The sequence below is a fragment of the Lygodium microphyllum genome, chromosome 9 (assembly GCF_053477565.2).
Source record: "Lygodium microphyllum isolate KBCC chromosome 9, Lygodium_microphyllum_v1.1.10, whole genome shotgun sequence".
Classification (NCBI taxonomy): Eukaryota; Viridiplantae; Streptophyta; class Polypodiopsida; order Schizaeales; family Lygodiaceae; genus Lygodium; species Lygodium microphyllum.
In genome coordinates this window covers 97034452-97178630 of record NC_141143.1, presented here as the reverse complement: position 1 = coordinate 97178630, position 144179 = coordinate 97034452, and the positions used below count along the sequence as shown (strand labels likewise).

General features: G+C 40.4%; 2 protein-coding genes across 2 annotated transcripts; one reads left to right on the top strand and one right to left on the bottom strand.

Annotated features, from left to right (window-relative positions):
* Positions 1-6883: 6883 nt before the first annotated feature.
* Positions 6884-9386, bottom strand: LOC148031329 (uncharacterized). The gene has a single exon (XM_087684851.1). It carries the CDS (start codon positions 9154-9156, stop codon positions 7315-7317), a length of 1842 nt encoding a protein of 613 aa, XP_087540977.1. The 5' UTR covers positions 9157-9386; the 3' UTR covers positions 6884-7314.
* Positions 9387-64315: 54929 nt separating this feature from the next.
* LOC148031328 (BSD domain-containing protein) lies at positions 64316-95682 on the top strand. The gene is made up of 3 exons (XM_087684849.1): positions 64316-65453; positions 94494-94681; positions 94771-95682. Exons 1-3 carry the CDS (start codon positions 64439-64441, stop codon positions 95395-95397), a joined length of 1830 nt encoding a protein of 609 aa, XP_087540975.1. The 5' UTR covers positions 64316-64438; the 3' UTR covers positions 95398-95682.
* The last annotated feature ends 48497 nt before the right edge of the window (positions 95683-144179 follow it).

Here is a 144179-nt window from a genome sequence, read left to right as displayed (position 1 = left end):
TCAGCAATGTTCCTAGGATCAATCTATCGCTTCCTTGTAGTAGCCTTAGTTCTAGCTATACCTCAATGAAACAAACTGCAACAACATAATAAGAAAACTAGTTATCTACAAGAAACTAAACATAAAACATATGAAGGAAGAAAAAAAACATGTAAAACAATAAACCCTATCACTAAATTTGTGTTTCACACAACAAAGCCCAAACTACATACCAATGACTAGGACTACATTTTTTTTTAATCAAAAATAGTGATCCAAAAGAAAATTTATGAAATTCAAAAAGAGACATGTGAAATAATGAACCCCACCACTAAATTCGTGTTTCACACGATAGAGCCTAAACTATGCACCAATGTCTCATATTGTAATTTATTTTCCATCAAAGACAGTGATCCAAGAGAAAATGTATGAAACACAAAAAGTGATAGGTGAAATAATGAACCCCGCCACTAAATTTGTGTTTCACACGATAGAGCCCAAACTAGGCACCAATGTCTTGGACTATGATTTTTTTTCCATCAAAGACAGTGACTTGAAAGAAAATGTATGAAACACGAGATTGGTATAAAGAAATTAGAAAGCAAGCAATAGTTTTCATGTTTTGTACAATAATGAATTGTGAAGTAATCAGTGATAGGACACATGAGAACAAATGAATAAAACGTGTTTTGAGGTGAATGAGATCACAAGAGATACAACTGATCTTGTGTTTCATAAATACTAGAATATCAAGCACAATCGATATAAGGACCAATAAGAAAATGAATGGAACATGAATCTAGGTTAATGGAATCCAAAGAAGAGCAACTAATTTTGCATTCTATACAGCATTAAGCATCACATATCAACATCACAATGAAGATAGGTAGTCCAGAATCATTTAATCCAAAAATGTAAAAAAGAGTCTAGCATTTAATCAAAAAATCTAACATTTGTTATAAAGAAATCCAAAACTATAGATTAATGTATGCAAGTCTACCTAATTACATAAGATTTTTCTTTGGAGTATGAACTTCTTTCAAAAGATGTGGTTAATCTTGGTAGATTACTCTTAATGTATTTCAATAGCATGCCATATTCCAAATGAGATTGTCTTGCAATGGGAAGATGAAAATGATTCTTTATTGGAGGGGTCAAAATTAAATCTTGAGTTAGTATTGTAATTATTAATTAACATAGTACTTGATAGAATGTCCTCCTTTTTTTGTGAAAGATGTCCTTTTCGAATCAAATTTCAAGAAAAACTACTCTATCATTAGATGCCTTTTTGGGAGTCTTTTGAAAGCAACATTTTGCAATCATCAACCATTTTCACCGATAATCTTTTCTATCTCCATCAAATTGAAGCTAAGCTCTCCTGTGCTCCATCCAAGGCAAAGGTAACCATATACAACCAAATCAAATAGTGTAAATGGATAAAACTCTCATAACAAATAGGATATCATTTTTTAAACATTTACATACCATTGCGTCAATTATTATTGTATTTTATTCCATCAATAGGTTTATCAAAGTTCTTGTGGATGTGTCATATGAAACGTGAGCTTAACACTATTGCTAATAACTCTTGCAACTTATAAAATCATGTTTCTTATGTCGGACTTCTGGAGAATCGTGACAAAATGTTTGATTTCGGTCCTTGTGATTGCATAACTTTGGAATTTTCATTTGTTAAGCTACTGTCATATGAAACGTGATTTCAGTTGTATTGCTATTCGGTGTCTATGCTACTTAATTCGTGTTTCACATGTCAAGGATTAGGTTTTTGGCATATAATCTAGTTATTCAAATTTTTTTTACTAGTAATGAATATGATTTCATAACTTTTATTTTTGCAGTGTTTAGGGATGTTAAAGAGAAAGCTATCCCTTAAGGAAATGGAGCAAGAGGAGCTTGAGGATAATTTTGATGACAGACTTTTTGATTTCTTTTGCAGAAGATAAGAAACTCGTCCAAATTTATGTATATTAGAGAGATGCTCAATGTCCCTTTTGATTTGCAAGAGCTGCTGAGAGATCTTGATGAGAAGCTTAGGGAGTACAAAGAGTTCTATTCTAGACATGTAGAGTTTCTCTTAATAGATAATTATATCCATTTTAATGATATGATCCAAGCAACCAATGCTCCCAATATAACTTTATTTACTAGGTATTATCTTATTAAGACGAAGAATTTACAAGGCATGAAACAAACTACCTTTTTCAAAGGGATCAGCAAAACACTACCATTTGATTCACAAAGACATACGTTTTCTTGTGTTTCTTCAATATATAGAGGATTCCCCTTCAGAGAAAGGGAAAGAGTGCAAGGGTGAATATACTACATACATGGAAAAGGAGGTTGAAGAGAAGGCAAAGATATTTCAAGAGGACATTGAGAACTAGCTAGTGCAATGTTTTAATCTTGTTGTATTCAAGAGTTAAAACATTACAAAGATAGAAGAAGAGGAGATAGAATTGAGGACAAATATTGAAAAATGTCCCTTGGATTGTATCCCCACATTTTCTACCTACCTTATCAACAAAAAAAGATATGTATTGCTCAATGACATTCAATATCCTTTTTATCTCAAAGATCAATACTGCTTAGCCATCCTAGTAGCATGGGGCTAGACTGATAAGGATTTCATGAGTTATGAACCATGTCCATCACTAGCAACTCTGGATATTGAAGGGGACATTTTTCAAGATAGCTCCATGGCCCTACACACATGTATCAATGAGATTGTGGAATATGAGAAAAATGGGCTACCTACACAGAAGAAGAGTTCTTAGAGGTGCAAAAGAGGCTTGGCATTGAGGGCATGGGATATGAAAGCACATTGAAGCAACCATCAAAGGAGAAGCCAAAGAACTCAATAAATCTCTATGGTGATAGCCTTCTTGAAGATGATGAAACCCCAAAGGTATTAAAGATATATCTAAGATCTTCCTAGGCTTTAATAGTATGTATTAAAGATAACCAACTTTAAGATTTTCATCAATCGACAAGGAAAACGTTTTTGTCTCTTATGTAGATTAAAAGTAAAAATCTTGATAACTTGCTTGGAAGAACTAAGGGCTCTTGGCCACTAAAGCTTGAAAAAAGTCAAGGACTTGACCACTATATTGGAAGCTTAAATTAAAAAGTTGTTGTAATTTATCACTACAGATTCTCAAGCTCTCCAAGTTTGACAATGATAGCTTTAAAAGCTATTTGCAAAGTCATTGGATCTAAAGTTTTCAATAGAGGAGTTGAGAAGATAATTTTGGTAGAGAATAAAAAAACCATAAGGATTTTTTGCTGTATGCCTGCTTGCAATGGATCTAGAGCTAGATACCTTGGAGTCCTTAGCTCTTATTTACTCTCCAATATGGGAGATGCAAAATATTTGAAGCTTCTCCTAGGCTACAAAAAGTAAGAGCTTTTGAAATATAAAGGTCCTATTGAGTGGGATGAATCCAAGGATTCCTCTGCAACAAAGACAAGACTGAAAGATCCTAAAGGATTAAGGGTTTCTTGAAACCCATCTTTTGCATTCTCTTTGTTTAGTTTGTAACCATTCTAAAAACCTCTACTTTACACAAGAGTTTTGATATCCCTCTTTCCTTTTTTGTGTAACCATTTGTATGGTTTTTGCCAAAGATAATGTATTGTAAGATGTGGTTGTATCTTTAAGCTTAAATGTATGCCAAATTTTTTTGTAAAGCCATTGAAAGACCTCTAATAAACGGCTTGCTTTGACTCTTCCTCCTCCATGTCTTGTGTGCCTACAGTGTTTTGTTCTTGCTTGATAATGTGATTTTTTCATATCTTAGGTTGACCAAATAGATAAACTTTCATAGTATTTGATAAAATATGGAGCATGATTGTGTAAAATATACTACACAATAAAAAACAAAGAGAGCTAATTAAAAATATTAAACATATCAACTTCTAATTGTACAAACATAATAACTTCTTACCATATAATGAGTGAAGTGTTGATTACTCCAAGCTTGTCATTGCCTTTTTGAAAGTGTTCAATTGGTCTTTGAAGTCTTTGAGATCATGATCTTTCCAATCAATTTTATCACAATAAAAAAATGTTTCTCAAATTTTAGGTTTTTTGTTCCAAGTCTGTCCACTATCAACATAGTCCTTAATTACATTATGTAAGGATTTTCATTAATTATATTTAATAGTTAAACCCCCATTTCTAGAGTTAATATGTCCAAGCTTTCAATGAAAGCGTAGGAACCTCTAGCCTTCACCCCACCAATAGATGCCTTTTTGGGGATACAATTTTCATCCTTGGACTTTTAAAGATCTAGTTCAATAACAATATTCCCTCCATGTAAACCAATTGTAAATAAAACTTGCTTGATCTTTGTTATAGTATCTTGTCTAGCTACTAATAAGGATTTTAGCTTCCAAGCAAACCCTATGTGCAAAGATGAATGAGCTTTTCAATTATTCTACAAAGTGCATGAAGTGTACATATATGAGCACGGCCTAAGAAATATCTAAAATTGGCTTGAATTATGGGTTTTTGATATACTTGGAGGGGGCTCTATTACAGTTGCTTGATCTCGACTATGCAACTAGGGGCATCTAGAATTTGCTCCTTTAGACACAGCGTACATGCATTTGAGTATCTTTAAGTTACCAATTATGTGCCATTCAACCTTGTAGTTTCCAAATCCCTCAACAAATAGCTCTTCTTCTTGTTGTTGGCTTTCAATTACATCAAGTATTAAAGTTTGATGGAAAACCCAATACAATATATCAAAATCCTTTTTGTCTACTTCAAAAGCTCCTAACCACCAGATATTGTGTTCAATTAAACACTAGATGACATTAAACCTTTATAATGACTTGATAAAAGTTTTTTATTCATCAAAGTAATGGAGACCCTTTCTAATTTTGTACACTTTTAAATCATCAAGTTTAATCACAAACATGGCTACTCCTTGTACCTCTTCTAAAGACAAATCATAGAATTTGATCATCAAATATTGCAGGGTAGGTAGATCAAGAAAAATGTTGTTAAATTCAATGTAAACAACCTTTTTTTTCTCTCTTGAAGTTGGCCTTGATATAGAAAGGGTCACCTAAAACTTCCATCACCTTGCCATTGACTCTTTATCTAATAGTCTTCACTATAGATAGCCTCGAAAATATCATTTGGAATTGTTAAGGGCAAGAGATAATAATAAAATTGTGATGCCTTTGAAGCATCTCTCTCTCTTACATTTGATTCAAGAAGAAACCTAAAAAAGACCAACATCATAACTCATATACTATTAGAAGCAAAGTTATATTCAACATTTCTTAAGTAAAAAGATATATCTTGTTACTTGGATTCTTTTACTACAACCACCTCCTCGTTTGAGATGCTCAATATTCTTAAGAGATCTTTATCAATTTTGAAAGCCTTAACTAGTTTATTTTCTTTTATATGCTTTGATGTGTTTCTCCAATGAATGATTCTTTTATTAGCAATCCTATAGTTTTTACAACTCTATCTCTATGTTTTGTTAACAAGTGATTCTCTAATTTAAAAGCATCTTTCTTTATAATAAAATTAAATATATAACCCAATAATCCATTATAACCATCACCAATAAACCACATTAATAAAGACTTGTTATAAAAAGGAACACTATTTTAATAGGATCTTTAAGATATAACCTTCCATCCAACTAAAGATTAAGATTTTTTTCTCCTTTGAATCGAGACACATATTTGATATATTCTAAAATAGTGTTTTTTTTTTAACTTGATTCATACACGCATTCTAGCTCAACATGAAGGTGATAGAGAGCTCTTTTATCATTGTTACAGGGATCATTGGATGATTTATCTATAGTTAAATATATAATTTACAACCTAAATAAGAATATTGTGTGAATTCAAAAAAGTCAATAAATGATAAGTAACCAACAAGGAAAAGAAAGAAAAGAGATAATGAGGATAAAAGAAGATAACAAGATATCAAAAAATTTCAAAGTAAATATTCACTTTCACTTCTATCAAGACAAGGTAGGATCTTTATTAAATCATACATCATTATCTTTACGACAACCTACATTTCTAAGTTTGATGCAAGGCATGAAAATATTATGATAATGACTTTTAATAATTTCAAATATGTTTATTTATCAAAATATAATCTTTTTTAAAACTCTCAAATATTGTTTATTTTCTAAAATACTTTTTCTCTAAGATCTCTTACAATGCATTTTCGAGACCTCAAATCTCCCCTTATGGATAGGGGTGATGATGGTTCATAGCGAGAAAAGATCATTCACATAGACAAAAATACCTGAAGCAATAAGAACAAGGCAAGCTATCTAAGCAAGAAAAGATTAACCACATGGACAAGAATACTTGAAGCAATATGAATTTGGCCATGATCTCAATATTGAGATATAAACCCCAACATTTTGTTGTCAGACACAAGGTGATTCTTTAAGTGGGTAACTTTGAGAATTCAAAAACTTGAATTACCATCATTTTGGAGAGACCCTTGAGATATTTGTATCATGAATATCTTGAGAGCTGACTTGTTTGCATGTATATATCTTTTGGAGTCAACCCTTGTATGGTCATCTTGTGTTTATGGCATACATTTGGGACTAAGCATTGTTTGCATTATGTTGTGTGCTTGAATTATGATAGGGTCTTTTGGAGCCTAAAGAGTCAAAGAACACTAATCCAACTTGAGCGTTTAGGCTGCAAAAGACCCTACCATTGTATCCACCAATACTCTCACTATTGCAATAACATCCACATGCCCCAACCATAAGCACAAAAGAGACATTACCCAACATGCACCTCTAGATTTTAGCTTACCACAGTATAGCTTGACATGAGGAAGAGAATGGCACTACTAAACAATTCGCCATCTCGCAACAATAGCTTGAAACAGAAGAAAAAGAGGGCACAGCCTTGGTCAATTTTTTGTTTGGATTTTTTTCCCAATAGGATGGATACAAACTGCTGCAAAGAGGTCAAGCCCAACCTCTCCACAAAACATCCTTTAAAACCATTGTGACTTTTTTGACTCATGGATAGAACTTTGTCCACCTACCCATCTTGTAAGTAAACATGGCATCATGAGACCAGACTAAAAAGGCCAACTTCATCCCTACCTCTGAGAAAGTGTGTATGTGTGTCCTCTAAGCCTTGCCCAAAGGGCAATACTAACATAGAGACCAATTGGCCCAAGAGCAGAAGAATGCACAATAGGCTTTTCAAGACATCAACAAACTATAATGACAACCTTAATAAACAACCGAATAAAACCCTTAAGCTTTTGAAGGTTTTTGTAAGGCTATGAATGGCAATGATTCATCTTACAACTGCCTCACTCGAGGCATTCACAGGAACATCTGCAGGGGTCTCTTCTGATGCTTTCTCATCTACTACAGTCTCATTCGAAGCATTCACAAGCCCTTCTGCAGCAATCTCCTTTGCTTCTTCTGATACTTTCTCTTCTACCACTGCCTCACTTGAGGCATTCACAAGCTCCCCTGCAGAACTCTTCTCTGTTTCTGCAGGAATCTCCTCTGTTTCTTCTGATGCTTTCTCTTGTAACACTGCCTCACTGGAAGCATTCCCAGGCTCTTCTGCAGGAATCTCCTCTGATTCCTCTGATGCTTTCTCTTCTACCACTGCCTCACTTGAGGCATTCACAGGCTCTTCTGTAGGAATCTCCACAGTTTCTTCAGATGCTTTCTCTTCTACCACTGCCTCACTTGAAGAATTCACAGGTGCTTTCTCTTCTACCACAGCCTCACTTGAGGCTTTCACAGGCTCTTCTGTAGGAATCTCCACTGTTTCTTCTGATGCTTTCTCTTCTACCACTGCCTCACTTGAGGCATTCACAGGCTCTTCTGCAGGGACCTCCTCTTTTTGTTCCAATGTTTTCTCTTCTACCACAGCCTCACTGGACACATTCACAGCCCCTTCTGCAGAAATCTCCTCTTTTTCTTCCACTGCTTCTTCCTCTACCGCTGCCTCCTTGTCTTCTTCTGTGTCCTGAGCACTCAGCTTCTCCCTTGCTGCCAAGAAACTCCCAATGACATTATTCTGCCTGAAGGCAATCTCAAAAGGGTTGGTAGCTGTTCCATCCACGCCGCTGTTCAAGGCTTCGTTCAGCTTTGTCAAATCAATTTCCTGCTTGGTGGTCAGTGTTATGCGCCCCTTCTCGATGCGCAGAACCCTAACAGTGACTTCCTGACCAACCTGAAACTGTGACTCGAGATTTCCAACCGGTCCTTTATACACAACCTCCATGGCTGGAAGGTATCCATCATTGCCATCAGGCAAAGACAAGAACACCCCTGATCGAATGATGTTCTTCACAGTGCCTGTGATGATCTCTCCTTTCTTCAGCTTTGTGGATGGTTGAGATGTTTGATTGCGCCGCTTACTATTGCGGTTGGATGCCGCAGACCTAGCTTGCTGTTGTGAGGCATTGTCCTTCCTGTCATTGCTCTGCTCCACTTCTGATTCCTCCTCCTTGAGCATGAGAGAGATGCGCCCCGCCTTGAAATCAACATCAAGAATCTGCACATTCACCTCCTGCCCTGGCTGAACCACATCCTCCACCTTCTTCACATAGGCTTTGCTGAGCCTGGAGATGTGGACAAGCCCATTGGTGAATGCCCCAAAGTCCACAAAAGCTCCAAAGGTCTGGATAGCTGAGACCTTACCACTGAAGACAGCTCCGGGGACGAGTTCTTCATTGGGTACGGTGACATTCTTTGCAGGACTATCTCTTCTAGCACGCCGGCCCTGCGTTCTTGCAGGCGAGGAAGGAGAGGAAGAGCTGGAGGGGGTAGAGGAGGCCTCCACAGTGCTAGAGGGCTCCTCCTGACCTGGGGCCGCATCGTCTTCTTCCTGTTCAACGGTTGCGGCGGGTGCGGGTGCGGGTGCGGTTGCTTCCTCTACAGAGACCTCCCCACCTGCCGCCGCAGCCGAGATGACTCTCCATGCATAAGGTACTATGGCTCTACTGCTGCATTTAGCCGCATGAGCGGAGAGGATGAAGAGAGAGGACCCCCTGAGGGCCCAATGAGAGCAGGCCAAGTGTCCGGGCGAGGAGGAGGGGATCAACCTCTGGCCTGAGGGCTTGCAGGGGGAGGCCTGCACGGTAACAGAGGGGAATAGCAAGATGGCTGGCGCCATGGGAATGGTCGTGCCTCTCTCCTCAGACGATGGGGGCAAGGACGAAACACACAAGAAGAAGAAAACGAAGAAGGAGAAGGAGAAGGAGAAGGATACCTGTTGGGTTGCTCTCTGCCCCCGGCCTGCCTGCCTGCCTCCCTCCCAAGCCCAAAATTCTTTGGAGGGGGCTTGTCACGGGATGGTGAGGCAGTGCTTTCACGAAGTGTTAAAAGGATAAGATGCACTGGGCGCTCCCCCCTTCATCCCTATAAGAGCTTTGTGTGAATGTGATAGGCGTCTGTGCCCATATTACATGGCCAATGGCCTCAAGGGGAGGGTAAGTGTGCTAGTTAAAGAGCACCCAACTTTCTTGCAAATTTGGCCATTGGCATTAGCAACAAAACTATTTTTTTCCATGCCATGGTAAAGGGGTCGCGGCCAATTGTGAAATGCCCACGTAACGAAAATACCTTGGGGGCTAGTGATAAAACAACAAAAGGGAATATCCTAGGAGTCTTGTGTAGGTGTCACTCATCGATTAGCTAACAAAGTGTCACATTGCTAGCTCTCATGTGTACCATTACGTTATAAGCCCCTTGAAACTGTATTTCTCAAATTACCTAACATATTTTGATAATAAAAAGCTCAGTATTAGACTCGTTCAATTCCTCTTGATGTCCCTTATACACTTATATGTTCAAATTTCAACCAACAAAAAAAGTAAAATGTGAATTCTCCCCCAAAAAATACATTCTTTTTCATTTGGGTGTGCTAACCTATAGACCAAAATTTCTTTGCCTTATTGTCATGATAATCTTCCAACAAATTGTGAACGATTTCATAGTCTCCATATGCCCAATGTTGCATGTGTGAGAAGAAGAGCACCAATGGGGGGGGAAAGAGATCAATGATTCCACCAATCATATTGAGGCACTCTTCATTTTGATTAGTGAAGCCTCTTCATTTTCAATCTCTTTTTGGCTCTACTTCATTTAAAATCAAATGTCGGCCAATTTTGTACCAAGGATTAGCCTACTACATGCATACTTGTCATATAAATCACATTTTTTTCAAAAGGAAAGTGTATGGGCACCTTGTCCACAACTCACGATTATAAAGGTGGTTCCATGGCCTATACTTGTGCACTTTACCAAACTTTCAAGAGTCTAGTAAAGTGTAAGAAGAACTAGGTGTGACACCACCCTAAATACCTTCTTGGTCATTCATACATAATTCATTGCTCATCCTTTGTGATGTCATGAACAGTAAGGAACTAAAGCTTAAGTCGATCAAGTCATCTTATTGATGTTACAACTTGGCTTGCAACAAAGAAACAAACTATACTACTCTAGAATGCAAAGAAACACCAAAACAATCAAAGTGGCTTCCCACTTTGCCTTATTCAGATCCTTCATCACATGATTTTGTGGAGGTACGATATGGAAGATATGTCCAGTTGTCCCTTGAACAAATTGTCTATTACAAAAATGCATTCTTCACAGCATCACGAGCTCTTTGATTTGTCATGCTTGGTTAGGGTGCATCAGTTGCACCTGATTCTAATGAAGTCATTGTGCAGCACAGAGATTTGCATTCCTTCTTCATATGTTGGTTAGTAGTATTGTTGTTCTTTAGGCAAAATATTTCTATTTGTGGTATCTTATGCTCTACTAAGAATAGTTTTACATGTCCTTGTAGGTACAATTTCTTTTAAAAAGAACAAGGGTAACTGTTTTGAGCATTCCATACATTCTAATGAGGGCACTGCTACTTCACTAGTGCATTAATCTTGTTCAGGAACCATTGGTTTCGAAAAAAATATTCTTGAGAAAAAGAAAGGTGTTTTGAGAGAATGTGGTTCTCATGCAAAACATGTGTTGCTCATTTTCGTCTTCTTCTTAGCTTGGCTTGCTTGGCACCGCTCGTTTCTTTTACTATCCCTCAAATTTTAATGGTTTTTTTCATTGATTTGACTCATATGCATCTATATTATGAATCATGTAGTGCTTTTTGTACCATTTTCCAATTGAATGAGGTCTCACGATCCCCAACATTAATTGCTCTTGTAATTACAAACATTCATGATATGCATGTCAATAATGTTAAGGAAGTGAGATTATGAAATACAAGCCTCTTTGTGGTATTGCTTTTACACAATATGTTTGCTCCACATTGAGAGACCCTCCCTATGATAATGCTTTGTTCATTGTTTATAAGTCTTTCGTTTCAATACAATGCAAAATATTTATTTGTGTTTATTTCAAATACAATGAACAAACACGCGCACGCGTGCGCGCACACACACACTCTCTCTCTCTCTCAAAATTTGTAGATTGGGCACAAAGCATTATGTGCAAAGTGTGCTTTTCTTAATATTGATCCATTTGTGAGCAAAGGGAAGCAGTCGTGCACTTTCCTTTGCTCAAAAAAATGCAAAGCTCACGAGGCTTCACCTCATGAGCTTTGCTAGAATGCAAACTACACAATACACAGTAGCAGGTGTGGTTGGCGTGCTGGGACAAATGAAGGTGAAACAATATTTTAACAATTATAGCAACCATTTGTGTAGAGCTACAATATGTTTTCTTGTACTAAGATTGAGGAAAAGGTACACCAAACGCAAGGAAATGTTTCAAGAAAAACTGGAGATTGAAGCAAACAGTTAAGATTCATATTAGGCAACTCCTTATTTGCTTTGTGAGAAGAAGTTATTATGCTTGCATGTTGGACTTTGATTCACATGTTAATTTTCATGAACAAGTATCTAGATTATTTCCATGTATTTGGGTCCAAGAAGAAGCATAAAAGTATTTGCAACAACTACTTTTTGTATGTTTGGTGTCCCTTGAGTAGTATTGTTTAGACATTATTTCTACTCAACACATTGTTGCACCAAAGATGGAGAAATATTTCCTTGCCAACACCCAGCCAGTATGAAATAACTTTGAGTTCTCATGGTTATGTAGGATAGTACCTCCATAGGAGATGCATTGACAAGAGGTTGAACATTTTACATTAAATTCAATTTTTATTTTGCCATGAAGTTCTATACTTTCCTAAACTCTCAAAAGTTTGGTTTTGATGCCATGACCAAGCAAGGGTTTTTGTGCTTCAATCAATTTATAAGGATGGCTAAAAATCTATAAGGATATAAAGTGGAAACTCTTCATTATGATCAAGGGAGGAGTGTATGCCTACGAAGTTTAAGGCATATCGGACTATATATGGGATAAAACACTAATGTACAATGCCGTATACACCAAAATAGATACATGTAGCTCATAAAAAGGCTAGATCTCTCATGGAGATGTGAGAACTTTGAAGCACATGACTACCTCCAATCAATCCAAGGAGTGGAATCAGAATAGCAAAATAGCCCCTATCTATTGCTCAAAATGCCTAGCCCAAACCCAAAACTCAATCTTCTAAAGTAGCCAAGCATGTAACCCTAGATCCACAATAATAAGAATCCATGTTTGTTGTTAATACTACTCCAAAGCCACTAACACCTAAGAACAATGCTACTCAAAAACATGTGGAACCACAACAAACTCAACATTCAAATGGTGCCAATCCCAAGGCCAAGGATGTGTTGCAATCTGTCTTGTATATTTTGATGCATGGATCATTCTCTTGATGTTTGGATGGTGCTCGGTACTTCTTTTATTGTAAATGACTTCTCTTAAGATTGTCATGTTTATCTCATCAACATAAATGTCTGATACCTTTAGGTTTTCAAAACAATATCATACAATAGGTTTTAATTAGATCCGTCAATCTTTACTTATTATTTGAAGTGAAAATATAGGTAAATAAAGTTTGAATGAATTTTATATAGCTTATGACTACTTGTTACATTATTCTCCTTTACAAAATTATGTATTATAGTCTAAAGACTGAACCATTATCTATTCCCTCTCATGTGTTTTTCTTCATGCTTCATTATGATTTTGTGTTTATGATCCTTTAGTCAAACATCTATAGTTGTTGGAAGATAGCTTTGCAGACTTAGGAAACTATTTCAAAAACCATTATTAATGCATGATGCCTTTTGAAGCATGGACATAAACCAAATGATCTATCACTCATTTTTATATCTCTAGATGTTTTGCTTATATTAATATTGTTAGATTTAGGGTAAGGGCTACAAGCATGCACATATATACATGCAACAAGGAAGCTCAATAACATATTCAAAGTAGTGGAAAGAGGGCAAAGTAGGAGATAAGAAACAATGGAGGAACAATAGAGGAGCAAGACAGAATCGATAACTCTACTACTTAAGTTGATGAGGATAAAGAAGATGCAAAATACATGTAGAAAACCCTAAAATCAACTAGGGCGGGGTGTATACAAGCCCAAGGAGAAAACTTCTTAAGGAGAGGGACAAATCTCGGATAGTACTAAATGTCTCCATATGTCACTACCATATTGCATGTCACTAATCCCTCCCTAACAATGATTATTGAACAAACACAAAGATATGCACATCAATTGTAAGAGAGGAGGATTTAATAATGGGGAAATACTAGCTACACTGGCTAGTATATAAGGTGTTAGGGACTTGATTTTTCATTATCAGATTTTAATACAAGTCTCCTTTCATCTTCCTCTCCTTCTCCAAGCTCTCATGTCTTCTCTATCTCTCTCTTTCTATCTTTCTCTCTCTTTTTCTAGTCTTTCTCTCTCCTCGTCACTCTCTTTCTCTCTCTTCCTGTAGTCATTCTCTCTCTTTTGCACCCTCTCTCTCTCCTCTCCTTCCCTCTCTCCTACCTCCTTCATTACAAGTGGTATCAAAGCTCTAGTTCTGATCCATTTAGTTACTTTACATGCTCAGTTACCATCATTTTCAAATTCAAAATCCAAGAAGCTTCAGGTACACAGTGACAGGCACAAAAATGGAGGAGCAGTGAAGAGCCACATGTCAAGGACCAAGAGGACAGTAGTTAGGAGCATTAATGGAGTCCTTGGACCAAGATTGGAGGCTGGAACACCACATTTAGTAGGTCGTGGTCATTCTGGGCCAAATTTGAAGGTAAAATTTTAGAAACAGTAGTCACAAGAAGTAGGAAAGAGTTAGTCTTGGTTACTTTTCATATGCAATCTTCTCTTTCCTCATTCTCAAGCTCCTGCCAAGCTTCCATGGAGGAGAAACACCATGAATCTTCTCAATCTCAACCCCAGTGATCTCCATCACTCTTCTTGAGCCTCACAGGGATCAAACTCAGCAACTCAAGCTGTCTAGGGACTTGCTGGACCCTCCCTTCCCCTCCAGGAAGCAACCCGCGATTTTCGGCACAAATTTCGGGTTGCATCCTGGGCAAAACCAGCAGCAGACTAGGCCCCTTCTTCATCCTGGTCTTCTTCCCCATCATCTAACAGATCATTCCAACAAGATTGAAGCCTCCTTTTCATCCTCTTCAACATCCCTCAGCCTCTGAAACCCTAACAGGTGCAGGCCATGGACAGCCATGGATTCTCCTTCAGCATTCACTGATTTGTGAGGGCTTTTGCCTTCCTTGGCCCCAGGGACTTGTACCTACAGGAATTCTTGAAGAAGCAAGCATTAAGAGGCCCGTACTTGAAGATGGAAGCAAGATTGCAAGCTGGACATTTGGGGCAGCCATAGCCATAGACCACGACCTTCATTTTCTTCAAGTTCCCTTCAAGTTTGGGTCCCATGGCTTCAAGATTGGAATCTTTACCGTCAATGGAGCTTGCTTACTCAATGGGAAGAGCTATGGAGCACGGCCCAAGGCATTATGGGGTGAAATTTTGGGGCATTCTTCTTCTATGATCTTCAAGGCATGCTGAGAACTACTGGAGTTCAACCTTTCATTTCCCCATTCAAGAATCAAGCTTGAAGACTCAATTCTTGGCTGAAATTGTCATCATGGAGCTGAAATTGTCATCATGGAGCTAATGGGAGCATTGGAGACCAATCATGGGGACATTGGCCACCCACTGATTCTTAGCCAACTTCACCAATTTAAGAGGTAATTGACTCTTAAGCTCTCTTCTAAATTCATCCTCTTGTTGAGCCTAAGAAGCCTATTGTTGGAAGAGATTCAAGTAGTCAATCATGCATTTCCTTCCAGATTTCAATGCTTACATGCTGCCAATTTAATTTCAGTCTTCTCCTAGGCTTCCTTGCATTTAAGATGATCCATTCCATGTTGGAAATTTTCATTACTATTTATTGATTGCCTCACCCTAACCTCTTGACTTGTGATGATTGCTTGAGCAAATATTAATCCCTGAAATCCATTGTAAATGAGGTGAGTTAGCAGTGAATCACTGCTTGGTAAGCCCTCTCCTTATTCCCAATTCCGTTCCATGCACCTCATGAAAAGAATTACTTCCAAGCCACCCTGCATAGCATGCTGATTGCTTAAATAATAAATGTCTGCCATGTATACTCCGGGTGAGGAAAAAGCCCGATGCCAGGCAAGGTGGCAAGACAAAAGAGGGGTGACCCCCCCTTGCCATCAAAGACCCTGAAGGGGTGCACAACTTGGCCCGGGGGGGACTTTTCCACCTCCCAGTGATCCAGAGCCCAAAGTTGCATGCAAGTGTAGGTACTCACTTGAAGAACTGAGATATTGACTTGGCACTGATATATGGATGTATTACTGGCTGCAAATGTATGGAAATTCTATTGAGGATGTATTTGCAGACATGGGAATACATATGCAGTCAATGGCAGTGAATGCAATGCTTTGGATGTATGAGAGATGCCTATGCATGGGAAAATTGTGCTAAGAGATGCTTATGACATGCTCAGTTCTAGAATAAGGCTACAAACAGTAAAATTGGATGACTGGGCAATGCATTATGCCACGTGGGATGACCCTTCAGTCATGCATTGACAAGATAATCCATTGTAACCCCTTTCTTAACCCTCACAGGGTGCTGTAAGCAGTTTGTTGCATTTACATGATTATCAAAAGAGTGGGAGACTTGGCATATCAGTTAGCACTACCACCATCCACGAAAATTCATAATGTCTTCCATGTGAGCCAATTGAAGCCCTTCATTGGATCATCAGTGGATTATGTTGAGGAGTTACCACCAATAAATGAAGAAGGCATCATTCAATACATACCCGAGCAAATCATTGGACAAAGGGAAAAGAAGCTTCGCTCTCACTCCATCATGGAATACTTGATTAAGTGGCAAGGTTTACCACTTGAGGAAGCTTCTTGGAGGCCAACTTCAATTTTGGAAGAGTTCCCATATCTATTAGAACCAGATTTGGCTGAAATCTAGCTAACTATGGCCCTGTTTTCTCCCAGAATGATTGCAGATAGCTCTCTGTTTCAAAGCAAATTTTACCCTGCACTATGGATAGCAATGGATACCATACATAGGCTGAAAGTACTCCTCGAGAGCTCCGTTTTGATATATGGCTCACCCCGATCGGAGTCTCCTACAGAAAGTTATGACAGATTTACTACAGCAGGGTCATGTAGTAAACAGCTTGCTGTCCACTGTCTGCAACTCACATTCACTCAAGATACTTGGGTCAAAATTCATTTTTATAATTTCCCAATAAGACCCATGTAACATACATACCCCAATGACCCGACATATGCAATAATACCTCTTCATTCATTTGTATACCCCTGTAATAATGCAGTAGAGTAGTACTCTGATCTACTCCTGCCCAGTTAGCATAAGTGCCCAAATTGTTTTTGAGAGCAAAAACCTTTGGGTGGGGATGGAATGTAAGAGAGGGGGATTTAATAATGGAAAAATACTAGCTACACTGGCTAGTATATAAGGTGTTAGGGACTTGATTTTTTATTATCAGATTTTAATACAAGTCTCCTTTCATCTTCTTCTCCTTCTCCAAGCTCTCATGTCTTCTCTCTCTCTCTTTCTGTCTTCCTCTCTCTTTTTCTAGTCTTTCTCTCTCCTCGTCGCTCTCTTTCTCTCTCTTCCTGCAGTCTTTCTCTCTCTTTTGCACCCTCTCTCTCTCCTCTCCTTCTCTCTCTCCTGCCTCCTTCATTACATCAATCTAGAGAATAAATATGTAAAGCTTTGTGAAAGGCTAGAAACTTCTCATCAATTAGGTTACATTTATATACTCATATTATTTAAAACTATGTTTTATACCTTCAATATCCTTATACAATCCGTATAATACCTTAATTATTGTATAATCTCTAATCTCTCATATGAAAGAATATTTTTGTATGAAATATTCTTTCATACAAAAGATGCACTCCTCTATAAGATTGACATATAAAAAGTCATTAATGTGTTAATTAAAATAACATTATATTATATATTATACATATTAACTAATATAAATAATGATATTAAAAATTAGTAACATCTTGGTGCTTTGCATGTGTTTAGCACCAACATATTTAAGATTAGGAAACAAATATTCGCTAAGGATGAAAATATATTAGAAATTAGTAACACCTTGGTACTCATTTGCATGCATATTTCAGTAACGTATTTATAATTAGGAATGAATATATACTTTAGAAACTAGTAACACCTTGGTGCCAAGTTGCATGCACCCTACATAAACGTGTTTAGGGTTAAAAAAATAAATATGCGTAGCTAGTAACACCTTAGTATCAAGTTGCATGAATCTTGCATCAATGTGTTTTGGATTAGAGAAAGTATATCCTAAGGCTAGAAGTATCTCAAGAGTTAGTTCTTAGAAAAAATATACCTTAGGTGATTGTGAAAACATTATATTAGTGTAGTGTACTTGTATCTTGCATCATCTAAACAACAAAATGAAGGTTCATCTAAAAAGCACATTTAGAACGTAGTGATACGTCATTTCTAGTGCATCTGCATATCTTGTTGAAAGATATGACAAATGATGTATACTCTAGGAAGAGATGCTCTGTATTCCATAAGCACAGTGAGGAGAGTGGAACAACACAAAGCTATTGTACTTTGTACTTCCAATTTGTGTCCTTGTCATGTCCTATTCAAGATTGTGTTTATGAGTCCAAGAACTTAATCTTGGAACCTATTTCACTTGAGTACAATCATTGTCTCTTGTCTATGTCATCATGGTTCATGTCTATGTATTCTATCCTCCATAATTAAACCATGCTCAAGATCCGTTTTTCTCAACATGGTATCTGAGCCATGGTGAGCATGGCTCAACTTTGAAAACTCTTCTCTTAGCTCCTCTTCATCTCTGTCCAACTCAGTCCAAGTGGTTGATTTCATTTCCAACTTCATCTACACTCCCTACCTTCATGGCAGCCATAGCTTGCAAGACCCTACCTACTTGGAGTTCTCACCTTCTGGAGAAGTGTTTCCCTACTACTAAAGCTTCTCTGTATCACTTTGAACATCAGCATTGCCTTGCCTTGAGCCGACCAGCACTGCAAAACTTGGAGATCATTATCTAGATTTGCACCTACCCTGGTTGTGTGCTACGAGCTCCTGACACAAAGCGTGATTCAACCTGCGACCATAGGGCTTTGTTAGGACATTATATGAGATTCTTCCTCACCAAATATCTCGGGCAATGATCACTTCTATGTGCTATTGTAAAGGAAAAACCAATCAAGTTAAAAAACCCTAATTGTGGACTCCATAGCCTTTAAGCTTCAAACTCATCTTTTACTTCCTTCAACTCATGCTTGTCAATGCCACTCTAATCTAATATAGCACTCAATATCCAACAAGGAAATCACACCAAATTAGCAAGCAAATGCAACCCTCATTAAGAAGATTTGGAAGACTCAAGCTTAGCAAGACGATCAAGCATAAACATCAGGCTCATCAAGATAGTATCTCTTGATACTTATCTAGCGCTTCTTGGCACTTGTGTTTCTTGACACATCTAAGAACAATTCATTTGTTAGTTTTACTTCAATTCTTGCAATGACAAACATGAAGGTTTTTAATGTAGAATGCCCAATTGATTAAATCCCTTGTAAGCCTCAATCTCGTTGTAAAAGGGTGAAGACTTTCACGCCTGGAAAGAAAAGACAATGTGCCATCTCATGAGGAAAGACATCTGGGATCTATTTGAGGATAATACAAGAGATACAGATGGCAACAAGAAAGATGATGAATATGGGTTCGTTGAAGAAGTCCAACTCTCAAGACAAAAGAGTGGAAAAAAATGAACAAGAAGGCTCTAAGCATCATTAACTCCTGGGGACTATCTGATGATGATGTACTGCACCATATCTCCGACATCAAAGATGCAAAAAAGGCATGGAATGAGCTTAACAGGATCTTTGAAACTCAAGATGAAAACTCAAATGTAAAATTACTCGTGTACTATAAGCTAGATATAAAGGATGGTTCTTCTATGACCATGCACATTAACAAGTTTAAGAGCTTAAAAACTCAACTTGCAACTTTAAAGAAAAGCATAGATGAGGATGAAGCCATAGTAATGCTACTAGCAAGTGTAAATCAAGAACCATATGAGAACCTTGTGTCTACCCTAAGTAATGTTTCTAATCTCTCACTCAAAGACATTGAGCATTCTCTACTTGATGGAGAAAGTAAAATTAAAAACAAGGATGCAAAATAAATCATCTCAAAGGGCAACCTCTTGTACACAAAGGGAACTTATGGAGCAAAAGGATGTGCACGATAATTCAACACCAACACCAAGGATCAGGTCACATGTCATTATTGTGGTGAGACTGGGCACATGGCTAGTGAATGTTTCCATAAGAAAAGAGAACAACAGGTGCAAAATGGTAACCATCAAAATCAGTTCATGAATGAAGAAGATGCTTCCGCTATTGACAACAACTCTAACATATCATTTTGAAGAAATTTCATTGTATCTTTCCCATAGTGGATTTTATGTTTTCCCATTATGGATTTTGTTTCCCTTAGTGGATGTTGTTTTGTAAAAACCCTTGCCAAAAATGTATACTTTCAAGCTTTAACTTGACTAGGCTGCCTATGGGCTAGTCTTCTAGGCCATGCCTTTATGTAGAGGAGGCAAAAGCCGACAACAATTTGAGGGGGGGTGTTGAAAGATATGACAAATGATGTATGCTCTAGGAAGAGATGCTATGTATCCCATAAGCACATTGAGGAGAGTGGAACAACCCAAATGCTATGCAAGCACGTACTTGGTTCTTATTTCAATGCAATGCTATTGTACTTTGTATTTTCAATCTGCATCCTTGTCATGTCCTACTCAAGATTGTGTTTATGAGTCCCATCACTTAACCTTGGAACCTAATTCACTTGAGCAATAGTCATTGTATCTTGTCTATGTCATCACATGGTTCATGTCTATGTATTCTATCATCCATAGTCAAACCATACTCAAGATGCGTGTTTCTTAGCAAATCTATGTTAAATAGCATGCTTAGATTAGAAATATCCTAGAAATTAGTGCCTAAAAGTTAACATATATCTTAAATTTTTTACAAAGTATCAACTTGTGAGATAATTAGTCTATATGCTATGTTAGTTTATTAACATATAATTATCAAATAAAAACTAATAAAATCAATAAAATAATTAATCACTAATAGTTATTTTCACACACACACACACACACACCCCAATTTTATGTGTATATTTTTTAGTCACCATGGCACATCTTGGTGAAAAACATAAAGACATAGAGATACTCACAAGAGCGCAAAGTTTTCACTAGAGGAGTGACAAGGAGAATGAAAACCATGGTGAAAGAAGACTTTGTTGGCCACTTCTGAAGCGTTGATGCATATATGAGGCATTCTACAACACTTGGCCAAACAAGGTGTTGAGATATCGAGCTCCACTCGTGATATACCAGGGTGACCGTTGTGCATTTATGTCACCGACGTGTTAGTTGCAGACGCGGTTGGTACACCGCCCATGAATAATAGCTACATGGTAGCTATCCTTATCTACTCTAGTTCGTGGCTCAGTTAGTATGCCACCTTAGTTAGTTGAGTTTGGTTTGAGACCCATATATAGGGTTCTTCTATTTCTTTGTACTTGAGTTCTTTTGGCTTACACAACTAAGAAGAGGAAAACTGTTTTCAGCCTCCACCCTTGTGTGTCTTCCCCCATTGTGCAAGCAAGAAAGCTTCAAGCGAGACTCCTTCCTTCTCTCCCACAATCTTGACATGGTATCAAAGCCTTGTTCGTGGTAAGGAGCTCAAGAAAGCAAGCCAAGCTCGCGGTGTTCTGGTAAGAGGAGCAGTGTTGCTTTCATTTTCTGTTTTGGGAGCAGATCTCTGCAGGTAGCACAGCCGGAAAGTGCAGGAGTGCATTGTCTCAGGTTGAGACGCCCTTCGCGGTGAAGCAAGAGGGCAGTATATGCTGCGGGAAAGAGCTTTAGCTCTTGGCGACCCTGTTTTTTTGATTTGAGGCCATTTCGGGGCCTGTTTTGGAGGCGAAAGTTTTCTGCACGCACTCAGAAAAAGGCTCAGTTTTATGCTGTGCAGCCACTGTTCTACAGGTCGGTGAAAAGTTACTGTAGAAATTGCATCGTATACTTGTGCGCAAAGACATTGGGAGTTTCAGAATCATCCTTGGTTCCTGTTTATGCAAAATCGTCACTAGGAAGTGACTGTGTGGTCAAATACCACTTTCGCCAGTTTTGCAGATTTTCCCTTGTGAGGGTGAAGCTGTGGTTTTTGCAGTGACAGAATTTTTTGCAGTCTTCTGTAATGGCATCTGATTCTCTTTCACAGATTGTCACTGAAAAGCTTGACAAGAACAACTTCCAGGCATGGAAGTTTAGAATGACGAATTTCCTTATGGGAAAAGGATATTGGGAATTTGTTGCAGGAAATGAAGAAGAACCAGTTCTTCCTGATGTTCCCAATCAACAGCAAATGCAGGCATTCAAAGCATGGCATGAGAGAGCCAGGAAAGTTATGTACTGGCTGTCTATCAGTATTTCAGACTCTATGATTGTGCATATTCAAGATGCAAGTACGCCAAAGGAGGCATGGGATACTTTGTCAAAAATGTATAGCACAAATACACAAGCCAGGAAAATGCAGCTCAAGCAAGAGTTGCACAATGTGCAAAGAGAAAATATGAGCATCAACGACTACCACATGAAGGTGAAGAAGATTGCAGATGCACTTGCTTCCATTGGGTCACCAGTGGAAGATGATGATTTAGTTTCTGTGACCTTGAATGGTCTAGGAAAGGATTATGCACAGTTTCGGACATCCATTTCAGTTCGTGAAAGATTTCCTGATTTTGAGGAGCTGATTGCTCTTCTAATTTCTGAGGAGCAAAGAAATGGTGGTGCATCTTCTTCAGGAGGAACTTCAAAAGAAGCTGTCTTCTACTCAAATGCTGGAAGAGGTAGAGGCAGAGGTAGAGGAGGCCGATATGGAGGCCGTGGTAGAAATCAGAATATGCAGCAAACTCAAGAAAACCAGTCCTATGGAGGAGGACGTGGTAACTCTAGAGGCAGGGGGAGCCAAAGAGGTCGTGGTGGATGGCAAAGAGGCCAAAATGCAAACAGTAATATTGAATGCTACTACTGTGGTAAAATGGGTCATATGGCTAAAGACTGCTATAAAAAGCAGAATGACATCATGAATGGAAAACTGCAACAAGGAAATTATGCATCCTCTAGTAGACAGGGTGATGACAGAAATGAGCATCTGTTTATGGTGCAGCACATGAATAATTCTGTGACAAGTGCAGAAGAAAGCAATGATGTATGGTATATTGACTCAGGTGCATCAAACCACATGACAGGTCATGCAGAATGGATGGAGGATGCAAGAAAAATGGAAAAACCAGGATTTGTGGAGACTGGTGATGATACTGCACATCCTATTGTGCAGATTGGAAAAATTCCTTTGTCTATGCAGGATGGGAAAAAGAAATACCTGTCCGATGTATTTCATGTCCCGAATATCACCAAGAATCTGGTTTCTGTTGGTCAAATGGTTGAGCAGGCCTTGCAGGTCAGATTTAATCCTCATGGATGTTTTGTTGAGGATATGAAAAATAAAGGTCGCTTGATAGCAAAAGGAAAGAAGAAGGGCAGAATGTTTACATTGGATGCAGACATGTCTGAATTGAGTGCAGCAATGTTTGCACATGGGACCGGTGTAGTTGCAGATATTGATATCTGGCATAAACGCATTGGTCATGTTAATGTACAGCGACTTAAATCAATGCAGGCCCAAAATATTGTTGCAGGTTTGCCGAAATTCAAGGTTGCAGAAATGCATAAGGTATGTGAAGCCTGTCAGTTTGGAAAACAGGCAAGGAAACCATTTCCTAGACATGTTCAAGAGAGTAAGAACCCATTGGAATTAATCCACTCTGATGTGTGGACAACTAAAGCTGCATCTCTTGGAGGCTGTCATTATTTTGTCAGTTTTATTGATGACTATAGCAGAAAAGTTTGGGTGTATTTTATGAAAAAGAAAAGTGAAGTTTTTGGGCATTTCAAAACTCTTAAAGCTATGGTTGAAAAAGAAACAGGCTTGCAGATAAAATGCCTAAGGTCAGATGGAGGGGGAGAGTACCTCTCAAATGAGTTTGCAAGGTTCCTGCAGGAGCATGGCATAAAGCAGCAATATTCATGCAGTCATACCCCACAGCAAAATGGAATTGCAGAAAGAAAAAACAGACATATTGGAGAGGTGTCTCGTGCCATGCTCAATGAAAAAGACCTTCCAGATTTTTATTGGGCTGAAGCAGTTGCTACAGCAGTCTATATAATGAACAGGACTCCCACTGCAGCAATACATGGAATGACTCCAGAGGAGAGGTATACTGGTAGGAAACCAGATATTTCTCATCTGAAAATTTTTTGTTGCATTGCCTATGTACATGTGCCAGATGAGTTGAGATCCAAGCTGGATCCAAAAGCTGAGAAGTGCATCTTTATTGGTTACTCTCTGCAGCAAAAAGGGTATAGATGCTATAACCCTTCTACTCGTAAGTTTACAGTGAGCAGAGATGTTGTTTTTGATGAGATGAGTAGCTGGTATAAACCAGTAAATGTGATTGATGATGTAGATGCACAAAATGGTAATGCTGCACAAAATTCACAGCAGCAGTCACAAAATATTAGTGGACCTGGAGCGTCTTCTAGTAGTGGTTCACATTCTTCGCCATGAACAGGCAGATTGAGATCAGGAGAATCTTCTCAAAGTAATGCAGATAGTGGTATGCAGGTATCACGAAAAGGAAAAGAGAAGGTTGAACAGCCCATGTTTGATGTGAATGCAGGTCACTCTTATGTGGATGGTGAATCCAGTGGCTCAGAACAGAGCATTGATGATGAGTTGGGTATTCCTTCTATTGTTACACCTGGAGTAAGGAAAACCAGGGATGTTTTGAGAGCACCTGGGAGTGAACCTACCTTGCGCAGGTCTACGAGAGCTAGGTATCCTGTGGATAGGCTGAAATATGATGGATTTACAGCCATTCACTATGCATATATGGTCAAGGTGATACAGGAACCAGAACCCACTTCTTTTGAGCAAGCCATGGGAAAAGAAAAATGGGAGAAAGCCATGGATGAAGAAATGGATGCCTTGGAAGCAAATGCTACATGGGAATTGGTACCTTTGCCTAAAGGTAAAAATGCAATTGGCTGTAAGTGGGTTTATAAGGTCAAGCACAATGCAGATGGTTCTGTGAACAGATACAAGGCAAGATTAGTAGTCAAGGGGTATGCACAAACATATGGCATTGACTATGAAGAAACATTCAGTCCGGTTGCAAGGATGGCAACCGATTGCTATGGCTGCATCAAAGGAATGGTCTTTACATCAAATGGATGTAAAGAATGCCTTCTTGCATGGTGACTTGCAAGAAGAGGTCTATATGGAGCAGCCACCAGGTTATGTGCATGCTGTTCATCCTGAGTTTGTTTGCAGGTTGAAGAAAGCCTTGTATGGCTTGAAGCAAGCACCTAGAGCATGGTCTGACAAGATAGGACAGTATCTTGTCACTATTGGCTTTCAGATTTCCAAGGCAGATTTCTCACTTTATGTGAGAAAGACAGAGAAAGGTGTTATGCTACTTGTCATTTATGTTGATGATTTGATTATGACAGGTGACAGTGATGAAGATATCATTCATGTGAAAATGCTATTGAAGCAGAAGTTTGAGATGAAGGATTTGGGAGAGCTGCGTTATTTCTTGGGCATTGAGGTGATTAGATCACCAAGTGGGATACAGCTTTTGCAGAGGCAGTATGGATTGGACATGCTGTCCAAATATGGGATGACAGGCTGTAAGCCTATTTCAGTTCCTTTGGAGCAGAATGTGAAGCTGAGCGCAGATGCAGGTGAGCTTCTGGAAGACCCTACTATGTACAGACGCATAGTAGGAAGCTTGATTTATATTACTATTACCAGGCCAGATTTGAGCTATGCTGTTGGATTGGTAAGTCAGTTTATGCAGGCTCCAAGGAAATCACATTTGGATGCGGCTAGACGCATACTCAGGTATGTGAAGTCCACATTGCAGTATGGACTATTTTATGAGACTGGGGTTCAGATACAGCTGTATGGATACACTGATGCTGATTGGGCTGGTAGTATTTCTGATAGAAGATCTACCAGTGGATATGTGTTCTCTTTTGGGAGTGCTGCAGTCACTTGGAGTAGCAAGAAACAGCCTACAGTTGCCTTGTCCAGCACAGAGGCTGAGTACAGGGGTGCAACAATGGCTGCATGTGAGGTAGCTTGGTTGCATAAGCTACTTTATGATATGCATCAGTCTACAGATGGGCCAGTTGTCATTTATTGTGACAACATGAGTAGTATACACTTGGCAAATAACCCAGTCTATCATGCTAGAACAAAGCACATTGAGGTGCATTATCACTATGTGCGGGAGAGGGTTTTACTAGGTCTTATTGATCTAGTTTATGTCAGCACAGAGGATCAGGTAGCTGACATATTTACGAAGGCATTGGGTGCAGAGAAGCTGCGCAAGTTCAGAGACCTGCTTGGTGTGCAGGAATTGGGATTGAGCTCGAGGGGGAGTGTTGAGATATCGAGCTCCACTCGTGATATACCAGGGTGACTGTTGTGCATTTATGTCACCGACGTGTTAGTTGCAGACGCGGTTGGTACACCGCCCATGAATAATAGCTACATGGTAGCTATCCTTATCTACTCTAGTTCGTGGCTCAGTTAGTATGCCACCTTAGTTAGTTGAGTTTGGTTTGAGACCCATATATAGGGTTCTTCTATTTCTTTGTACTTGAGTTCTTTTGGCTTACACAACTAAGAAGAGGAAAACTGTTTTCAGCCTCCACCCTTGTGTGTCTTCCCCCATTGTGCAAGCAAGAAAGCTTCAAGCGAGACTCCTTCCTTCTCTCCCACAATCTTGACACAAGGATATAAAGAGATATTTAATTGCATTGGTTATGGAGGCATGATGCATGATCTGGCCTTGAAGATATTCAAGGCTGCAAGTTTAGGCACTATCATAAGAGAGAAAATTCCTAAAGATATTGAATGTTTGACTCCATCCATTAAGGAGAATCTTCAACTAGTGGTGGAGCTATTGAGTACATACAATACGATAGATGCCATCTCTATCCTTACAACTACTATTGAGCATCATTCGAATCCCATAAGTTAGAGAAGTCCTACTACCTTGCATGAACTATTCATTCATAAAGAATACTCACAAGGAGAGCATACAATGCCACACAAACAAAGCATTCAAATAGAGAGAATGAAATCAACAATGTCTCACATATAGGATTAAGAAGTTGAAGACATGTGGTTGCATAAGCAATCTAATCTACCTTGCTTGACCATGAAAATTTTGTCCATAGATCAAATAAATTGCATATATGATTCTCCAGGGTGATGGGAATTTAGGCATGGGTTCAAGCTATAAGGGTGGTGGATTGTGACATTCTCGCTCTCAGACATCCTCAGTGGCACGATTTAGTGGTCCATCAAGATTATTTTCTAGGCAATGCCACTCAGTACTCTTTCTAATAACATGAGGTTTGTTGCCTATACTCTCTCAAGTCCACTTTGCAATGGAAGGTCTTGACCATTCCCATGAGAATTGACTTGAATCTTGGGTTCTAAGTAAACTAAGGTCACTTATTTAGATTAACTAGCATTGGGCTTCGAGTATCTACTTGTGTTAGATTGCCTAACAAATTAAAGCTACCTCATATCACACTTGGTTCAAGGAGAGTGAGAAACGAGGGGGGAGTATGGATACGTCGACCCCTCTACCCATACAGCAAAGTCTCACTCCATTTCCCTAAAATGATATGGAGTCATGGCTCTAATTGATTCTATGCAGTCAATGTTCATTATACTATAATGCATCAACTTGTAAAGAAGCTCTCAACTTACCGAGACCACTCTACCATAGGGAAAATTCATTAGGAATCTTACGTTCTTGCTTCCCTCGATTGGATAGTTTTAGTTATCTACTTACCTAGCGCATTTAAGATATATAAATAAAGTTAGCTTTCTTAATTAATCCCTTTTAGTCACAGTGTTCATTCATGTAACTTAGGTCACAACACACATAAACAATGAAAACAATCATTTGGAATACAGCTTCTTTATTTATTAGAGAATCTTATACAAGTGTTCACCATCCACCCATATAGAAGAATGGCCCAAAGACCTTTGTTTTACTGAGATTTTTCACCCTTAACTAGTACCGAGGTCCTTAAGAAGTCCACCTTGAGTAATGCATGGGTTTGGACAGTTCCTAGGAGCCTAAGAGTTTTTTGGCGAGAGTCCTTATGGCACCCTCAACTCCTCCTACCCAAGGATCCCCTATGGAGTGACCTCTCACCATTAAGCTCAATTTGAACTCTCTGAGGCAGCAAAAACCAATCCCCATTCATGAAGGGATTCACAACTAGTCTTTGGGGAGGTCTAGTGCATTTTCCTTTTATCTTGTTGCAAATTTGGCACATTAGGGTTTTGTCCAATTCAATCAAAATCCCTAAGTGCATCAACTAACCTTGTATGCACCTTTTGCAAGCACAAGCATTTCTTTTTCAAGTAATATTTCTACACAAATTAGGGAGGAAATCAAAGTAAGGTTTTAACTTACTAACAGTTCTTTTCAACTTGGTCTCGTTCCCTTCTTGGATTTCTCCTAGTTTCCCTTTGGATTTTACTAAGTTTCCTTTGAAATCACAATCCCAATTTTTCTTCTTCATTGGATCCTTCCTTGGTTTTTAATTAAATTTTCCAACATATTTTGGCCTTTACTCGCAATTTTCCTCGACCTAACCTTTGTTGAAGGTTAGGCGATTGACCTTATTACGAGTCTTGACTATTTTTCTAGACTTCTATATGTTGGGATATGTTAAAAATTTGTATTAATTTGTGAAAACTAAGTTGGAAGCTTGGAATCTTGATTTTTACTAAATTTGAAGCTATGTAAGTAACACAACAAGTATTTTTGCCAGGAATTTTAGGCTTCTATTTTCTCAAAGGAGAATTATATCAGCTTTTTGGTTGCTTCATGAACTAGGATTTGTACTTCACTTTGTCATGTTGGCAAATTGAGTCGATTCAAATATCCTAGGCTTCTAATAGCTATGTATGTAATTCAATAAGTTTGATTTAATTAGTAATAGTGAGATTTTCTCTATTAAAGAAAGTACTTCTACTCAATGAATTTAATGACCTACTTTTAACTATCTTAGATCACTTGTTTCTACATTTCTATGACTCGTAAATGCCACGAAAAATATTTCTCTATGTTTACATAATTTGTAAATGCCAAGAGAAAAAAATATTCTAGATGTAATTACTTGATTCCTAAATTGTTGTTCTAATGGATCTTTCTAAATTAAAAATTGATTTATTTTGATGCACTTTGAATATATGCAGCTAAAGAAGAGTTTAATTCAATGCATTGCAATGTCATGCAATTTATCCTACATTTCAAGAATTAAAATCTAAATTAATATTTCCACTTTATTCTATCATTCTTTTCTTGTTCAATTCTCAAATTTTCATACTTTTGTTAAGCTATAGATTATTCATCGATTTTTGAAATCTTTTTCATTTATGTTCCTAGTCCTTGTATTAAATGGACATTATTCTATGAAAGAACCTTGTTTTGTGTTGTATGTGATAGTGTGTTGTCCACGTGCAACAGTGGTTTTGTCTATGCTAGTCTCCTGAGCTTTGTCAGACTTGATTGGAAGCCTTGAGTAGCTAAGAGGATTTCTTGCGAGACGGAGACCTTGTAGAGAGAAGGAGCCATTCCACGAATGCTAGAGGCAAGAGGATGGACAAAGTTTCTACAGCAAGCCGAAGTGGTGCTCTCTTGCACAGGGGTTGTCAATGATGATGACCTATTCTTGCTCTTTTTTTCTCATATCCTTCTTCCTTATTCTTTTTCTTCCTCCCTCCTACCTTCTTCTTTTTCTTTTCTTCCTCTCACTCCTCCTTTCTTCTCCTTCTCCTTCTCTTCTTCTCACTCCTCTTCCCCCACCACCACCACCACCACCACCACCACCTCCTCCTCCTCCTCCTCCTCCTCCTCCCTCTCTCTCTCTCTCTCTCTCTCTCTCTCTCTCTCTCTCTCTCTCTCTCTCTCTCTCTCTCTCTCTCTCTCTCTCTCTCTCTCTCTCTCTCTCTCTCTCTCTCTCTCTCTCTCTCTCTCTCTCTCTGTGTGTAATATTTCCACACAATAAAAGTTAGTTGGTTAGTTTTAAAGTTAGTTAGTCAATTAATAAGTTAGTAAGGTTACTAACTAAAGACTAAGTAAAGTAAAAAACTAACGTTGATAATTAAATATTTTTATTTAATTAAAAATATGTGTTTAAAAAATCGAGTCGTAAATTCGATATTTTTCTCGGATTGACAAGGACCGTAGCCACCCTTCATGTAAGTTACAACGTGAATGAGACTTATGAGCTATATTAATCACTAGTATTAATGCGTATAGTTTGGATGGTCCAAAAAATATTAGATTTTTGGGCAAAACTAGTATATTTTAGATATTATTCTAAAAAAGATATGGAGATTTCTAGAACTGGATGTCATTTAAAAGTAAAGACAAGTGATGTTTTAGTTAGTTTTGGAGATTTTATAAAAAGAAAAATGAAACATCCCCCTTTCGAAGCCAATGAAACCATCAGATTTCTAAACAAGTGTCTTGAAGTTTTACCCCCCTTTCGAAGCCAATGGAACCATCATATTTATGATCTGAGCATCAGGTCACTTATTTTTCCAAGATCCCCCTCCACAAAGAGCTCCACTTCTCAGCCACAAGCCCTCTTCTCTAATTCACTATAAATATGAGGCATGGGAAGGCACAAGAGGATAAGGAGATCCCGAGAGGCTGCAAGAGAGAGGTAGAGAGAAGGACACCCCTCTACGAGATTGGGAGAGAGAGAGAGAGAGAGAGAAAGAGAGAGAGAAGAGTTACCTCGAGAGGCTGCACAATTCTCTCTATTTCGATCCTCGACTTATCCATATTCTCTTACGCTCTCCCATCTCGAATCTATTCCGCCTTCTTATCTCTTGAATCTACTTGCGAACGATGGCCTCCAAGCGAAGAATGTCACGTGTGGATGGCAATCCCACAACCAGCAACGAAGCTTCGGGCAAAAGCATCGTTGTCAATCTAACTACGATTCTGGTCGTAAGTAATGTATTTCCAAATTGATAGATGCTTGTTTTGATTCTCATATGAGATACATTAGGCCCCATACTCTGATGCACGAGTATAGATCATCGAAAGGGATAAATTTTAGCTCACGTATTCAAAATATCGAGCTTGCAAAGTGCATGTATTAAGGAAAGTTAATTGCACCTAGTTGCATATGGCTTGTTCGTTGATAGAGCAATTACAAGGAGGAATTGGTCAAGGGTTATGAATGGCATAATCATGACATTAAAAATTATGCATGCAAGTGTTAAGCAAATTTTACATAGAATCACTCTTTGATCCCAAGGGGAAGAACATATATGCGATGGTAATATTATCGCGACTATTCTTGCATTGTTTGGCAAGAATACGATTGGTTTTTTTGTTGGTTGATCTAACAACATCCTAAATGCTTTTACATTCAATTGGTTGTTAGTTTGTTTGGATGATTGTTCCAAGTGCTTGTGATTTATGCTAAATGCATGGCAAGGGTCTATGATGACAAGTTGCCATGGGGATAAAGGAATGTTTTCCTAGAAAATGATATTAGGGCTGAATGCCTTGTTGTGATGGATTCTTAAAGGATTTAATTAAGGAAGAATATATTGCATGGGTGGATCACCTCCATGATCGCACCGCGGATTAACCTGAGAGGGCACTGCTCAATTCATGGGCCGAAGGTTGAGTGGTGAAAAGGCCAACTACGAGAATGTTTCGCTCCTAGACAGCTTGCGGGTCAGGTGGAGCTCTGGACACCCCTTCCTAGGTCTAGAATGGAGTTGAAGACCTCCATGGCCCCCAACATCTAGGCATGTTGGGAGATCATATTCTAGATAAAGGATTGAATTTGTGGTGCCATGTGATTTGGACCGATTACTTCTGCAGGGTAGAAGAGATATTTCTGTTGGGAAAAAGGGATACATAATTTCTCATGTATGGGCAAGAGACAAAGATTAACTTGAAGATAAGTTAAGGAACTTGTTTGTCAATAGATTGCTTGCTCTATTTTCGTGTCTGTGAAGTTATGCGAATGAACCCTGTTCCCTAAAAGGCTTAATTAATGAAGCTAACTTTAAGTGTCACACATAAATGTGGTAGGACCTAATTAGAAAACTAAAGCTATTAAGGGAAGTGAGTAGGCGGAATCCCCGACGGGTCCGTCCTATAGCAGGGTAGTCCCAGAGAAGTGGGAGGCTTCTCACAAGATTTTACTATCATTCGACCTTTAAGTATTGTTAGGTTAGAACCTGGTTCATGCTGTTTTAGGGGACCGGAATGGGACTATGCCCAACGGGCAGAGAGATTGAGCAGCGCATCCCTCTCATTTCCCATTCTCTTTGAACCAAGTGCGGCGTGGGTCTGCTTTGGCTTGGGTATCTCTGCATAAAGTAGGATGTTCAAGATCCGATGCTAGAATGTTGTTAGAGACCTTGGCCACTAGGAGCCCAAATTTCAAGTTGATCCTAGTGGGTTCGGTCATGAACGTTCTATTGCAAGGCGGATTCGAGAAACTCTAGGTGACAAAACTTGAAACATTCCATGGGAATGCCGGGCAGCGACACTTAGATTCATTTCTCGATAGACTGCTAAAAGCATGCCTGGATAGCCGATGGGCAGGCACCTTACACACACACTCTCTCTCTCATGCATAGCTCTCACATCATGGCTCTCGGATAATTACATCCTTTTGCCCTTAGAAGAATAGAGATGTCCTCATCTCAAAGTTAGGGAATAAGTTGGATTGTAGGACTTGTGCGTTAGAACTCATCACACTTTCATTGTGCTACTCTGACTACACACAAACATTGAAAGTTCAAGGCAATGTAATGATTACAAGGGCAAAGTAAAATAGCCATTGCAAGGTAGCTCTTATTACAAGTGTAGGGCTTATTACATATCATGAAGATCTTTTTAAGACTTCTAATTACCTTCAAAGATTTTAGTGGGTAATCTCTCATCATGAAAGAATTTGGGGATGTTGCTTACATAGGATATGTTCATTCATCCAAGTGGCATCCTCTTAGGATAGTCTTTTCACTGGATGAGATATTCCCTAAGGGTTCTGCTTCGAAGGGTGTATTCTTTTACATCAATTATTCTGTCAAGTTGAAGCTCAATGATTTTTTAGCTTGGCATTACAACCCGTTAATCATCAAGAACATGATCAGGATTGGGTATGTAACCTTTTAGTAAGCTAATATGAAATACATTGTGAAATTTCAAGTGTTCAAGAAGTTGTAACTTATAAGCATTGAGTCCCAAACACTTAAGAATCATGTATAGCCCACAATATCTTGGGCTTAGCTTCTTGATTTTCCCCAAGGACAAAGAACTCTTTTTAGGATGGACACGAACAAAAACCATGTCTCCTTCCTTGAAGATCCATCTTATCTTCCTAGAACAACATATGTTTAAGGGGGTGAGACATGTAAATTTTCAGACCTTTTTTGGACATTAATACATTTACAGTCTCTTACCTCACCTCCTTGTTCACAACTTCTATGACTTCTCTCTTCTTTCCTAACTTTCTAGTCTTTCTCTCTCCTCGTCACTCTTTCATCTCTCCTTTGCTCTTGTTTCTCTCACCTCTTAGTTCTCTCCTTGATAGCAATACTTATTATGCAATCAATATATATTGCTTATGTTCAGCATGGATAACACTACTAATCATAATATATAACCTATAAACTCACTATAAATTGAGAGGTTCTACCTTAAAGCAGAAAACTTCTTATATAGTTACCCTTCATCCATTCTAGCCCATTCATTAATCAATGAGTATACTTTTCATCACAAATAGGGTACTTCAAATCAAAGAAAACTCATGCTATTCTATCCTTATGTGTGCTTTTCTCTGTGTGTGTGTGTGTGTGTGTGTGTGTGTGTGTGTGTGTGTGTGTGTGTGTGTGTGTGTGTGTGTGTGTGTGTGTGTGTGTGTGTGTGTGTCATGGGATTTCCAAAGTATCTTCTTCTTGAGATATTGACTCCTTGGGATGCACAATCTTGTCTTAAAGTAGACAAGTCCTCCCTCTGTAGATAAGTTCAAATATTTGAACTTAAACTTAGGGTTTATCTCCTTGGATAGGACCTCTTTTATTATCAGTTGATACCTTGAATCCTTACCTACTTCTTCTTTGGCAATTTCTATGATTGGGTTATTGGGTATTTATACCATTGTTGCTAGAGATCTTGCCTTAGAGGGTCCCTCTGAGATAAGGGCATTGAGAAAGACTTTGTGGCTTAGGTCATCCACAATGGCATCCTCCTTACTTGGCATGTACTTGATCTCAAAGTCATATTCTTGCAAGACTTCAATCCATAATTGTTGCCTCGTGTTTTATTTAGGTCTCGTTGAGTGAAGATCTATTTGAGACTCTTATGATCGGTGACTAAAGTAAACTTGTTGCCAAATAGATACTGTCTTGATAATTTGAGAGTATGAATTACAACAAGTAGCTCCAGATCATGGGTAGCGTAATTCTTCTCATGAGTCTTCAGCTTCCTAGAAGAATAGGCCATCAGATGGCATTCTTGCATGAGTACACAACCTAATGCAAGGGATCTTGCATTAGTAACAACTTTAAATTATTGGCTCAAGTCAGCATGTAATTTCAAGATAGGAGTTGTGATCAAGCTTTGTTTAAGCTTCTCAAAGCTAGACTATTCATCAATGGGAGTCCACACAATAGCAACTTGCCTCTTGAGTAAATCAATCACAAGGGTGTAGCAATCAAGGCATAGTCCTTGATAAAAATCTTGTACCATCTTATTAAGTCTAAAAAGACTTCCTTAACTATTGTTGGGGGTGCCCATTCTTGCACATCTTTAACCTTGGCAGGATCTATTATAATCCCTTCGTAAAAATTTATAAATCCCAGATAATCAATTTACCTCTTGAAGAAAGCACATTTCTTCTTCTTGGCATAAAACTTGTGCATCCTCATTATTTCAAGGACAACTTGTAGTTGTGGCTCATGCTCTTCATCTTTCTTTGAGTAGGTTAGGATGTCATCCAAGAAGACAAGGAAAAAGTCACCAAGATAGGCCTGAAAGATATCTTGCATTAGCTTGTTAAAGGTTGTAGTTACATTGGTTAATCCAAAATACATCATGATGAATCTGTATAATGATCATACCTTGTATTAAATGCAATTTTTGGAATGTCTTCTTCTTCTATCCTTATCTGATAATAACCTAATCTTAGATCAATTTTTGAGAAGATCTTTGGACCTTAGAGATTTTCAAGCAGTTCATTTATCCTTGGAATTGGATACTTGTTTTTATCATCACCTCATTTATTCCATGATAGTTAATGCATAGATGGAGGGTTCTGTCCTCCTTCTTTTGGAACATCATCAGGGCTCCCCATGGTGAATGACTTGGCTTGATGTATCATTGGTCCAAAAGTTACTTGGGTTGTTATTTCAACTCAATGGCTTCAAAAATAGACATATGATAGGGTCTTTTGCTACTAGAGCAGGTCCTATTGTTAGCTTAATCTCATGATCAACTTCTCTTGGTGTAGGAAGTTCTTTCAACTCTTCAAGGAGCACATCAGTATATTCCTTTAACTAGGATGATTCTTCTTTAGCTTCCTTTTCTTGCTCAATCTTATTAAGTTTGATTAAGATTGAGTTTGAATAGATAGACATACAGTTCCTTTCTTAGCCCCTTTACAATCCAAGAAGCTTTTGACAGTTGGATTCTAGGGTTTCCAACTTCTCCCTGAGTGGTTACTAACTCACCTTTTTGATCTAGGAACTAGATTTGACCCTTCTCACAATGAATATGAGCATCATTGGGGATTAACCATCCATCCCTAGCAAACACTCATAGGCTCCTATATTCATAACTCTGAACCCCATGTTGGAAAGATTACTCTCTAAATTAAATTCCAGTCTTCTAGTCTATTAAGTAGAAATTACATCTTTTCCATCTGCTAATTTTACTAACAACTTAGATGCAAGTACAATGTCTATTCCTAGCCTTTCTACACACTTCAGTGAGATAAATGAGTGGGCGCTTCCATAGTCAATCAAAATCTGAAAGCTTTGCCTTGATAGGTTGTGAGGGTTCAGATAATTGAGAACTAGTGATTGGGGCCCTTCTTGTTGAGAGTAGCATGTATTGTTGCTCTTTCCATGTCTACTCCTAAAGTGGGATCTTCACCTTCATCTATTCCTTTGTCCCTTCCCTTGAAGGTTACTCTAGTAACTTTTCTTTTGTTGTTGAAATTGCTCGATTTTGGCCATGAAATTGTCCTTGGTGGATTGATTGGCCCAAATTTGGGCATTGTCTTTTGAAGTGGCTGAGTTTGTTGCAGTACAAAGCTTCCAATTGCACTTGTCTTGGCATTTTTCCTTTGATCAGTGTGGTATTGTTATTGGATCCTTTTAACATATCCATGTGATCCTTTGTATGGAGAAACCTATCCCAAAATTTGCTACTCTTAGATGTTGTTTGTAGCTCTTAGATAATGGACCTTACTCTAATTAATGTGTCTTGTAATTGGATGGGCCCATTGCTTCGAGATAGGTATCCAATTGAGGGTTTCATGGGTAGGGCATACTTCAAAAGGAATACAAATCTAGAATAATAGGGTTTCAAGCTCAATCCAGATTGCGTCAAACTAAAGAATTCATTCATCTTTAAGGTGTGGTATGCCGGTGGGAGATATCACTTGTGGACAACTTTCTTCAAAATTTTCCAAGTGACAGTTGCTTCCAAAACCCCTTGGTCCTTGCATCATTTCTTCCACCAAAGTCCCGTCAACTTTAGCTTAGATATCATTGCTTGATTAGGAGGAGCAATGCTTGTAGTAGAGAAGTAATCCTTTATAGATTCGATCCAAATTTCTACTTTAGACTCAGCATCGCTTCCTTTGTCACATTAAACTCAAGTGGTTTGATTTGCTTGAGAAGGAATTTCATCTCTTGTGCTTCAGTTGGGGTAAGAATAGGCATGGAAGATGTAATACCCTTAGATTATTAACATTTGCAAGATAATATGCACATTTTGTATGCTTACAACTTTTGTCTCTCTCTAAGGTTTTCAATAATTGAATCCATGATTTTTAAATTTATAACATGAGTCTAGTACAAAATACATAATCTTGCAACAATTCAAAACTCTTTTTTATTCATGGCTACAATAGTGCTAGTTGGATCACATCAAGTAGGGATAATTGAGATGAAGCTAGGAAGATTTTTGGGTTACAACCGTTCTAGTTGTGAAATTCAAATACATTCATAAATTTGTAGCTCATCAAATATATTTAGGACTTTGTATTTTTAGAAAAGATTTGAAAAAACACCTTTACAATAATTATTACGGATGCAAGCATTCTAAAATGACAGCATGCTCGGCTAGGAGAATACAGAGTACTTGGTCATAAAGATAACGGTTTTGATGAATCGATTCTCTACCTATGTTGAGGTTGGGATTTATGCACAATTCCTCAAAGATGAATAGCTTAATAAGCTTAAGGTCTTCCATCCAGTTGATTCTTTTAAGATTGTGTTGAAGATAGACAAGTCAATCGGCATTGATGAAGTAGTAGACTCTGCTTTGCATCCATCGATGCTCTTGATAGAGTGGTGAAGGGTTATACATATACTCCAAGATCCTCATGAAGTGATCCCGCCAGTCAAAATCAAGGTAATGTATTATAGAGATAAACATTGCTCGAAATACTAATAATTTTTGCCAATCTTCATCATTCTGAAAGAGATTCCACCAATTGTTAAAGGGGGAATCATATTTGCATCAAAAGTTTCCTTAAACAAGGTTGCAAACAAATCTTTCTATACATTAATTCAATCTTTGCTCTGATACCATGTGTGACGTGCCTGCTTTGAGACATCCTCAGTGGCACAATTTAATGGTTCATCGAGATAATTTTCTAGGCAACGTTGCTCAGTAATTTTCGAATAACACAAGATTTGCTACCTAGGCTCTCTCGAGTCCATTTCACAATGGAAGGTCTTGGCCATTCCCACGAGAATCAACCTAAATTTTGGGTTCTAAGTAAACTAAGGTCACCTACTTAGATTAGTGTCAGACTTCGAATATTTGCTTGTGCTAGATTGCCCGATGACCTGTACCACACTTGGTTCAAGGAGAGTGAGAAATGCGGGGGAATACACCTAGATTCACTTGATAAAATTTGATAGCAAATGCAATTGAGTTCAACAAGGATTATTTTATTTAAAAAAAGGTTGTTTATATCACTTACTAGTTCATGTTGTCAACAATTCCTCCCTACATTAAAAATATTGTAATGCTTCCGAGCATTGCAAGTATACTAATAGTGTGGTGTGCATGGATTTTTTGATTTTTTTTTTTGTTTTTTTTGTTTTGATTTTTTATGTATAAAATGGTAATGCATAAGTTTTTATAGTACAAAATTACTTTGCCAAGGTGTGAACCATTGATAAAAATGAAGATTGTATTGGAGTGTTGCGTATTTGTTAAGAAATTGCATTAATTTTGCCATTAGTATTAGATATGTTGCAACATCAAAGTACCACACCTCCTTGATTTCATCAACTCGCAACATGGAGCTTTTCTTCTGTGAGGATTTTGTCGAGTAAGGGAACATCTAAGATAAGTCCAATTTAGTGTGATGCATCATGCCTCATACAATGATAAGTACTTTGGGGGAAGTTAGAGGTACATATATTGGATCAATTTGGGATTTCCAAATGGCTAGTCTTTGCTCTGAAACGATCATGAGCTGACTTTCGAGTTCAACCGTTGAGGTTCTCATGATGTACCATATGTGCTGGAATGAGCTACCATTATTTGCTTTTTCTTATAGTGCTAATAATTCCTTGATGTTTGTGGGACGCAATGGATTATGAAATGTGGCAACCAAATGACGTTTGTCAACTTCCTCCTTAGGGATGAGTCTTAGAAGGTTATCTAGGTGATCACCATATTGGTCATTAAGATATTCTTGCTCTTTTTAAGATAGTGGCTATGTTAAGTAATCCTCAAATTCCTCAGGGAGGATTCCAACATCAAACTAGGCATAAACATGGGAAGTAGTAATTATTGACTCAATGGGTTTGGAATGGGTATTAGTTGAGGGCAACTACTATCATAGATCTTGGGTTCATTTGGAAGAATACATTGGGTTAAGGGGTTCATATGTAGATTTAGTCCCTTGTGGATGTGTTGCTAAGGACAGTGATTCATCCCCTTTAGAGCACGTATTAAGGGTTGCTTTAGGAGATACAGATTCTTAGCTTAGATCTTTGGGATGATTTTCTTTTCTAGGCGTGTGAGGGAAGGTCATGGATGAGTCACTTTTCCTTTCATTCTTTGATGAAGGATTGGATGGCACTAGGGATAAACTAGGAGATAGATTAGTTTTTGTGTCACATAGCTATGGATTAAACCACTTAAAGAAGTCAAGATTGTATTGAATTGAAGCACAATCTAAGAATCATCGAGATCTTGGGTAAGGCAAAAAACATATCCACTACCATCAAGGACCATGGTTCCTACTCCTAGCTTGCTTGAAACATGGAGGTCTTATTTGACAAGAAGTTTATCATACAAGGGATGATTTTGGACAGTGGCTGAAAGTTTGACATCATGGACAATTAATAACACTTATAGGGATGTAGGAGAAACATATGTGGGGTCATGCATGGATGTCAAAGAGTTTTTCTTTGCTTAACTATGGTCATTAGTTGATGGCAAATTTTAGTTGCCAATGTTTAATGAGAATGCCATTTGTGCACAAAGGCACCTTGTCCTTTTCCTTTTTGCTCTAATGTTCTAACTTTTTCCTTGTTCATCTCATGGAGGGCAATGAAGAAATAAGGAATTAGATGCATCTCTCTAGCTATGGTTTTTGGTATACCTTTCTTGATTTGTTTGATGATGGTCGTGTAGTGAGAGCAAATGTGTTGCTAATCATCCCATGCTAATGGCTTTTCTAAGAGCTTTTTATGCTCTTGTTGGTTTTCCAACATCACTATAGATACATGCACATGTGAGCAATGTTAGATTTGCTAGCTTATTAGTTTGTTGTGCTATCTCGTCAACCATTTACTCAATAATTTTCTTTATGGTCCTAGGCTTGATGTACCTAAGGGATTGTAGAGGTGATGAAGATATTTCGTGAAACATGACTTCGGTGGTGTGAGTGGACTGATAAGGGCTTGTTTCTTCGTAGATGTGGCCTTTGTCACTGCCAAAGGTTGTGATTGTTGGGATTTCCATCGGGAAGAAGTAATAGCACTTGAGTCAACAAATTGTCTACTTCTACTAGTTGAGGTTGACTGCTTGGTTTGACCCTTATCTTGGCTAGGTGTAGCAATATCATTGGCTGGTTTTTGTGGGTTTATCTGTGTAAGTTGAACAATTGCACGAGGCAGCTACTGCTAGGCTTCTTGTTTCTTCATAGGCAAAGTGGAACCACTCCCAATGAGGGATAACATGAAATGAAGCTCATGAATCAATTAGCAAACACATTGGGCATAAGTGAAAAAGGTATCAATGGACTGCAAAACATCAAGAGAAGAAGATACAAGTATGTAATCATTATTAAAATCAATTTGCACGATATTAATCTCTTCAATTTTAATGTTAGGACTTGCTAGGGACAATGCTACAATATCATTATTTTCTTACACTTTGCCCTTTCCCTTTTCCTTGATCTTATCGTCATGCATTTTATAGCACTATGGTTGAATATGACCCTGCTTCCCACAATAATAAAAGTTCAATGTAAACTTATAGCCATGGGACATATTATATGAGACTATCCATATGATTGAGAATGAGACTTCTGAGAGCCTATTACATGGAGGTCATTATTGCTCTTATTGCTACTACCTCTGACTATCAAAGTATGAGAAATGTAGGAAGAATCAACATTCTTTCTATTAACCTCTTCATTCAAGATTGCACCCTTTATATCCAGCAATTTAAGTCCATTAATAGGCATACTTGCACACATAGCAATACAGAATGTATCCCATAACTCAAGCAAAGCAACTAGCAAGAACAAGGGAGGAAGATTATCCTTAAAGTCAATCCCTACAAAGACAAATGGCTAAAAATAGAATGAAACTCATTTAAGTAGGTGGACATGGAAGTCTCCCCCTTCATACAAAAGTCCATGAGTTGCTTCAACTAATATATTTGAGAGGCTAGTATTTACTTATCATAGGCATTATGAATCTTATCCCCCATAACTCTCAAGTGATCTGCCCTTCAAAGACAAAATTATAGAAAACCTACTGATGCCAGGAGGCATATTCCACGGTGGATTTTGTGAGACCATGGTGGATTTCGTGAGTTTTTTATTCCACAGTGGATTCGGTGAGGTTTTGCGGTGGATTCTGTAAAACTATATTTATTTGCGGGGACTTGTACACAAGGTGGATTCCTTGTGCGAGAAGTTGCCGGGGACGCCTATCCTTTTCGGGTGTCATGTTAATTTAATGTGCACATGGGTGATTCCATGGCGTGTGATTCAGCAAAATACGTATTTAAAGTAATGGACATTTATGCATTTAGAGTGCACTCGTATTAAATTAAGGTTAGGATAGAGTTCCAACCTATTTATTTATTTTGTAGTTGAAGATTGCTAGGTATTCACTTTTGTCGGTTTAATTTTATTATTTTCCAACAATTGTGAATGCTTCAGTTGATGTGTAGAGCAGGCAATGGTGGCGTTGGGAAGCACTAGGCAGTGGCATGTATTCAGATTACCTAGAAGGAATTATTATTTTTGATGCGTCTGCACCTTATCATTAAAGGCATGGTGCTAATATTTATTCAGGTGTGCTTATTTATTGAAGCGTTTGACAAACATTTATTATTTTGTATGCGCATAGGCACTTGGTTTAAATATTTAATTATTGGACATTATATTTGGGCACAGCTCGATTTTTGGGATGCCCAACCGCTTTATTCTTTATTTGGACAAAAGTAAACACAAAAGCCAAAGTATGCTAATTGTAAATTGGGCTATTTTTTAGCTTGGAGATTAATAAATTTATAAATACATACCTTGTGGAGCGCTCATACAAGGCATGGGGGGAGATTGTACCCAATTTGTCTTTTTATCTTATATCGTGCAAAACTTTATTCTTGCTTTATGAGCTTTTGTAGAGTTCTTTATTCTTGGGGCCCATCCGGAGTTCACTACGCACATATACAACATCTAATTTATGCACCAGTGGTACCAAAGCAAAGCTGAGATGATCAAAGGCTTCCAATCACTTACCATATTACGCGAAGGCGAAGCTCTTGGAACGAACAGGCTCTACAGGCAGTCTCGCTACGAACCGTCAATACCAGCATGTTCCTGGCAGTGAAGAACCCCCTAATGTGCTGTTAGATCACGAAGGACCGCTCCTAAGAAGGAGGGGACCACCTCTAAAGATCCTTTGTAAGTCTCTTTGGTTAACAGAGAATAGAGAAGGAAGATCATTTAGTTGGAGTTTAATAAGCTTAATAAGCTTAGGAAAAAGCTTAAGCTTCCAATTTCAACGTCGACAGTGGAAGGATGTACTAAACGAAGCCAAATCTGACAATGATGTCCTTTTGTCCTCTGCGCGCTACTAACGATTCATTAAAGTTATTATTTCCTTAAGCTTAAAGCTTTTAAGGTTTACACAAAGTCTTCAATTCAATCTTTAATCTCCTTCTTAGTGGATGTTCACACTGAGCTCTTGCCGAACCACTCCTGAAAACTTCAACAAGCCTCTGTTCACACCTGCACTTTGGCAGAGTTCATTTCCAACAAGCAAACTGACATATGCAGACTATTTCTCGACCGTCATCAATTATCGTACCCACAAAAGAAGCAAGATCGCAAAAAGCCATTTTTTTTTTTTTAAAAGCAAACCTTGTAAACCCAAACTTGAGCTACGCTCCTCCCTCTAATGACATTTTGAGTATGTGAGGTTGTTTGAGATTTTGTAGGATGTCCGGTCAAAACATGGAAGATTTTATGGCCGAATGTGATTTATCGGAACCAACCATGGAGCAAAAATTGGGCCTAATCATGATGCAACTTCAAGAAGAGCGAAGAGCACTTCAAAATTTGCAAGCACAACTGGCTACACTTCAACGATACATTGTCGATCAAGGAGCACAACCCAAAGATGTTATTCGACGTATGATTGACGCGACACTCGAAGCACAGTCTCTCGAAAAGAAGCCAAGATAAGTGAAAGAAATTTCAAATTTCATACTTTTAATGGGCAACGCAACGGAAAAACTGTTCTTGCTTTTATCAGTCAGTTTGATGATTATTTTCATGAAGAGCAATATACTGAAAAAGAGACTTTTAGTGAGAAAATCTACAGGATTATTGTACTCTTAACAATATCAGAAACTTATTCTCTACCGCCTCCTTGATGGAGTGATAGCACACCTCCATGTGTTTTATCTTTGCATCTAAGATTGGATTCTATGCCAACTAAATAGGACTCATGAAATCTGAATCTAGTTAAAGTAATATCAAGGTCTTGGCCTAACCATAGAACCTCCTTGCAAGCCTCATTAGTTGCAACATAGTATATCTCAATAGTTAAAAGGACATGCGTTTCTATATCCAAGACATCTAAGAAACAACACCTCTCTAGCAAAAGTGAAGACATATCCAAAGGTGGACTTCCTACTATCTACATATTCTTCATAGTTGAAGTCAATCTAATCTATCACCGTAGTATCTTAGCCACCATAACAAATACACATATCTACAATGTCTTTCAAGTATCTCATGATACCCTTCATGAGCCAACTAGGTATAGCCATGTAGCATGCCACAACTCCCATTTCAAATACTATGTTAGGACAAGTGGCTATTATGGCATGCATCAAACTATCCATTATGGATGCATAAGGGATCTTGGCCATCTCGACCTTCTGCTCATTTGACTAGGGACAATTGACCTAACCCACATTCACATGGAAAGATAAAAGACAACCATTAGGTTTAACATCTTACACATAAAATCGTTTAAGTACCTTAAAGTGATCATACATGATGCACATACCAAGAATAGGTGAGGCCTACTCCATATCCTTAATCTCAAAGCTTTTCTCAAGCTAAGTCTTCAAAGCATCTAGCTCATCATGAGCTCTCCCAGCAATCAATATACCATCAACATAAACTATCAAGATCATAAGACTATCATCACAAGCCCTTTTCTTTGTAAAGACATGGATCTATATCACTATGAGTACAGCCCTATGGATTCGTGAGAGTATCAAACTTATGATACCATTCCCTAGGTGTCTACTTAAGGCCATAAAGGCTCTTTCTCAAGTTGCATACTAGCATGTTCGCTACCCTTTTCTATAAAGCCCTTAGGCTACTGCATATAGATATCCTCGTGCAAGTTGAAGGGAGAAACCCCGAGTGAAAGCATGCAAGTAAAAGCAAGAGTTGTGGTGGGAGATCTAAGAGAGTAAGAGAAAGAGATAAAGAATGTGGGGATTCCAATAGTCACAATGTGTGACTAGCCTTCCCTTATTCAAATGTCACTGAAAGAATAAATATTGAAGTGATAGTGATGGGCACTCGCCACCTACAGTGTACAAGTGCATATATATTATCAGTGTAATGAATACATGGGTAGTTAGGTACATGGACATTTATCCCCAACGACCTTCCACTTAAAGATGAAAGTGTCCTGGTGAGAAGAGAGCAATGAAAAAGTGACAAATTTTAAATGTACTTACAATAATATGAGAAAATATGTCATGTCATCCAACGCCAATCAGCTTCCTAAGGATGGTAATTCGTTAGAAGGGTGTTTGATATCTTGAGAGAGCATCGGCTCTTTGCTAAGGAAAGTAAGTGTATCTTCATGGAGACATAAGTGGAGTACTTGGGACACATTGTTAACAAAAATAACATACATGTTGACCCTAAGAAGGTGCAATGTGTAAAGGACTGGCCCACACCATCCACCACTACTTTATTAAGTGGTTTCCTTGGTCTCTCTTCATTTTATAGATGCTTCATTAACAATTATGCCACCATTTTAGCACCTTTGTCTGATTGGCTAAAGAAGGAATCATTCTTTTGGGATACTACTATTGATCACACCTTTACACAGTTGAAGGAAATACTTACTTTAGCCTTATCCTTGTATGCCATGATTTCTCCAAGGAGTTTATCATTCAGTGCGATATTAGTGTAGTAGAGGTATTGGTGATGTATTGTTGCAAGAGCATGATGTGATTGCTTTTAAGAGCCATAAGCTTAATAATAAGGAGATGCAAATGAATACCTATGACCACTTGCAAAACTATGATTTTGATATTTCTCACACTTAGGGCAAAGATAACATCATGGCTAATTTACTCTCACAAATGTGAGTATGCAGAGTATCCTCCATTTCTGTGTTGATAGTGATTGGATTAAGGAACTTTAGGAAGCTCGTTTGTTGGATGAGGACTTAAACCACATATTCCAAAAATTATAGCATGGGGTAATGGCTTAAAACTCCCAATATAAACTCAAACATGGCCTTGTTTGGTCATATGGCAATATTATCATCCCCCACACTTATTCCTTGACATAGAAGATCATGGAAGAGATGCATTCTTGCAGGTCACTTGGGTGTTTTCAAAACGTACAATAGGATTGGCAAGAGCTTTCACTAGAAAGGCTTATGGAGGGATGCCAAGGATTTTGTGATCACATGCGTTCCATGCCAGTAGAACAAGGACAACATGCTTAGACCCACTGGCCTTTTGTAGCCCTTGCCTATTCTTGAAGGGAAATAGACACATACTACCATGGACTTCATCTGGACTCCCCCTTACCAAGAAAGGATGGACATTATATATGTGGTAGTTGATCACCTCACCAATGCTACCCACTTTATCCCCACTAAGACCCAATACACTGACTCTCAGGTGGCCACTCAATTTATGGAGTGTGTATTCAAGTTAATTCATAGTGCATGATAGGGATGCCAAGTTTATGAGCAACTTTTGACAAGTAGTTTTCACGTCTATGGGCACCAAGCTTGCTCCATCCACTGCATACCACCCATAGGTAGATAGCAAAAAAAAAATCATAAATAAATGGCTTGAGACGTACACTTTTGCCAAGAAACATAACACATTTGGGGTATGTGGCTCCACTTGGTTTTTGAGGCATTATACAGGTATAAGGTTTTCCTCCCTACAGTCTTGTTCAATGATAAGATCAACCCTCAGAGTAAAGCCGAGTTGGATCATATGCATGCCCTACTTTAGGAATGCAAAGTGAATCTTCAAAAGGCACAAACCCACATGAAGCTTTATGCCGATGAGAAAATAAGGCATTTGGAATTCCAAGAGGAAGAGTTGGTCCTCTTGAAAGTGCCTAGGTCCCATTATCCCACTCTCAAAGAAGGCAGCAGTAACAAGCTGGCCCATTGTTTCTATGGCCCCTACCAAATCCTCAAGAGAATTGGTGACTCGGCTTATTGATTAGAGCTTCCCCCTATCACCAAGATTCACAATGTGTTTCATGTCAACCAGCTGAAGCCCTTCATTGGCACCTTAGGGGACTACGTGGAAGAGTTTCACCCTTTTTATTGTAATGTGGATCAAAGTAGTACTCCGCATCCCACTCCTTGACCCCTCTATTAAGTTCCTCTAGGTGTCTTTCATTTTTTAGGGAAAAAACTTTCAAGATGGGGATGGAATATAATGAGTGAGATACATGAGAGCTAGGGGTTAGACACCTAGTCACACTAATTGGGGTATATAAGGTGTAAGAGACCTAGTTTAGGGCATCCATATATTATCAAGAACTTACTCTTCAACTTCATCTCTAGCTTCCATGGCTTCCTCCTTCTTTCTTTCCTCTTTCCTCTCGTTTTCTCTCCTCTTCTAGTCTTTCTTCTTCTTCTTCTCCCTCTCTTCTCTCTCTTTAGCTCATTCTCCTCTCTTCTCTTAGCTTCATTCATTACAATGAAAATGTGAAGCCTTAAGGTTAACACTTGTCCTTGATAATCTAAGGTGTGGACCTACCATTGTACATATCTTGGCATAATTCCTAATTTTAAAAAAAGAGGAAGATGCTAAGAGCATTTACTAGTGTATGAGTGTTTGTTTGCATGCATATATGTCAGTATATATGTATGTATTGTGTGTGTGTGTGTGTGTGTAGACAAAGAGAGAGAATTTTAGGAGATAGGTAGGGTTTTATGTAATACACATGGGTGCCACCAACATACACATGCTCATACATTAGGTGGAAAATGGGTTTGGTAATGATGGATACTTAGATTGATGAAGCACGAGAGAGATTCATGTATGAGAAGTGAGATAGCTCTAGCGTGACTTGAAGGTGGTGTGCAATAGATAATTATAGGATGATTCTATAGCATTGAGCAGGCCATTTTCTTCCTTGTGTGAAAATTGGTCAACATTTTTCCTAAAAAGCCCAACCTTCAAAATAATGATGATGTCACCCTAAGTTAGCATGACTTTATTTAATGAGTTAATTTTTTTTTAAAGGATACATATTGGATGTGGTTGCACTTTTTCCCCAAGAATGAAAGCAATGAGGGGTAGATTGCAAAGGCATTGTGGTGATAAACCTAGTGGGGGTCAATGAACGCATCTTCTTCTCCATCTATTTATGTTGAGTTGAGAGGAGCGTTAAAGAGTGAGCCTTGCCCATGTGTTGGAGAAAACACAAGATTGAGGCGAGCTGAAGTATTCCAGCTTGATGGAGGTGAAGACTCTTCCGAGAAGATTGAGATGAAGTGAGGAACTGTCCCAAATAGGACAATTAAGTGATCTCGTGGATTTGAAAGCTAGGCTCCTGGTGCAAACACTTTTATGAATCTCCATTAAAAGATTTGCAGATCTCTTCTACCTTGGGTTTGGCCACCTTGTTGGCAGTAAAGGTGCTTGTGCCTTACCCGCACTATATTTACTTTGTACACTATATATGCACACTTGTACACTATAGGTGGTGCATTGTCACTTTATTCTTTACTCTTTACATGACAATAGAATAAGGGGAAGTCAGTCACACATTGTGATGGTTGGAGTTCCCACATATTGTCTCTCTCTTTTGCTATGTTGCTTGAACCTCCATAGCTTTTGCTTCTCTCTTGCTTCCGCTCATGCTTCCACTTTTGCTCCCACCTCTTAACTAGTGTTAGAGTGGGCATTGGAGGAGATTCATTGGCATTTTGTTTCAGCCTATGAAGAAGCTTCATTCGCTATTTTCATGGCAGCCATTGTCTCATCCCTTCAAGGTATGTAGTAGATCTATTGAGCTTTCCTCTTCTCCAAGCTTGTTCCAAGTCTACTCTAGGTCTTCTCAGGGATTGGTTGATCCTTTCCAAGTGCTCCTCAAGCTAGATATTAGACACTACAAGCTCCTAAATTGGTCATGTAGGCTATGCTTGATTTCAATCCCTTGTGTCTCTGATTAGTCTCACCTTGCCGTGGGCTCCTACTTCAGCTCTTGGGAACTTGCCACTCATTGGACATTGTCCTAGAATCATTGCTTAGATTTGGTAACCCTTTGGAGTGGTACAACCTCTGCCATTGCTATATATTTATAACAACAAACATGTTGTATATAGTTTTGGGGTAGCATACTCTTCAATGTCTAGGATTCGTAGATGCTCATACACTTCATGTATTGATACTAGAATGTCATGTGGATTTCTTGAGATGCTATTGGGATTGTTTTGAGCTCGTTGTGCTACGTTCTTAAAGCTTTTTTTGCTATAGCGGAGTTTATATGGCAAGCATATTATAATAAAGCTTTATGTATTCTATGTCTACACGCTATTCGGGTCTTCTACATGTATGTGTTGATGCTTAGCATTGATGTGTATGAGTGAGGAGTGAAAGAAAAAAGAGAAAAGTACAACATATACATAAAGTATAATAGGAAGAGGAAAGACATAATCTCATTCTATATCCATCATCTTCTTGAGAAAGTCATATTGTTTCATTAGGAGAATTTTCATAAGTAAATCTACAAGGTTCTCATCAATCAAGATCTTGATAAGCTCTATCTGCTTGTCATCAACCACCTTTCTAATAAAGTGGTAACAAACCTCAATATGCTTGGTCTTTGCATGAAAGACCAGATTATGTGCCAACTAGATGGCACTCATAGAGTCCGAATGCAACATAGAAGTCATATCAGTGATGCCAATATTTGCCACCAAACGACCAAACCATAGGGTCTCCTTGCGAGCCTTTGTGGCTACAATGCACTTAGCCTCAATCATAGTAGACAAGGTAGATTATGTGCCAACTAGATGGCACTCATAGAGTCTGAATACAATGTAGAAGTCATATCAGTGATGCCAAGATTTGCCACCAAATGACCTAACCATAAGGTCTCCTTGCAAGCCTTCGTGGCTACAATGTACTTAGCCTCAGGTAGACAAGGCTGCGCATTTCTACACCCTAGACATCCAAGAAATAGCACCTACAATGAAAGTGAAGACATAACTAGAGGTAGACTTTCTATTGCCTGCATGTCCTACATAATTTGAGTTAGTGTAAACCACGACTCTAGTATTCTGGCCACCATGGCAAATGCATATATCTATAGTGTCCTTAAGATATCTCATGATATCCTTCACACCATCCCAATGTTGTTGGTTAGGTGTCATAATATAATGAGCCACAACTCCCCTTGCAAATGTTATATCAAGTTGAGTGGCTATTATGGCATACATTAAACTACCCAATATGAATGCATACGAGATCTTGGCCATCTCAGCCTTCTCATCATCTAACAAGGGATAATCTACTAAATAGACCTTCACATGAGAAGGTAAAGAACAACCAATAGACTTACCATCCTGAATATGGAATCGCTCAAGTACCTTCTATATGTGCTCCTTCTAGGACAAGTATATGAGTCCCTTAGAGTGATCAATCATGATGTGCATACCAAGCATGTGTAAGGCTTTCCCCATGTCCTTCATCTTGAAGCTCTTCTTGAGCTGATTTTTCAAAGCATCTTGCTCACCATGATCTCTCGTAGAAAATCAACATATCATCGATATAAAGCACCAAAATAATAAGACTGCCATCATGAGCCTTCTTGGTGTAAAGACATAGATCCATATCATTGTGAGAGTAAGAATGCAATTGCATAAATGCATCAAACTTATGATAACATTCCCTAGGTGCCTTCTTAAGTCCATACATACTTTTTTTCAACTTGCACACTAGGTGTTCCCTATCCTTTTCCACAAAACCCTTAGGTTATTGCATATAGATGTCCTCATGAAAGTTACCATGCAAAATAGTCATTTTCACATTCATTTGGTACAAGTCTAGATCCCTTTATGCAAACAAGGCTAATACCAAGTGTAGGGTAGTCATCTTGACCATCATAGAGAATGTATAATCAAAATCAACTCCCTTCTCTTGCTTAAAGATCACCATGAATATCTCAACCACCATTTCTTACTATAGTAGGAGGCTCCTCCTAAAAGATCATCATACATGTCTCAACCACTTGCTTAGGTTGCCTATGAATCTTATCCTCATGAAACACAACATCATAGCTAGACATAATCTTCCAAGCTTGCAAAATTACAGGAAGAAAGCCCGTGATGGTTCTTTATTGATTTTGGTACTCTATGTGGATGATATGCAGGGAAAGCTCATGATGAGCTAGATGCTCTTAAGGCTCAGCTCAAAAAGAGCTTTGAGATGAAAGATCTGGGACATGCCTCTCACATACTTGGTATGCGCATTAGACGTGACAAGCGTCAGGGACTCCTCTACTTGTCACAGAGGGAGAACATTCATAAAGTCCTTGAGCGCTTCCGCATGCAGGACGTAAAGCCTATTGGCTGTCCATTGTATTCTTATGTGAAGGTATCACACGCTAATTGTCCACAGAAGACAGATGAGCAGAGGGCTGAGATGGCCAAGATTTCCTATGCATCCGTAGTGGGCAGTCTTATGTATGCCATGATCGCCACTCGTCCAGATATTGCCTTTGTAGTTGGTGTTGTGGCACGCTATATGGCTACACCTGGCAAGAAGCATTGGGATGCCATGAAGGGTATCATGAGGTACCTGAAGGGCACTACAAATATGTGCATATGCTATGGCAACTAGGATACAAGAGTCGTGGGGTACACTAACTCTGATTATGCAAGACATGCACCTAGTAGGAAGTCCACTTCCAGCTATGTATTCACCTATGCTGGAGGTGCTGTTTCTTGGATGTCCAGGGTGCAGAAATGTACGGCCCTTTCTACTACAGAGGCCGAGTATGTTACAGCCACTGAGGCTTGCAAGGAGGCCATTTGGTTAGGTCATTTGGTTGCTGACCTTGGTATTGATGCTATCCATACACTGCATTTGAATTCTATGAGTGCTATTCAGTCTAGTCTTCCATGGAAGATGAAATACATTGAGGTGAGGTATGACTTCATACGTGGGGTCGTTGAGGACAAGTCTGTTGACCTTGTCAAGATCTCGATTGAGCAGAATCCTGCAAATCTGCTCACAAAAAGCCTCTCTACAGAGCGCTTTGCCTTCCTCAGGAGGTTGATGGGCGTGGGATGAGATGATGTCTTTCCTCATCCTGTTGTACATGTGTACATGTTGTACTGTCTTTTTCTTTTTTCTTTTCACTCCTCACTAGGGTAGATTCGCCTTTAAGTGGGAGGTTGTTGGGGGTAAAGGCGCCTCTACCTAGCCGCCCGCGTATTACTACACTGACAGTCACCGCCACTGCACACTGCAGGTGGCGGGCGCCCGTCACCATCACTTTATTCTTTATTCTTTTAGTGACAGTTTGAATAAAGGAAGGCCCGATCACACATTGTGACTGTTGGAGTTCCCATTTCTTGTCTCTCTCTTTCTTGCTCTTGCTCTCCCGCCAATACAAGCTTCGATCCTTCTCACCTTTCATCAAACTTATGCCACTGCCACTAGGCAAATCTTCCACAATAGCCTCTCTCCACAAAATCTACTTTAGTCCCTCATCTTACTAAAGATTGTTTCCTTATCTTCAGTGATGAATAGGACTTGGATGTCTGCTTTCTTACTGAAGGGAACTAATCTTGCTCCAACTAGTATTGGCTAAGTGGTTGGACATCCCATGTGTGTCATATTTAACATTGGGATAGTTTGATGAAAGTCTTGACCAGCACATAACTTACAATGTAATCTTGATGGACCCATATCATCAAGCTTCCTAGTGTCCATCAAATTTTGTGGATGCTTTAGGAAATTGGCATCCACACCAATTTGCTGATATTGTTCAGTAATCGTGTTGGTGTGATGTTTCATCATGTTCTTAACCTTCTCAACAATATTTGATGAAGAGAATTTGTAACCAATGGCATCAAGAGTCACCCCCGCATTAGATTTACAATCTGTAAAGGGGTTGGTGGTTGCAGATCCTTGGTTTATGGTGGGACCTTGCGTGCTGATCATAGACATTGTGGATCTTGGTTGGGTAACATTCGACTCATAAACATCATGGATCTTAGTTGGGTAACATTCGGCCCTACATGCGAGGGTAATTGAAGAAACCCATGATTCAAAGTCCCTTGACTTTGACACACGATATTATTGGGTGGTGTGGTATTGAGTTATATCCTATTAGCACCACATTTGGCACCATCCTAGTAATTCAGAGGACTTGCCCTCTTGTCACATAGGTAGCCTAAATTCTTGACTCGACTCTCTCTGTTGATGCTATAGCCACATCTAGATAGTTTAGTACAATGTTGCCCAAGTGCAGTTGGATCGTGAAATCCAACCCTCTTTAAAAAAGTTGCAACTAAGCAACAAGGGGTAATTGAATAGTATTACCCAAACATTGGAAAACCTTGCATAGATTTTGAACATACTCTTTTACACTCTCATTTAATTCTTGTTGAGTCTCATTTAGGACATGCGGCCAATCTTGGCTCCCCTTTTCAGGGGAAAACTCTCTATGAAACGTAGTGTAGAATGCTTTTCTAGTGGCAATCAAATGTATCACAAGTTGTTAGTACCACTAGGCTACATTTCCGTTCAAATTCATGTTGGAAAACATCAAATGATGTGCTTTCTCATTGACTTGATAGTTAAACATAAGTTTTTGGAAGTATTTGACATGTAATTTTGCATCTTTGTTTCGACTTCAACTAAAGATGAGGGACTATAAGCCCCCTAACTTTAAGAGATACTAGACTATTACAGTCTAAGGAGTATTTGTGAAATAATTCTTTGTGTTTCCTTAGCCATTCTTCATATTACTCTCGTTGAATTCAAGAGGTCTCTAGCATGCACTCATGTTCTTGCCTTAATAGCTCTTTCTCTGCTTCTTGCGAGCGAAGAGTCATACACTCAAGAACCAAGTCTTAAAACCTTACATGAATCCTAAGGACTCTCAACAAATGCACCATCTATCATGACCTAAAATGGGCTCGACATTGGCTCTAATGACTTTAGCCAGGCTCCTAAACATAGTAAATGACCCCACGCAATCTTGCAACTAGGAACATCTAGGTACTATAAATGATTCTTCTAATTGTTGATTTGTAAATGCAATTTTTGATTTTAGTCCAACTAATTATCCCTCTCAACTCTAAGCAAAGGAGTTTCCCACATGTAGGTGACGGTCTCACCTCAAATCACATACATAAAGGGCACCCCCAACCAATTGTTGTGGCCCCTATGGCTCTCCTACACCCTAGGGTTAGCCCCAAGATACACTATTTGAAACATATAAAATATCATAACAAACTTCTCTCTTGATATTTATCGTTCCAGGAGACTTTTCATACCCTTACATAAACTTTCCCCCCAAGAATAAACATGCTAACCTATAGCTAAGGATCCTCTTCCACTCCACGTGGTTTGACAGGTTTTTTCAAACAATTGCTATGCATCCAAGAGGTTTATTTTGATACCATTCTTTTATGCTCTTACCATGCAAGGTGGAATGCTCTAAAGTTTACAAACAAAAGAAAAACAAAATCGTGTTTCATGTGCACAATCATATATTTTCATGCTTTTCACCATATGTATTGTGGCAATGTAGAAAATAGCACCAAGAAAACCCATGCTACTAGCTTTCTTACATAAAAACTAGCCTATATGCATATGAAAATGATAAAAAAACTAGGACGTTTAATCTCATTTTCCCCTTCTCACCACCCCCTACTATCAATAGATTTGGCAAGCATTGTCATATTCTTAGGCATATAGTAAAATGAGGGAAACCGCATAGGAATGCACCTTAACACACAATATGAGGCCACACTGAAGCAATCTCCATATTGTGGAACCCATACAAAAATTTCACAAACATATATTTATTATTTCACAACATTGGGATTAATCATTCAATTCTCCTCAAAACTCCATTTTCGCAATTTTTTGCATATGAACACTTTTAAAAAACCAAATTTTATTATTAATCAATATTTTGAAAAATATTTTTGTGGTTTTTACTCAACATCAATGTTTTATGTGCACATATGCCATTTAATTTTTCTATTTTTAAATAAAACAAGACTTACTATAAAATATTCCATAAAACTGCTTTGCTTTTTACGATTTCGAAGTTACTTAGGCAGCCCGTTGATGCTCCACACAATCGTTAACAGCCTTCACATTCCTTTGCTCCACATTCTAGCACCCCTTTCCCCTCTCCCTCTCAGCCCACATGAACAACCATTATGGCAAGATAGAAAGAGGAGAGAGAAACAATAAAATTTGATATTTTGATAGAGTGCATCATTTTCAGTAATAATCAATCATTGTTTGATGTTCATTCTAGGTGATTTAGGCTACAATGTCCTTTAATTTTCTTAACCACCACAAGTTAGGTTTCAACTGAGCTGAAGGCTTTGGTTGGGTTGAGGTTGACTTGAGAGCTACTAACTCACTTGGGCTCATTGGTTTTGTGCTAGTATCACTCTTTCCCAAGGTATTATGAGTATTTTTCTTGACTAAGTTGGGTTTAGTCACAGCTAGGAAGTGGGAATGTTGTCGTTCCATACCTTGATGGAAGAAGTACTTACCAGGTCAGTGGGTTTGGTATTGGTAGCAGTCGATGGCAATTGTGGTCCTAGATCCTAGGTTTGTTTGGAAGGATTCTTGGGGTTAAGGGACTCATGTGTATCTCTGGTACCTTGTGGACATGTCTTTAAGAACAAATATTTGTCTCCTTTAAAGCCTTTGTTAAGGGTTCCTTTAGGAGGTATGGATTCTTAGCCTAGATCGTTAGGATTATTGCTATTTTCTGCTAGAGTAGTGTGAGGGAAGGTCATGGGAAGGTCACTCTACTTTGCATCCTTAGATGAAGGAGTAGGTGATGCTAGGGAAAAATCAAGAGATAGATTAGGTTTTGTGTCACATGACCGTGGATTAAACCACTTGAAGAAGTTTAGATTGTATTGAAGTGAAGCATAGCCCTCAGAAGTGTCAGGTCTTGGGTAAGGTAAGCGAAGAAATTTAGCATCTCATGGCCAAGAGTTCTTCTTGTGATTTGTACAATTGCAAAAATCCATTTCATGAGGATTGAGGGGGTGCACTAAAAAAATACAAACCCCCTCCCCCCCCCCCCCCCCCAAACCCAAATCATTGAGTTTTTGCTTGTTTTAAGCTTCTTAAGCTTAATTATCGATTATCTAGTTCACCCCCTTTATGTTCACGCTGTTGGTTTTGTTAAAATCAAAGGGGTAAATGAGCTTGGATTGAATATCTAAAAGCAGATCCACATTCCTAGCATTGTTTTCTATTGAGTTGGCCTCTTGGATGTTGTTTTCAACTTCTGGATCAAGTAGCTACTTTGTAACGCTAAAGTTTCACCTCTTTAAATGGGTCATCTAATGAACTCCGATTGACAAATGAACGCTTCCAATGCATTTTGGGCCACCCTCTTTTGCTTAAAAACTTTGGCAGCTCTTCATTCTTATCGCAAATTCTTTATTTTTTGCTTTAGTTTGGGTACCTAATTGCACCTCTCACTATCTCATATAGGGAATATCTACTCTATTATATCTCCTTGGGTACAACACACTATCATGTAGCCTCCTCATAAGTCTAGCACATGACATCACATACACACACAAATCTAATACTTATTCATTTGGAATTAAAAAATTAGTATTCTATGCACATGAACATCTCAAACAATGATGGGTAAGAAAAGATGCATACTCAAGGATACTTAGAATTGTTAATTAAAAGTTTTGTTTTTTCTTGACTTTAGAAGGGTAGATCACCCATAATGGCACATTGGATAACTAGGGAACATTGAGGATTGTATTATAAAAAGATAACTTTTCTTTTCTATTTTATAAAAAAGAAAGGGGTCATTGAACTATGCTCTCCTATAGCCATAAAATATGGTTCCAAATCTTCCCCCTTGTCCTCTATATGAGCACTATGTGTGCCATGAGGATAACTGGAAAATAGGATGGTCCCCCATTCCCTCTCCTCTACTCTTATGATAGCTCCTATGAGGAGCAACAAGCAAGTCTCTACCCCTTTCATGCATCATGTTGATGGAGGGGGGACCACCTTCAAGCAATGAAGGAGCCGTTGTACCCTCATAATAGCCTATTGAGTGGCAAAGGTAGTCTATATATTAGTGCCACCCTCAGACCTCCTAGCTATGGCCATGTCTTATTCTAGATAGTTAAATTTAAGTAATTGCCCAAATGAAATAATAATATATATATTGCTACTAAACTATCAATGCATAATTGAGTTTATCCTGTGTACATTGCAACACAATGTCCACATCATGATTGGCCCTACCATAATGTATATTGCGTATGCAGTCTTGGAATGAATTTTGCAATAATAACGGTAGTAAAGTCGATGAGCATGCCACATTAGATTAAGCTCACGTTTGTAGTAATTACTACAAACTACCACTTTGGCTTATCCAGTTTAAGATATCCTTTTATGTTACTAGTTCATGCACGGTTCTGCCTAGTCCATGCCCAATTCATTCTAGCACTCATCTCCCCTAATCGCATTTGATTCATCATTCCATGCTTTTCCATATTCTTATTAGTAGCGATTGCACAAATAGGACTAGTTAAGAATCAGTATCATTCAGCCTAGTTACATGTACTTTTCATGCTTGATCCCACTATAAAGCATCCAACTCATCCCTCTAATCTACAAACCATATCTTATCTGAGATATCAGGTAGGACCCACATCTAATGCTTCACAAAATGGCCGGCATACTCGACCAATGTTATGACCAATAAAGACGATGTTTATATTCAACACTAATAGCTACAATCACATACCAATACATAATAACTCATATTATTACCTAATATTAAACTAATCTTTGCTATTAGGATGATGGTGATACTCGTAAGGTATCGACCCACCTACATTGGCAAGGCTTTACTGCATGTTGGAAGAGATTATTTCACATTTACTATCATAAACAGTATGCACTCACAACATAATATACATATTTGATTACTCTTTTGATAGCAATTTGTAACTATATTATTTGTTGTTGAAAATAAGATGGGCTTTATGTCTCAACAACATGCATGCAATCTAATCCTCATAAAAGCTCTTTACTACTATGCAAGTGTTCTGATAAAGGACTTTTTCATGCTCATAACAAGTGTGTTTTCATAGTTGGGGTATTCACACACTAATGTACTAGGGGAACATTCTAGTTCCATTCTCTTTTCAAGTATCATGGGCTAACTATTTATATACAACTGCAGTGCAAAGTCTTGGCATGTATTTATCCTCCCTTTGTGGCTTAATAACTATGAGTGCAACTTTGGGAGCACACATTCTTGATAGCCATGTCTTCAAATAAGGTGGTCTAGTCTTGTGTTAAGTGACTGCAATAGCAATAGGCATGACAGATGACACGTGTGATGTAAGACACATATTTTTGTTCTTACTAACTATCTTCTTACTCAGTTTGCAGGTACAAAGTTGTGTCACTCTTTTCGCATTTCAAGCATTTGTTTAGAGTCATTTGTTTATTTGAGTTGAATTAAGTCCCCATGTCCAAAATATAATTTCTTCATTGTTGACTCTTGTTTATCAGCAAAGGCAAGTTTGGTTTTTTTAATGATTGTTTTTAAATCCTCTTATATGTTTTTTATTAGACATGAAGCTTTCAGTTTCTTGATTGCTTATGAGGCAACTGCCTCTTTGCCATCCGATTTCTAGCCTAAGGAAAAATTCTTGTTCTATGCCACTAGCTCTTCGAACATCATCTCTGCCCATATGGTTGATTGCTACAAAAATGTATGTGGTGACTTCAATCTACTTCCAACAACTTTTGCCTTAACATCCATTAGTTTTAAAACACCTATGTCTTGAGGTTTCGCTAGCTCTATTGTTGAGATTGGAGCAAGATTTCTTTCTTTCCCTTACTTTTTCCATAAAAAGAAGACTTTAATGAGTTTCAAGCTTTTAAGAGCTTTTGTTCCAGAGGATTAGAGACTTATAGAATCTTATTTCCACGAAGATAAAAAGATAGAGTATTTTTAATCTCATGTGTAAAGGCCATGTTATCCTACCCCAACTACTTACCTTCTTCCCAATCTTGATCTACATGATCCATTTGGTTCTGATAGCTTTACCTTATGCCAACCTAAATCCTAACAAAAAGCCTACATATTGAGATATGTTTCCTCCTGTTATCACTTTGCTTCTCTTGCCAAGTGCCTCAAGATCATCCTCTATGATGCTTATATAAGGCTGGAGTTACTAAGATTGAACTTGAATCCAAAAACTTATTCATGTATATCAAGCACTTGCATTACCTCTGTTAGGGGGTACAAATCCCCAGGACTTGAATCCCAATAGTTGCCTTAGTTTATTACTTTAATATACGAATATAGTCGTTGGAGATTAGCCTATGTAAGTGTGTCCATAAATGTCATGAGACATGTTACCTGTATATTAGGCACCGATTCTGCTATGTAGGCGGTTGTATTCTGGATGATGAGCCATATGAATTGGGAATACAGAGAATGGACAGCACCATGTCTTGATTGTCACTATGGATTGATCTCAATATCTGTGTCATATTCTTTAAGTGTTTAAGTCTTTGTGTATGAGTTATGAAATCATAAATGCTTTTGGTTATGGCTATTGGAGTTTGTGCATGAATTATGCCTATGTTTATGTATTCTAGCACAATCATGTGTGTATATTTTCTTTGCTTTGGTTTTGGACACCTAGAACACTTTGGCGATCCTGCAAGTGTCTTGGAAATCATTCCTTGATTAAGGCGCATGCCAAGAATCAATAAGTACTGGATTAGGCAGCCAAAATGCTCATGGCATTGAGATTGGATCTGGTGCCTTATATGGGCAGGATTTATGTTAGACAAGTATCCTTATTTATACAACCCTATCCTTACCAAGAGTCGATCTTGAGAATTCAGGGAAGCCCTTGCAAGACAGCAACAACCAGTTGCAGGGATGAATGATAGGAGTGGAGTAGAAGGCCTGGACAGGTTGGATGAAGAGCAGTTTATTGCTACATGGTAGCCTTCTTTGAAAGGGGGTATCTCTGCAGGTACCTTGACAACATTTCATTCACCTGCCACTTCAGCAGATTCTCTAAATTTGCCAAATGATGAAGGGATATTGCTTCCTGACTAGTTGGATACCCCTCCTAGGTAGGTATTTGAGAGGTTACAACATTTAGTGTTGGGGAGCACAGTTTTGTTATGAAGTGCTAGAATCCCATCTTGGAGGTTTTTGAACTTTAATCCTTTACCACCTCAAAGGAAGCCAACGAGGCAATGCCTAATGAATCCAAATCAACTTGTTAATTCGAAGGTTTGAGCATCTAAATTTGCAAGTAAGAAGAAGGAAGACCCTGATTGCCATGTGGCACAATTCGAGATGAGATGGACAGCTAGTGGATTCAACCAGATGTATGGGGATTAGGTTAAGAAGCAGCAGTTTGCTGCCACCTTGCAAGGAAAGGTAATGGATTGGTTTGCTAGTTATGGTATGGCAGCTTTCAATACGTATGATGCTTTAAAAATAGCATTTTTAGGCATGTTCTTAAGGACAAAACTCCAAGAGATATTTTAAGGAAGATAAAAAAGATTCAGCAAAAGACTATGTTGGTGGAAGACTATGCCCTGAAGTTTAAGAAATTGTTAAACAGGCTGGATACTGATGATGCACCTTCAATGGAAATGCATATCACTTATTTTATGAAGGGCTTGAGGTTTAAGATTAGGAACCCCGTTGCCAATGTGGAGATGGGTCAAAATGATACATTGGATACACTGATTAGGGCTGCTATGAGAGTGGAGAGGAGACTTGGTACCTCTAGATCAAAGACCAGTAAGGACGAGGATTCTTTAGATTCAGATTCAAACGTAGATTTAGGTTCAGATTCAACTACTATAGATAGTGATGATGAGGACATTGATTATGGTTCATATTCAAATGATGATTCTAGTGACTTTGATGATGATGAGTCCAATAGAAGTAAGCATACAAGGAAAAATAAGAAATCAGGATCAACCAGGACTAAAAAGAGGAAAGTAAGGGATAAAGATAAGAAAAAGGTAGAGGACAGCAAGCTGGATAAGCGAATTTAACAAAAGTTGAAGGATTTGGATCTTTCTGATACTAAGAATAAGGAAAAGTATTGTGAGATATGTCAGAGAAAGGGCCATGATACTAGGACTTGTTGGTACAATCCTAATGTTAGGATGGCACAACAGATGTCGGTGATGTAGCCTAGGTTAAGATGGTATGAAGCTTGATTGGCATGAGCAAGAGAAGACAAGGAAAAAGGCAACAAAGCAGGTTACGAAGTTGCAAAAACTTGTTGAAAATTTTGAATCTGAACAAATTGATGACGTAGGGAAGTCAAGTATATAGAGCCCTGAATTGCAAGAGCAACTTGTAGAGCAGAATCGGTTTCCTGATCATTAGGAACAATTCCCTGATAGTACAGTTGCTGGTAAATTACAACAAGGAGGTTCATAAGAGCTATTTCAAGCTTTAGCAAAGTGTTATTTGCATTTTACCTTGGAACAAATTTTGGATTTGATACTAGGGTTTAAGGAGAAGTTACTTTTAAATATTAGGTAAAAGTAACAGGAAGTTCTTCAAAGTACATTAGTTCAAGATCAAGCAGTTCCTAAATGTCAGGTAGTTATACCAACCCAACAAGAAGTTGTGGATTTGATACTAGGGTTTAAGGAGAAGTTACTTTTAAATATTAGGCAAAAGTAACAGGAAGTTCTTCAAAGTACATTAGTTCAAGATCAAGCAGTTCCTGAATGTCAGGTAGTTATACCAACCCAACAAGAAGTTGTGCCTACCATTTAAGTCAAGTATGCAAGAAGAAACCATGATGATGTTTTAATTGGATGGGGGTTCAGGAGTTAATATACTCTCAGAACATACATATTTGGCAACCAAGTAAGAGGAGTTATTATTAACCCCATTTTAGGTTAGGATGGCAGATCAGAGGAGGTTACAACCCTTGGGTATTTTAAGGAATCAACAAATCTGAGTGGCTGTTCTGAAGTTTAGAGTGAGTTTTGTTGTGTTGAGAATGTCACAGATTGGGGATTCTTATATAATTCTTTTGGGACGACCATGGTTTAAATTGGCTAAACTGAAGCAGGATTGGGGGAATGATTACATGTGTATCCCGAGAGGACTCAAGGAAATCAGGTTATCTACAGTTAATAAGGTTATCTTAAAGAGTTCCTCTAGACCTATTGTAGCTCAAACTATTAATCTTGCAGCTGCAGTAGAAGATGATGAGGAGGAATTATTTCTTCAAGAAAATTCTTCTATCGTTCCAATCTTTGAAATAGATGTGGAAAGTATTATTCAAGAGTATCAATATGCTCTTAAAAATGTAGAAAGTGAAGCTTTGGAACACCAAGCATTTCAAACTGCAGTCCAAAACCAATCAGGACAGATTTCTGAAAGCCTTCTTGAAGGTTAGAAGCATCCTAAATTTTAGGACAGGTTAGGGGATGAGCATAATAAATTAATTTAGGACCAAAGAATTAGTCATTCTGAAGTTTTTCAACAAGAAGTGCTTGAAAAGTAGCAGACTGCTGTGTATAGTTCTATGGACAGTTCTGGTGTACTAGATGAAGAGAGGCAGAAAGCCATTGTTCAGGCTGAACTGAGATATGAGCATACAATGAGAATATCTGCAAGGGTAGTTGAGGATGAGCTCAGGAGGTTAACATGAATATTGATGGGGAGCCTAAACCTATTAAGGTCAGTATTTTTGTTGAATAAAACTTCAAGCAGGATCTTATTAAGCTGTGTAGAGAGTTTCATGATATTTTTGCTTGGGACGGATATGAAAGGTCAAACGGATATGAAAGGATTTGACCTAGCTGTGTGTTAACATAGGATAAACTTAAAGAAAGATTATAAGTCTATCATTAAGAAGAGGTATAGAGAATGAACCCTAACTATGCTAAACAGGTCAAGGAAGAAATTAACAAGCTTTTGCGAGTTGGGTTCATTAAACCAGTTAATGAGGCTACTTGGTTATCTCCTATTGTTGTGGTTCTAAAGAAGAATGGGAAGATCAGAGTGTATATGGACCACAGGAAATTAAATGCAGCCACTATTACTGATCCTTTTCCAATTCCTTTTATTGATTCTCTTCTAGATGATGTGCCAGGCCATGAGATGTACAAAAATTTGGATGGGTTTTCAGGGTACAATCAAATCAGAATGCATCCGGCGGATATGGATAAGACAGCCTTTATCACATAGTGGGGAGCATAGTTAGCACAGTTATGAATCTTGGTTTGAAAAATGGACCTCTTGAGTTTCAAGGAGTTGCTCATAAGACATTTAAGCCATATCTATCAACCTTTATGTGGGTATTTATTGATGATTTTTGTGTGTTTGGTAACAAGAGAGAGCATTTGGGACGCCTCAGATTATGTTTTCAGAGATGTAGAATATTTGGCATGTATTTAAATCCCTTCAAGTCAGTGTTTGTAGCAAAAAGGGGTGTGTTGTTAGGTCATATCTTGTCTGAAGAAGGTACGAGTATATATGTAAGAAAGATTGCGATTGTTCCTCAGATAGGTAAGCTTTCCCTCTATGGACAACTTCTTTGAGTGCTTCAATCGCCTCCTTTGCCATATATTTGAACTATATTTGCCAAAAGCATCTCAATTTGATGACTAGGGACTTGTGTTGACCCATGATTCAAGTTAGCTCAAATGAATTAAGCTACATTATGATAGGTAAGTGATTAGAGAGTGAGCATTTGAAATCAATGTCAATACTTACAAGCTATGACATAGCAAGTGACCATTCCCCATGCATATCCATCTTCCATAATCATGTTAAAATCTCCCCCCAAGAGGCAGTTATTCATTTCTAGCCTCATTGTACTAGCAACATCATCCCAATTTATTGCCATTTGTGATATTCTTCCATCATCTAGGTTGAATTTCAACATTAGGATTCTTAAAAAGTTTTTACTATAGTGATACACCCAAATTCTCTTCTAGGCTTGCCACCCACAAAGCATGTGTAATCTTTGTAAATAAACGAGGACCCAGTCCATTGATGCATCGTATGCTCTTGAGTCAGTACAATGTCAACTTGATTCTTATATATCCAATTCCAAAACATGAATATTTTCACTTCACCATTCATTCCTTTAATTAAGTGTTGCCAGCTTGATTTGATCCCTTGATGTCATTTCAACATTTTCCAAGGCCCCCATGTTTGCTAAACCATGCATTGTTTTGCATGTCTTTTTGCTTGGCTAATTTATTAAAGTTAAATTGTGTTGCGAACTAGTTATAATACTTATAGCTTGGCATCAATGCTAGGATGCTCCCATTCCAAATGCTCAAGAGGGAGATGACTAATATTTGTGAATGCATTTTCCTTACCTTTGTTGGACTTAAGTATCGCCACTTGATTCCAACAATTTATGATATAGGGGGCATTCTTCCCATGTGCTTTTGGGGATGAACTTCTTGCTTATCCTTGCCTTTCTTATTTTGGACCACTTGCCACTACTACTCTTTTTATTGGCACTACTTGAAACTTGCTTGTTATGCTTAACAACCTTTGCCCATGACTGTTTCCCCTGGATGGTTATCACTACATTCATCTTCGTTTCCGTGTGGACATTCCCTAGAATAGTGGCCCCACATGCCACATTTGTAGTGTGTACTAGTGAATTTACTCCAAGAAAGCTTAAAATGTAGTTCACCCACATAAGGAACATCAACTTCAAAACACTGCAGCTTCTTCTGTGTAGTGTCCTAGAGCAGAAAAAAATGGTTTTTGCAAGGGCTAACTAGAGGTAGTATATAAAGGGGTTTCGTAGGCCCTTTACAATGCTGAGAAAGAGGTTCCAAAAGGTACACTGACAACTCTGGTGTTTCCATCCAAATGGGGCAGTGTTTTTTAAGAGAGTCTTTATCAATTTCCACCGGTTGCTAGGCCATTGTATATACCAAATCCAATCCCCCAGATAATACTCCTTGCTTCAAATCTCCTTGCTTCAAATTTAACATTTTGAAGTGTCGGATGTGTCCAAGGACGCAGGAGGTTTGGGAAAGCACCTGGTGGCTCGGAACCACACCTTAGCCCCGACGCAAACTATATGTGGCATAGAAGAAGATGCCATGGCATGCTATATGCGCATGGGACAATAGTCACTTTTCTTCCCCGGTTTGGGTCCTCTCTCTCTCTCTGTCTCTCTGTTGCTCTCACTGACAGACGAGTCACGACGGACAGACGACGGTATCCATGTCGTGGCTCTCGCGCGGGATCGCAGCGTCCTTCCGATCTCAGGAAGGCCACCATGGCGACGATGCGAGGGACGACGAAGACGATCAGCGTGCAAGCGCAGCTCACGGCCACGGCAAAGGCGTCAAAGACGATCTCTCCGAGCTCACCAAGACCTTCACTCGCCAGCTTTGGGGCGTCGCCTCTTTCCTCGCGCCTCCCCCGCAGACAAACCCTAAACAGTCCGACCAGTCGGAGTCCGCTCGTCCCCTCCCGGATGATCCCCCCCTCCACCTGCAGATAGATCCTCTCAAGACCGGGGAAGGTCCCTTGAGCAACGATTTGGTCGATGTCGATCTGCGGACCTCCAAGGAAGAAACGCAGCAGGAATTATCGGATGATCCCCCAGAAATTCCAACTAGATTACATCATCCCCGGGAAGGTTCCGCCGAGGATGCCCCTAAACAGCCTCAGAGTGCTGAACATGCTCTCACCGGCATCGGCAAGGACCTTGCCGAACTCAAAGGTAGTGTTGCCACTGGCTTCTCGAGGTTTATGAAGGTAATGAGAGAGGAAGTGGATCACGATGAGCTGAGCAGTTCTCTCCAGGACGACGACTATGTTTCCGACTCTGAAGAATTAGACAACTCTGCAACTTCCCGGCAACTGCCAGACCTCAATTCATTTCTCAGACCATTGCTTGGCAGTATCCTTCATGATGAGAAAAGCACAAGCAAGGACGGGCTTGAGGAGATGGACGGTGATTCTGAAAAGAGTGTTGGACAGATAGCTGGGGCTCAAAGAGCCATCAGTTTACCACGGACACTCGGGGATGGGCTGGATGGCATCTCCAAATTGGCCTCTAGTCTATTTCCTGTTAGTTTAGATTCTGATGATGAGGATTCTAGTCAAGGAAAGCATGCTCATGAAGCAGTGGGGGTTACAGATGAAGTTCTTGCATTTGCCAGAAACATCTCAATGCATCCTGAAACATGGTTGGATTTTCCTTTGTTCACAGAAGAAGAAGATGATGATGGTAACTTTCTTAATCAATTGGGATATATCCTCCATGATTTTTTTGTGATATGCTATCAATCAGTAGACATTTGTTTAAAGTCTTTGACATAGTGACAAAGGTTTTCCAGAGGGAAGTATGTTATAAGCACAATAAGATTTAGTTTGATGAAATATATATTGTAAAGGCTTGTAATACACATGGCTTTTCTCAGTTAATGATTGCAGTTCATTGTCCAAAACATGAGCACATATGATATAATTTGTATATTTTTGGCAATAGAAAAGTATCACTTTGTCTTTTTGGGGAATGTATGGGCACCAAATGTGCAATAAAAGTTATCAACTGGTAGTGTGTGTATTCTTTTTGATTATTAGTTGGGGGTCGAGACATATGATTGCATGGTGCATCCATAGGTGCTCTAGGGTGTCGGTACTTGATCTTAACTGGTCCTTTGTGGAAAAAGGTTACATTTGTGGACTGTTGTGTTATATTTTGTGAGGGTTTGAACATTAAGTTATATGCTTGACTTTCAATATTAGGTTGAAAGTCGTGCAGTGGTAGTTTTGTCTGATCAGACCTTTCATCAGTCTTTGTTCTAGGTTTCAACATTGTGGCATATTAAGGAGATATAGTTTCGTTAGATCTATAGCAAAAGTTAGTATGGAATTTTTACTAGAGGGGTCTTTAACCTTAGTTAGGAAGGAGAATAGAAAATTATATGTTGGAAGATATGTGGGGGTATCTTAGTGCTCATCTGCTTATTGTTTGACCCAACCACAACTTTAACCATCTTGTCAAGGGTTGCTCCTGTCACCAACCATTGGTTGGGTATGACCTCATGGCCTTAGCAACATGCTTTAAGCATGATATATCTGTAACAATTGTTGGATTTGAGAATCCATCTTCTCATCTTGTTTTATGATTGTTTGTCTTTGTCAAAGTCATTTGTAACGAAAAAGTACATGGAGTCATACAAAACACGAAACTATGAAGGTTGTACTAACTCTTAACTATTGCTAGCAACTCGTAGCTACTAAGTAGTAAGTGTAATGTGTATGTTTGGTAGTGTAATCTAATTATGTAAAGACTAAAACAGTATCTTATACAATGTCCTATGAGTACACATACACTCATACATCTATCCTTATAATCTATTTGTGTGTGTGTGGATTCATAATCTATTTGTATGTGTGTGGACTTCTGTTTCCTCGTCATAGTTTCGGAATGAGGTTGAAACTTCGTTTCCATGAGAATGCGCAAGGGAAGAGGGAAAACGAATAGGGAGAGAGAAGGGGAGAGAAAGATTGCAAAGAAAGAAAAGAATGAATTGATAAATTGCACTGAATGTGAATGGAAATTGAATACTAGGAGTGGAATAAGTAGTTCGTGCATGTAGCCCAAGGCGTTAGTGAGGGCACCGGATTAGGTTAATGACAAAAGATAGCACGGGAAGATAGAGGAGAATCTTAAATTTCTAAATGTGCTAGAAGTTGTAGAAGATGAACGATAATCATCCAATTGGGAGCAACTATGAATAACCAATATGCTAAGAATTGGCTAACTATTGCCTATAGGAATCTTTAATGCTTGCCAACTATTCATCAACAATAAAATAATCAAGAAAAGTATGATCAAAATTAGAAAATGTTGGTTGCCCTTATTGGTGTGAATGTTACCCCTTGCCATTGAAAAAAAAAAGTAGTGGTGTTGGAAAATAATCTCATCTAGTGTGAACACATCTAAAACCAATTGAAAAAGAAAGGCATACTCTAAGTAGAGCTAACTCCTCCATCAAAACATATGACAAATTGAGTGTTAGAGCTTCTAATGTCCTTGTTTGACTCCGATTGAGGCTTATAGGTAGGAGATGATCGTGCATGATACACGATTGTTGACACGCCTTCTTAGATTCTAGATGTGGCGAAAGGCCAAAGAAGATGGAATGAATCCAAGGGTGGTAGAAGAAGTGCCAATGCTGATGAAGTTTGTCGATGAAGGAGCTTCTCACGATCTTGGGAATTTCCCTTTGAAACATAAGGGGCCAAGAAATCCTCAAGCCATATCATTGATATCGCCCCCCTTTGAAAGGATGGGAGGTACGAGATCACTAGAGGAGATGGTGGGGGATGGGATGGAACTTGTGGGGGAGGTGGTATAGGGAAATGGGTGTGGCAAGAGTGAACTGCCTTGGAGGACCCTACATAATAGAAGGGAAATGGAGCTTGTATAGTTCTCCCTCCTACCAACTTGTTGCTAACATGGCCCTTCAAGAAGAATCCTCAATAAAGATGTCTTGCTTAGTGAAGACAATCTGGGTAATAGTCTTAGCATGAAGTGAGAGGAGTGGAGATCCCAAACTTGGAACATGTAGGGCTTTTGAAATGGAGCTCAATGGATGGTTAGGCAATAGCAGCAAAGTACCAATACCACTAGAACATATGTTCAAAGCATGGTTGTCAATGAACCAAGGCTTCGCTCCTGGACGAAGTTGAGGGTATTTTTGTTAGCAAATTAGTCAGCTCATGGTTGAGTTTGGACTTGTGGTTCAGCAGGCTGGGCATATAGATATTTTAGGCATTTTATTTGCCATTGTTTATTGTGGATTGTCATTATTTGCAGCCAGTCGACCAGCATTTAATGCTAGCCGACCTGTCATATTTTAGGCATTTATTTTGGCCTATTTATTGTCAGCCTCTCTCCTCCACACTCATTCATCACTTGATAGTTTCTGGGGAGAGGGAGTTGTCACGAGGACGTGAAAATTTGATGCTTTGCTTATGTTTAATTGACATTTAACTAAATGGTTAATCAAATGTGCAATTAATAGATGCACGTGTTGCACATGTGGGGTGCAAGCTACTTTTTCACAATTGAAGGCCGAAGGACCCTGTGAAAAAGATGGGTGTCAAAGGCAAAAGTTGTAACAAGTTACACTTGTTAGATTCTAGGTGAATTTTGGTGTCAGTTTGCCCCTAGGACCATTAATTGGCCATTAATTAAATGGATTAATGCTTGTCAAGGGTGAATTAATGCATGGGACCACTTTGCATTGCAAATGGCTTAGCCAATTGATTTTTGGATGGGCAAGGTCAATTTTCTGGGCATGAATTAAGGGCTGAATTAATTTTCAGAATTAATCAATTCTGAAAATTAATTAAATGACTGGAAATTGCTGAAAATGGATTAAGAAAGTTGCCACTTGGCAAAACTTTCCCATGCAAGTGGGGGAAAGGCTAAATAGGGATGAAGGGAGAGGGAAATCTCGTTTTTTCATTTTGGAGCTATTGGGAAGAGGTGTTGGACTGTTGCTGCCAGCTTTTGGGGCCATTTCCCAGCCATTGGAGACCATTTTGGTGATGGAGATTGCATATCCTTGACCTTGGGAAGCTGGCAATTGCTGCTGATGCACTTTCTCCTAAAGATCACAGTCTCTGATGCTCCTATTGTTGTTGGTGCATCTGTTTGGGGTTGGTACAGCAGGGCAGCTGCTGGTTTTGATCAGTTCTTCGCGACAAATCTCAGAATTTTCTCTCTCTACAGCATTCTCTCATCTCCTTCAGCCTATGCTCAGCCATTCTCAACAAATCTCAGCCATTTTTGGTGGGTTGATCTGTAATTTCTGCAGTAAACCCTAATTTACAGCAGAAATTAGGGTTTAGCAGCCACCTTGGGATTTGTGCCAGAGATTGAAGGCTCAAGGGATTGAAATCAACAGCTGATAATTGAAGATTATCAAGGGAATTCAGGAGCCAGCCCATCCCAAATTGATTTGGGGCAGTATTTGGACAGCCAAGGGTCAAATTGGAGAAGAAGTCTTGGGTGAATCAAGGGGCAAATGACCCAAAAGGCTTGCTGGTCATTTATGACAGCAAGAGCAATTGGCTAGCAGGAGGAGATTGAAGAATCTCGAGTTGTACTTCTTCCAATTGAATGAAGTTAAAGAAATACCGCAAGGGGCGCCAATTTTGGGGCCAACAAGGTGTCTACTGCCCAAGAATATTATGGTAAAGTGTGTATTCCATTTTATGTGCATTTATTTATTGTTGTAATTAACTCTTAAATTAGGTTATCACCACCCATTCCAAGAAGAAAGGCTGGTCTCAGGGAGCAGGTCCTAGTGCCTCCATAGCCAGTGACTCACATTGTATCTGTACTGTCTCATGTCTTGGTATATGGATTCCATTTCTCGAGCATACATTTGAGTTCTCATTTGTATTGTGTTCTCTCTTTCTTTTCTTTTTTGTCTTGTGTTCAGCAGTTTATTTCAGCACATGTTTATGCTTCCATTGCTGCACCACTTCTGACATGGTATCAGATTTCAGGATTTGTATTTTTGCTGTGTTTTCGTGCTGATTTCAGGCATGTTTTTACCCTTGCTGATCAGGTGGCTGCTGCTCCTACCAAGCGCCCTGTTTTGCTTGCGTTTTTTGCTGATGTTAGCATCCATACAGCCTGCGCATCTGTTTCAGCTTGTGTTTTGATGTTTCTGCATCTCCTCTTGGCTGGGACGCTTACATTATCAGGCCGTATTTGCTGTTTTTGGCAGTTTTTGACTGTTTTCTTGATTTTTTTCCAGCAGCTTTTGTCTTATTTTGATCAAAATTTGGGTTATACTATACGTGAACTCTTTTTTTTTTTTGCAGTTTGTGCTCGTGGTTTGGTTGTGTTCCCTCTCCAAATCCCTTCCCTTCTCTAGTTCTCTTCTAAATCCTCTACAGATGGCTGCTCCATGCATATCTACTGATGATACATTACATGGCGATTCCCCGTGATGCTCTTGCTGCTTCAAAGAGGGGTTTGAAGACAAAGAAGTCGAAGGCCTAGTGTTACCACTGTGGCAAGAAAGGTCATTTAAGGAAGGACTGCACCAGGTTAGTGGCTTCTAGGAAGAAAAAGGAGCAGAAGACGAAGCGGGATGCGGACTCCTCCGACGAGTCATCATGTGCCTCAGATTCTGATTTCGATCCTCCGGCCAAGGCAAAGTCCAAGGTGCGGAAGGGATCCTCTTCTTTGGATCGTGGGAAGGGCTTAGTGGCCCCTTCCTCAATTGCTTTCTAGTGATGGTGATGCAGTCATCTCTCACGACTCTCAAGTGCCAGAGAGGGAGTTTGAGATGGAGCAGCTACGCTTCATCTATATTGCTACATCTAGAGAGGGACATCCCTGACGCATTGATCGAAGTCTGGGAGGTATAAATCCTGGAGCTAGGATTGACATCCAGGTTCATGATGGGTTGGTTCTTTGACAGAGAGTGGGTGGCTTTCGTTTGAAGCTCACATGAGGGGACACTTTGGCGGTCTGGCCAAAGAAGGGGAATTCATGGTCATTTATGCACTGCGGCATTGGTGGCAAGATGGTCACATATGCTATATCAGAGGCTTTGTTGACAGACATTGAGAGCTGCTATGATCTTCTCTATCTTTAGGAGCTGGTACGATCGACATCAACATTAGGTTCTCTCTGAGGCACCTTGGTGGTGGCTTGCGCACCCACTACTTGGGTATCCATGGTTTTACTATGATGGACATTGTTGAATGTACTATGATGCGACATTATCATCGTATATTGTATTGTATCAGTTAACCCATGATGGAGAGAGGGTGTTAGCAAAATTATTCAGCTCATGGTTGAGTCTGGACTTGTGGTTCAACAGGCGGGGCACAGAGACATTTTAGGCATTTTATTTGCCTTTGTTTATTGTGGATTGGCATTATTTGCAGCGAGTCGGCCAGCATTAAACCTGTCATATTTTAGGCATTTATTTTGGTCTATTTATTGTCAGCCTCCCTCCTCCACACTCATTCATCACTTGACATTTTTTGGGAAGAGGGAGCAAGTGCCAATGCCTCCACAGCCGGTGACTCACATTGTATCTGTACTATCTCATGTCTTGGTATATGGATTCCATTTCCCGAGCATACATCTGAGACTTGAGTTTTCATCTGTATTGTGTTATCTCTTTCTTTTCCTTTTTGTCTTGTGTGTTCAGCAATTTATTTCAGCACATGTTTATGCTTCCATTGCTGCACCACTTTTGACAATTTCTTCCAATACTTCTCCTTGGGATGGGCACCCTTCTCACAGTGTTTGTCCTTCTTGTTGCTCTCTTGTAAGTCTATAATAAAAGCTTTAGAAATGCTAGATCCAATGAAACCAGCCTTCTTTCCGTGGATGGGTGGTAAATCCCTGATTACAACTTAATTACAGCAGCAAATAATTAATGCAAATCTGAAAAAATACAAATTTACCTATTGATCTTGGACAATGCACATCCGATTGGCCCAAAATTGGCGCCCCTTTCGGTATTTCTTTAGCTTTATTGAAGAATAAGTTGATTTACGATGGGATTTTCCCAATCCCTTTCGGTATTCCAACTCCCCTTGCTGTGATGAATCACTAGCAAGTCTTTAATCGGATTTGCCCCTTGATTCGGGCAATCAATTGGTCTTCACCCGCTTTGATGGGGATGGAAAATGCCCCAAATTCAATTATTTGCTGGTTCCTCCACTTGAATAGGCTAAAAACAGCTTCCGCCCTGTTCAATCCAAGTCTTGGAGCTTCCAATTTTTGACAGGATTCTCGAGGCTATTGCTAAACCCCAATTTCTGCTGCATATTAGGGTTTACAGTAGAGAAATGTGAAATTTCTCAGCCTCCAAGGATCCAAATGCTGAGATCTTCGGAGCAAGGCTGTGAAATGGCTGGGAGATGAGAGGGAAAGCTGTAGAGAGAGAAAATTCAGAGTTTTGTCGCGAAGAATGATTGAAAATCAGTCAAGTGTAGCTGCTGCCCTGCCACAACAGCATGTAGATGCAAAGAACTGAAGAAAATCAGCCCATTACTGCTGCTGCCCTGCCTCAACATCCTGTAGATGCTGTCTCCTGCTGTTGATTGGTCTCCTTTTGCCCCTGGCTGCCTCAGAAGGTCCTCCAATGCTTGTAAATCAGACCAGTAGCCTCCCCTCTCTCTCTCGTGCAAGCTGAATTTATAGAAATGCCTCTCTCTAGCCTCTAAAGACGTTTTTCAGTCTTGCATGGGCATTTTTCACAAGTGGCAGCCTTCCCAAATGGTTTTTCTAGCATTTTTCATAATTAAATATTATTTTTTCATTCTTAAAATACTGAAAATTAATCTAATAATTATTTCGATACCTTGAAAAATAATTTAACTGGCCAATAATTAAATTAGCTAGGTAACTTCCATTCCCGAGTGTCTTCGCGCCATCTTTGACCATCAGATTGGTGTTAGGTACCATTAAATGCCATTTCTCTAGTGTTACCAAGTGACACTTATGGCCAAATGGATGACCTAGGCCAACAACTGGCACCAGATACCACCAAATACTTGTGCGGCATAACTTATAGCAACTTTTGCCTTTGACATCCTGTGATTTCTTCGGGTCTCGGGCTCGTAAGTTTACTTTAACCCCAGTTGCACCTCACATGTGCATCATGTACTTAATCATGTGATTAAAAATTAATCCAGATGTTAAGTGAGGTTTCAAAAATACATGTCCTCATGACAGCCCTTTCCCTTGAAATCCTTGCAATCGTCCTCGATTGCACTACCAAATGCATCAAAAGCAAAGTACTACATTGGAATTTCTATAGGGCATCATAGTCAACACAACATTGTGTACTGTTGTTCAACCATTCCATATGCCCAACATATGCTGAAAATTACTAGCCAACATAACATAACATAAGACACACAAAGAATCTCAAAAACATTGCCAGATTATCATGTGACATGTCTATTTCTCATGAGCTCAACTCATTTGGCAAAACCAAACCATAGTATAGCGAAAACCAAGCATAAACCATAGGTAAAACATCAATGACATCATAACATATGCTGTTGTCCATGGAACTAGATGTAAACCATTGAAAATTGAGCATGATCTAATCATAAACTGATCACTTGCTGATTTGAGAACTGATCACAAATTGTTGCAAATGTGACCCCAAACTGATCACAAACTCATTGCAAAAACTGACCAGCAATTAGTGCAAAAACTGATGCACAACTGATCCAAAAAGTGACCATAAACGGCTCTCAAGCTGATTAAAAACTGAGCTGAATACTATTGAATATTAATGATCATACGCTGAAAGCCAACATTCGATAATCAGCCCCTGATGATCATTAATTGATGCTACACCAAGCATAACCAATGCCATATCAAGCGTAACTGATTACACCCCTAGCATAACGGATGCAAATGTACAGTTTCAGAGCTGCAGTGAAAACCATACCGATCTGCATACCAAACATAGTGACTAGTACACTGAATAGTGATCTCCTGGCAAACATACTGTTCTGCTACAGTACCTTGAATGTATGTTGAATACATCCGAGATCTACTACATACGAGAGCTGTCCATAACTGTAGGAGGTGAAGTGCTACCTCCCCCTTGAGCATCAGACAATACTCTGGACCCTTGCTCTACTGAACCTGACAGAGCTTGAACTAAAGTCGGCGCAAGCTGAAAGGCATCTAGGTAAAGCTACAACAACTGAGGATGGTTTGCCAAGTCATCCTCTTCCATCCATGGCATCCATTGGTGAATAATTTTGAAATTTCACTAAGTATCCCCTAGAAACTTTATCTTTGACCTTTCTTTCCTTATGTGCCAAAATCAACTCAGGTACCAAAATCTCATCTAGCTCCTCAATCTTAGGCTGAATTTCAGCAGACATATCCTTTGGCACATCACCATGAAAAGGCCTCAACAAACTGACGTGAAAGGCATTATATATCCGCCAATGTGGAGGTAATTTCAGCCGATATGCCACATTGTTGATCTTCTCCAACACCTGGAAGGGCCCATAGTATCTCATACTCAACTTCGGATACAATCCTTCTCTTTCTTTCATCTTTTTCAGCCTTGCCTTTCAAAACGCAGCAATACATAATCATCCTCTGCAAATTGCAAAGCACGTCTATGTCGATTAGCTGCCCTCTTTTGCTTTTCTTGTGATATCTGAAGTGCATATTTTATCTTTGCATAGGCTACATCCAAGTTTTCCACATAACGATCAGCCTCAAAGATCTTATCCTTAGTTTGCAGAATAGGTGGTATATTCTTGCCACCCTCAACCACCTCAAATGGAGCTTTGCCCGTAGAACTATGCACTGTGTTGTTGTAAGCAAACTCAACCAAGGGCAAATACTACTCCCACTATGTCTTGTGGTCTGAAACATAGCACCTTAAAAGATCTAACACTGTGGAATTTGCTTCCTCAGACTAACCATCTGTTTGCGGATGGAAGGATGATGAGAATTTCAGCTTGGTACCCATATTCTCAAACAAGTCCTTCCAAAATAAATTGGTCGTCCGGGGTTCTCGATCACTAACGATCGACTCTGGCATACCATGATATTTAAAGATGTGCTGCAAAAACAATCGTGCTATATGATCAGCCTTTATTTTCTTTCTCACTGGAATGAAATTGGCTTGTTTGCTAAACCTGCAAATGATAGTCCATATCCCATCATTCCCTGTAGGTGTTTTAGGAAGCTTAAAAATAAAGTCCATTGCAATACTCTGCCAAGGCCAATCTGGAATAGGCAAGGGTTACAATAAACCCAACAACTTTTGCCTGTTGTGCTTTACCTTTTGGCATACGATGCATGTCTTAATAAATTGTTCTACATTATGCCTCAAAGCTGGCCAATAAAAGAAATGCTGCAGTGCCTTGACCGTGGCATCAATACCTCTGTGTCCTGCATACTGAGGAACATGACTTTTAATGATAACTCTAGGCCTTAACTGCTTTGTGACATAGTCAACCATGCATCATCAGAAATCCATCTCTTACACAAAGTGTCCACGCCTTTGGCCATTTCAAAGCTGATTATAAACATTAGCAAAGTTCGAATCAGCAATATATTACTCTTTTATGGCATCCAACTCAGTGTGATAAACCATATTGACAGCCGACAATTGAGATTGATGTGACAATGCATCACTTTTCCCACTCTTTCTCAGTGATCTATTTCTCTTCCAACCCTATTTTTCAGATCTGCCTTGATTTTTAGCTTTATTTTCAGATTTACCCTTTTTCTCAGCCTTTGCCTCTTTGACATGTGACTTGGCATCATCATCATGGAATCCTGCATTCTCTCCACGCAGCAATGTGTCAGCTGTAGTAGTAGTTGTGAGAGTGCGCAACGGAAGAAGAACACGAACACAGAGGAGGAGAGAGAGACAGCAGAAAATTAAGGAAGAAAATCTGCACTGACTGTAATGAATACTAAATACAAAACTGTGGACTGATCAGCCCCTGCACGCAGCCCGAGGCGTCAGTGAGGGCACCAGATCAGGCTGATGATGATGGCAGCACCGAAGACGGAGAAAGATGACGGAGTCGGAGTGTGCACCTGCCAAAGAAGGAGGGAAGTTGATAATACAACTGACTGCCAAGTGGGAAATGGCTATAAATAGCCAAAAAACCCAAAAACTGGCCGACCTGAAATTTAAGGCCATAAATATGTCCGACCAGCATTTAATACTGATCTGACCAGCATTCAATGCTGGTAAAAATGCCAGGAATGCTCAGAAAAATCCCGGAAAGGGTGGACAATGTCCGGCAGGTGAGGCAGGCTGAAGAATGCAGAAACTGCCCCGGGAAATGCACATAAAATCCCGACTAGAGGAGAAAATGCACTGAAATGCAATAAACTGAGTGCTCTAGAATGAGCTACCTCCTTCGTCAAAACAAGTGATAGACAAGTCAGAGCTCCTAAAGTCCTCATCTGACTCAGACTGAGGCTCACAGGCAGGAGATGACAAGGCATGACAAACATGACTGCTAACACCCCCTCTCAGATCTTGGATGTGGCTGAAGGCCAAGGGAGAAACGGATCCTGGGGTGGCAAGAGGAATGCCAAGGTCAATGAAGTCCGTCGATGTAGATTGCTGCTGAAGGAGCTCCTCACGATCCTGGGAATCCCCCTCTAAAACACTAGGGGCCAGGGAATCCACAGCCGCATCACCGAGATCGTCCCCCTCCTCTGAAAGGGATGGGGGGTACGAGGGAACCACCGGAGGAGAAGGTGGGGGATGGGAAGAAACGTGTGGAATAGAAGGTGCACAAGCGGGAACGGGTGTAGCAATAGACTGCCTCGGAGGACCCGGCATCAAAGAAGGGGAATGGAGCCTGTAAAGCCCGCTCTCCTGCCAACCTGTAGATAAGACAGCTCCTGTAAGAGAATCCTCAATAACAACGGCATGCTCGGTGAAGATCACTCGTGTGCCAAGCCTCGTAAGGCCATAAACTGAGAGGAGGGGAAGGCCCAAATCAGGAACATGTAGGGCCTGTGAAAAGAAGCTCGAAGGTCGGTCGGTAAACAAAGGCAATGTGCCAACACCACTAATAGGCACCGATAAAATGTCACCAACAGTGACTGAACCCTTTGATGGACGGAGATCCTGTAACAAATCACCTCGGGGAGTCATATGACTTGAAGCACCACTGTCCACTAACCAAGGCTGCGCAGAAGACACTGCAGCCACGGAAGAAGAATCCTCCTCCAAAGCATGGATATGAAGGAACACTGACTCATGGGTAACAGCGGGTGTAGAGGTAGAAGAAGGCTCCGATGTAGATCCACCCTTCGCTCCCGGACGAAGGTGAGGATACTTCTTCCAGCATTTCTCCTCGGGATGTGTCCCTTTCCCACAGTGTGGGCACTTCGGTCGCTCTGAATCCGAGTCAGAGCCTGAAGAACTGTCCTTCTTCTTAGCCTGTGACTTCTTCTTCTGTCCTCTCGAACCTGCAACAAAGGCTCTCGTGGAGTCGGATCCACTAGCACTGACCTCTCTGAGTCGCTCGTCATGCTCCAAGACAAGCGGGGATAGCTCCTCCCATAGAAGCTTCTCACGGTTCCTCGATGTAAGAAGGCTCGTGTAGAAGACATCAAACCGAGGCGATGGCAGCTGAGTCAAAAGAATCATAGCCATGTCTTCAGAAGATATCGTCCGACCGAGGGATGCAAGCTCATCCCTCATATCATGTAATTTGTTGATGTGGTCCTTCATGGAAGGACTATCATCAATAGCGAGCATCCGCAACTTCTTTTCGAGAGATATCCGGTGGGCAAACGTCTTCTGTTGATAGAGAGACGCGAGCTTTCTCCACACGTCTGCTGTAGTCTTCAACCTGTGAACATGAACAAGGACAAAATCCTGCAAACTCAGAAAGAGGAAAGATCTGGCTCTAGAATTAAGCCGATCCCATAAGGCTGCACGATCCATAGATGTCCCATCTGCGGGATCCACCTTAGGCCGGGGAATAGGAACAGAAACAAGCTCCCAAAGATCAAAGGAGTCCAAGATACACTCCACCTTGCAGGACCATAGAGAAAAGTTGGAGCCATCCAACCGGTCCTCTTTGGGCAGCTGAGGAAGTACGGGTACCTGTACAGGGGGTACCAAAGGCTGCATCGTCGGCCCACTGGAAGGGGATCTTCGAGATACATGAATAGAAGGGGGACGGGAAAGAGGAATAGACTCCGGACGACGGTCCTCGTGATAGAAATCACGCCTCCGTTCAGATGAGTGTTGAGACAAAAGCTCGTCATCTGAGTCATCAAAGCCTGTAAACTGATGAGAAGACATCTTCCAATCTGCAAAACACCAAACACCAAAGAAAATTGTGCCGAAGCCGAAGTAGGACCAGCAGTCTAGTCACCAACCACCAAAACACAGGCTGTGATAGCCTACAAACACCTGGAGCTGCAAAACGCAAGGATATCTGATGAAGATCACCAGAAAAGAAGCCGTCAGCACCAAAACGCAGCCTGGGAGTGGGTTGCCAGCAGGAGATGAGCCGCCAAGAGTGGAAACGACCACCAGATTAGGAAAACGCAGCCTGATGATGTGTCGCCCAGCTGAAGGAGGGGCCGCCTGATGGTAAACGCAAGCAGGAGGGATCGTTTGATGACGTGGCAGCCTCGGGAGTAGTCGTCTGCAGCAAACGCAAGAAGAATGGCCACCTGGAGGGGCTGCCTGGGCAGTTGGAGATGAGGCGACAGCAGCAGAAGAAGGGTGAGGTATCTCTCCACAAGGTTAGGTCCTCCGTGCTCTCAGTCAGGCGATGATACCATGTGAGAGTGCGCAACGGAAGAAGAACACGAACACAGAGGAGGAGAGAGAGACAGCAGAAAATGAAGGAAGAAAATCTGCACTAACTGTAATGAATGCTGAATACAAAACTGTGGACTGATCAGCCCCTGCACGCAGCCCGAGGCGTCAGTGAGGGCACCAGATCAGGCTGATGATGATGGCAGCACCGAAGACGGAGAAAGATGACGGAGTCGGAGTGTGCACCTGCCAAAGAAGGAGGGAAGTTGATAATACAACTGATTGCCAAGTGGGAAATGGCTATAAATAGCCAAAAAACCCAAAAACTGGCCGACCTGAAATTTGAGGCCATAAATATGTTCGACCAGCATTTAATGCTGATCCGACCAGCATTTAATGCTGGTAAAAATGCCAAGAATGCTCAGAAAAATCCCGGAAAGGGTGGACAATGTCCAGCAGGTGAGGCAGGCTGAAGAATGCAGAAACTGCCCCGGGAAATGCACATAAAATCCCGACTAGAGGAGAAAATGCACTGAAATGCAATAAACTGAGTGCTCTAGAATGAGCTACCTCCTCCGTCAAAACAAGTGATAGACAAGTCAGAGCTCCTAAAGTCCTCATCTGACTCAGACTGAGGCTCACAGGCAGGAGATGACAAGGCATGACAAACATGACTGCTAACAGTAGTTTCTATAAGCTGAGACATGCTGAAAATAGTGTACTTAATGCAAAAATCCCGAATACCCTTTGGCAAACCACAAATATACTTCTCCACCTGCTCATGGTGGGGTACTGTGCGGTAAGAAGTAACTGGCAGCAATGCATCCCAAAACTTTCAAGTTCTTGCAATCTTTGGAATTCAACTGATTCCAAGTTGTCATAATGTCTACTTCAAAGGTACTTGTCAACCAATTTGAAGCAAACATTTGCTTGAACTAGACCCAAGTGGTAGGTGACGTCCCTTGAATAAGAAGTGTAGACCACCACTGCAATGCATTTCCCTTCAAAAATGTGGCTGCCTTGTGTATCCTAGATGCCTCTGTGAAGTTGCCTCCAAAATAGGCTGCATCAAACTGCTGAATAAAAACAAGTTCTTTCAGTCTATCTTGTGCACCACTGAAAGGCTCAAACTTCACGCTTTTGCCACCTTCATCATAGTCCTTTGGCGGACCTATGGGAGTCAAGTTATCATAAATGGGCTGCTGCAAAAAGGGTGCATTGGTTGTATTTGCATAAAAACCAACACTATTTGAAGCACCTACATAACCAACACCAAATCCTTGTGCTTCAATAGTCCTTGAGGGTGCCGATACATATCCATATGGCCCGCTTCGTGCCCCAAGCATCATGCTTAAGCTGCCATACATGGGATTAGGCATTCCACTTGCATTACCCGGATACATTGGGTGTTGTGAGCCATGCATTGGCTGCTGCATACCATAGGGATTTGTGCCATACATTCCCGTATGCTGTGCATGTCCAATCATAGCATGAAAAATGGTACCACCACCAAAGTATCCTTGTTGTCCCATGCTTGCATGTGCATAATTGCCTTGCTGCCCATGTTCCCATGGATTGGAACTACCAAGTTGGCCATGCATTTGCACTTCTTGTCCCACGGATACGAACTGTTTGTGCTCATCAGGCATGTTGGGCTATTCTAAAGAAGGCTTATGCATTTCCTTCGGTTCTTGTGGCTGTCCGGAAGTTGTAGAATGTGTCTTCTTCTCTTTGCCTTTGTTGTCCTTCTTTGGGGCATTCAAGAATCGAGTAAACTAGGGATCCTTTGCCAATTCAGCAAAAAGATTTGCTGTTGTATGCATTCGATCCTTGAAGCTATCATCAAATTCTTCAGGCCCTTGTTGGTCATCAACCTCTTTATGCATTGAAGTACCAATATTTGGGTCATTTCCCACATTTTCAGCATGCTGTCCATGCTGAAAACCATGGCCAACATCAGTCATTGCATTTCCCCCTTCACCACGTGATTAACCAAGGAGTGATGCATGCTCTCCACTTGATCCCGTATCACCATGTGAAGACATGCTTGCTGTAATTCACTACCTTGAAAAATTTCAGCAATAATGCAATAGTCCCAAGTTGCAATTAAGTACCATGGGCCCACCAATTCAAAGGATTTGATGGTTTCCCGGCAACAGAACCATGAAACCAGCCTTCCTTCCGTGGATGGGTGGTAAATCCTTAATTACGACTTAATTACAGCAGCAAACAATTAATGCAAATTTGAAAAAATACAAATTTACCTACTGATCTTGGACAATGCACACTCGATTGGCCCCAAAATTGGCGCCCCTTTCGGTATTTCTTTAGCTTTATTGAAGAATAAGTTGATTTACAATGGGATTTTCCCAATCCCTTTCGGTATTCCGACTCCCCTTGCTGTGATGAATCACCAGCAAGTCCTTAATCCGATTTGCCCCTTGATTCGGGCAATCAATTGGCCTTCACCCGCTTGTTGGAGTGCGCCGGTAGCGGAAGCGTGAAGATTTGCAGTAGAGGAAGTGAACAGGTGAGTGAGAGTGAGAGTAAGAGTGACGAACAGATTTGGGTGTACCAACAATGTGTTGGTACACAAAGAATAAAATGTATTTATACTTAGGGCCCGTAAGGGTGCATTCACATGTACAACATAACAATACACGTGTAAAATACACGGAGGTGAATAAAGGACCTTTACATCCCAACAACCTCCCACTTAAGGGTCTGGAGTGAACCTTTAACCAACTCCCACTAGTCGTATGCAATGCTTATGCTGAGCCTTGCCTAGACTTTTAGTGAGAGCATCTGCAGGGTTGTCCTGTGTTTTGATCTTGGTCAATGTGATTAGACCATCCTCTAGAATCTGTCTGATAAAGTGATATCGCACATCAATATGCTTTGTGCTTGAATGATACATGGCATTTTTAGCCAGATACACAGCACTCTGGCTATCACATCCCAACACTGGAGTACTCACAGACATGCCGAGATCCTCTGCGAGACTGCTCAACCATATAGCTTCCTTAGAAGCTTCAGTAGCTGATATGTATTCAGCTTCAGTAGTACTCAGTGCGATGATGTTCTGCAACCTGGAGCACCAAAAGACGGCCCCACCAGCAACTGTAAAGACATACCCGCTAGTGGACCTGTGAGTGTCTAAGTCACCTGCCATGTCTGCATCACAATAACCCTGCAAATTAAGTGCACCCTGCCCATAGCAAATACACTTTCTTTGTGTACCCTTCAGATATCTAAGAATACTCTTGACAGCCTCCCAATGTGGTTTGCCAGGATTTGACATAAACCTGCTAACAACTCCCACTGCATGAGCAATGTCTGGACGAGTAGCCACCATAGCATACATAAGAGAGCCACAAGCTAATGCATAAGGGACTCCCTTCATAGCATTGGCTTCCATGTCATCTTTTGGGCTGTTGGCTTTACTAAGCTTAAGATATGGAGGTAAGGGTACTCCGAGAGGCTTAGCTTCAGCCATGTTAAATCTGTCCAATACCTTTTCAATGTACTTTTCTTGAGATAAGAACAGCAATTTCTGCGTTCTATCCCTACGAATCCTCATGCCCAATATATGCTCTGCATTCCCCAAATCTTTCATGGAAAAAGCTGATTTCATCTGATCTTTGAGAGCATCCAAGCTAGTCTTTCTCTTCCCAGCTAACAACATATCATCCACATACAAAACAAGTATGATAGGGCTGCCATCTGTATCCTTTTTCATATACAAACAATGATCTGCATGATTGCGTGTAAACCCATGTGAAAGCATAAAAGTGTCAAACTTTTTGTACCACTGCCGTGGTGCTTGTTTCAGCCCATATAAGCTGCGCTTTAGTTTACACACCAACTGCTCTTTTCTAGCAACTACAAAACCCTTGGGTTGTTTCATGTAGATCTCCTCATCAATGTTACCATGCAGAAAAGCTGTTTTCACATCCATTTGGTACAGCTCTAAATCCAATACAGCAGTGAGAGCAAAAAGCACACGTAGTGTGGTCATCTTCACGATAGGTGAGAAGACCTCCTGGAAGTCAATCCCTTCCTTCTGTGCATACCCTTTGGCAACCAATCTTGCCTTGTACTTGGGGTTTCCCATCAACTGTCTTTACTTTGTAAACCCATTTGTTTGGAAGAGGCTTTCTTCCTTTGGGCAACGACACAAGATCCCAAGTATCACTAGCATACAGAGATTTAATATCTTCCTGCATAGCTAGCTTTCACTTATCGCTGAATTTGCATGACTTAGCCTCTTTATATGTCAGAGGCTCACCCTCATCAGTAAGCATCACATAATGCAAAGAGGGGTCATACCTATGTGGCTGCCTTCTTGGGCGTGTAGACCTGGGTACCCAATGATCTACATTCTCAGGAATCGGATCTACATCTGGAGGCATGTTATTTTCAGCATTTATTGGCTGCTGTAAGCCATTTTCAGCATGCTGTTCATGCTGTACAGCACCTTCATTTTCATTTCCAGCACCTGTATTTTCATAATCAGCAAGTCTATCTTGCTGTCCATGACCTCCTTGTGCTTCTATTTGCTGTCCATCATCATTTGGCTCAAAGATAACCGGCTGATCATCAGTTTCAGCCTGTGGTACAGCACCATGAGGCTCATCATTTGAAGTAATAGGTGGCTGCAAATTCTGAAATTTGACCTTTTTCATGTCTTCATCAGAGGATAAAGTACCTTTCAGCAACTTTGCCTCATTAAACACAACATTACGACTGCGAACAATTTTCTTGGACTGAGGTAGCCACACTCTATAGCCAAATTCACCCTCATCACCATAGCCCATGAAAATGCCTTTGGTGGATTTCGGGTCAAGTTTATTCCTCAGCTCATTTCTAACATGCACAAAAGCATCACAGCCAAATATTCGTAAATGGTCATATGAGGCCGGTTTGCCAGACCAAACCTCCTCAGGAATGCCATTATTTAGGGACTTCTTGTGGCCCTTCCGACCACACTGATAGCATGTAACATCACTCTTTTCTTTTCCTTTGCTCTTGCTCCTGCTTCTCTGTCCAACATTTGCATTTTTCTTTTCAGCCCTGCCTCTAACATTATAAGTTGAGTTGCTGCCTTCTCCACTAGACTTACGTCTAATTTCTTTATTCAAGATGGAACCCCTCACACCATCATATGTGAGATTGGGGTTATTGCTGAGAGAAGCAACCAAAGGCAATGTCATGAAAAAAAAGATCACCCTCAACTTATCGTCAAAATCCAAACTTGCATCCTTGAGCTGATTTAAAATGCCAGTAAATGCACTCAAGTGCTCAGCTGCAGGCTTGGACTCATCCAACTGTATATTCACCAACTTTCGCATTAAATGCACCTGATTAACAGGTGTGGTGATCTCATAGGTAGTCTTCAACTTCTCCCATATTGCATGACCAGTGTCTAAACCCTTAATGTCTGTCAAAATGTCATCAGTGACACCCATCTTCATATAAGCCACAGCCCTTTTATTGACTTTGGCCCAATCCGCCTCAGACATTTGTGCGGGTTTATCCATTTGCAAAGCATCCTCACAATCCTTTAAGAACAGTATGCCCTGCATACGATCTTTCCAAAGATCAAAGCCCTGACCATCAAGTCGCTTGATTTCCATCAAACTTTTAATGTCAGGACTGGAAGAAGTTGCAGCCATTTTTCACAAGTACAAGTGTAAAAGCACTGAACTGCAAGAGCATAAGCTAAATCAGCAAATACACTGCTGTTCTTGCATAACCAGCAATAATCCTCTGCTGTTTTGACATAAACCAGCCACTGCACAGGCAATAATGCAGAAATTTATCAAATTCTGCACAAAATCCCAAATTTCCAGGTCCAAATGTGCGCAAGTGTCAGCCAAACTGACTCAGCTGAGCAAAATTGCATCAATACATGAAAAGCCCCAATTTTCCTTGGTCCAATGCCAATAAATTTTACTCGGATGAGCAAAATTCCAACAAATTTTGAAAAATCCCCAAATTAGTTGAGGTCAGTGCGCACAATGTCTGCAATTTCTGACACAGATGTCACTGTCAAGCATGAACAGCATCAAATCTGGGAAAAGCCCCAAATTTCCAGGTTCAAATTTGACCAAATCTGAGAACTGTGCTTGCGCGCGCGAACTCCCGTCAGTGGCAAAGAGGTTGCTTGCAGTAAACCTTAGAAAATTTTTTAAAAATTTCTGGAAGAAAAAACGTGTCGAACTGCAGCCGTTGACCTGCGCTGCCTGCGGCAGCCTTCCGTGAGCTGTTGCCTGCTCAAAAACGTGACGAAAACAGCATCGCGTGACCTGTCCAGCCTGCGCCTGATGCTCGTGACCTGTTCGTGACCTGTGCAGGCTGCGCCTGGCTGCTCGTGACCTGTTCGTGACCTGTGCAGCCTGCGCCTGGCTGCTCGTGACCTGTTCAGCCTGCGCTTGGCTGCTTGTGACCTGTTCGTGACTTGTTCGACTGCCTGCCTGGTCAAAATTGACCTGTCGCCTGTCTATCAGGCTGTCGCTGCACAAAACGTGACGTGCAACACTGTCGCTTGACTGTCCAGCACATACACGTGCCTGAAACAGTGACGACCTGACCTGTATGAGTGACGACTTATTGATTTCTCGTGAGTGAAGAGTTGGTGATGTCTTACGCGGACTTCGAAGAGCGCGAGCACCTAACCTCTGCTCTGATACCAGTTGTTGGAGTGCGCGGGTAGTGGAAGTGTGAAGATTTGCAGCAGAGGAAGTGAACAGGTGAGTGAGAGTGAGAGTAAGAGTGACGAACAGATTTGGGTGTACCAACAATGTGTTGGTACACAAAGAATAAAATGTATTTATACTTAGGGCCCGTAAGGGTGCATTCACATGTACAACATAACAATACACGTGTAAAATACACGGAGGTGAATAAAGGACCTTTACATCCCAACACCACTTTGGTGGGGATGGAAAATGCCCCACCACCTCCAAGGGTCCAAATGCCGAGATCTTCGGAGCAAGATTGTGAAATGGCTAGGAGATGAGAGGGAAAGCTGTAGAGAGAGAAAATTCAGAGTTTTGTCGCAAAGAATGATTGAAAATCAATCAAGTGTAGCTACTGCCATGCCACAACAGCATGTAGATGCAAAGAACTGAAGAAAATCAGCCATTTACTGCTGCTGCCCTACCTCAACAGCATGTAGATGCTGTCTCCTGCTGTTGATTGGTCTCCTTTTGCCCCTGGCTACCTCAGAAGGTCCTCCAATGGCTGCAAATCAGACCAATAGCCTCCCCTCCCTCTCTCTTGCATGTAGCTGCTGCCCTGCCACAACAGCATGTAGATGCAAAGAACTGAAGAAAATCAGCCATTTACTGCTGCTGCCCTACCTCAACAGTATGTAGAAGCTGTCTCCTACTATTGATTGGTCTCTTTTTGCCCTTGGCTACCTCAGAAGGTCCTCCAATGGCTGCAAATCAGACCAGCCGCCTCCCCTCCCTCTCTCTTGCGCCCTTGGCTACCTCAGAAGGTCCTCCAATGGCTGCAAATCAGACCAGCAGCCTCCCCTCCCTCTCTCTTGCATGTAGCTGCTGCCCTGCACAACAACATGTAGATGCAAAGAATTGAAGAAAATCAGCCATTTACTGCTGCTGCCCTACCTCAACAGCATGTAGATGCTGTCTCCTGCTTTTGATTGGTCTCCTTTTGTCCCTGGCTACCTCAGAAGGTCCTCCAATGGCTGCAAATCAGACCAGTAGCCTGCCCTTCCTCTTTCTTGCAGGCTGAATTTTTAGAAATGCCTCTCTCCAGCCTATGAAGATGTTTTTCAGTCTTGCATGGGCATTTTTCACAAGTGGCAGCCTTTCCAAATGGTTTTTCCAGCATTTTTCACAATTAAATATTAATTTTCATTCTTAAAATACTGAAAATTAATTTAATAATTATTTTGGTGCCCTGAAAAATAATTTGACTAGCCAATAATTAAATTGGCTAGGCAACTTTCATTCCCGAGTGTCTCTACACCATCTTTGACCATTAGATCGGCGTTAGGTACCATTAAACGCCACTTCTCTAGTGTTACCAACTGACACTTATGGCCAAATGGATGACCTAGGCCAACAACTAGCACCAGATACCACCAAGTACCTATGCGGCATAACTTATAGCAACTTTTGCCTTTGACATCCTGTGATTTCTTCGGATCCCGAGCTTGTAAATTTACTTTAACCCTAGTTGCATCTCACATGTGCATCATTAGAGGGACTCCCCCTCACCGAGTGAAGGTAAATCCTCCGCATCTGAAGAAGGCTGTATATCCCGAGAAGATCCCGAAGTGGCGGTAGAAGAGCTCGTAGAAGACGAAGGCACATCCACCAAAGGGGAAAGGGAAGCCGAAGGAGGAGGTATAGGGGGGGTGCTAAGGGTGATCCTGGAAGGAAGTGAAGGGAGAGAAGGTGGGGGGGGGTCCGTCGATGATGAAGAAACATCTGTAATAGAACCATCAATCGGATCCTCAGAGGCCGAAGCCTCATCAAAGATCACATCCCTGCTCACCTCAACCTGCCGAGTCGTCAGGTCGTAGAGCCGATATCCCTTCGTGGTCGTACTATAACCAACGAAGATAAGCTTTCTCGACTTAGAGTCGAACTTCGTCTTCCTCTTCTTCTTGTCCACATGGACAAAAGCATCGCATCCAAAGATGCGAAAGTGGGACACGGAAGGATTCTTTCCAAAGAAAGCCTCATATGGAGTCATGTTCTGTAACGCCGAAGTCGGAGAGCGGTTGCGTATATGCACCGCTGTAGCCACCGCCTCACCCCAAAGGAAATGAGGAAGACTCCTATGCTTCAGCATAGATCGGGCCATCTCAATCATGGTCCGATTCGCACGCTCCACCACACCATTCTCTGATGGTGTGTTCGGATGGGAATACTCCACCCGAATACCATGATCCCTGCAAAACTGAGAGAAAAGGTGAGAAGTGAACTCTCCACCGTGATCAGCTCGAACACTACGAACCTTGGAAGTTGTTTGGGTCTCCACAAACACCTGCCACTCACAGAAACGGGAGTATGCCTCGCTCTTATACTCCAAGAAATAAGGCCACACATAACGACTAAAGTCGTCCACAATCAGCATCAAATATTTGGCCTTCCCAAGGGAGGCCGTGCCCATAGGTCCGCAAAGGTCGGTATGAACCAACTCAAGCGGAGAAGTAGCCCTCCTAGAAGCAACCTGCTGGTGAGGCTGCCGGTGCTGCTTGCCCCTCAAGCAGCTAGGGCACAAAGTGTGAAGAGGAGGGAAATCAGGAAGTCCCTCCACCATCTTCCTCCTAGAAGCCCGGCGGAGAGAATCGAGGTTCAAATGACCATACCGAGCATGCCAGAGCAGCCCAAGCTCATGGGAAGTCCGCGCAGCCAAGGTTGTGAGCGTATAAAGCCCACCCTCCTGTGTACCTGTCCAAAGAGCATCACCTGTAGAAGCATCCTCCACTGTGACGGCATCCTGAGTAAAAATGACTCGGGTACCTAACTGAGTAAGACCATGCACAGATAATAGGTTAAAACCCAAATCAGGCACATAGAGAACTTTGGCGGAGGAAGACCGCCTGTCAGAAAACATAGGTAAAGTCCCCACTCCATGAACGGGAACTGTAGAATTGTCACCAATGGTGACTGTACCCCCTCTGGAACAAAGATCCTGAAGCCAATCCTGACGGAAGGTCATATGTGAAGATGCTCCACTGTCGACGAGCCAAGGCTTCTCCTGTGTGGTAGAAGCTAGGGCAGTGTCTTCCTCAACAAAGAGATGCACAAACGCAGATTCTGTTGTGACTGGGGCCGCCTTCGAGTCCTTCTCCTTAGGCTTTAAATGGGGATACTTTTGCCAACACTTCTCCTCGGGATGAGTGCCCTTCCCACAATGGGGACACTTGGGCTTCTTCTCCTTCGCATCCTTCTTATCTTCCCCTGCAGCAGAAGAGGTCGCCTGACAGCAAACGCAGGGTTGCTGCGTCACTGGATGACGTGGCAGCCCCTGTGTACAGCAAACGCAGGCTGTACAGCCTTCTGATGCAGTTGCCTGGCTGGGATGGACCTGTGGGCAGCCGCCTGAAGGAATCGCCTGGCTGTTGTGGAACTGTGGGCAGCAGCAGTAAGGTATTTCTCTCGTCCTCTGTGCTCTCAATCAGGCAATGATACCATGTGAGAGTGCGCAGCGAAAGAAGAACACGAACACAGAGGAGAGGAGAGAGGAAGCAGAGAATGAAGGAAGAAAGTCTGCACTGACTGAGATGAATGCTGAATACACTGGAATGGACAGAACAGTCCCTGCACGCAGCCCGTAGCGTCAGTGAGGGAACCAGGACAGACTGGAAGCAGAGGCAGCACCAATGCCAGAGACGGAGACGGAGGGAGCAGTGCTGTACCTGCAGAGCATGAATGCTGGACTGACTGGGGGGGCTGCTATAAATAGCCCCCCAGCCAGCAAACTGGCCGACCAGCTAAACTGGCCGACCTGGCCAGATCTGGCTGACTATGGCCAGATCTGGTCCGACTGACCAGAACTGGTCCGACTGCCCAAAATAATGGGCAGTCAGCCCAGAAACAGCCCAGATTGGGCTGTAAAATGCCCAAGGCTGAATGCTGACTAAAGCAGCCTAAAAACACACTGACAGAGCTCCTCTGTCTCCTGTCAGACTCTGACAGGAGCTCACAACCAGGAGATGACAGACTGAGACTGAATAAGAGCAGGCTAACAGAATGTGCCCGTCATTTTCCTCTCCCTCTTGCTGGTGTCTATGGCCCCCAAAATGTAGGTGCCAAGTGGACATGAAATGAGGATGTTAATGATGTCCCATTTCTTACGATCACTCCATCCATCGGTGAGGATGGAGCAACCATATTTTGTCCATGTGGTTCGAATAGGATCAAGGGCTCTATCAATCCTCTCATTCTCTTCATCAATCTTCTTTGTTCTCATGTCATTGTAAGTGACACTGGTCCATTCTTTGCATAGACCCACGTTAGAAATGGCTTTGTTGACCTTCTTCTTTCATTGCTCTTGCTTTAGGACATTGAATGCTTGATTGCACTTAATCACCGTGCATGCAATCTCAATGTTCGCAAGTTGTTATCTTTCTCTAAGAAAGGCAAATAACCCACGTACGTGGTTGGGGGCTTGAGAGAGAGAGGATTGTCTCTTGGGTGCTGCATGAGGTTGCACTCTTTGCCTTTTGCGAGAGCTAGACGCGACGTGGACTCGCCATCACTAATGGTGGAGGTATTGATCAAAGATAAGCCTCCATTCAAGGCTTCCTCATGAGTAGCCATAGGTGTTGATACCAATACACCACTTCCACCTCCTCTAGTGGATCCCCCTCTTAGCTTAGCGAGAATCTCGTTCGTGATGTTTTGAGGGATTTCTTGCATGGAGCAACTTGCCCCGCGGTCTTGAAAAGATGTTAGAGAAGTCAAGTCGCATCACTTTGTGTAACACTTCCCACAATACTTGCATGTCCAATGATGGGAATTGGACTTCTTTGTGTTCCTCTCCACATGGATGACACACAAATTGAAGGCCTTGAGCTTCTCACGAGTCATGATGCCAATGGAGGGCCAAGGCTTCAAGCTTGGAAATTGAAAATTTGGGTGGGGAAGAGGAGAGTGAGAGAGGGACTTGAGAGAGAGGGGGATAGTGAGAGAGAGGAGGAGGGATGGGATAGGCTTGATAGATAGATAGCTTGCTTGAAGAAAGAGGCGTGAGAATGCTCGTTGATTTTGTGTGGAAGGATGGAGGGGAGGAGTACCTTGGAGTACCTTTTGTAGGCTAGAGAAGAGTGTGGAAGAAGAGAGGCTCAAGAGGATGTTTGGAATCCAAGGCCCAATTCAAAGAGTCAAAAGTGTTGTGGTTGGAGCTTGGAATCCAAGGGGGTTGGGGTAGAAATGTGGCATCCAAGCCATAGACACACTGTGAAAGTGCCACGGGCATGCAAGCTTAATGGATAGATAATGCGCAGTCAGCGGCCGTTGGACAGATGCAAGAATGCACCCATACGCGGTGGTAGAAACAAGCGTGTTTGATCGTACAAATTCGTATGGATATGTACCATATTGTATGGTATGGATCGTATGGTACGATCGTGTCTATGTGATGTACGAAGGCAACCATAGTTTCGGCAATGTCTATCATGAGCTAAATGTAACAATGACATAAGGTGTAGAGGATGAGGATATTGTTAGAGTCTATGGTTTGTCACTAGATGGCTAGCACCATGAGCACTGTACTTCAAGAGATGGATTTCTTAAGATGCATGGTGGTTATTTGTTACAAAGCAGTTAAGGGCCAAGGTTATAACAAAAAAGTCATGCACCATATTATTGTTTCATTGAAAGTCATTGAAACTTTCTTTTATTGGCTAGTTCTAAGATGTGATGTAGACACTTTCTGTGCACATCTATTATCTATCCGAAAGTCAAGTTTGAGTGATAGGAGGCATCGAGTTTATTGTAGCCCTTGCTTATTTGTAATAGATTGTGGGAGAGTGTCTCTATGGATTTTATCTTTGATCTTTCTAGGATGCCTATATGGAATTGCAACATGTGGACTATTGTTTGCATAGTTAGCAAACAAACCCATTTCATTTTGGTTAGGAAGAAGGTTTGCAGAGTGAGCAAACAAACCCATTTCATTTTTTGGTGAGATAGAAGATAACTTGTGGATCACATGACAAGATTGTTCATGTTGAACATCTTTAGATATCATGGCATGCTACAATCTATTGTGAGTGATAGAGATCCTTGGACAACAAGTTTGTTTTGGAAAGGTATTTTTGAGAACATGGGGTATAATTGTAAGGTTCTCTATTCTTTTCATCCACCTCAAAGAGCCAAAAAAGGTAAAAAAAAAAAGGATAATTTGAAATGAAATTTCAGATGGCTTAACATGCCTCTCCATGGCCAAGCTGTGTAACTTATCCTCCATAGCAACACATGCTACTTTGCCTACTGCAATGTCAGGAGTGTGGAATGATACTCTGATTTGGCCAATAGCAACCCTCGTAGCAATGGGTGTCCCATATATATATTCATGTGGCCCGAACATTGGATTTAATTCATCCTTTGTGAATGAGGAACGTTTTTTTTGTAGTGTTGTAGTGTAACTAGTCTTCCTTCCGTGGATGGGTGGTAAATCCTTGATTACAACTTGACTACAGCAGCAAACAATTTGTGCAAATCTGAAAATACAAATTTACCTATTGATCTTGGACAATGCATACCCGATTGGCCCCAAAATTGGCACTTGTTTCGGTATTTCTTTAGCTTTATTAAAGAAAAAGTTGATTTACAATGGGATTCTCCCGATCCCCTTCACAATCCAAACTCCCCTCGCTGTCCAAAGTGACCAGCAAGTCTTCAATCTATTTTGCCCCTTGATTCGGGCACTTGATTGACCTTCACCCACTTTGATGGAGATGGAAAATGCCCTAAATTCAATTATTTGCTGGTCCCTGGATGTGAATAGGCTAAAAAAAGCTTCAGTCCTGTTGAATCCAAGTCTCGGAGCTTCCAATTTTTGGCACGTTTCCAAGGCTGTTGCTAAACCCTAATTTCTGCTGCAAATTAGGGTTTGCAGCAGAGAAATCTGAAGTTTCTCAGCCTCTGGTGATCTCAATGCTGCAATCTTTGGAGCAAGGCTGTAGAAAGGTTGGGAGATGAGAGAGAATGCTGAGAAGAGAGAAAATTCAAACTTTCTTTGCGAAGAACTGAAGAAAATTTGTCATTTACTGCCGCTACCCTGTCTCAACAGCTTGTAGATGCAAAGAATTGAAGAAAATCAGTCATTTACTATTGTTGCTCTGTCTCAACAACCTGTAGATGTTGTCACTTGTTGTTGATCGGTCTTCTCTTGTCCCTGGCTGCCTTAGAAGGTCCTTCAATGGTTGCAAATCAGACCAACAACATCTCCTCCCTCTCTCTTGCAAGCTAAATACATTAAAAATGTCTCTTTCTAGTCTCTAAAGATGTTTTACAGTCTTGCATGGGCATTTTTGAGAAGTGGCAACCTTCCCAAATGGTTTTTTCAACATTTTTCATAATTAAATATTAATTTTCAGCCTTTAAATACTAAAAATTAATCTAATAATTATTTCGGTGTCCTGAATAATAATCTAACTGGCCAATAATTAAATTGGCTAGGCAACTTTCATTCCCGAGTGTCTCTACGTCATCTTTGACTGTCAAATTGGCGTTAGGTACCATTAAATACCACTTCTCTAGTGTCACCAATTGACACTTATGGCCAAATGGATGACCTAGGCCAACAACTAGCACCAGATACCACCAAGTACCTGTGCGGCATAACTTATAGCAACTTTTGTCTTTGACATCCCATGATGATTTCTTCGAGTCCCGGGCTCGTAAATTTACTTTAACCCGAGTTGCAGCTCACATCTGTAACATTTACCTAATCATGTGATTAAAAATTAATCCACATGTTAAGTGAGGTTTCAAAAATACATGTCCTCATGACATGTAGTGTGGTATAAATAGACCCAATCTCAGAGTGTTCATCTATATCAAATCTTGCTCAAATTTCTATTCCTTTTATCTTGAAAGAGCCCAAAGCGTGGGAAGTTATCATCATACTAGGAGTGTGTTAGCCTTATCCCTATCTAGCCATGTTGTAAGAATCAATGAAGTGTAGGTGGTGGCCATGCGTGCCTTTTTTTGAGGGGGGAAGAGAGAGAGAAGGAGACCCAATCTCAAGTGTTCATCTATATTGAATCGTGCTCATACTTCTATTACTTTTGTCTTGATGAGCCCAAAGCATGTGGAGTTATCATCATACTAGGAGAGTGTTAGCCTCATCCCTATCTAGCCATGCTGTGAGAATCAATGAAGTGTAGTTGGTGGTCATATGTGCCTTTTTCTTTTTGGGTTTGGGGGGGGGAGAGAGGCCAAACGGCCTATGAATATATAACAAGTCCCTGCCTTGAGTATCATGTGAAAACTTGAGAGGAACTAATTTAGTCCATTGCAGCCAATATCTAGTCGCTATTTAGCATGCTATAAGAGTACACTGTACAGTTACGATGAGTAATGCGCAATATATCACTAATTCCAATTTCCATCCAGTGGGATTTGGCTGGATGTAGTGTATCATACATGGGGCAGGGGTGGAGGGCTCTCATGTCTACTCCACTCTGTCATATGCTTTGTTTGTAATCTCTCCTCATCATCTCTATGAGGTTGTGCTTGGACCAGTCTGTGCCTGACATGGGTGGATACACTTGCAAAGAGAAAGTAGGATGAAGGGAGAGCAATTTTTTAAAGATATGAGAGGTAGAATAGTTACCCAAGTGAGCCACCAATATGATCCCCATAATGAGAAGACACCAATTGGAAGTGCCACATCAATACTGAGAGCACAAAATGTGTAACAATACATTACAAGGTGCCAAGGAGAGTGATAACCCTACACCCCCTTGTGGAGGGCTCTTACAAGCACTTTGTGGAGTAGCATTCGACTTTCTGGTGCTTTCTTAAGTTTCTAGTCCAATAAATTGTGATGCTGCACGATTTTGAAGTTTGCAGTCCTTGGCCACTGTGCCGTGTGTGCTGGACCTTGAATTATGGTCCTGAATGTGCTGCACCAAGAATGAGAGCATGATTGCATAGCAATACAATAGGTGGTCCAAGGAGAGTGATAACCCTGCCCATTGTGAAAGGCTCTTGCAAGCACCTTACTGCACCTTGAACTGACCTGGCTTTTGGATATATCTGTATGGCTTAGCTCTGCATTTACAAGAGGTATTTTAAGGTGCTAAAGAGAGCAATTTACTACTTTGTCTTCTGATCTTCCTATTTTTCATTAAGACAATGGATGATAGATGCTCTTGCCTACATGAAATTGTAACACAATATCAGCAATGGCAAAAAGATCTCTGGGTCAGGTATCATCTAGTATACTGTTCTAAGCTTCCCTTGTTTTTGCAGATTTTGAGATGTCAGATGCTCAAGAGGAGCATGTTTATCAGGTAGAGCTTGCTGCACCTAGGTTAGCTGCTCTAAGAATAGAGCTTTGCCCAGATTACATGAGTGAAGGTCGCTTCTGGAAGATCTACTTTGTTTTATTACATTCTCGTTTGTCTAAGACAGATGCAATTCTTCTGTCAACTCCTCAGGTATGTATACCTTCAATGTCTGTTTTATTCTCACATTGTCATTCGTATTAGAGAGGAACATGAGGACACAGTCAGAGCTTTTGATGCAGATAATTGAAGCTCGCAAATTACTACTCAGCAAATTGCAGAAGAATGAGTCACAAGGAAGTAAAATAAAGGAAGGTGACACATCTGAAACTGCAGAATCTTTTAAAATTGTCTCTTTGCAAGCAGCCATGGAAGTTCCTCCTCAGGATTTCCATCAGGTGGAGGACCTGGGGTCTAATGAGGGAAGGCCTCTTGGATCCAGTCTAACCAGCGACTGTGCGGAAGAAATTCAAAATAAAACGGTTTTGGCAAATACTGTAAAGCTGGCTTCATTGAGGTATGATGACGAGGATCCAGATGCTGACAAATGGCTAAATGAGGAACAATCGCCACATGTAGGGCCTTCTGCAGGCTTGGCAGGAAATGTAGGGTTGGTGGGAAATGATGAAGATGTGTCTTTCAGTGATTTGGAGGAGGATGATGACTCTTTCACCTCCAAGGCTGTGGAAAGCTCTAGCTCTAAACAGTCTTCTGGATGGGTTCAGTTAGACAAAGGACTTGATGTCCAAGAGATGGCACAAAGTTCCCAAAAGCTCTCTTTGGAGCGACTTAAAAGACCAGAAGGTGGAGAATCCAGTGACTGGTCTACTGTTGAAGATGACGATATCACGAGTGCTGATTTTGAATAAAGTGGCTTTCAATATTTATACAGATCATGATTGTTTTCTCATCAATTCCAGTTCAGGCTTCTGAAAACCTGATGTGTATACAGTGTGTACAGAACTTGATTTGACACTTTCAAGCTTGTCAAGTTTTGAACCTTGTGCTGCTTCTGTAAAAGCCTATATAGGCATCATGAAGCATGGATTCAAGGCTCAATTGCATGCTTTTTTTCACCTCTTTCCCTCCATATGATTGATGTCAACATACATATTAATTTAATGTGATTTTTACTTATCGAGATCATTTTTCTTTTCAGGGTCTACTTATTGAGATTATTTTTTCAGGGTCTGGGCTCTATTTAAAATCTTTATTCAGATTTTACATCCAGAGTTATGGGCATTAGTTTGTTTTTGGTCTGCTGTAGGCATATCGGAGTGGATATGAAGTTTTGTTAAAGAGAACAAATGTCAAAGTAGAAAACTGAAAATCTATTATCATTGTCCAGGTAATGATCACAGCTTTTGTGCACTGGTTTTTTTTTTTTTTTTGGGGTTGTGGACCCCTTTCTCCATGCACCTTTCTAATGGTATGGTAAGTATTTGGTGACTTGCAAATTATGGCCTCCTCTATGCACCTCTCTAATGGCATGCTAAATAACAGTGGCCTCCATTTCTTTATCTTTATCTAGTGGCTTTCTTATTTTTATCTAACCTTCTAATTAGGCACTTTTGGTGTAATCTTTTATCTTGGTTGGAATTCTAACATAATGATATTGGTGGTAGATAGAAATTTCTGGGGTACTTCTAATCTAACGATGACCCTAAAATGCCAACCACCTTATGATTAGTTTTGTTTGTTTGCGGGTCATCTTGATTGCCGTTTTTCTTTTTATTTTCTTGGTGTGAGCTTTGCATATGTTTTGAAGTAGAGAGAGAGAGAGAGAGAGAGAGAGAGAGAGAGAGAGAGAGTGCATGTGTGTGTGCATGTGCATGCTGTATTAATGTCTCGATGCCTTAGAAGGCAGGCATGTAAGACAGACAAATCAAAATTTTTAGTTACAATCCACTTCAGGGAGCCATTGGCACAAAAAGAAACCTATGGCAAGGTGCCATTAGCATAAAAAAGGTTATCGAAGTCACTTAACACATCATGATCCAAAATTAACATGGTGCTTCTATGATGATTTTGTCACCTTCATAAACTACTATGATACATTTGGTATCTCGGTAGAGTGGCCATTTGCCCTCCTTGTTGCCTTCATGTTACATCCTTGGATATCTTGATGGGCTTCGATAGCATATCGGGTCACAACCACATCCCGAGTGTTGGTGTCTCAAACCACTAGTCCACACCATCCTATTGTACGGACACTTCGACACACCGGTCTAGAGTCCAAGAGTGGTGAGTTTAAAACAATGTGTACAATAGGGCATTGAGTCCTTTAAATAGGACTTTCTTGCCCTTAACCTTGAATTGCCTTAGTGAATTCACATTCGCACTAAGCATGTCATCACCATTATGACCAATGCTACGAGTGCCCATTAGGATGTCCAAGGATGCAACAATATGCTAAGTCACTTCATGATCACTATGACCAATGCTACTAGTGCTTATCAACATTTTTCAGGGTGTAACACTTGTCAATTTTGCTTGGTTGCACTTTAACTTGTGTTGGTGTAAGTTTAACTATGATTTAGAGTTTGATCCGGTTGAAACATTTTGATTGCTTTAATGCTTCAAGTTCATCTTCCATGTTTTCAAACTCCAAAGCTCGACTAGGTTGATGACTTGCCATTGTAACATCCACTTGAATCCTTTTTCTTTCAGGTTTGGCCTTAGTTTGATCTCTTGCTTGTATGTATTCGAGCATTCTTGGCATCTTCATAGTTTGATCTCTTGCTTGTATGTATTTGAGCATTCTTGGCGTCTTCATCAAGTTTCTCATATTTCTTCATGCCATTTCTCAAGGCGGCCTCTTGTATGTGCAAGGAATGCAATCTTCTTCTGTAATAGAGCTTTATTAACTATTGAAAAGATGGTGTTTGTCATACCTTGTTGATTTGTCTCCGTCCTTGTTTCAATTTCCTTCAACAAGGCTTTATGTAAAAAGGGTAAGAATATGTGGAGAGAGAGAGAGAGAGAGAGAGAGAGAGAATATATAACTTTTACTTATTCCCTTCCCATGACAATTCTGTGTTTGTGTTAGTATTACCTTGGAAGGCCTAAGTTATAGTCATGATGCATGGAACCCCCAACGATTCTCTATTTGAAGAATTATATCAAAGTAAATTGAAGTAAATAAAATTGAGATGTATAGATGTATTTGACTAGGAGTATTTCATAGGCTTTTTATGTTTGAAAGGTTGGAATGAAGAAGCCATACAAGTGGCACATCAAAGGCCTAATTGATCTCTTCTCTCTCTTCCCCTAGGGTGTGTTTGCATTTGACATCCCTTGCTAGATGCCAAGAGCTTTGCCCCACCTTGGGTTAGAAAGCTCAAGGAGATTTACGTTACTCACTACTTACAAGATTGTTGCAAGTCTCATCATGGTGTAGTAACCTATGTAGTTGATCAATAAACTTAGCAAGTGAGGATAGGTGCTTGAGAGGAGATTTGATTGTGTATTAAATTTTCTATTTGTATGTATACAAGCAAGCCATAGTGAAGAAGCTTGCATGGCTCAATACGTATGTATTCATGTGTTGGGGGTTGATGAAGGGCCTTTGTGAGTGGTGGTAGGCTTGGCACGAGTTTAAGGTTTGTTCCTATGTAAATAGGTTCCTCCAATATAAGAAAACTGAGATTTTTGCAATCATTGAGCTTTTTGTAGTCATGCGGTTCTATTATTGGATTAGAGATGCAACTTATGGTTAGCATTTAAGGTCTTGGTTGGTTTTTTTTTCCAGAATCAATTGTTGCTCAATTCACATGCCCAAGGGACATTGATCAACATTTTGTGTATATTGTGTGTTGGTGTAACATTCTTGAAATGAGAATAACATAGTTTTCCGTTGAAACATGTGATAATTGCACGTAAGCTTACTTACATGTGATACCATGCCTATAGACATAGATAGCGTGTTTTAGTGTTAGAGTACCTTTTGAAAAACAAGAAGTCATTGATCAAAGAAAATCTTGATCTTATTCCTGATACAGAAAGCAACCAAAAAGCTACAAGGAAAATTTCTTGCATAGTTCTTGTTCTCTCATTGCATCTAAATTGAGTGTTCTACAAAGATTATTTTACGGATTCTTATTAGTATGATGTTATTTGGCTTATTTGGATTCACCATTCTTTATCATCATATCATACATCTATCTAGTTGTCTCATATATTTTGCCTAGACTAGATGTGCTAAATTTATAGCAAGTGTTACTGTTCACCATTATCAACAATCAAATAGATATGGTAAATTACAACAAGTATAACTTTTGATGTCCTAATCAACTAGTTTCATATATCTTGTGATTAAACTAGGTGTAAAAAGCATAGGCACTAGTGTCATTATTAAATTGTATTTTAAACCAAGCATAGGCACTGATGTCGTGATTAAATTGTATTTTATAATTGGTTATCATGATTTTGAAGATAATAATATGTTACATTAAGGTTGATAAAATGATTCAACAATTTACAAAAACAATGATTGAGATGTAGAAATGCAAAATGTATAGTTCAAGGTTGATCAATATAAGAAACCATGGTTTGTATGATTATTCAAATGCATAGTCCAAATTGATAATCTATTTTCAATTGTAAAAATCTTTTTAGATCCGTATGGGGCAACAAGTAACTTTGTAATGCTGAATGTTAAACCGTTCAAGTTTCTTCTTCCCAACTCTCTTCACCCCCATTGACACAATAAATTTGTCCGTGCTATCCACCCCATTATTTACAAGAGGCACATATTGAGAGTATCCATATCATAAAGTTTTTTATTGGGTATAATATTTATCTTCCAATGAAGTCCATCACAAATACATTTAAAACATAAGGCTTATCATAAAATGCAAGTATGTGACACAAACTGCTCTTTTTGTCATTTTAACTTTGTTGAATCTTAGCTTGTGTTATTGTGCTTTACTCACTCTTTGATCGGTGTATTTCTCATTAATGGTCAAAACCCCAAAATCCAAATTTTTGTTTTGATCTCTCAAAGGCAAACAATTCATCATGCTAACTTTTCATTTTAACCATCAAATTGATTAGAAATGATGCATGTTTCTCTCCAACACCACTTTTTCTCATTCTCTTGTGGACATCTTATTTGCAATTAAGATTGCTTTAATAAATTCTAAACTGGTTATCACCTTGTACATACATGCTCAAGCATGAAAATAAATATAATGTCTAAATTTATCGAGTGGATGGAGTATATTATTTGATTTGGGCTCACCAACTATAAAATCTCAACATAATTCTATTCTATTGTAAAAATCCTGCTCTAAGAATACATTTAGACATAATGGATCTTGTAGTACATCTTGTAATTTGGCTTATCAAAGGCATCACATCTGATTTCTATTCGATTGTCGGCTTTGAGAGTCTCTAAGCTTATTTATATACTTAAAACTCAATCATAAACATGCTACACCATTTTTTTGGTTGCTTCTAGGCTTTATAATGCGGCGGCATCATATTAGAAAAGTTACGTAAATAGTTTTTAGAAAGACTTTGTACATTAGACCACTTTTTTTGGAACCTCTAAAGGAAGACAAAAGTGCCACTTCACATGTATCAAATGAGTCATCTAAAGAGGTGACAGATGGGCTCCTCTTAAATATCTTTGAGTTTCTAAATGTCCAGACGTGCCTTGGACCATTGACCTCTTAAAGACCTTTGAGTTTCTAAATGTCCATATGTGCCTTAGACCATTGTCCTAATCATGTTTTATAATTTCATCCATGATTGAAGCCTTGCCAAAAAGGATTGATCTTTGATCTAATGTGCCACTAAAGCTAGTACATTTAATAGATCTCCTCATCATTCCATAGGGCTTTATCTTTAGTGCATTCCCAAAATATTTGTTTGACTATTTACTCCCCTCTTTTGCAAAGATTGTAAGTAGGAGAAGTGTTCATCACCTTAACTAATCTTTCTCTACTAGGAACCACCCTCCAATCGACAAAATTGAGCCTTGTATAGGGTATTACTAGGCCACACCTTGCTAATTCTTATTTTTCCAAGTTGTTAACCTAGTTAGAGAATATTTTGTTTTGCATGCTTTGTTAATAAAAATAAAAAGGGTATCATTTTTCCAATGAAATCACTATGCCTCTGGCAAAACCACTACCTTTTTCCTCCTTTGGAATCCATGAAGTTAATTGTGTGGACATTGCAAATTTTCAAAGGTAAGAGCCAATCCTCCCTATTCTTGCTTATGACTTCATCAAACCATTGTGATTCCTGGGGAGTCAACACCTTTCCCATTTATAATATTTTCAAAGTCACATAGAGAGAATTTCCCTATCAAAGATATCCAATTAGCATCTCACTCCCTTGTTTGAGAGGGTTGCACTAATTTTGGGCTACAATGGTGTACATGGAGGGATGAATGCCTCATCGAAGAACCAAATATCCCTAAGAAGTAGGGAGTCTTTATGGTGGTTGATTGGGTTGACACATCTTGATTGATCTATGCATTTCTTCCATACTAGAATCAAGAATTTACAAAACCTTCAACTAAGTTTTTGGCTTCTAATCCTTAATCAATAACACATCTTTCCACTCTAGAGTAGCCTAGTGTCTCTTCATAGTCAAAGCATCCATACCTATTAAAGTTTAAGTAAATGAAGTTTTCAAGTTCCTTTTGATGAACTTTTTGGCTTCTAATCCTTAATCAATAACACATCTTCCCACTCTAGAGTAGCCTAGTGTCTCTTCATAGTCAAAGCATCCATACCTATTAAAGTTTAAGTAAATGAAGTTTTCAAGTTCCTTTTGATGAAGAGGGACCAATGCCTCAACATTTTTATGAACAATAAAATAAGCTCATTTGCATTGTCTTTGATCCCTTCCCCTCCTAAACCTCTATCTTGCTTATGCAAATCAATTAAATACCATGAGATTGAGTGCCAAGTTTGGTTGCCTCCACTAGACTAAAGAAAGCTATAGAGAAACTTCTTAATTCAGCCCCATGGTGCTTGGTTGAAGGCAAAAACTACTATGAAAAAAAATAGAGCTAGTGTGAGATGATGTTGGGATATCAAGCATTCCTAAGAAGCTACTACAAGTTTTCTAAGCATTTGTAGCAACTAACTTTTTGATATTTGAAAACATGGTTTGGAGGAGACACCAACAAGGCATTCCTAACAGGCTACAAGCTTCTAACCATTTGTAGCAATTGACTTTTTCATATTTGGAAACGTGGTTTGGAGGAGACACCAATGATGCATTTGATCTATTAGAACACAATCCCATGCCTGATGAAATTGAACACATCATGAAACAAACAATGGGGAGGGGCCCCAAAGCCTAGTAGAATAACCTCTATTGCATGTTGGTTGATGAAAAAGCTTGAGAGATACCAAAAGTCCTCCACACTTCAAGGAGAGCATCCATTGATGACTTCTCGGCCTTGACTATACACATGTTATTATTAAAAGAAATTGAGAGAAAAATTGCTCATCAGTTGGGAGAGAAAGACCTTTGATGATTCCCTACTGCACCTTTGAATCAATTCTCTTCAATAATAGGCTACTGACCATAATAAAACAATGGTATAAGTCCTCAACAAAACTTTAGTAGTAGCATTTGCGATGAGAGTGCTCACCATTTGAATGAAGTTAGAGTCAAAGCCTACAACTTGCAAGGTAGCAATGATGAAATTTCAACCATTAGGGAAGACTTGGACTCACTTTTGGGCCTTTTAAGCTCTTTGAGACTCTAGGGAATATTTCATAAGGACAAATGAGGGTGAGGCTACCATTACATAACTTTTGAGGTTACTTTTTGGTTGGGAGGACATAACTTGAGCATATAAATTATAAGTTTGTCAGATCTTAGTGTGAATCCTCTCATCAAGACCTTGCCAATGATATGTTTGATGATATAGTTTTGAGGTACAATGGATATAGTTATCTATGTGCCCCCCTTTTTTTAATAGGATGTTGACATGGAAATTCTTACAAGGCCCAAAATAGAGTCTAAATCTCCCCTAATGTTAGACCGGATTCACATATGTTCAAACAATATTTTGGGACATGGTCATGTTGTTAACATGTCATGCTCTCAAAGATTAAAAAATTGTATGTAGGAAAAAAACCCTTGCAGCCAAGGGCAAAAGAGTTCCATGTGCTTGTTGATATTTGAACTTGGTACATTGGCTTATAGACATTTCGTTTTAACCAACCCACCAATAAGAGAAGTCATGATATCCACACATAATTTTGATTAATTAAATCTATTTGGGTAGCATAAAATGACTCCATTTTCTTTTTGCATAGTTGGAGTAGTCCATTTGAACAAGTTTGAACCCACCCTAATAAGATCATAGATTTGTCTTCCATATTCACCAAGACAAGATCTTTCTCCAAGCCTAATTCTAAATCAATATAGAAAGAACAAGATTGAGAATGACATAATGTATTTTCCTATCAAATACAAATCCCTACACAAAAGGTCTAGTTTCTTTCATGCATTGATGCTCAAGATCCACTTCTAAACTTGGTGGTGTGGAAAAATGTCATAAATTCTTTGAAAAGGTAATAAAAACCCTCAAGAAGCATGGCCAACTTAAATCTTACGTTAATAGACATTGCAAAAATGGGGTTGTAAGGTGTAGAATCTCTCTTTTGCATGCTATTTATCTCTATTTTAAATCCATTTCTCCTATATTTAACAAAAAGACCTCAAAGTTCCAATGAATATTTGGAGAGTCTCCCCATAGTAATGGCCCTTGTACTTCATAGCCTAAAGGTTATGGGTTCAAGCCCCATTGGGTGCATCATGAGTAGGGACACCTATATTCACATGGAATGTCTATGTAGTCAAGAATCTTGTCCCTTGAACACTTGAGTGAACCCTCCCCCTTGCTAGGTGGCTTGACGAGGATCCCATGTAGTTCAAGTCAAGTATCTTTCCAAATCTAGATGGATTGATGCAAATTAGTTTGTGCACTCTCTATTGGCTAATAACTCGTAGGTTCTCACACTCTGAGGTCTCCTACCATGTATTTCTACCCACTCAGATTGTCATAGACAACATCCACAGCTCTACCAAAGCAAGGAAAACAATCTAAATTGATAGACAAGGCAACGTGAAGACTCACCGACTATTGTAGTCTAGGCATTGTTAGAGAGCTCCTAGATCCATGTAGTCTAAATTGATAGACAAGGCAATGTGAAGACTCATCGACTATTGCAGTCTAGGCGTTGTTAGAGAGCTCCCGGATCCCTTTAGTCATGCAACCTCCAAGCCTTGCGAATCTCGAGCCCACAAGCCACACAAGATGATAATACCTCACATGGTTCTCGAAGTTGAGTGGACCACACACACACACACACACACACACACACACACACACACACACACACACACACACACACACAGACACACACACATATAGATATACATACATACATACATACATACATACATACATACATACATACATATATATATATGTGTGTGTGTGTGTGTCTATCTATCTCTCAAACTTGAGCTAGTCTCAAGAAGGCGAGGAGATGAGATGTAGAATCTTGCAATTAAGTGTAGAGAGGCAAGAGAAAGTAAGCTAAAATATGGCATATTGACCTTGCTTCACTCCTTCAAGCTTGCATGCAATAGAGGCATTCATAGAGTAGAGTAGATAGGAGACGTGAGAGAAAGAAAGGATAAGATTTTGATTTTGCAACCATAGGAATGAATTGATTAAGGTTTTCTTCCCACTTAAATATGGGCTTCGTCTTTTACAATTGTGTAGGGATTATTTTTCAAAGTGCCAATGGTTCAAAGCTCTAGTCACGCACATCCTTAAGGTCAATAATGTCCCATTTGGGCTTTCTTACTTGATTTTCTTGATTCACTCATCAAATTGGCACATGTTCATGTGTAATAAATTAAGTTACAAGGTGCATGGCATCGCTTGGATTGTTTTAAAGAACTCAAGGAGTTATGATCAATAAATTTACAATTCAATACTTTTCCCTATCTTTGCTATTTTCCACCTTTTAAAACATTGGCAGCTTCCATCTCAAATTCTTGGTCTTCATTACAAACTTGCTTCTTAGCCTTGAAAATTTTAATGAACTTTTTAATTCTATGTTGTGTGTCCTAGTCAGCTTCCCTTCTTTAAATTTTGAATAGGCCCTTGATTGCTCATTGCTTGCTTTGCTAAATCTGCATTCAGTTAACATTACCCTCCTCATTGATTAGTGCTAGTCCCATGGCACTTAGAAAATCTTGGGGTTTGAATGGAATGGCGGAGGAGGGCAAGAGGCTATATGATGGCAAAGGATGGGTGGAGCTTGGAGGGTCTTGTAGCATCACGTTGAGGACACTCGCAAGGAAAGGTTGTGCATGATGCATGATGTGGTAGTGGTGGAAAATGCAATTGGTAGTTAGGTCTATGCTAGGCATGCTGAGGTGTCCTAGGTTTGTCCCACACTTGAGAACCCAATCGGTGGAGGCTTGTGTGTGATGTGTGATGTGATATTCAAGGCAACATGTTTGTCTTGCTGTTAAGGACCCTAAATGAGACATGGGGGGAAAGGGCTAGGGGTTTGAGGATGGAGCTAGCCGATTGGAATCATTGGACACCCTCAACTTGAGGACCCCTAGGTGCTCAGACATGTGTGGAGGTGTGTTGACTTCTATTTTTTTGGATGGGTATTTTTACACTAGTTATTTTCCTTAGCTTGCACGGGCAAGAGGAGTGGCTTCAAGGAGCCCTCCAAGCATGCCTTGCTCATGAGGTAGTTCATCATTGCAATCGAGTTGCCATTGAAGTGGTGGGTAAGAAGGGGTGGTTGCACTTGGTGAAGCAACTTTCATTCATATCCTCTAACAAATTTAGATAGTAGGTTGGCAACATGGTGGCACAAAGGATGAGCTTGATCATGGCATACTTGTCTATTCTTACATTAATATCAAAAGATAGAGGATGCAATCCTTCCTCTGTGGCTCTCTTTTGGTCCAATAGCATGATAAGCAGCTTGAGATAGTTGTAGGTGGTGGAAAAGAGTAAGTCTGAGAAGTTATCCATGAATCTTCAAAATGATGGTGCCAAATCTCATTCTTGGAATTTGAGACTATCTTTTGGGTTCTTGGCTTTGATGTTGAAGATGAGAGGCAAATCATATCTGCCACAGGTGTTTGAATCATATTCTACACCATACCTCTAAGGGTGGGGTAGGTGAGTGGGATCTCCTCTTTCCACAGAAGGGGTGTTGTAGAAAGCCATACATGCCTCCTTGTTAGATTCCAGGAGGATAGTTTTCCTCCAAGTAGGTTGTGCCTCAAACCCATGCACCTTCCTAGGCACTTCTAGGATTTTGTTGTGCCAATAATCCTCCTCCTCCCATTGCCACAAGTCAAGGTTTGTATTTTTTGGTTAAGCCATCACTTCCCCAAAGTGTGACCTATCCCGATCACTTGTTGCAATGCACTCAAAATAAGCACCAACTTGAGTTTTTGAGATAGGGTAAAGGTGAAGGACATGGGCACACCCAACGGTTCTCCTCTTCTCAAAGCCAAATTTCATCTTCATAGACTAACATATTTGTGGCTGGAAACATGACAACAACTATTTCTTGAGTGAATAATGCTTATGATTCGCCCATTTGGTGCTACATGACTTAGAGATGTTACTTCCATGATTAGAGATCATTTTGGGGTGACTAGGGTCATCATTTTGCTTGGTTTTGACAAAGATTTGGCTGCTGGAATAACAGGGCTGAATGACATTTTGATTGCGTATTATCAAACATAAAAAAGAAGCACATTTCGTTTGTTAAAATGAGGCATACTGCTTATGCACGTGTTGTGGGTTATTTGATAATTAATATGGACTGCCAATGGACCACCTGGCAATCATTCTTTAGTGCTGAACATTTTTCCTCAGCCTTCTCTTGATCTTGGAGGGATCTGATCACCACCAGACAAGCATTCTTCAACCCCTCTTCTTCTTGATTTCTCCCACATGAACTGCCATTTGGAAGAGAGAGAGGGAGGAGAGAGAAATACTAAATCTAGATCAAACCATCAGGGTAGCCATCTTGCATGTAAAGCCAGGTGATAGAGAGCAAGGGAAGTCAGAAGATCATAAATGTAGTCTGATTGGGGGTTTACTTTCAGCCCCTCCATCTCCACACGTCGCTTGTTGCCATGGCATCCATTTTTCTTTTCGTGGAGTCAAAAAAATGGCCTCCTCCCCCCCCATTGCATGAATTTTTTGGGGGGTGGAGGCCCCAAGGGTCACCCCCATTCACTAAAAGGCCCATTTACATTACTTCAACTTTGGCCCTCCACTGTGGGCACCGCCATTCAATGTCCATTTAATGCTCTGGAAATTTCTACTTGATTGACTCGAAGTCCCCCACTACTAGCCACTTCCATAAGTCTCATTTGACATCCTAAAAAATTATGAAAGTTTCACAATTGTCACTTGGTGGGTCTTTAAAGCAGTCTTGAAACCCGTCTGTTGCTTGCCGCTTAAAATCAACCCAATTGCCTTTGCCAACTTCGACGAGATTCAATTTTCCCTTGAAATTTGGATTCTCTGGAAAATTTTGAGCACTTTTTTGGGGAAAAAATCTAACACTCATTGATGACCACGAGATAGGGCAACTCAGCTCGTCGAATCCCATGAACAGATCTGCACATCAACGCAACCAAAGAGCATCAAGCTAATAAAGAAAATACACAACAAAACACATCATAACTGTCACCCTACCCCCTCCCAAAACCAAGGCATGAAATCCACGAGGAGCAGCCTAGCAGAATCTGATAGAAAGCCCGAAGCTAGTCACTAACCAAGTGTTCCAACATGGCCAAGCTAAAAAGAACTATCAGAGAGGTCATCCTAAGTGGTGGTCTGAATGACCTTCCTAACTGAGGACAACTCAACCAGGAGCTCCTACTAGGCGAGGACTCCTATAGCCTGATCAAGAAATATTATCATTTAGCAAATTTTCTTTTTAGGCTTTTATTTTTGCTATACTCAGGCATGTAAAAAGGGGGGAGCTAAGCATAGTGACCTAAGTAGAACAGGGCATCGGCCTCAGGTCCTGTCTTGGTACCCAAGAATCTACCAAGCCCCTGCAAGCCGACACTTAATCCTTTTCTAATGCTCACTTTTGTTTTTGCTCCAACCTTCTCTTATTCTTATTTTTTCAGCTAGATGCCACCCCAAGGAAGACAAGGCGTTGGCCCTAGGTCTTGTCTCGTCCACAGGAACCTACCAAGCCTCCCCAAGGTGATGAACAACTGCTCAAAGATTTTTCTTTCTTTCCTTTTCTATTTTTAGAGGGGTTAGAACCCCTTTTTACACACCTCTGTATATTTTTATTCTTCAAATATTCAAGGCTTTACTCCTTTGCATATATCTATTCTAGCAAGCTTTTCTAATTGCCTCACAACTAACAGAAACTCCTAGAACAGTCACCTAGTAGGTCAGCAGAATAGGGTTACTAGGATGACCTTCTAAAACAAGGCTTTTAGCAGCTAACAATGCCTTTATAGGAGGCAACAACTACTCAGACCTCCCATAGACATACATAACCTAAACCTAGGACTTCATGCCTTTATTTGTTGATCCCCAACAAACGAAAAGAGAGTAACCCCAATGTACACATATATCATTATCTAAAAGGAAAACTCAGAAAGGGGATGAAACCACTTGGAATGGCCGCTTCTCCACAACAAAGGCTCCCTCCAGGGACTTCGTCAACCTATATGATGCAATTACCAAAACAAAAGACCATTAAACGTACCTACACCAAATAGACATATGGCCCTCTTGGCCTAAAGAAATAGCACATTTCACTGCAAAATAACTGGCCCTCTTGGCCTAAAGAAAGAAAACATTCAAACTCGATAAAACCAGCCCTCTTGGCCGAAGGAAATCAAGCAAACTGGCTCATATATATCCCCCCTTGGAGAATCTTATTAATAGACAACAAGATGCTCCATCCCAATGAGGAAATAGGGCCCCTTCCCTAAACTAAATGCATCAAATTATGACCCATACCTCCTGCATAAATAGCAAGAGGTGTACGCATAACATGTCGTCTAACAAACCTATGGGTCCAGGATAACAAAGGCAAATGTGTCTCGACCACCCTTTGCATCACCCATATTAACCATTGCCTTCCATATAGGGCATGTTCTGTTAGAAGGCCCCACAATTGACTAGGTCCTATTGCATCATCTATAGAGATATCCAAACTAGGACCACAGTTAAAGAAAATGTCTTCTTCATAAGCAAAGTTTGCTAATGAGTCCGCAAACTGATTTCAATAACGTGGAACTAGCTGAAGAGCCACTCTCTCAAACTCATCGAGCAGGGTCATAGCAGTGCGATAATACATAGAGAGAATAGGATTTCAAACTATGTATGTCCCATTTAGTTGGTTCAATACCAACTGGGAATCCCCCTCTATTACAACAGATGGATACCACCTTTCTTAGCGATATGTAACCCCATGATTAAGGCTTTGTATTCCACCATGTTATTGGTAAATCTAACCCCGAGATAAACTACTAATTTCATTATGACTCTACGTCGGGGGTCTTTAATAACTATCCCTATGCTCCCTTTCTTGTTGGGCCCCCTAGATGCTCCATCAAAGTACATTGTATACATCCACAATGGGTTCACACAACCAGCCATCATCAACTCTACTCGTAATTATGATAGTCAAACTTTAGCATGTTCAGAGGATGTACTGAAGGCTCCATCCCACCCTCTTCATTCAATGTAATAGGGATGCTCATCAAGATTCGTAAGCAGTGATGGTAGAAGACTTTGATTTCCCAAATGAACGAGCCATCCTCTTACTCAATCACCTTATATCCTTTACTCCACCAGATAAGCTTCCTCTGATGATATCTTTGCTCCAAGTATGGATGCTCCAAATAAGGAATCAACTGCCCCATCAATCTCTTCCATCTCTTGCAAGTTCTTGATCAGCCCTGTATTAACCTGCAAGGCATTTATTTGGTTAGTGCATTTAGAAATAATAATGTTTAATCTTATTAAGATTAACCTTATTTTTGATTTCTACTCCCTCAAGATCAGCCAGTAATGCCGTGGATTTATTCTTCCCTATTCTTATAATCTTGTAGGGACCATCCCATTTGGGCTAAAGTTTTCTTGGAAACAGTTCTCTCCGTGCATCATAATAAAGAACTAACTGCCCCTTCTTAAAGGTATATTTCTTTGCTTTTAAATCATGCAGCTGCTTCATGTGAAGCTTAGCCACTTCTTGCTAAAATAGAATTTGCAATTTGAGCTCATCCAAGTGGGCTAGACTCGTAAAACACTCAGATAGGGCATCCTCATCACCCAAAGAATGATTGATTGCGAATCTTATGGTCAGCAACTCAATCTCTAAGGGCAAGACACACTCCTCCCCATAAAATAATTTGAATGGGGTGTGGCCAGTGGCTCGTTTAAAGTTGTATTATACGCCCACTTTGCCACATACAATTTTTTATCCTAGTCACATTTCTTCTCAGACACTATCTTAGATAGGATACCCATAAGCTACTTATAGTGCTTTCAACTTGCCCATTTTTCTGTGGGTTATAAGGAGTCGTCTTGTTATGCTTAATTTGCCATGCTTCAATCAAGCTTTTAATCACCTTGTTTAGGAAATGGGTTCCACAGTTCGATACTAATTCTCTTAGCAGATCAAATCGGCATATAATCTGCTCTAATAGGAAACTGGCAGTCTCTTTTGCATCGTCCTTCCTGGTCGCTTCTTCTTTTGAACACTTTGTAAAGTAGTTAGTCTCACTACGATAATATATTGCTTTTGCATAGTGGGTGACGGAGTAATAGGACCCACAAAGTCGATGCCCCACTTTTCAAATGGAAGTATAAATCATAATCGGAGTAAGTGGTCACTTCTTATTCTGTCTACTGTCATGTTGTTGATAAGTATCACATCTCTTAACATACTCAAATGAATCTTGGAAGATGGATGGCCACCAATTTCCAGCTCTTAAGGCCTTTTGTGCTGTCAACTACCTAGCAAAGTGCCCTCCACAAGGGAGTCATGGCACTCCTCCAGGATAAATGAAACCTCGTCAGGCATCACACATTGGTGATAGATATCATCAACACCCTATCGATATAGGGTTCCTGCGATTAACACAAATTTTAAAGCTTGTTGTTTAATTTTTCTCTTCTCGGATTTTGATAGGGTAGTTCTAGTCTTTCCTGTAGATAGATAGTGCATTATAGCATCATACCAAGAGTGACTAGAAGCCATATCAATCTTAAACAGTGTTTCCATGTCGCTCTCTTCAGCAAGACCTATTTTGGCTCTTCGAAATCCACAAGACATTCTACAATGCCCTGTAGCTTTGATGGCTTGCTCTTAATCTCATAATCAAATTCCTGCAAAGTGATTAATCACTTTGCTAAACGATCAGGTGGTTGTAACTTGTTCATCAATAGTCTAAGTCCTTTTGCCTTTGTATAAAAAACCAGCTTTTCATAAAGAATGTAGTGCCTGAACTTTTTGGTCACAAATACCATCACAAGGCATAACTTCTCCATATAGATGTAGTTATTTTTTGATATGCCCAACTTTTGATTAGCAAATGCTATCGGATGGTACCATTTTTCCTCCCAAATTTGGGCCAAACAATAGCTAATATTATGCATTGTTGTTGTCGAAAATATGTAAAATATTTTTCCCCTTTTAGGTGCTTTGGCAAGCTCCTGCTTCACATAATCAAAAGATACTTTACAAGCATCACTCCATGCAAACAGATAGTTAAAGGACAATAGGTATGTTAGTGGCAATGTTCTTTCTTCCAGGGCATTGATAAACCTCTGATAATACCCTACTGATGACAAAAAGCTATGTATCTCCTTCGGAGTACGTGGCGGACTCATAACAACTATGACCTTTACCTTTTCAGGGTCAGTTGCGATCCCTATTGAACTAACCACATGGCCTAGCAATAGCCCATAAGACACCCCAAAGATGCACTTTGTGGATTAAGAGCTATGCAAAATTGTCTGCAACGCTCAAAACACTTCCGCAAAATAATCAACTTTCTTTCTCTTATGGTGGCTACCCCCAGGTCATTGATAAATACCTTCAACTCCTCTAGGGAGATGTCACCAAAGGTCTTATCGACTGTGCGTTGCCATGAACTAGGTGCATTACATAAACCAAATTCCATCACATGGTACGCAAAGGTATCGAAGACAGTAATAAATGTCATTTTTAGTTTGTTGTCTTGCTCAACAATTTCCATTTGGTTATACCCCGCAAAGCAATCCATGAACGAATATATTTCCCTACCCGCTAATTGATTCAAAATTTGGTCAATAAATGACAACCGGTAGTAATCCTAAACAATTTTCTTATTCAGCTCTCTAAAGTCTATACAAAGTCGGATTTGATTATTTTTCTTCTTCCTGATCACAACTTGTGAACACCATTCATTATGCTGAATAGGGAAGCTCAAACTTTCTTTCCGCAACTTTTGTAGCTCCTTGAACAACCCGTCCCTTAGTTCAAAAGGTATGCGCCTTATTTTCTGACGTACGGGCCGACTTCCTTTCTTTAGAGGAATGGTATGTATAGCTAGGCTGGGAGGAATGCCTCTAAGTTCATCATAACTCCAAGCAAAGTTGTCGCGAAACTCTTGAATTAAGGATACATAGTCCTCTCTTTCTTATAAAGTGAGCATGGAACCTAATTTAATTGGCCGTGAATCATTTGGCGTACCAGGTCCAACTCAATTACATCCACGTCTCCTATGCTTTATTGGCTCATTCAAAGTTATCTGATAAATCTCCTCGATAGTGCTCTTCCAGCTCTATTAACAACTTATGCTCCATTTCCTTCATGTCTCTTCGATGCTCTTCCTCTTTCTGAGCTTTTTTTGCATCATTTGCTTCAAGTTTCTCCAATGCCTCTTCAATCCTTTTCAACTACTCTCTTAATTCTTCATGTTGTACGAGGATGAGCTTGCACTCTCTTTGCAAGCCTATCAACTCCTATTGTTCTTCCTTGAGCCTTTCTTGCCAATTGTCTTCTTCCTTTTCCTTGGCCTTGAGCTCTTCCTTCAACTCGTAGATTTCTCTTTGGTACCCTGCTACTTGGCAAGTCCTTTCCAACTTGAAGGAGGCTACCGATGCTTCTCTTTCAACCTCCAATTCTGCAATGGCTGTCTTATTTTCCTCCTTTGTTCTTTTTAGTTGTGCGAGAAGGTCCTTGACATATTCGTCATAGCCCATAGATGACGACACTACTGTAGATATAGACATTGTCGATGCCTTCATCTTTTGCTTATTGGGATCTTGCCTTGATTTGGCATCCTTAGCTATTGATCTCTTTTTTCTAGCCATTGGAGCTCCTCCACTCAAATCAAGGGCTATTTCTTGCACTTTATTCACTAGATATTGCACCTAGGCCATGAGATTGCTTGCATCCACCATCCTAGTGATACCTTGGGTGGTTGTGGTAGTTATTGGTTGTGGTAGTTACTAGTTGGGGCATGAGAACATATAATATTGGATATAATAGGCCCTTGCCTTTGCCTTGTGTCATCAATGGTGGTTCAATCTCCGGTACTTGGGTGATGGTGCTTGGGCCTTCCTCTCTTAGTGGACTCATAGCGGCTAACTCCTCCTCCCTGGAAGTCTATTCCACTGACATACGAATGGCTTGAGCCAAGTCTTCCTCTTCCTTTGTTGCAGCTTTTCTAGCCTCTACTTCTGATTTCCTCCTTCTCTCTTCTTCAAACCTCCTTGATTCCGCGTAGCTATACTCTCTAAAGCTCAGACTTTTCTTCCTTCGTCATTCTCTCCCTAGTTTCTTGCTGTTTCTTTTGAGAAGTCTTCTTCTTTGGCTTCCTTGGCCCTCCTTTGCTAGATGATGTCTTTGATTCTTTGCCCTCACTCACTATCCTTTCACTTGACTACTCTTGCTCCTGGGGTGGTGATCTTTCAAGTATCTCCCTCACTTCCTCTTCATCTTCTGCCTCTCTAATATCCTCTTGGATTATAGTAGTTAGCACCCTACCAAACCCTATAATGGATGCTTTGAATGATGATTTCTTTCTTGCCATCCTTGCTGTGTGGAAGTCGGAGACTCCTTGCCTGCTGGTCTTATACCTGTGGCTAGTGCCTTTGTCAAAGCTTCAATGGTTTTTCACACATAGCCATTCCAATTCACTTCATCCAGGGACTTGGCTGCAAGGCTCTCTAGTAAGGCCACTCCAATCCTGCTCATTAAGGCATTGTACCTTTGACTAGAGAACATAGCATGGATCGTCTTTGCTTGCAACTTGACCTCGGGGTCTGGAATATCAACTAGGCTAATGCTATCACTGGTGTGGACTAGGGCCTTGTCCATTCTGAGCATGCCATAGAAAAATTCCTTTTAGGCCTCCTCCTCTTGACCTTGTTGACCAATTCCAATGCTCTTTCCACCATTTTTGGGCTCAATTCCACCTCGACTCTGCAAGGTTCTTCTCCTTATCTCAGTATTACAGTGCCATAGTTCCTATTGGCGTCAAAGGTTCATATAGGAACCCCATGTACCTACTATAGTCAACAACTTGTCTAGTCTTCTCCACATACTTTCCTAGATTACATTGGTGGACAAGTTGCTTCACGGCCGGTTCTTCCATGACCACATCGTCCAAGTTCATGATGATCCTGAACTTGAACCAATTGAAGACCTTTATTTTAGCCACTAGGCCATACTTCACCTATTCTTCTTCCGTGAAGGGAAGCTTGCCTTTATCCTGGCATGCCATCATAGATTTCTATCACAATACCATAGCTTACCATTAGTTTTCTTAAGATAACTCTTGTGAAACGATAAGCAGATAATACACATAAGTTATGGAAAGGTGAAGTGCTTAAGTATAAAATAAAGACTTTTGCTTCAAGCAGTCCACACAATCCTTTTTTTTTGACAATTTTCCTCAATCATAAGTTGATTTTTATCCGTCCTTTAAACATCGGTTGAGGTTTGAGACATGGTTTCTTTCTCACCTTATCCCCTCCCCCTCTCGGGAATGATGTGAATCCTTCCTAGGATTGGAGAATGAAGGATAAGGGAATTAATAAGTGCAGGCTTGCGGTGCTTCACTTTTGTAGTAGCCAGGCATAGAAGTATGGGTTATGCTCCAAAAGAGCATGACGGTCCATGTCGTGAGATCTAATACCTACATGCGTAATGTAGATCAAGACATCAGTTAGGAAGTCACTGGAGTTGATCATGTTGACAATGTGTGGCTTTTCCTCAGTAAGAACTTGATCTAAATAGGGATAGGCCATGTTATGATCTTCAAAGGGTCGATTGCGAGTGATATCCAATATTCTAAAGGAGGTAGGATCTACATAAGTAGGGTCATACTTAGAGGTTTTGATGGCGCATCTTTGCTTAGCATTGGTCATGATTGGGCAACCCTCTTATTCCCATTGAAGATAGAGAGCATACCATTTACATAAAAATGAGGATGACCATCGTTTTAAGTTCTTCTAGCTCTTGGTTTGTGTTGGCAGAGACTTTGCTCTTGCTATAGGAGGTGATTAGCCTTTGTTTCCAAGCTTTCTCGTGAGAAATCTAAGTGGCAATCAATTCCTCAGCTACCATGGGGACTTTAATGAACATGAACTCGGATTCTTCCTAGGTACATGGCATCATGCGTACATCACGCTAAAGGCTCATCTAGGAGGCCTAGGTCCAACTGTTCATAGCTTTTAGTAAGCATTGTGAAAGTAGCATCTAAGCATCTAATGCATGTGACCAAGTCATCCCCTGTGTTTTGAGCATATTAGAGGCTAATGTAAGAATAGATCTCTACTCATAAGAGGGTTTAAGGCCTACAGTAGGAGGTTGGGGGTTTGATTGGGCTAGATAGCTTAGCAAGTGGTGTCTGCCACTTCGGCTAATCCTTAGGGTGCGGGGTAGCCACTTGTGTGAGGGGCGTGGTTTGGGGTTCACATGTTGTGTTGCTTGCTTGTTGTGAAGACATTGGGATGCTAGAAGCATTAGGTTGAGTCGATTTAGGAGTAACTGATTGTGATTTTGGTTGGTAGACCTATTGAGGTTTGATAGGTCTGGTTTTTGACTCAAGCAGGTTAGCAGGTTTAGGTGGTTCACTAGTATTGGGAGATGGGGTAGTAGTAGATGACTGAGGGGCATGTGTGCTACTCTTGGTCTTTGACACCCAAATTCAATTTTGCCCTCATAATAGCCTTGTGCATGCAGAATAGGACCATAGGTACCCATCATGGCTTGATTGTTCACTGGGTTGTTCTAAAATGCCAATTGTGTCTCCTACGCTTAGGGCATGATATTCGGGAGTTATGGGTCCATGCGAATCAGCTCTTAGGTGCCGGTGATTGGCATTTAGGTACCCATTTTAGCTGTTGTTCAATGGTCTTGGTTGTGTTTCCCTTGGGTTGCGATTGGTCGGTTTTGGCAAGGTGGGACAAGTCACGACCCCCCTCCTTAGACTTTGTGTTAAGTACTACTATCAGTGGCACTATGGGCTTGGGTGGAGCCAGACTACGCTTGTTGAAACCCATTACTATTCTCACATTGCCAATGGCGAGGAGAACGCATTGCAAGTCGTAGTTGACATCGCAATGGGCCTACTTCTTGAAAGCACGTCCTAGTAGTGGTTCCTTACCTACGGCCTCCCTTGGTGTTAGGTGTAGCACATAGAAAATCATGGTAGGCTTTCAATCTCAATAGAGACCCTACTTTGCATTTCCCTAGCAGAGGGTAGGACTGTTCCCCAAACGGGTTGAGGTTGGCATCATTCGTGGGTTGTAGTTGGGGCTGACCAATGAGAGTCCAATGCTCATGAGTAAGAATGTTGAAGCCAACTCCCTCATCAATGAGTACATCAAAAGTGAATGTCATTTGAGCACCAACTATGATTCATAAATAAGCAAGTTCTACTGCCTCCTCGTCCATATCCTTGATCTTTGTAATGGTGGCTACTCTCACATTGACAGGCGGTTGCACCATTGGGCAGCTCATGCAATGGATAGATTGGGGGTAGTACTTCTTGAGAAAAATGGCAACCATTGAAGAAGCCTAGGCCCTCTCCCTCTAAGGTTTCGAGCTCTACATTACTTGTTTGACTAATATTGCAGACTTTGAAAGGCCCTAATCCTCTGAATTTCATCTCCTACTTATGGCCCTTCACTAAGTATAGCAATACTAGGTCACCTTGCTCGAAGTCACATTGTTTGTTATGCTTGTCAAACCAACTCTTGCGTCTTGCCTACTCACAAATTAGTGCGTAGGAGTCGTGTCTCAGAGAGATGTTCCAACTCTACTAAGCATTTGGTCCGTGCTTCTTTCCGAGCCCATCGCTCTTGCATTACTACTCTCAAGCTAGGAAGAACGAAAACTCCACTGGAAAAATCACTTTGGTTCCATAGGTTATCTTAAAGAGTGTTTTCCCAACTACCATCTTATAGGTTGTCATATAGGCCAATAGTGCTACCATGAGTTTAATATCCCAGTCTCACTGCGCGAGGCAGAGACTATCTTTGTCTGGACATTCACTAAGATCTTGTTTGTAGACTCTACTTGACCATTAACTTGAGGTTAGTAAGGTGATGATTTCCTATGGATGATCAAGAAGGTGAAAAGCAAGTGGGTGATCACTTCATTAATGAAATGAGTGTCTTGGTCACTAACTAGTTCGATGGGGCAACAGAATTGTGAGAATACTTGCTCCCAAAGGAACTTAGCTGTAATTCTAGCATCATTCTTTCTCGTGGCTTGAGCTTCCGCCCATTTTGTGAGGTAGTCCATTGCCACAATGATGTATTTCGCTAGGGAGTATTGTGTTGTGGGACTGATTGGCCCAATGAAGTCAATGCCCCATTTTTTGAATAGTTGGTGTGCTATGACTAGGGTCAACTCCATATTGTCGTTACGAATAGGAACCTTAGGCCTTTGACACTCGTCACAATGCTTTATGAATTTAGTGGCATTACGGAATAGGGTAGGCCACCACAGTTGAGATTGTAGCACCTTGCAAGCCATAGTATCTTCGCTCTGCTAAAATGTCCTCCAAAAATTCCACCATGCACCTCAGTCAACATCATTGCATGCTTACATGCGCATCTCTGCAACAACATGCCATCTTGTCCTAACCTATAGAGTTGGCCAACCGATCAATTGATAGGATTGAATCTTAAGGATAAGGCACCTTAGCCTAACCTTCTCAATAGGTTTCTCTGGTAATCCATACTCTAGGATTTGGACTATGTCATCAGCCCAATAAGGTGTTAAGTTGGCCCTGAATAAATCCTTTTCATTGGACATGGTAAAAATGTGTGCATTGGATAGCTCATCCATAATGCCCTATCTAGTGGTCTCTCCTGTGGGGGTGGGAATGCGGGACATGTGATCTACCATATAATGTTGCTTATCTTTGCATATGACCACAAAAAAGTCAAACTCTAAAAGGAGAAGTAACCATCAAGCTATGCATCCAATAGTGCAAGGTTTGTTAAGAAGATAAAGCAAGGCTTGATGGTCAACAAAGAAGGTAAAGGGTGTAGCCAACATATAATGCCAAAATTTCTTTATAGCAAATACCATGGCCAAACCCTCCCTCTCCGTTGTGGAGTAGTTTATCTCTGTATATGCTGTGAGTTGTCTGCCACCAAAGCTCACTAGATAATCAAGGTTATGTTTGCCAGAAACAGCTCCAATGACAAATATGCACATGGAATATTATGTTCTAGTCTAGGGCTTGTAAAATTGGTGCAGTAGTAAGAGCCTTTTTCAATTCCTCATAAGGGCATTGGCACTCCTTAGTCCACTTGAATATAATGAGCAACTTGTAGAGTGGCCTAGCAATCAAAGCATAGTTCAGAACAAGGTGCAGATAGTATCCTATGTGTCCTAGAGGAAGTAGTAAACTCCCTTATAGTTGGTTGGTGGTGGAAAGTGGAAAACAACCTTGATCTTAGAAAGGTCAGTGGCAATGCCATTCTTAGACACCATGTGCCCTAAGATACATCCATGTTTCACCTAGAATTGGCACTTTAGGGGGTTCAAATATAGACTATAGAGGCTACATCATTCAAAAACTATGTGAAGCTTATCCATGTGTTCTTTCTAGCTAGAGTGCATGCATAGATAGTCAACAAATAATTTTAGCTCCTTCCAAAGCATATCGTTGAAGATGGCACACATTAAGTGCTAAAAGATAGCACGTGCATTTATCAATACCAAATGGTATGACTATGTACACGAATACATCCCACTTTGTGGAAAATGCTATCTTATGCTTGCCATCATTGGGATGTACTTGACCTTGGTTGTAACCTAAGAAGCCATCTAGGAAACCATAGACCTCTTTTCTTGCTACTCTCTCAAGCATGTTCTTTGTGTAAGGCAATAGATAATTATTTCTCTTAGTTGTGGTGTTGAATTTCTTGTAGTTTATGCACACTTGGATTTTCTTATTCTTCTTTAAGATGATCACAATAGGTGACACCCAATCCATGTGCTCAATCTTGTAGATGGATCTTGTCTTCAATAGCTTATCGGTCTCTTCATTCATGGCATGAGCATGCTTTGGATTCATTGGGTAAGGTCGCTACTTTATTGGTGTTGCATCAAGAGTCATTGGGATGTTATGTGTTACGATCCTCCTTGAATCTCCTTTTAGTTCGCTAGGTGAACACGTCTAAGCACTCTCGCAAGAGAGAAATAAGATCAGCCTTCTCTTACTTGGTTAGGCCACCAGCTATAGACATGGGTTGAGGCTTCTCCCCCTCCCTTGCTAAGTCGACTTCCTTAACTTTAGCAAGTCCTTCAATCAGTTCACTTGTCCGTCCTTGTCTCCTTGCACCCAATGAGATCACCACCTTGTCCCCTTTCTTGAATTTAGTGAAGTGCTTTTGCAAGTCTTGGGGTTTCTTTTGTTGTTTGACTTTCAACCCTTTCAGTTGTCCTCTCTTTTCCTCCTTTAGCCATCTATGCCTTAGGTGGACCAGCAAGTCCCCTTTGGTGGGTCTGGTTTTAGGTGGTCGAGGTATCTCTAGATCGCTCTCAAAGCTTATCTCCAATTTTGAGTTGAACTCACAACCCTCACTAGAGGATGGAGTTTCCCTTGGGGGTCACAACTCTGAGGTTAAATCTATCCTAAAGAGATGTGTGATACTTGGATGGACTAGACTTGCTTGCTCATAGTCCATCACACCTAAGTGATCCAGGCAAGTGTGATTGCATTCAGTTATGAAGACTCCTCTTTCAATTCTACATGCATTGGCTCTTTGCGGCTTGGAGTCTACTTTTATTTGTTCAAACACTCAACCATCAGTATCATACTCTATTGTCTTGGTCTCTTCTTCATTGCTTTCATTCGAGGAATAACAATTCTTGTATTACTACCTTCATCTAAATGCTCTCGTCATTTAGGTCTCTATACTCAACTCTCTTTCCATTCGTGATTAGTGCCTAACTGTACATAAGATTTAGGTCGTGCGCTTTAGCCCATTGCCATTTTGGTTCATCCATGAGATCTTGGAGCGGCTTGAGATTAGCAACTAGGTGACCAGCTCACTCCCTTGTTAGATACTCAAGAATCCCCTAGAGCTCAAGCCTATTAGAGGAAATATGGAAAGAGATGGGTATTTGTTGTCTGCTAGGGTTTTGGGCCATCATATAGAGTGGCACTGATCGTCTGGTCTTACCCCTTGGAGTTTGAGTTGCCGTGGCTTTATGGGATTCTCTATTTGTCCTTACAGCCTTTTGATAAACTTTCTCCTCTTATAAAAACATCAAGTCAATGGTGGCTGGCACGTGCATCCAATCCTGCTCGTCTTCAGGGTGGGGAATGCACCTCATCAATGGTCCATACAAATTCTTGGCTTGGGTGTCTCCTTTCAAGATAGAGAAGATCGAATCTAAGTCAACCAGCATGGTCTTCCAAGTATCCAACTCAATTCTTACTACCTCTTTGATCTGTTACCTAGGAATATGAGGCCGTTACCCTAGTCTTCGATTACTCGTGCCTTCCTCATCCTCCATGGTCGGCCTAGCAAGATATCGTAGTCTACTCCTTCATAATGATGAAGTTCACCAAGAATTGGACACCTGGTATCTTCAAGGGCGAGTCCTTCAACACCCCAAATAGCTTAACTTTCATGCCATTAGTCAAGTGTGACATTAAACCTTGCGGTCCCATTGGTGGGTTACCCCAAACGTGCAGAATTGCATGGCTAAGTAAACTGACTTCCGCTCTTGTGTCTACAATCCCCTTTCTCGTGACATCTCCTAGTGCTACCATTGGTAGGACCACATGCATCTCCATGTCTTCCTAGAAATCATTCACATGCAAGGACTTAGGAACTGAGTTCAATGTGAGGCTTGGTATTTGCATGGTTGTGTTATTCTCATGCAAGTTGGCTACTTCTGGCTCATTAGATCCCTCTACCCATTGCTTCAAATCTCTCCATAATGCAAGGCTTTGCCTAAGCAGATCCCCCATATCGGCAACATTACAGGAGCCAATAGCAATGCCATAAGCAGGCCATTAGCCTCTTGCCTTTCGTTTTTCCCTACACTCATACTTACATTGGAGAACTTATCGATCTCGTCTTCTAGGATGGGCTTGAAATCCTTTAGATGCTCTTCGGCTTCTCTCACCCACTTCTCCTTAACCTTGTTGACTATTTCCAATTGGCGCTTTGGATCAGGTTATTCCCCAACCTTGACACTCCCCTTATCCATTGTTTTAGGTGCTGAAGTATTAGCCTATGCATCTGCCACTTGCTCCCCTCTCATTAGTGTGGTAGCACGACCCGTTTTTAGTGTCACCTTGGGGTCAGCCCTCTTTTTCTTCCTTTGATGAGTCTTCTTTTCCTATTGAGGTTGTATCTAGATTACTAGGTCTTGGCAATGAAATACTAGCTTGTAGCTTGCTTGCTTTGTGCTCTAGTCATGACATTCAAAGAGATGGGATTGCCTCATCATCAAGTGTTTCGACTCCAAACAACCCCAAAGGTATAGAAGGTATGATGGCTGAGATAGTAGATGGTTTTCGCTCAGGACATTTGGCATATAAGTGAGTGATTCCACACTCGGGGCATCTCAAGTCGGTCTTTTCTCTTAGCTTGTTCTCGTTCAAGGCAATGAGATGAGATATTCCTTGGGTGGCTACAAGTCTAGCATGAGATTGGGTCTTGGCTTTGCCGTCCTAGGCCTCTACCCCTTCCCTGACCTAACACCATCATTGATAGTACTTGTCTAAAGTCCATTGAGATGGGATTACCCTTATTGTTGTATGAGATGTGAGGGTTTATGTATCTCTTGTCCTCATTTGGATCCTCTACGCAATGTATTGGAGCATCACTCCAGTGGATGGGTCATGAGGGGTTCAGGTGGTTAAGGTATGCCTATAGGGTTGATATCCATTTTGGGGATAGCTAGCTTGGCATCATTAGGTGTTGGGAGAGAAAGTAGTATGGTTGGTTGTAAAGTTACGGATATAGTAATTGTCTTGGTAATCAACAGTGCATAGCATCATGACCGAACCTTTTGAATTACAGCGGTCTATTCCCTAAGTAGTATGGCTGGTTGTATAGCTACGGATATAGTAATCGTCTCGGTAATCGACAGTGCATAGCATCATGACTGAACCTACCGCATTTGGCACAAGATCTAGATCTAGGATCCGTGCACTCGGCCATGAGGTTGTTTCCTCCACAATGGACACATTGAAAGTGAGGTCACGCAGGTCTTCTAATCATCTCTAATCATTTACTAGAGCTTGGCTAGATCTAGCTTTATGTCCACCAATTCTTGGCTCAGGTCAACGCTCCTCCCTTTCTCTTGATTACTCCAACTAGATCTCTCACTAGTGGTGATAGCTCTCTCTAAGGCTCTAGAGGTTGGACTATCTCAGCTTGTGGCTCTTGAGCTTCTCTCCTTGAGCAGGTCGTCTACACATATGGATTCTTCAAAGACCCTAGCTAGCACGTCCCTTTGGAGGTTTGAGTTGTCTACCAAGGCCTTGTAGAGCTCTTCACTCCTTATTCTGCTTATGAATACAATGGAGACTACTTGCTCACTAGCTCACTCTCACTAGCTCGCTCTATGGGGATGGGATTCTCTTAAAGAGACTTTGCACATGGGTGACATAATCTCTAATGTCCTCCTTGTTCTTTTGACTGACATTAATCAGCCAAACAATAAGGTTATCTGAGTACCCCACCTCAGAGAATCTCTTGATGAAGAGACTCTTGAGAGTATTGAAGTTGTTGTGTTTTGTGTTATCTAGACTAGTGTACCATGTCTGTCCTTTATCTCCAAGACAAAGATTGAAAGCTTGTGCACATTGAGCAAGATCTCTTAGGCCGTTTGCCTCGCACACCTATACAAACTACTCTACGAAACTATTTGGGTCATTGTCGAGCTAGTACTTGTTGAGTTGCTTGGCAGCTACTAAGGGTATCTTTTTTTGGCTCTTCAAATTTGGAGTGATTCATAGTCCCACTAGCAAACAACAAAGTTGCTAGGGCTACTTTGCTTTGCTTTGTAATCGTGTCGTCTATGAGTCGCTTTGTGGAGAAGCTCGCTCAATGTGAGGTCTGCAGCTTCTAGCACTCTTTCCCTCTCCACATTAGGTCCTGTCCTATTTTGATTGGCAAGCAGTAAAACTCGTTGGGCCTCTTGCATTTCTCTTTCTTGCCCAAGTTTGAGCTTGTTGTTTCCTAGTTGTAAGCAGTTATGCCCTACAACACCTTCTTGGCCAACCTCCATTCTTCCTCAAGGTCAGCTATAAGATTCTTAGCCAGAGCCTACCATGATGCTTCAGCTTGGTTTTTAAATCATATCGATTGATCATCTACAAGATATCGATTGGAAACTCTCCCAAGTTGGGCTTGTCATTTTTGTGATTGGAGCTTGGTCCTGACATTTGGTCGCTGCCTCTTGGTCCAGTAGGTTGTTGATCAAATCGATCAACTCATGTAAGGTTGAGTCCCTAATCATGTCGGTCTTCTTGCTCTCAAAGAGGCTTGCTTTTGATACTTGGTAGCCTTGGCTATGCGTTTGAGGTTTGAGGGTCTTCTTCTATCAGTGGGTTCATTCAAGTCACTTATCTTGCATGTGAGTTCCTTGTTAGTTTAGCTAGTTCTCAAATTTAAGTGTGCTCAAGTGTTCATGGGGTGCTTCTTTTGATGTATAATGCAAAATCAGGCTTTTTGCTTTCTTAGTGCACTTCAAATGATTATTCATGCAGTGTACGACTGTAATGAAAACAATGTGATGCAACACACTTTTCTAGTCTGCTCCCTTAGGTGGTGTTCACTCTAACAGGTTCATTTGAGTCCTTTAAGATGCTTTGGATGGGTGGTCTAAGAGGCTTGTTTGATGTCACTTTCTAGGAGATTGAGTCACAATCTTGAAGTCTAGAGACTCTATGAGCCATCCGACATGTTTGGATGCCTACCAAGGTGTTGCTTTACTTTGGGTTAAGCTCCACTTGGCCAAGGATTTACTGGATTGATCAGTTTCCAAGATCTGGTTAGTGTGTCTAATTATCAAATGTCCGATTCGTAGAATCAGACTATTTGATTATAGGTCTACCCGATTCTGAGTCTTGTGTCTGAGTTGATTGTCCAAATCGGGCAGCTGTTCGAGTCTGAGTCTGTCCAACTTAAACTGGCTAATGATGTCCAATTAGATGATGAACTGTAGGTGTCCGAGTGGCCCAATCGGACTGTTTGAATCTAAGTGGTTTGATTTTGGGAATTGGATTCCATGACATGCATCCAATTCTGGTAGTGCAAACAAATCGCAAGGTCAAATTTTGATTTGTTTGATCCCTGTAGATAATGCTAAGCCCTATGCACTTCCAAAATCAATGATCAAGTGCTATGGAAAGTTTGTGTGTACCTCGAGTAGTCAAAATCCTCCGAATGGGTGCACTCGATCTTGTCTTTGCCCTAGAGCTCAAACTCTCTCTCTCTCAAAGCCCACAAACTAAAAATGATCTCTCTTTACCCTTTCCCAAGGTTTTAGACCCCCTCTCCAACATTCCTTGGATGCCTTTTCCTCTTCTTTGCTAGATTTCAACCCCATTTTCCTTTGATTTAGGCCAGCTATTACACAAAACCCTACTATGGTTTTCTTTCCCTTCCCCTAATTTTCCTACCTAAATGCCTACAAATCACAAGCAAATGCTAATGCTAATCCAATTAACTTATCCAAACTTCAAAAATCCAAAACACTTACATGCAACAAAGATCAAATGCCATTTCCTCCTACCTATCTACCTCAAGCACTGGTTTGGGGAAAACCCTCCAATGCTCGATTCAAAGCACACAAGCACTCAAGGCTCAAATCCGTTGGTCTCGGCAATGGAACCAAAATGTGTGAGCTTTCACTAGACCACCAAGACTCATGGACTACTTATTGCTCTAGTGTTTTAGGCCGAATGCCAATGGCTACCTCTCACATAGTCATACATGCTCTCAAGCCTACGAGTAGTGAGCTAACCTCAATGCATGATTGTTACCCTTATCTCTCATGCATACTGATAGCTCTATGATCCGAGATGTAAGCTCAAGCAACCTCAATCCTCCACCTTTAAGCTCCATGCTCCATAGTGACACATGTGAGACAAGAGAAGAGAAGAAGAGATGAGAAGATGGAGAGCTTCTCCACCATGGTCCCTCACCCTCACACACTCACTCCCTCACACTCCCTCTCTCAAACACAAGCACAAGCAAGCAAGAAGATGAGAAGAAGAAGAAGAAGAAGAAGAAGAAGAAGAAGAAGAAGAAGAAGAAGAGATCCACCTTTGCCACACACCAAGAATGAGCTTCTCTATTCACTTTTTGGCTTTTATACATGTCCTTAACCCTTTGGGAACCCATCCCCTTTTTTGCATGACCAGCCATATTGTGAAGGTCCTCTTTTCCTATTCCCTTCTATTTACATTATGCCTTCACCTACACCCCCGTCTACTCTTTACAACTTGCACAAGAGGGAGCATGGTGCTCTTTTACAAAAATTTGGGAGTTCCTTTACATTTTAAAATGTGCATTTACCTTTGCCTCGACTTTTAAGGTTGCCCTTGCACTTTTGGCCTTTTCTCCTCTTATCCTTCTATCGGGCTGCCTTTTTTTTGCTTTGCTTCATATTTTTAAATTTTCTTTTGCTTCCTTTTTCTCTGTCTTGTATTGGGGTTAACACGAGACAATACCACCTCCTCAGGCTATCCCGTTTCTTAATGAGGCCATAGTAGAGGCACAGCAAGCCATCCCACAATTCTAGAAGCATCATTCATGCTCCACTTCCCTGACTAGGAGAAAATTAAACCCTTCTATATTTTTGTCTATTACACCTTTAAATCTAACAAGTCAATTTTTTGCTTCACTCAACCCAATAGGTGTCCTACAAGTAATCCTAACTTCACTTGTACTCCTGATTTCAATGGCACACCAACCTAGTATTTTTTTACCAAAGTTCTCAAGATCTTCTGATGAAGATCCGAATAATTTTATCCAATAGTTTAACATGGGATATTTAGTCAATCATGTTGGTCAGATTAATGAAGCTCACAAGGTTACCATCTTTGAATCCTTGATGTGGAAGAAGGCTACAACCTAGCTAGCTACAAAACACGGCTAGCCATGGAATGAAGCCCTAAATGCCTTTCATATCTAGTTCCAACCAAACCAACAGATGAACAAAAACTCGAAGGACTCTACCATCTCAAGCAAGGTGACAAATTAGTTCAGGCACATACAGCCAAATTCACAAGATTGAACAGTTGCATTGATCCAAATGCACAACCGAACAATGAAATGCTGAATATCGTATATGTCTAAGGTTTCAATAAACCTATTCAAAAAACCTTTACATCTGATGATCTATTCAGTACTACCATTGACCCATTTTACAGGAAATCTCTCAAGCTAGAGTGGTTCCTATTGAAAGATAAGTTAAAAGGGAAGAAATCTAGCAAGTTTGCTAGAAAACACCAACATGAAGACAGTAGTGAATTGACTTTTAATTCTAACCTAGAAGTAGCATCTAGTAGTACAAAGTCTAATTCGGAGGAGGAAGAAAGAAAAAAACAATAAAGCAAGAAGAAAGATAAAGGAAAGGAAAAAATAGAGGTTAGCCCCTCTAGTACATACAATACAACAATCCTAGACATGTTTAGGCTAAATGTAGCCTAAGTGCAACATTTGCAACATTTCCACACACAACACCTACTACTACATGTACAATGGTAGGTTCTAAAATGGCCCATCCTAGAGGATGGAAAGAAACCAAAGAATCGGATGGGTAGCTTGAAGCAATAGCCAATCAATGTGCATATCCTACCCACTCAAGGAATGCAACATAGTGGGAGGGAACAACCCCACCTAGCAGGAAGCCAATGTAGTTCCAACTTGAGCATACATCTAGAGTTTGTGAAGTTCAAACTGTAGCTAAAATTGGCCTTGAAAAAATCAAACCCACCACAAGAGAAAAACAAACAAGTGACACAAGAAGACCCACAACCTAGTGGAGTGAAGAACTTAGGTATGGCCCGTCCCGGAGGATGGCAAGAAACTAGAGGCCAATGGAAAAACCTGCAAGCCAATTCAATTTCTACACCAACCATGGCATATACGTGGCATATATCAATCAAGACTACTAGTAACCTAGCAATGGCCATAGTGGGTGTGGTCGAGGTGGAAGAGGCTGAGGGAAATTTCAACCCTTTTCTAAAAAACATTGCTTCTTTTGTATATATGAAGGACACGGATGAGCTAAATGCCCAGATGTTCAGGCATACAATGCTTAGAAAAGACAAGGACAAGGCTTGGTGCATATACAAGGAGCCAATACAGTGGAGATCAAGGAATTTTCAAAATCGAAGGTACATGTGATCACCTGGTTGAGCAAGACCTACAAGCATGATGCTATGTTGCAACCCATATGCACTTCGTGGGCTGAATGGGAGAAAGTCCTGGGAGAAAGTCCACCCAGGTGGGAGAATGGCGAGCCTACAACAACCAAAGCATCTACCCCATGCTTCAATCCAAAGGTTAAATTAAAAAATTAGATGGGTAGCTCGAAGCAATAGCCAATCAATGTGCATATCTTGCCCACTCAAGGAATGCAACATTGTGGGAGGGAACAACCCCACCTAGCATTACCGAAAGCCACAATCCTAGATCCTTTCCCTATCCCTTACTTGGATACCATATTGGATGAAGTAGCTAGCCATTGTTGAGAAACATGGATCTTGAACACATTTTAGCTATGGAGGCTTGAACTCATAAGCAAGAGACATAAAGATTGATGACTAGACACACAGACTTTCACTCAAGTGAATAAGGTGCTAAGATAGATTAGCTTGGACTCATAAACACAATCTTGAGTGGACACAAACACAAAATCTAAGTACAAAATACAATAGCATTGCATTGAAAAGTGAACCATGTACATGCCTTTATAACGTTTGAGCTTCTCCACTCTCCTCACTTTGCTTATGAGATTCTGGGCATCTCTCATAGAGCTTCCAGAGCATACACCTTTTCTCATATCTTCCATACAAAGCCACTTATGGGACAGCCTCTTTTGGGCATACATCCAGCCTCTATGGGCATACATTTAGCCTCTATGGGCATACATCATTTGATTTCTCAACACCCCCCTCAAATGATGATTCTCTACCCTTGCTGGCTTTTGCCCCCCTGCATGTGAACATGGACTAGGAGACTAGCTCTTTGGCAGCCTAGTCAAGTTGAGGCTTGAAACTTTACATTTTTGGTAGGGTTTTTACAAATCCAATATGGGAAACAAGATCCACTAAGGGAGATCCACTATGGGAAATTCTTTGTTGTCAACATCGAAAAGTGTATTCTTCATCTTCCTTTGATTTCTTTTGGTGATGTCCTCAATCTTCTTGGTCTTTGTTTTTATTTTCTTCATGCTCTTCATCTTTTTGTTCTTCATTATCTTGTGCTCTAGTCTTCTTTGTGAGGTCCTTTTGATCTTCTTTCTCAGTGAGTTTGAGATGGATACAAATAGGTACATTGATGTAGCTTGACATGACATAAACTTTGGGATACATAGATTTGGGGGTTCCATGCAATTTTGCAAGACATATATATTTCTCTTTGGATAGCTTTGGGACTTGCTGGAATGCATTGCTTGATAGCACATTATGACATTGGGCTTGGATACATAGAGTTTGGAGCTCTAGATTAGTGGTGGCTATATGATTATGTTCACTGAAATGGCTTGGCAGTACACTAGCATTGAATTTTCTTGACATTTGTGCATAAAACATCTCCCTTTTAAAGGCACAAGAAGGTCTTACCATTGAGCAAATGCTCAAGGCAGTGTCTAGTCCCTTACAATGAGGCTTACAAGGGGTTTTATCAATTTGACATTTCCACATTAAGATATTCAGAGAATGAACTTTAAATAGCTAAGGTAATACTAGAAAGTGAATTGCTCTTGAGTGTCCCAAGAACACAAGAAGTAGTGCCAAATAACAATAGTGGAGTGTCAATAGACATTTTCTTGAAGAGCCTGATGTTGATGCTTGATCTTCTTGTGCTGAGCTAGAGTCTTCCAAATCTTATTGTTGAGTTTTGACTTGCTGGAAACTTCAGATCTGAGTGTCAATAGCCTTGTCCAAGTGGTAGGAGTGAGAGAATGATGTGGAAAAAATTAGTCTGAAGTGAATGGCTATGGATGCTTGGTCTCCTCTTAGATCTTCTTACTAACTTGAAGGGTGTACAAAACCAAGGTGAGAGATGTGAATAAAGGCAGGTCAAAAGGGTAGCAAATATGCTCCCTGTTCATCCCATTATCTTCAACATAGAGAAGTCAACTATGTACAACACACTCATACAAAAGACACGTAACGTAGATCTGACCATGGTTAAGTCAGTATGACTTAACCTTATTCAGCTAAGGTAGAAAATTGACCAAAGACTATGAGCTTGAATCTCAACACTCCCCCTCAAGCTCAAGTGGGGTACTTCACTCCAAGTAGCTCTCTGAAATGCACAAACTTATCTTTACCCAATGACTTGGTAAAGATATCAACAACTTGGTCTTCTGTCCTCACATGGACCAAGTCAATGTCATTTGCAATCACTTTTTCTCTAATAAAGTGATTGTGTACCTCAATGTGCTTAGTCCTAGCATGATAGACATGATTACTGGCTAGGAGCACACTACTCATGTTGTCACAATAGAGTGTGATAGGCCTAACTTCCTGCATGTCCAAATCATCAAGAAGCTTCATGAGCCATGATGCCTCACATGCAGCTAGTGCAACACCTCTATACTCTGCCTTAGTACTAGAGAATGCAACTGTACGTTGCTTTTTACTGCTCCAGTTGACCATACTAATACCAAGGGAAAATGCATATCCACTAGTAGATCTCCTATCATAGGCACTTCCTACCCAGTCAACATTTATATATCCTGTAAGCTCCAAAGACTTACCATGCTTATAGAATAGACCATAATCTGATGTAGCCCTCACATAACTCAAAATCCTCCTCAATCTGATGTAGCCCTCACATAACTCAAAATCCTCCTCACCACTGCATCCAAGTGAGGCTTCATAGGCTTCTGCATGAATTGGCTAATCAGTCCATCTGAATAGCTAAGATCCGGTATAGTAATGGTAAGGTAAATCAGGCTACCCACCATTTGTCTATACATAGTGACGTACTCAATCTCATGTACATCTGCAAGTAGCTTAACATTTTTCTCCAATGGAGTGCTCAAAGACTTGCAATCCAACATACCATACTTGGTTAACATGTCTTGTCCATACTGCTTTTGCAACAACCAAGTACCATGAGGTGTAGAGACAACCTCAACCCCAAGAAAATACTTCAGTTCACCCCGCAAATCTTTGACCTGAAATTCAGCATGTAACATTTCCTTGATCTCTCCAATTCCGATGACATCATCACCTGTAATGATCAACCCACCCACATAGATGACTAATATCACATAACCAGCCCTTGTCTTCTTTGTGAATAGGCTATGACCAACCTTGCCCATAGTGAAACCAAGTTTTTGTAAGCATGCACTTATCTTAGCATTCCAAGCTCTAGGTGTTTGCTTCAGCCCATACAATGCTTTCTTCAATCTACACACACGTGTCGGAAAATATGGATGTACATAGCCCTCGAGCTGATCCATGTATACTTCCTTAACCAAATCACCATTGAGAAAAACATTCTTCACATCCATATGATACATACACCATCCTCTAGATGCTGCCAAAGCAATCACTGTCCTCATGGTTGCCATTTTAGCGACTAGGCTGAATGTCTCCTCATAATCAAGACCATATTGTTGTGCATACCCTTTTGCCACAAGTCTTGCCTTGTATCTTTCCAATGTGCCATCTAATTTGCACTTTACTTTGTATACCCATTTTCAAGCAATAGCCATTTTTCCTTCAGAAAAATCAACCAAATCCCAAGTGTCATTTTCAGCCAATGCTGAATATTACTCATCCATTGCCTTACACCAATGATCATCCAAAATAGCTTCAGAAAACTTTGTGGGTTCCTTGAAGCTAGTGACTTTTGCCATATATGCATAATGCCTCACTGTGTAGCCACTGTATGTAAGCCTATCCATCGGCTTCTTGACTCTTTCTGATCTCCTCAACTAAGGTGCAGTATGAGACTCTCCTCTCTCATGAGGTGGTACATATCTATGTCTCACACCAGGAGTCACAACTGATGGAATACCAAACTCACTATCCAAAGTAAGAAAAGACAGTTTTCCAATAAGGCATTGTCTTTTGGAATACACAGTAGGAACTTCAACTTCCATATATGTAGACAAATGGTAATTAACTTATAGATTCAAAGAATATTATGCATAAAAGGCCAATGCTATTCTATAATTTCCCTATTTTTATATTCAATGACATCATTCTTCTATGGGTTTTCTAAAGAGGAAAGAATATTGTAACAATAATTCATCGCAAGATAGTGTGTCCTAAGACAAAGTACAAAACTAGCCCTGCAAAAAAGGAAGCATCCTTGCTCAATGATGAAGAAAAGATTAAAGGTAAAATAGTCAAAATACAAGAACAAAGAGGCACCCTTATTTACACAAAAAGCTAAGCTCATTGGACATAAAAAAGGAGAGCTCATAGGGGTGCAAAACCTACCCTCTTGGGAAGGAAAAACTGTGTTTTGAGGTAGGGTAGTTTTTGTGCTAGGTGGATATTTTTTTGGGGGGGCTAGGGGCCCATATTCCATTGCACTTGAAATAGAGCTTTGGATACAATATGAAGTTTAGATATTTCACTCTACTCAACACATCCTCATGCCACTACATAATATCCCAAGTCGGAGTTTCAAGTTATCCTTGGCTACATACATGAGTCCTATAGATGTTTGGAATATCATGTAGATATGTGGTTTGAGGATGTGTGGAGGAGAGTGAAATATCTAAATCTTGTCTCATATGCAAATCTCTATTTCAAGAGCAACGGAATGTATGATTACTTTTGGGAGAAAATTATTTCCAACTCTACTCTCTTACATTGTATCAGCTCCATATGCTTTTCCCTTGTGTTACATTTTTGTCAATGTAATCACACTAGTCAATAAAAGATAATCAAGCTAGAGATAGAATTTAGCCCAACTCTCTACATGTTGTGAGTACATGCTCCTCTACCTATTGAGTACATTGAGAGACCTCCATATGGTTTTCTCTTGCACTCCACTCATCAATGTACTCACTATAGGTAGAAAAACGTGTCATGCATTTGCTCAATTATAAAAAGATATGTAATAAGACTATCAAGCTCCATCATAGGATGAAAATTATGTTGGTACAATAGTAGGAGGTAAAGACATAAAAAACCACAGATGTAGAGCATGGCAGCTATGGAGGTTGGAAAATGAAGACTAGATTCATAGTGACATGGACAATGAATAGACCACTTGTTACACAAGTGAATTAGGTTCCAAGATGGAAGCTTGGACTCATAAACACAATCTTGTGTAAGAGACTAACAATGATAATGACACTAATTGAAAGTACAAAGCATCATGATATTGCATTACTCATTGTTGAAAGTGATAGTCAAGTACAATGATTTATAGTAGCTGGGTTGTTTCACTCTCCTCACTGTGCATTGGGGATTCGGGACATCTCTTCTTGGATCATACATCATTTTTCATTTCTCAACACCCTCCCTCAAATGATGAGTTCCTACACTTGCTAGCTTTTCCCCCCCTACATGATGACATGGCCTTGAGAGACTAGCTCATAGGCAGCCTAGTCAAGTTAAAGCTTGAAACTTTACATCTTTGGTGAGGGTTTTGTTTTACAAAGCAAATCCACTAAGGGAAATAAAATCCACTATGGGAAAACATAAGATCCACTATGGGAAATATAATTTCTTCGAAATAATCTGTTAGAGTAGTTGTTGATGGGGCGGAAGCATCTTCTTCTTGTTCTCTTTCATTCATGAACTAATTATGATGGTTACCATTCTACATCTGTTGTGCTCTTTTATAGTGGAAACATTCACTAGGTATATGGCCAGTCTTACCACAATAATGCCATGTCATCCGATCTTTGTTTTCGAAGTTGAATCCTCGGACTTGACCTTTTGCTCCAGCAGCTCCTTTAGTGTATAAGAGATTTTCTCTAGATGATGGGACACCATCTTTTGCATTCTTGTTCTTTTGTTTATTTTCTTCATCAAGAAGAGAGCGCTCAATATATTTATGTGACAAATTAGGTACATTGCTGAGAGTAGAGACTAGATTTTCTCATATAAGGATCCTGGTTTACACTAGTAAGGAGTACAACAATGGCTTCATCTTCATCTTGTTTTTGTCAAAGTGGCAAGTTGATTTTTTAGACTTTTGAATTTGTTAATATGCATAGTCATTGGAGTGTTGTGTTTTATGTCAAGTTATAGAACTGCATTAACAACTTGATCTTAGAGTTTTTGGCTTGACTTCCAAAGATCCTGTCAAGCTCATCCCAAGCCTTTTTAGCATCTCTCATGCTAGAGATATGGTGCAATACATCATCAGATTGTCCCCAAGCAATGATGCCTAGAGCCGTATTGTTCATCTTTTTCCACTCCTTTGTCTTGAGCTGGTCTTCTTCAATAAACCCGTCTTCATCATCTTCCTTCTTGCTATCTATATCATCCTCAAACAAGTCCCACAAGTCCTTCCCCATAAGGTGGCACATGGTCTTCTCCTTCCAGGCATGAAAGCCTTCCATTGAACTTGGCTATTTACTCAAGTTCAAACATTTTGAAGGAGGTCTTACCACGAGTATACTCGTGCAGTGTCTATCCTTGCAAGAACTGAAGTAAATGTCAGAGTGCAGCGGTGCGGAAGCGTAGGACTGAGAGAGAGAGAACGCAGAGAGAGAAGGGAGAGAAAGAGACAGTGTACAATGAAGATCTGCTCTATAAAGAATGCTGAATACAAAGATATACACGGGTGCAGTGCACTAGACTGCGTGTCTCCACCTCGACGATGCGACCTGCTGTCCACCTCGAAGTCTGCTGCAGTCTGCACTGTCTGCTGTCTGAAATCTGTGAACAGAGACAGAAAACTGCACAGCACCGGTCTGTAATCTGCGACAGAGAAGAGTGGGCAGACTGCTGGAAACGTCGGCAATATATAGCCGAAAAACTGCCTGAAATGGGGCGCCAGAAAATAGGGGAGGTCGGCTGCATTAAATGCAGCCGACTAGGCTGCAGGCAGTCGGACTGCCATGTGGCAGTCCGACTGCACAGTCCGACTGTGCAGCCCAGGCAATCCTGCCTGCCTGGCAATGATCTCTAACACCCCCTCTCAGAGCCGGGGCAGGGCAGAAGCCTGAGGGATCTGGAATGTTGCCGAAGTAGAGCCTGAGGAAGCGCCTTCGTAAACAAATCCGCAAGATTATCCTCCGTCTTGCAATACTCCACAGTGATGGTCTCATCCAGAAGCTTTTCTCGGATGAAATGGTACTGAATCTCAATGTGCTTCGTCCGGGCATGAAAAACAGGGTTCCTTGCCAAGGCAATGCAACTCTCATTGTCACATCGCAGCAATGTAGGACGAGTCCGGGGGCACCCAAGCTCCTCCAACAATCTCCGAAGCCACACAACCTCGCATGTGGTGGAAGACGCGGCCCGATACTCCGCCTCAGTAGACGAAAGGGCTACCGTGGGCTGCTTCTTGCTACTCCATGAAATAACACCTGCACCCAAAGTAAAGCAGTAACCTGTTGTAGACCGCCTATGGTCCACGTCACCGGCCCAATCCGAGTCCCTCCAACCTGCAAGTACAAGATCTGACCCATCTGTCCCTACGGGATAATGAATCCCCAAATCAGACGTCCCCCTTAGATACCGCAGTATCCTCTGAGCAGCCTGCCAATGCACCGTCTTAGGTTCACTCATGAACCCTGCCAAGAGCCCAACAGCAAAACATAGATCAACCCTCGTGTTGAGAAGCCAAATCAAGGACCCTATCAACTGTCGATAGCGGGACGCATCCGCCAAAGGAGAAGCGGAATGGGAAGTGGCCTTCCAGTTCGGATCCATAGGAGTAGAGAGGGCCCGACAATCTTCCATCTCAAAAGTCACCAAGAGCTCCTGTACATATCTCTGTTGGGAGAGAAAGATCCCCCTTTGAGACTGATAAATCTCATTGCCTAAAAAGAAATGAAGTAGCCCCAAATCCGTCATCTCGAATGTCCGATGTAAAGCTGACTTTGTCTCCTGGACCTGCTGTGCATCATCACCTGTGACAATCAAATCATCAACATATAATACAAACAGCACACAACCATCCTCGGAAGTGTGAACATACAGCTGCGGATCGGCCTTGGACCGCCGATATCCCAACTGAGACTGGAGGAACGAATCAATCTTCTCGTTCCAAGCTCGCGGGGCCTGCTTGAGACCATACAGGGCCTTCTTCAACCTGTAGGCTTTCCCATCTGAAGAACCAAAGCCAGGAGGCTGCTCAACGTAGATCTCCTCCTTCAAATCACCATTCAGGAAGGCCGACTTCACATCCAACTGATAAACAGGCCATCTCCTATGGCCAGCCAAAGCAAGAACAGCTCTAATGGTTGCCATACGAGCTGTGGGGGCAAAGGTGTCATGACAGTCAATCCCTGGGCGCTGGGCAAAACCCTTAGCAACAAGGCGAGCCTTGTGCTTATCCAAAGTACCATCACTGAGATATTTGGTCTTGAAGACCCACTTGACTCCAATCACCTTCTTCTTCGAGGGGCGTGGCACGAGAGACCAAGTGCCATTCCTCTCAATAGCCTCCAACTCAGCTTCCATAGCTTTCTTCCATGGTGTGGACTGTAAAGCCTCCTTCACGGAGGTGGGCTCTCGATCCTGCATAACTCGGGACATTAAACAATAGTTGGAGCAAACAAGCTCCGAAGAATGCGCCTGGTGCCTCCGTGACCACCGCGGACCATCCTGCGGTCCCCACTCCTCAGGAACCCCCTCGATCCCTGAATCACGGAGTGTGTCACGGGCCCAGCGAGGAGGAGGCCGAACCTCCCCTCGTCGTTCTCCATCAGTAGAAGACTCTGGAATGTCCACCGGGGGTAACTCCTCAGAAGGGTCCGGTGGAACAGTAGACTCTGTGTCAGAAACAGAATCATAATCAAAAGGCACAGGCTCCAGTGGAACTGTAGAAGGAGCCAAACTCTCCCCTGGATCTCCAAGAACGGGATGCTCCTCACCCATTGAAGTAACCGGAACCTCCACAAACCGCACATCACGGCTAGTATATACATCCTGCTTGACGGGATCATACAGTCGGTAGCCTTGGGACTGGGAGCTGTAGCCAACAAATACCTGTTTTTGGGAAGCCGCTTCAAATTTGTCACGGTGAGCCTTGGGAATGTGAACATAGGCATCACTCCCAAAGACCCGAAAGTAAGAAACATCTGGCTTCGTCCCAAAATAAGCCTCAAATGGAGTCATCCCTTCCACGGCTGAAGTAGGGGATCGATTAAGGATGTGGACTGCAGTAGCCACAGCCTCGGCCCACAGAACCTGAGGGGTCTGTCGGTGCTCCATTATGGTGCGCGCCATCTCGATCACACTGCGGTTCTTCCATTCTAGAATACCATTTTCTTGAGGAGTATTGGTATTGGCAAACTCCTGGTGAATTCCTCTATCTGCACAAAACCGAGCAAATTCATTAGACACAAATTCACCTCCCTTGTCGGATCGCAAGGTCTTCAACTTCCGGCCTGATCGGTTCTCCTCAAAGAGAAGCCAATCCTTGAAGTGCGAGAAAGCTTCTGACTTTAGTGCCAAAAAGTAGGTCCAAGGCCATAGGAACCAACTCTTCCCAGTGAAGAGTAGACTCTCGCCCTGAAGCAATAACGGCAGAGTAAAATGTACCGAATCGTGGCGGCAACTGGGACAAGAGTGTGATCACCATGTCTTCGGAGGAAATCAGCTTCCCCGCATTCTGAACCTGCATCTGTAGCTGGCTTAGCTTGTTAATGTGTTCCCTTAGCGAAGAAGACTTATTGACGGACAAAGTCCGCATCTGTACCTCCAAAGAAACCCTCTTCATCAGGGTCATTCGATTGTACATTTGATCAAGCTCCAGCCATATCTCACGAGCCACCGTCAAGTGCTCGATGTGAGCGATCACGGCTGTAGTGCATGATAGAAAGAGAAAGGATCGAATCTGGGCATTCAGTTTGTCCCAATGAGACTGGGCCCTGGCCAACTCCGTACGAGCATCGGAAGAGAGTTTGGACTCATCTCTTACCGAAGGCCGGTCAATCTCCTCCTGTACCAACTCCGCCAAATCATAGGACTCAAGGATGGCCAACATCATAACACGCCATATGCGGTAGTTGTCGCCGTCGAGCTTCTGATCTATAGGAAGAGCCGGTAAGACAGGCACCTTCCGGTCCATAATCGCCTGGAACTCCAAGTCCATCTCTGTAGACATCTTCACCTGCAATGCCTTCTCAAACGCAAAAGCAGCCCCCTCTGACTGGGTAAACTCAGCCTGCTAAGGCTCTTCCGCGTCCCGAAGCTTCTTCACCCGCCGGAGGCGATGAAAAAGCAAAACCTGCACTTTTAGGTTGAAAACTCAAACTTTCTCCGCGTCAAACAGCAGTAAACAGCAACAAATCCACCACCTGTACTCCTTTCCTGTGCGCCCACACTCGTTTCAGCCTTGTTCCAAGGCGCAGGCCTCCTGTCTGCCCTTAAACGCAAAAAACGCAAATTTGTGTCGCGATGGAAACTCCACTTCAGGTTGATTCTGCGCTCAGTCAGTCCTCAAACACTGCTCTGATACCATGTCAGAGTGCAGCGGTGCGGAAGCGTAGGACTGAGAGAGAGAGAACGCAGAGAGAGAAGGGAGAGAAAGAGACAGTGTACAATGAAGATCTGCTGTATAAAGAATGCTGAAAACAAAGATATACGCGGGCGCAGTGAACTGGACTGCGTGTCTCCACCTCGACGATGCGACCTGCTGTCCACCTCGAAGTCTGCTGCAGTCTGCACTGTCTGCTGTCTGAAATCTGTGAACAGAGACAGAAAACTGCACAGCACCGGTCTGTAATCTGCGACAGAGAAGAGTGGGCAGACTGCTGGAAACGTCGGCAATATATAGCCGAAAAACTGCCTGAAATGGGGCGCCAGAAAATAGGGCAGGTCGGCTGCATTAAATGCAGCCGACTGGGCTGCAGGCAGTCGGACTGCCACGTGGCAGTCCGACTGTGCAGCCCAGGCAATCCTGCCTGCCTGGCAATGATCTCTAACAGTAAAACCAACATGAATTGTTCTTGGATGTGTCAAGAAACATAGGTGCCAAGAAGCACTAGGTTAGTATCAAGAGATACTAGCTTGATTTCACGCTTGATGTTGCTTGATTTCAGGTGGTCTTCTTGATCTTCACGTTGACTACTTGAATTCAGGTGGGTTGCTCCAAATCTTCTTCTTGAAGGTTTATACTTATTGGAAACTTTACATTTGAGAGAAGGAGGCTTCAGTTGACTAAAATTTTAGAAAAAGTGGAAAGGAGCTTGAAGAGTACTTGACTATGGCAGATTAGGGTTTTCAGAATAGGGTTTTGATTTTTGGTTGGGGCAACTTGTATAGTGGATCATTTTTTGAGAAACCCTTTTAGTGGGAGATAGCTTAGGTATGGAGCTTTGACTGGCCAATGACCACCAAGCCACTTTTAACCGAGTTGTCAAGCCAACTCCTGCGAGTTGTTTCACTAAATAAGTGATATTGGTAACTAATTTTTATGATCTATCTAGTGTTCCTCAATAATTATGAGACTCGTTCGTAGTAGTTCAACTAATCTATTGTCTAAAACTCAACAAGCTTGCTTAATCTTGCACTTTCTCTCTTAAATCTTCATGACTAGGTCTCTACATTGGACACTAAAATACTAAGCCTATGATTTTTATCCCTTAAGGAAATTGATCTCAAGGCAGCATAGACCCAATGGATCTCTCTACACATCTCCATTTAAATTTCTTTTTTATTAACTCTTCTCTATCTTTATATAATAAATTCCTTTTATTATTTATTAATCATTTATTTTATGTCGTAGATTAACTCACCACTTATACTTTTAATTATGTCAAAACAAAAACATCATGTTATATGGATGTTTTCTTTAAGAAGAATAACATTAAATTATTTTTTATATTTCTAAATTTTTTTACTAAAGCATCAAAAATTTGACTTTTAGTTTTTCCATACAACAATCATAATTTTTATTGATGCAAAAAACATAATTTAAATGAAAACTGAATTGTTTACTAAAAAATAACCATTTTTGAATTTACCAACATGCTAAATGATCTCCAAATATTATCAAAAAAATCGAGTAAACTTCCAACATTATAGAATTCATATGAAAAATATTAAAACTCATAGTTATACTACTAAAAAGTTTATTAAAAAATCATCTATGCTAGTTTAAAGTATTGTTAATTGTTTTTTATTTCTAAAATGAAAAATCAATCATACAAAAATACAAACAACCATTCAGAGTTCAAAATGAGCTTCAATTTTTTTTTAAAAAAAATCTAAATTGAGAAAATATTCATGTCACACCATTTATTTTTGTTAAATGAGATAAGACGCTTACTTGACAAAATACGAGTCGAAATTGCTCTTTTGAAGTTAATGTCTCCACAGTCCAACAAAGGAAATCAATCTATCAACAGTCCCATCCTAGTACACATTCACTTTGATGATTCTCCATATTGCTCTTCAAAGCCACTTGTTTTAGAGATGTTGTGGTATCCTAACTTAAATAAGGGCTTGTTGATGACTTTTTTTTTTCGAACAAATTTTATCGCTCTGATTACCCCAAATTTGTGATCGTGCCACTTAACCACTTGCCCAAAACTTCATTTTCCCAACAATCTAAGAATTTCAAATCGATAAGCAATGTAATCATGGTCAACAATGCTATAACCTTGCCAACCTCCTCTTGCTCTTTCTTCTCTTCTACTTCCTCTATCTCCCTCTTCTTCCTATGTGCGGGACTCGGGCATTAAGGACGGCGAGGCAAGGAAAGACACGCATGGAGGCCCCTTTATTTGATTTTAGCGATAAGCTCTTGTAGGGAAGCCGTTGCAAGTTGCCATATTATGCCTGTGATGAGAGGGAAAGTGACGGAAAGACTTTAATCTCTCTCCTCTCTCTCAACACCAAATTGTCTAAGAAATGCTTGGTCCCTTGAAAATAGAATACAATCAACACCTTGTTGGATCACGAATCATGATGCTATAGCAATCTACCGGGGCGAGCCTTGATATAGTCATGTGCTCTCTCTCTCTACAACCGACTTGCCTTGCAATCTTTTTGGTAAATGAGGTGTTTATGTCTTTGCTTAAGCTGGATTACATCAAGCAAGTAGATCATGTACAAATTATTAGCTACAAGGCCTTGATGGCTTCTAGTAGTGCACCATATGTCATTATACAGAACAATTCATCTAGTTGGGAACAATATCTACTTTCACCATTCTCTATACAACCAAAGAAAATGAAAGTTTTGTTAAGTTTGGAATACATTTTTTTGTCACCTTTATCCATTTGCCATGATTCACTTTGGGCCAAAAGGCATTACGCAATAGTGCTGAAAGCCTCTGCAAGTCCAAAGAACATGCATGTCATTTGGTTTACTCCCTTTGCTAGCATTTGTACATTTCTTTACTTCATGTGAAGCTCCGCTATGTCGAATGCTTCATCATCTTCGGTGCATATGGACTTTTGAGCCATTGACAAAAGCTACGAGGATCTATGGTTCGCTTCATTGATGACATCTGCATTCTCAACAACCTACCGCGCCACTCCAGAGACCCACAGAGATCTCATTGGACTCCGATCAGCGTCTGGGGAGACATGAACTCTGATGGCTCTCTCTCTCTCTTAGATCTCTCTCTCTCTTTGGCTAGAGGACGTGCTTCTTGATGACTGGTTCGTACTTGCAGAACTCAAGCTTGTGAGTGATCTTGTGGGGATTCTTGAGCTTCATGTAGAAGTAGCCAGTGCCGGCCACGAACACCAACCATATCAACACATTCACTTCCTTCTTCCCTTTCCCCATGGCCTGCTTCCTGCCTCTCTCTCTCCATCTCTCTTCATTGATGGCACCCTCCTTCTCTTCATGACCCCTCCTATCTCCAATGGCATCTCCTCTCACTAATTTTTAATTTTTCTCGTAATTCCTTTCCTTTCCCCTTTCCTTTTATCAAGCTCCAAGATATTTGCACTAAACAGTTTTCATCAATTTTGTTTCTGGTTGGCTGAAAAATCTAGAGAAATTGATTCTCATTCAGCAATCCAAAGTCCTTGTCTTCTAACTCTTTTCCTTGGCAACTATACCAGATAAGTAATTCTTGGAGAAATCCAACATATGAACTTAGCACTGCTTTTGCACATGGTCCATCTTTAGTACCATAAGATGACCAATCAATCATGTCCACAACTCCCTTTGCACCATCTGAATCCATTTTTCTTTTATCCATCTCAGCCAAACAAGGATAATACTCACCAATAACATTACAACTTGGGGAATGAATAATTCCAACATTGTAAGTTGATACTTCCCTTTCTCCTCCCCCTTTCTAAACCTTAACAAAACCATTATTATGGTTCTTGTATCGATTGATGCAGCATTGTCCACAATCTTTTCTGCATAAAATATAGTATTAACCTTAGATTGATAGTTTGCCCTCATTTGTTTATATTTGATTTTAAATATTTCCCTCCATATCAATTTATTATCCTTCTCAAGTACCACACCATTCAGAATGCTCGCTAGAATAGTTGTATTATAGAAACTGAACTTCTTTGTGTTTCTATTCTTCTTCAAAAGAGCTTGATGCTTATGACGAACTCAAAGGAAAACTCCACTAATTGCAGCAACCACAATATTTACCAGGAAATATCCAACAATTACAACAAGAGTGATAACATAAGCCATTGCATATTTGAACTTAGTAGTCTCCATAACATACATGACAAAGCTCCAACCTTCTAGTGACACAACCTGAAAGTGTTAGGATGGATGATGGAAACATGTCAAAAGACTGAGATCCATAGCCAGGGTTTCCACTTGTTTTCTTGCATATTAAATTTCTTAGCACTTAAGTCCTCTATCTGAGAAATGTGAATAGTATATTACAAGGTAGGACATTTGGCCATCTATCTACCTTATACACCTATATGCAAGATCTGACCCAAAGAACTAAAGTCCAATCAGTGGTGAATAGAAAAAAACAGCATAACAAGTGCAAGTAACATCACATCTTCAAGTGGCTCCATACTTCTCTGGAGAGCTTCAAAGATTGCTAGCACATTGCTTGGTCATGGTTGGGATTCGCTAAGGAAATCTACTAGATTTTGTCTATAGCACCACCTTCCTCCCATACAAAAACTTCCTTATATCGATCTCAGACTACAGAGACACGACCTCCAAAAATAGCAACAACGAACACCGCATCTGCTTTAAATTAATGTAAAAGATTGGTAACAATGTGCCAATTGTATACAATTTTGCTTTAAAAATTTGCAATATTAGGCATTGTTTCTAGGTATTGTCATTCTCCCCCACTTAATTGCGAAGTGTCTTCATGAGCACAGCTACATCACGAACATCCAGCATCGTGAACACAGCTACCACGAGCATTGTTATGCAATCTCAAAAGAAAAATATACTCTCCCTCACTTAATTGCGAAGCGTCCTCACGAATACAGCTACAAGAGCTGCAAAACCACACATAGAAAACTAGTAGACACATTGAAAAGATAGGAAAATATGTACTGGGATCATATTATTAAGCAAGCAACACAAATGTTTCAATTAAGTTGTATAAAACTTGTGCATACTAACATTTCCCTTACTCACTCTCCCTACTTAAGTACATAACATAGCTTCATCTAGTGCATAGAACATACCAACTAGGAAGCTTTCTAGAGCCGCTAAATAACAATAATCCCTCTAGGCAAGAAAATGCCACACTACTATCCCACTAGGAACATTTCTTCTGAAATAGCGTCACTGATAAGGTCCATGCCTAACAAAGAACCCAACAAAGCAAGCTAATAGTACGACACCAATAGGACTCCTATGGTTTAGTTGCTAACCCTCCATGTTCTACTAGAACAACCAGTCAATGGTCCCTTCCAGAGTGTTTATTTATTTGTTTGTTTTTTTAAAAATAGAAGTGGCTTTCTTTCAATGCCAAAAGAGTAAATACATTTATTCTCCTTCCCAAAAGGTCCCACCCCAAAGAGATATAAGGCATCGGATGCAAGGAATCCATGAAGGAAATCTCTACAACCTACCAGGACCTTAGAGGCGATGGTTATCTTCTTTTGGTGTTTTTTTCTGTTAACCATGTAGTCCCATGATATTTTTTTCCTTTTTTAATTTCTTATTTTCTTTATTTTCAAAGAATAAATATATAGACTCTTTCAAACTTTGTCATTTGGATTGGATTTTAAATTTTTATTTTATTAAAGGATCAACGAGAAGACTAAGAATGCATCACTTAATATAACAATCAAACATTTCAACTCAACAACTTTGCTTAAGGAATCTAATCTAGCACATAATATTAGTCACTCTAGATAAGCAAAGATACTCAGCAGCTCAGCATCTCTTGTCCATGCTACTCCTAGTCAAAATTTCGTGGAGATAACCTTGTTATACAGCTACCCCCACATATCGTTAAAAAATGACAAGAAGATAGGGAAAATTCTATTGGATTCCTAATCAGACTTCCATACAATGAAATTAACTATGTCATGCACACACATCACCCCCTTTCTATCACTTCCTAGTGCTAAGTCCCATCCCATGTCGGTGGACTCTCATATAGACTAAATTAGTTATATATCTTTTGGTGTATTTGTGTTTTAAAAAAATGAGTTTTATGTTTCTTCTGTAGGTATTTAGGTTGGAAAAACTCTAAATGATTTCAATCAAGTTATATTTTTAACTTCCTCTTAGTTCAAACGAATATAAATAGATAGATTAGATATGAAACAACATGTTATGTTCATGGATATTGCAACTCCAAGATAATGCGAAGATAATCATGTAGTGG

What these genes read in the sequence shown, in the direction of transcription:
- LOC148031329 (XM_087684851.1), bottom strand. Translation starts at nt 9,156, where the DNA reads ATGGCGCCAGCCATCTTGCTATTCCCCTCTGTTACCGTGCAGGCCTCC.
- LOC148031328 (XM_087684849.1), top strand. Translation starts at nt 64,439, where the DNA reads ATGTCGTGGCTCTCGCGCGGGATCGCAGCGTCCTTCCGATCTCAGGAA. An exon ending in AGAAGAAGAAGATGATGATG is followed by an intron (nt 65,454 to 94,493) that starts GTAACTTTCTTA and finishes TTGTTTTTGCAG; the next exon opens with ATTTTGAGATGTCAGATGCT. An exon ending in TTCTTCTGTCAACTCCTCAG is followed by an intron (nt 94,682 to 94,770) that starts GTATGTATACCT and finishes CTTTTGATGCAG; the next exon opens with ATAATTGAAGCTCGCAAATT.